Source organism: Podarcis bocagei (assembly GCF_964188305.1).
Source record: "Podarcis bocagei genome assembly, chromosome: 1".
In the NCBI taxonomy this organism is placed as follows: Eukaryota; Metazoa; Chordata; class Lepidosauria; order Squamata; family Lacertidae; genus Podarcis; species Podarcis bocagei.
In genome coordinates, this window is record NC_138125.1 from 48,257,299 (window position 1) to 48,368,935 (window position 111,637).

The 111,637-nt window shown below is 42.4% G+C and overlaps 1 protein-coding gene across 3 annotated transcripts; it reads right to left on the minus strand.

Moving 5' to 3' along the window:
- Positions 1–20,070: 20,070 nt before the first annotated feature.
- Positions 20,071–99,968, minus strand: PCNX1 (pecanex 1). Of its 3 annotated transcripts, none has more exons than XM_081185809.1 (36): positions 99,700–99,968; positions 83,593–83,801; positions 82,826–82,931; positions 81,601–81,646; positions 79,100–79,189; positions 73,879–75,564; positions 65,765–65,894; positions 59,670–59,854; positions 52,176–52,266; positions 50,154–50,211; positions 48,785–49,002; positions 47,404–47,557; positions 46,283–46,315; positions 45,916–46,087; positions 44,107–44,217; positions 42,909–43,000; positions 41,955–42,064; positions 41,242–41,347; positions 40,797–40,889; positions 39,895–40,045; positions 39,457–39,598; positions 39,012–39,189; positions 38,254–38,362; positions 37,725–37,854; positions 36,470–36,528; positions 35,528–35,743; positions 34,852–35,105; positions 33,686–33,916; positions 33,294–33,394; positions 31,914–32,064; positions 30,633–30,863; positions 29,884–30,158; positions 28,580–28,788; positions 26,553–26,992; positions 25,576–25,716; positions 20,071–24,570 (listed from the first exon to the last, which is right to left on the minus strand). In XM_081185809.1, the coding sequence occupies exons 1-36, from the start codon at positions 99,850–99,852 to the stop codon at positions 24,430–24,432; spliced, it is 7,002 nt and encodes a 2,333-aa protein (XP_081041935.1). In that variant the 5' UTR covers positions 99,853–99,968; the 3' UTR covers positions 20,071–24,429. The 3 variants fall into 3 exon arrangements, with proteins under 3 accessions (XP_081041935.1, XP_081041934.1, XP_081041936.1); XM_081185808.1 differs by having other exon boundaries at positions 65,765–65,897; XM_081185810.1 differs by lacking the exons at positions 59,670–59,854; positions 65,765–65,894.
- Positions 99,969–111,637: the final 11,669 nt, after the last annotated feature.

The following is a 111,637-nucleotide window of genomic DNA, read 5'->3' on the forward strand; positions in this document are numbered from 1 at the left end:
CGAAGGGGAGGAGGCAGAAGAAAAGATGAGTGATGACGACGACCCGAGATCTCCCAGTCTTTCCAGTGAATCAGAGGATTCACAGAAAGGAGCACCAGTGGCCAGGGCAAGGGGGGAGTCTAGGGGAGCACCCCAGGAAGATAGAGCCAGAGGGGACTCAGGGGGGAGCAGCTGGAAATCGGGACCAGCGTCACCGCCAGGAAGCAGGGAAGAGAAAGGGAGCCAGGGGGGAAGCGCTGGCAGCTCACCACAGGAGGGAGGGCATGAGTCAGGAGTGGCCACGCCTCCATCGGGGAGCGAAGAAACGGTTAAGAGGAAAGTGGAAGGTTGGGCGCGCGCGCCAAGTTCAAATGCAGAGGAAGGCGGCGCAGTAAGCAGCCCCGAAAGGGAACCAGGTCCTAAAGCCCGGCGCAAGGAGGCAGGAGGGTCCGGGTCAGCGTCAGAAGAATCCCGGAAGGAAGAAGCCCCGGGGGGTAGAGGGACCCAGAGGAGGACAGTCAGGCGGAAAAGGTGGAGCAAGGCTAGGATATTAAGTTGGTGCACACGGGGCGGAGACTCAGACGGAGCTTCGCCGATCTAGCTACTAGACGTAGAGTTTGCGCGCAGCAGCGTGAGAATGGAAACTGTAATTCAATAAAGACTTTTACTTAATGATCGCTGGCTAGCGTGATCCTCTGTGAGCTAGGATCTTCAAGCAGCTCTGACAGTAAGCTCCGTCTCATCATTGTGGGCATCTACAGCCTCGAGGAGGGGAGAGAAACAGGTGCCTACTAGCGAGCTCACGAACGGCAGACGACATGACGGCTGAGCAGCAGATAGAGGACCTCAGAAAAGCAGTGGCACAACTGAACGCCGAGGTTCTCGCATCCAGGAAGAGAGAGGAGGAGGCAGCTGCCGCCTGCAGGGATCTCCAGGTCAGGTTAGACGTGCTGACAAAGCAGACACCCCGGCAGGAGGGAATTGGGTTGGCGAGACGGACAGGCGGGCTAGTCTCTCACTTCGATGGGAACCTGCAACAGTATCCCAACTTTAGAGCCGACGTACTGTGCGCACTGCAACTGCTGCATAAAGACTTTAGAGATGAACAAGAGAGAGTGGGGTTCATCATGTCCCATCTGCATGGGGATGCGAAAGCATGGCTACGCAATTTATGGAGAGATAAGGATCCGGCGCTCCAGAATGCGGATGCCTTTATTAAAGCGATGGATGGGTGCTTTTTATCAAGTATTGACGTGGATCTTGCACGGAAGGAGGTGCATGGGCTGAGACAAGGGAGGGCCAGCGTCAGGCAGTATCATGCCCGCTTTTTCGCCTTGGTCAGTGCCCTGGAATGGGACAGAGATTCGGCTCCGGTAAGAGACCTCTTTTGGGAGGGGCTGCACAACTCGATTAAAGATGAGATCGCGAGGGGGGAGTGACCCCGAACCACCCAGGAGGTCGTGCAGAGGGCACTGGCAGTGGGGGTGAGGCTGGAAGGACGTCCGTGGAGCAGGGAAGAAGGGCGTGGAGGGCGCGAACCAGCCGGGGGCCCCTCCTTCCTTCCCAGAGAAGCAGCGCGGGCGCAATCCACGCCTCCGCCAGGAGGAGGAGCCGAACCTATGGAGGTTGGAGGTGCAAGGGCTCAGTCAGCAACCAGAGCCCTAGCACCGGCAGCAGTGAAAGCGAAGCCTCCTAGAGGGAACAGGAAGTGTTACGTCTGTGAGGAACCAGGGCATATGGCAAAAGAGTGTCCCCAGAGGCCCCACAAGCTCACTGCAGCCTCGGCAATGGTGACTGCAGCAACGCAGCAAGCAGGACCACAGCAGGGAAACGACACAGTCTGGCTGGAGGAAGAGGCACTGGGGCCCAGCCAGACGTGTTAGTGACGCAGTCCCCAGAGATTTTACAGCCCGTGAACCCCCTCCCGCCCAAACCAGTAGTGAGGCTCACAGCATCTCTCCAGCTGCCCAATGGAATCACCATAGACGTGCCAATCACCATCGACTCAGGCAGCAATGCGGACTTTATAGGACAGGACTTTGTCGACAGGCACGCTGTGCAGTTGCTGCCGGCCACACTGCCCCTGCAGGTTGTCACGGTGGATGGCAGGGAGCTGCTCGGGGGGCAAGTGGTGAAGCAGACGCCACCAATGGTGATGCGACTTGGGAATCACAGAGAAATCATCAGCTTCAACGTCACTCAACTATCTGACACGCCCGTTGTATTGGGCATGAGTTGGCTGGACAAGCACAGCCCAACGATGGCTTGGTACCAGAGGCAGCTGACCTTCGGCTCTTCCTTTTGTGCTGAACACTGCATAGTGCCCAGGCAGGAAGGAGAGGAAGAGGAGTCACAGCTGCTGCTAGGCACGCTGCAAGCGATTCCCCACAAGTACGCTGAATTTTTGGAAGTTTTCTGCGAGAAGGAGGCAGACAGGCTACCCCCTCACAGACCATATGACTGCAAAATTGACCTGCTGCCGGGGGCGGCGCTGCCTAAAGGGAAACTGTATTCCATGTCAGAGGACGAACTGCAAGAACTCAAGGAGTTCATTGATCATAATTTGCAGCGCGGCTTCATCCGGGAGTCCAAGGCAGTGGGGGGCAGTCCCGTATTCTTTGTTAAGAAGCGGGACACGACCCAAAAGAGACTCGTAGTGGATTACAGGATTTTGAACAGTGTGACTAGGCCATCGGACTTCCCCATGCCCCGAATTGACGACCTCCTCGCGAAGGTACGGAAGGGCAGAGTGTTCACCAAGTTGGACCTGCGGGGGGCGTACAACCTCATTCGCATGCGGGAGGGTGATGAGTGGAAGACAGCCATGTTCACGCCCCTGGGGACCTACGAATATAGAGTTATGCCTTTTGGATTGCAAAATGGCTCCCACGTTTTTCAAGCATTTATGCATCACGTGTTGGCGGGACTGCTCTACAAGACGTGCGTCTGTTTCTTAGATGACATCCTGATCTTTTCGGAGTCGCAGCAGGAGCATGACAAGCACGTCAAGGAAGTGCTGAGCAGGCTAAAGCAACATAGGCTCTACGCCAAGCTGGAGAAGTGCCAATTTGACGTGACGGAGGTGGATTTTCTGGGCTACAAGCTGTCTGACAAGGGGCTCGCCATGGACAGCGCCAAGGTTCGAGCGGTGTTGGATTGGAAGAGCCCGCGCAACCGGAAGGAGGTCCAACGGTTTGTCGGCTTTGTGAACTTCTATCGCAAGTTTATCAAGGGCTTCGCGATGCAGACGGCGGCCATCACTGACACGCTTAGCTCCAAGAAAAAGAAGTTCATTTGGACAGAGCAGGCGGAGCAGTCCTTTCAGGCACTCAAGCGTCTCTTCGCGTCGGAAGAGCAGCTGCTTCATGTCAACCCCAGCAAGCCGATGAGGGTGGAGACAGACGCTTCGGACAGAGCCGTGGGGGCGGTCCTGCTGCAGAAAGACCCGCAGGGGGTGTGGCGACCGGGAGCGTTTTACTCCAGGAAGCTCAGCAAGTCCGAGCAGAACTACACCATATGGGACAGGGAGTTGCTGGCAATTCATGCAGCGTTCAAGGCGTGGAGGCACTTTCTGATCGGCGCCAAGCACACGGTGCAGGTTTGCACGGACCACAAGAATCTAGAGCACTGGCGCACGGCACAGTTCCTGAACCAGAGGCAGATACGTTGGGCTGAGTTCTTTGCGAACTTCGACTTCCGAATAGAGTATGTCCCGGGGGACACCAACATCATGGCAGACGCTCTCTCCCGTAAGCCACAGTATCTGGAGGACGCAACACCAGCGGCCGCCATGCACATCTTCGCACCGACAGTGTGGGCGTGCGCCGCGGCGACCGTGGACCTAGAGGCGGTACGGCGAGCGTTGCAGGGGGACTCCTTCGCACAAGCAAAGATGGCAGAGGTGCAAAGGGGCAAGGCAGCGGCCGACGGTTTCCAGCTAAGAGATGGATTGCTCATCCGTAAAGGGGCCATCTACGTGCCGGGAGACGAACTTCGAGCCAAGGTGCTGCAGCAGCTGCACGACGCGCCCACGGCCGGGCACTTTGGCAAGGAGAAGACGGTGGAATTAGTAGCCAGGGATTTCTGGTGGCCTGGAATGAGAGGGGAGGTCGCAGACTACGTGGCGAGGTGTGACACCTGCCAGAGGGCCAAACCAGTGCACAAACCGCCGGCCGGACTGTTGGAACCGCTGCAAACTCCGGTAGAACCTTGGGAAAGGGTGGCCCTGGACTTTGTCACGGATCTGCCCAGCTCAAGGGGCAAGACGGCAGTGCTGGTGGTGGTGGACCTGTTTTCCAAGATGGCGCATTTCATTCCGTGTGCTAAGGTGGCCACGGCGGAGCAAACCGCCAAACTGTTCATAGACCACGTGTTCAAGGTTCACGGTCTGCCACGGTCTATTCTGTCCGACCGCGGGCGGCAGTTCATCTCGAACTTCTGGCAGAAGCTGATGGGCTTCCTGAACGTCAAGATCAACCTGGCGTCGGCGAGACACCCGCAGACCAACGGGCAAGCGGAGCGGGTCAATGCCATCATGCAGCAGTACCTGAGATGTTATGCAAATCAACAGCCTGCGACGTGGGTGGATTACCTGCCGCTTGCAGAGTTCGCCTACAACAACACGAAGCACGTATCCACGGGGGTCACGCCGTTCTTCGCCAACAACGGGAGGCACCCCAGAACCTTCCCGGGACTGGAAAGAATGGGGGAGGGGGAGCCGCAGACAGCAGATGCGTTCGCGTCGGAGCTGCAGGAAGTCCACGATCAGCTGAGGCGCCACCTGGAGCTGGCCAAGCACGCATGCAAGGTACAAGCAGACAAGCACAGAAGGGTTGGAGAAGAGCTCCACGTGGGAGACTGGGTTTGGTTAGCGGCCCACGCAGTGCCGGCCAGGTCGTTGGCCAAGAAGAAACTAGGGCATAAACAACTGGGGCCCTACCAAGTCGAAGAGCAGGTCAACCCGGTAGCTTTCAGACTGGCACTTCCGGAGGGTTCCAGAATGCATCCGGTATTCCACAGATCGGTGCTCACTCCCTACAAGGCACCGCACAGGTTCCAGGAACCCGGAACGGCGCCGAGTCCGGCCAGAGACAGAACAGGACACGCGGGAGCGGCACAGAAGGAACGCATCAACGAAGTCACGGAGATTTTGGACTCCAGATGGGGGGAAGAGGGGGTAGAATACTTTCTCGCCAAGGAGGGCACCCCGGCCAGTGCGAACAGCTGGGTGCCGGGATACGCCTTAGACGAACCTCTGCTCAAAGACGAGTTTCATGCCCTCTTCCCACATAGACCTATGCCAGCAGACTTTTTCGACGACTGGCTTTTCACACCCACGCTTTCGGCCAGCACGTTCCGGGGGTTCGACTCGGACGAGGAACCAACGCGAGACGTCCGTTCCCCGGAGGGGTCACCCTCGGGATCTGTCTCAGAACCCTCGTATTGGTGGGACGATAGGCCAGAGGAGCAGTTCCGCAGAAAGTGGCTGGACTGCTCAGGACGAGCAACGCCGCCAGGAGGAAGTGAGGGAGAGACGGACATGGACATTTTCGGGGACGACCCTGGTTTCGAGCACGGCGGCACAGAGATGGAAGCGGAGGTGACCGTCGTCGACGAGAGCAGGGAGGAAGTCCCGGAAGAGTTCAGATGGAGGCCCGCCACGGGAAGCGACCGATATCCGACGTTCGTCCCTTTGCAACAGCAGCCCCCAGCTCCAGCACCGGAAGGAGGGGAGGGGGGACTGGGGGGCTTCGAGGGGGGGATGGATGTCAGGGGTTTAGGAGCAGAGGCACGGGCAAGGGAGGAGACAGAGAGCGAAGGGGAGGAGGCAGAAGAAAAGATGAGTGATGACGACGACCCGAGATCTCCCAGTCTTTCCAGTGAATCAGAGGATTCACAGAAAGGAGCACCAGTGGCCAGGGCAAGGGGGGAGTCTAGGGGAGCACCCCAGGAAGATAGAGCCAGAGGGGACTCAGGGGGGAGCAGCTGGAAATCGGGACCAGCGTCACCGCCAGGAAGCAGGGAAGAGAAAGGGAGCCAGGGGGGAAGCGCTGGCAGCTCACCACAGGAGGGAGGGCATGAGTCAGGAGTGGCCACGCCTCCATCGGGGAGCGAAGAAACGGTTAAGAGGAAAGTGGAAGGTTGGGCGCGCGCGCCAAGTTCAAATGCAGAGGAAGGCGGCGCAGTAAGCAGCCCCGAAAGGGAACCAGGTCCTAAAGCCCGGCGCAAGGAGGCAGGAGGGTCCGGGTCAGCGTCAGAAGAATCCCGGAAGGAAGAAGCCCCGGGGGGTAGAGGGACCCAGAGGAGGACAGTCAGGCGGAAAAGGTGGAGCAAGGCTAGGATATTAAGTTGGTGCACACGGGGCGGAGACTCAGACGGAGCTTCGCCGATCTAGCTACTAGACGTAGAGTTTGCGCGCAGCAGCGTGAGAATGGAAACTGTAATTCAATAAAGACTTTTACTTAATGATCGCTGGCTAGCGTGATCCTCTGTGAGCTAGGATCTTCAAGCAGCTCTGACACATGCCCTGCGCTTGTCACATCCCTGTTTTCTCAGGGTGGCCAGCTGGAAAACTTGATAAGGCTTCTGCCACCTTTAATAGACGCGTAGAAGGAAGAATTTCAGCAGTTGTAGCTTACATGACAAATTGCCCTTGCTGAAATGCCTTCTCCTACACAGCTAGCAGAAGGACTTTTCTAGACTCGGCAGAAGATTCTTGTGTGAAAGAGAATGGAAATAAACGCACAAGGTGTGGCGAATCTCTTGCACAATGTCTCAAGTTGCATGCACGCACTGTGCAGTCTTCCACTAAGTGTTGTGCAATAGAACGGCAGCACTATCAGAATTGTTGCTGCTTGCGTGCTTCTCAGATCCAACTCTCAGTCTTCAGTGTGCAACAAAGCGCAATTTTATGTATTCTGTTGATTTTTTCCGCAACAGACTAATGCAGCCACTCCTCTGGAAATCTCTGCTAGTGACACAGAGCATTTTATTTTATTGGTACAAGCAGGCCTTGGTGAAAATTTGCTATATAATGTCCAGTTTTGGTTCTGGAGTCTCTTGGAGAGAAGGCAAAGGAAGGATGACTATAAAATGCCTCTAAGACCCTGAAAACAATTTGACGTTATTGTTCCAAGACTGTGTCTCATCAAGCTGAGAAAAATTGAATGGAACAGATTTGTCGCCACTCTGCACATTCCTGACCCATTCACCAGCCAAGGCTTTGGGCAAGTTCCAGGCAGGGCAGTTTGGCCAACAATTATTAGTGTTTTCACCTAGACTTACATTAATTCCTCTGCTAGTGTGGTGGATGGTCTCAGTCATTCTCCCAGGAACCAGACTTGAGACTCAAGGCATACATATCCTGTTCTTCAACAGCTAGGGCCAAAGTACATGCTAACTACATTACCTTTGAAGTCCCTTCCAAGTCTATGGTTCTGTAGTGGATAGCGCAGGGGTTGCCAACATGGGGCATTTCAGATGCATGTGATGCACCAGCCAGCATGACCAATGGAAAGGAATGATGTGTGATGTAATCTAACATCCGAAAGGGCACTGTGTTGACAGTCCCTGGGACAGAGGATGGGAGGTGGGCAACTAGGGCTCATAAGTCATAGCAATCCCCATTGAACATGGGCACGTCTCCATAAGAGGGTTGGCCCTACCATTAGGCAGAGTGGAGCAACCACCTCAGGCAGCATAGATAGGTCTCTTGAAAGGGCAGCAAAATGGTTAGATATTTAATTTGCTGTCTGTTTTTATTGCCAGAGAATGAGGGAGATGCGTGTAGGATTTAAGACAACCTTTCTGCTCAGCAGGGTGTTAAACCCCTGAGACTCAAAGTCATTTTCTCCAGCTTTAGTAGACAGTCAAATAGGTTCTCACCTGTTGATCTCTACACACATTCCTTCCATTGGCATTCAGGCCCTGTCTGTGCCCAATTGTAAGATAATTTGATAAGATTAATACTTGAGGCAATTGTGTTTCCGAGAGGGCATGGCCTTGAAAAAGGGAAATAACTTGTCTGTAATCACCTTAACAACAAAATCTTGATTTGGCATTGTACTACTGCTGCCATCATTTTCACTTTTCAGCTTCAGTATTTATCAAAACAGCAAGGTAAATTAATTTAAAAAGAAAAGGATGGATAAGAAATGCATTGTTGCCAGGCAATACAGCTGAGCAGGAATACATTCAATATAGCTTTGCTCTAAAGGCAGTTTATGGTGTGGATTCTCCAACAATGATTTATATCTTCTGGATTAGGATTCACTATAACATAAGTTTCTCCAAAATATTATCCAACTATTCTGAAATTTCCTAGCTCTTGCCCACTTTGCTTGGAGCACCCCAGAAGGCATCGTTTTTCTGACATTATTGACATCCGGCTGTCATGAAACTCCGCGAATCTCAACCATGTGTGACATTTAGGTTCAGAATGGCCTTATCTGAGCAATTATCCAGCACCTTATATTTGCAACGTGTTTAGACAGTGCAGTATAACCTCCCACTTAGGGCAAGTTACATTGGTTTGGCTTGCATGGCTGTCCCACTCATATAGGACAGTTCAGTTCACATCTAAAGGCAAATCTACTTATTTTGCTGTTCCCCAAACAATGCACTAACCAAAACACGTCCATCCTTCAAAATAAATTTTGCAATAGCATTCCAGTGACAGAACATCAGCAATAAATAAGTAAATCCCCCTAGAGCACCAGAGGGTCAAGTTTCAAACATCCCTCTCCTCAAATTTCGTAGGGATGTCATGTCACAGCTTTGCAACAGGAACTGGAAACTTCCAATAAGGTTACATTAGCAAGTGTCAAAGGTAGCGAAATTCTGAGGTGGTTTCTACACACCAGAAGGTGACACGTCTCCAGAAAGGAATAAACAGCTTTTACAAAGGTTAATTATAACCCTGTTTCTCCATGGAAGTCTTTCCTTGGCTGGCTACAGCGGAGAAAGTCTACCTATATTCCTATGCTTAATTCACTTTACATTTTAATCCTTGTAGCTGACCTTTAGCAAAAGGCATATTGAGGAGGGGGAGGAGAGACCAATCTGGCAGTCATTTAAGCAGCAGCAATCCACTGTTGCCAGCGGGATTTGAAATGAGAGTTTTTCTTCACCTGGCAATTCAGTCCTAGCACAACCACAGTATGGCTTGAGTAAGTGTGTGTCACACTGGGGTGAAATACTTTGCACTGGTTGATGATTTCTTCCATCACTAATGCGAAGGACTCAAATACAGTGGTACCTCAGGTTACAAACACCTTGGCTTACAAACACTTCGGGTTACAGACTCCGCTAACCCGGAAGTAGTACCTCGGGTTAAGAACTTTACCTCAGGATGAGAACAGAAACCGCACGCCAGCAGCGTGGCGGCAGCAGGAGGCCCCATTAGCTAAAGTGGTACCTCAGGTTAAGAACAGTTTCAGGTTAAGAATGGACCTCTGGAACGAATCAAGTTCATAACCAGAGGTACCACTGTACTGTTGCCCATGGGGGTTGGAGAGCTGGGTAGGGATGCTTCGCCTTAGGCAGCCCCCCAGATGTATTGAGGACTGCACTGGGATTTTTAGTGGCACTGTGGGAAACCCAGCCAGATGGGCGGGGTACAAATAAATTATTATTATTATTATTATTATTATTATTATTATTATTATTATTATTATTATTATACCACAGAGCCTAGGACTTGCTTATCAGAAGGTCAGCGGTTCGAATCCCCGCAACGGGGTGAGCTCCTGTTTCTCAGTCCCTACTCCTGCCAACCTAGCAGTTCGAAAGCATGAAGTGCAAGTAGATAAATAGGTAAATAGGGAAGGTAAACGGCGTTTCCGTGCACTGCTCTGGTTCGCCAGAAGCGGCTTAGTCATGCTGGCCACATGACCCGGAAGCTGTACGCTGGCTCCCTCGGCCAATAAAGCGAGATGAGCGCCGCAACCCCAGAGCCGGTCACGACTGGACCTAATGGTCAGGGGTCCCTTTACCTTTTACTTTGGTCATTTTAAATGACCTTAGACAAATCGGTAGTTACTCAGTATGCTCTCCCCTTGCAATTTCTAAATACCCTTAAAAAAAAGAAACTATTTCAAATGACACCCCCCCCCAATTTCTAAATGAAGTTTTTTTACATATTCAGCCACTAGTCATACAAATGCAAAAGAGAGAATAAAAATCACTGCTCATGGCACCTTACAGATTACAGAGGGCAGGCCTTTACCCCGAGGAGCTTACAGTCTTAAATTCACAATGCATGGGATATGGGTGGAGGCAGGAGTAAACAGCAAAGGAATATGTGACTATTTCAGCCTTACATGCTCAGGCTAGGATACAGTAGAGTGTGGGAACCTGGGCCAAAGTCTTCATGCAAAAGGTGGGGTTTGAGAGGGATCTGAGGAAAGTAGGAGAGGTGGTACGATACAGATTTTTTTGGGAAGAAATTCCAAGCATACAGGAAACAAGGGTAGCAATTTTGTTAGCATCTCAAGAGACCTTTAGATAACTAAGGGTGGTGGAGCAAAGGTCACATGATGCAAGAATGGAGGGCTTTGAAGGTAAGGTGAATGAAGGATGGGTGTCATGTCCTCAGAGCAATAAGAGAAGTGTGTGATTATGGCTTTAAGGTCCTGTTTAGAAGGGAGAGGACCAAGGCGACACAATGAAAAACCAGAGGTGAGGTGAGGATGGCGATTTCCTTTGCTCCTCCCTTCTAGCCAGTCAGAGCACTATGCTACAGTCCCTGACGGGGCCAGCCCACTCTGAGACAGGGTGAGGCCGTTGCCTCGGGCGGCAAGCTCCAGGGGGCGGCATGTCTGTGGCTGGGTGACCACCATAGTAGCCAGCCAGGCAAGGAGGCGGGGCACAGTGTGGGGCCTCTGGAGTCTGCCTGCCTCCTCCCATTCAGCCGCCCTACAGCTGGGGGGAGGCAGTGGGCAGACCGTTTGGGCAGTGCGGAGCCTGTGCGTGTCCAAGCCACTGTGTCTCTCCCAGGAGAGGTGCGCGGCTCAGGCGGGATACAGGCCCTGTGGTGAATGCCGCCCAGCATTTTGTGTGTCCCCCAGTGGTGACACCCAGGGTGGCCCACACCCACCGAACCCCCCTTCCTCTGCCACTGCCCGCTTGTACCCTCTAAGCCAGCCTTTCTCAACCTGTGGGTCCCCAGATGTTGAACTACAACTCCCATCACCCCTAGCTAGCAAGGCCAGAGCTCAGGGATGATGGGAGTTGTAGTCCAATAGCATCTGGGGACCCACAGGTTGAGAACTGAGGCCTTGGCCTAGTCATCTGTCAGTCTCAACTTCCAGTCTGATTGGCTTCTGCACAGGAACTATGTGGGGAGGGGCAGAGTGTTTATATCGGGCAGCAAAATGTCTTGGACGATCCCTGTTCACTACTTACTTTATTTGCCAGTAAATTGTTCAGGCAATGAGTCAAATTTATAAGGCAGGAGCTGCCTCCCAACGAGGTAGATGTAGCAAAAAGGCTCCCCAAACAAGACTTAGACAAATACAATAGCTTGAGACAAATAGCTTGAGACCGCAGGGGGAAATGTCCACTTAGGTTTGCTCGTGGAAAGCCCCTCTCCCGTTTTCTGGGATTCCCCCTTTGCCCTCCATCCCCTGCACCACAGCCCTGCTCCTTTCAGCAGAGTCCCCTGAGCACCAAGAGGGACTTTTTTGTGAGCCCTTTTCTGTAGACTTTTCACTGCATCCAAATATATATTGTTTACATGGATTTGTGTGTTCATATTAGCTTTTTTGAATTGGGTGCCACTGCAATAATTCAACTAGCATATTTTTACTAGCAGCCTAGTATCAGCCTTTGCTTAGGAATTCTTGGAAACCAATAAACTGCACTTTTGAAAGCTTCAGTCTGCCATCTTGATTCAAAACTATGGCCAAACAAAGCTGAAAACCAGCTCTTTGATGTTGGGAACTATCATACAAAATCTGGTTATTGTATCTTAAGGAGTGTACAAAGTTTGCATGAACAAACTTTCCAAAACATGTAGTAGATTTATCAGAGAATAGCTTGCAAAACCAACCAACCAACCAACCCCAAGGCTGTTGGCTTTAAATACAGAGAACCAGGAATTGGGTGGCTGGGCAGTTCTGCCAACAAGTATAGAAGACGAAGTCTGAAGATGGAAAAGACTTCCATGAATCATCTTCTTCTTCTTCTTTGGCTATCTCTCGTAGCCGAGTAAGATTGTCTTCCATAAACACGGTTTTAACAATGAGTCCGTAAGTGGCTGTGGAGGCCAATTCTGGACCCACACGTCCTTCCACAGTGGGGACATTAACCGCCTTGTTGTGATCATGAACTCTTAGGGCACTGTTTGGTGGAAATAAAATAGGCAATGTCTTTAATTTTGGAATTTGTACAGTGATACCTCGGTTTTTGAACATAATCCATTCCGGAAGACTGTTTGACTTCCAAAACATTCAATAGCTGAGGTGCAAAGGGTGGTCTGCAAATGCAAGGGGTAAAATTGAAAAACATTCAGCGGAAGCTGTTTGACTTCTGAGGCACATTCAAAAATGGAAGCATTTACTTCTAGGTTTTGGCATTCGAAAACCGAAACGTTTGGCTTCTGAGACACTCAAAAACCATGGTACCACTGTATACAGCCTGTAGTTTTCTTGAACATGCTTATAGCTGAAGTAAGCACTGCATGCATCTTGTGCAGAAAGTAATCCTTTCTAGCAGGCTAATACCTGATGAAATGGTAGTCACCATTTGGCAGCCCTTCTAAAGCAGAGATTGTGTTGCATTATGGATTTATACTAATAGCATAACAAGCTTGTGCAAAAGCAAACTGTTCTCTCTGCTTTACCAGAATTGTCACAGCCGTTTGCCTCAGCCCACATAAAATGTGGATACCAGCTTGAAAATTACTGTATAGTACTTAATAAAAAAAGGTTTTTGGGGGTGGTGGTGGTGGGAGGGGAAAGAAAATATGATTCAAGGAGCAGGTGCAGTGGAGATGCATTGTGAACTACTCACTTCAGTCAGAGAAACGTTATTAAAAAAGATTTAATGGCCGTGTCAGTGGTTAGCTTGAGCTGGGATTCTGTTTCCCTCATTCCCCACATGAGGTAAGTTTCTCTGCTGCAACACCAAGTCTCACGCTAGGCTGCTGAGAGTCCTTAGACATGATTCACCCATCTCATGTTAAGAGTCTAATCTTTAAACCTGAGAAATGTCATACAATAACTCCTTTTTTATATATATAAAACACACACACATCTGGATGCTTTCAAAACAGAACGGCAGTAGTTAAAAAGGTCTGGCACAGGGAGAGGGGAGGGGAAAGGATCTTTGCATGCAAGTTATTAACAAAAGAAATGTTAATGCAAAACATTCAAAATCAAAGGGAACTTTTTTGGAACGGGAATCCAAGGCCATTTATAAGCAAGAACGGAGACAAAATTAGACAAAGCAGTGAGGAATGGACACCGCAGAGAGAGGAGGTGGAGGGAAGCATAGGCCCCGTAGGCTCCTCTGAAGGAGCCAGCACTGCCCGCACTTGGGCAGGAGACCAAGACAAGCAAAGGAGAAGCCGGATATTATGCCTCATCTTCAAGACGATCCTGGCAATACTTTACTCTCAAAGAAACCTTCAGTGTAGCTTCCTTCTAAGAGAGGCTGGCTGGCCAGCCCAGGCAGCACTGAGGCCTGCTCAAGTTTGGATGCCCTCGTCCTCCCCAATTCTGCCTCCAGTTGTTGTTGTTGTTTAGTCGTTTAGTCGTGTCCGACTCTTTGTGACCCCGTGGACCAGAGCACACCAGGCACTTCTGTCTTCCACTGCCTCCCGCAGTTTGGTCAGACTCATGTTTGTGGCGTCGAGAACACTGTCCAACCATCTTGTCCTCTGTCGTCCCCTTCTCCTTGTGCCCTCCATCTTTCCCAACATCAGGGTCTTTTCCAGGGAGTCTTCTCTTCTCATGAGGTGGCCAAAGTATTGGAGCCTCAGCTTCACAATCTGTCCTTCCAGTGAGCACTCAGGGCTGATTTCCTTCAGAATGGATAGGTTTGATCTTCTTGCAGTCCATGGGACTCTCAAGAGTCTCCTCCAGCAGCATAATTCAAAAGCATCAATTCTTTGGCGATCAGCCTTCTTTATGGTCCAGCTCTCACTTCCATACATCCAGTCACCTCCAGTCACCTTGCAGCAATTGCCCTGTGGCAAAGAAGAAGAGCCAGGCAGGTAGAGATGAACTTGGACCTGCTCCAGTCAGATTATCCTCCCCCCCCCCCAAAGTACATTGACTGCCCCGCAGGGAAGAACACTGGACTGTTGTCTGCATTTCCATGGGGGGGGGGCTGCTGGTTGTTTTCAGTTTACAAACGTGGGGTTCTAACTCGCAGCTGCTTTGTTTACTAAGTTTCCAGCTGCTTTGAGGACCCCAATAGAAAAGCGGGATATAACTATGCTAAACAAAATTAAACAGTGCCTCACAACTGTTCCCAATCAAAGCCTGCATTGAATTGCATCATTAGTTCACATTTGCAGGATTGTATTGCTGCTGCCACCTGCTGGGCGTTTTAGATTCATTCCAGAAACAACATCCCAAGAAGAAGAAAAATACAGTACCTGAATGTGTGTGGGCAATCAGTTTTATTTTCAAAATGATCCAGTGTGTTTTGAATTTAACAGCTCCTCCCCCCATCAAAAAAATGTATTAGCAATTATAATCATTTTTTTAAAAAATGAACCAGCTTGAAATACATGAGGCTATTTTGAAAAATAAACGTAATTGTCTATATTACTCTTTGGATATTTTTACCTTGGATATTTTACAGGTTTTACATTTAACTCAGTTACATGTCTATATATATGTGTGAATATAGGATTCACAGGCAGGATTAGGCAGACAAATCTGTGCTAAAAATGTCACCAAGAACTGATGAAGGCTCCCATTCCCCCTAATTCAGCAGAACGCTGCTTCCTTGGCATGAAATTATGTATACTGGCAGGTGGGAAGAGCAAAATCATGTTGGTGTGAAGCTGTCTTTTTGACATTGCTCGTGGCAAATGGTTTATAGCCTGGTTCATTTTTATCTCCGCAATTCACATAAATAAAGAGTGCTATTCATGTGATATTGCACACCTGCTCAATAAATAAACCACTTAGACTCTAGAAAGGCAGGATACATTTCAAATAAAATAAATACCAAGCTGGCACACACTCATCTTAACAGCAGAACTTGTGAACATCCGATGAAGCTAAATGTTGGAAGATTCAGGAGAAAAGGAAGTACTTCTCCACAACTACAATGCATAGCCAACTTGCTTCCTTAAGGGGCAGTGATGGCTATCAAAATGGGTGGGTTTAAAAGTGGATTAAACAACTTCACAGAGGAGGAGGAATTTGGATTTGATATCCCACTCTATCACTACCCTAAGGAGTCTCAAAGCGGCTAACATTCTCCTTTCCCTTAGTCCCCCACAACAAACACTCTGTGAGGTGAGTGGGGCTGAGAGACTTCAGAGAAGTGTGACTAGCCCAAGGTCACCCAGCAGCTGCATGTGGAGGAGCTGAGACGCGAACCTGATTCCCCAGATTACGAGACTACCGCTCTTAACCACTACGCCACACTGGCTCTCAGAGAAGGCTATCAACGGCATAAAGAATAGACAGGAAATTAGGCAGGAGGGTGGGCACTGAACACAGAGTAGAAGGGAGATTGGGGCTGGCTGAAGAGGTAGAAGGGAGCTTACTAACCATGCTGGCTATTTGCTGCCTCTGGTTTCTGAATGCCCAAATTGCTGAAACGACAGGAGGGGAGAGCAGTGCTGTGTTCAAGTCCTGCTTGCAGGCTTCTCATGGGCATTTGGTTGGCTTCTGTGAAAACAGGATGCTGCACTGCTGGATCTGGCCTGATCCAGAAGGGCTGCCCTTACGTTCTCTGAAATACATCTACTCAGGACTCCTTTGCAGACTTCTGAATACCTATACACCAATAGTTGTTTCATGGAAGTTAGCCTGGCTTTCCACTCTCACAAGCTTTTCATGCACGTGGAATCTACATTATTTGTATCTGAATTAGATCGGTTGTGGTAAGGGAAGCATTCGATGAAATATTTAATTCACAGATTTCAGGTGCTGGCTCGAAAGTGCCCCATGGGCAAGAGGACCCCGCCTGCTACAACCCACAACAGCTGTATAACTCACCATTCCATTCCTTATGCTTAGCAACAGATGTGTTCCAAGTGGTCAAGGGGTTAAAAGAGAAAGCTGTAGGGTGTGCACAGAACACCAACCCACAGACCTTTGGATCTAAGCCACTATCTTAAAATGAGGATTCCATTCATCTTCTGTGCAGCGACTAGCACACTGTGAATGCTGAATAAAAATAGAAAGGGTTGTTGCAGTGGTAGTCAGCATTTTCCCTTCCCTTTGGATTCAAAAGGAGTCCCGTGCGCTACAGAATGTGTGTCAGCTCAGAGTACAGCACCTTTGAATGCTTCGATATACACCCTGCAATATTACCTATGTATGGTCATCATCTTCTCCCTCAGCACAGTTCACAGTCCACTCTGCAAGTTACACTACTTATCTTGATCTAACCCTTTTATGTGTCCCACCTGGATCCTCTCCCCTCGCAAATTATAACCTACCTTTCTCCTGTGGCTCCTTCTCCTTCAGCATCCAAACTCCATGCTATTTCCCCAATTCTAAATCAAATAACAAAAAAACACCCAACCACTTGATCCTTAAGAACACAAGATAGCACTGCTAGGCCAGTGGCCCATCTAGTTCAGCATCCTGTTCTGGGCAGTCAACTCCAGTCAAAGGCCGCTATGGGGTTGTGGCGCTCATCTTGCTTAAGGCGAGGGAACTGGCATTTGTCCACAGACAGTTTTCCAGATCATGTGACCCGCATGACTAAACCGCTTTTGACACAACGGAACACTGTGGCGGAAACCAGAGTGCACAGAAACGACGTTTACCTTCCCACCACAGTGGTACCTATTCATCTACTTGCACTGGTGTGAGCAGCTTTCCAACTGCTAGGTTGGCAGGAGCTGGGACAGAGCAACGGGAGCTCACCCCATCGCACGGATTCTAATCGCCAGCCTTCTGATTGGCAAGCCCAAGAGGCTCGGTGGTTTAGACCACAGCGCCACCCGCATCTCAGATGTCCATGAGAAACATGCACAACAAGATCTAAGGGCAACAGCATTCTCCTCTCCTGTGGTTTCCAGCAGTGGGTATTCGGCAGCATACAAAGTCATCATGGGCAGTAAGCTCCCGCCTCCCTCTCCAACTAAGCCCCAATTTCCCTTCTACTCTTTATGTCCTGGAACAAGCTGTTTATTCCCACTGCTGTGACTTGCTCTCCTTCAGTTCTGCTTTTGAGCACTTTTGATACTCCACTCCACTGAAACTGTCCTCATGAAAATCACTCATGCCTTCCTCACCCCCAAAGTCCTCCTCCTCTGTACCTTTGATACAGTTTATCACTCCTGCTTCACTCGCCTTTTGCCCAACTTCTGCTATTCTGTCCTCAAAACTGGTTCTCTTCCTACTCATCAATTACTTGTGCAATCCTACCATAGAGGGATGCTCTTCGTCTTATTTAGGGTCCCCAAGGGCTTTGCACTTTGCTATTATTCTCTATAAATATTGTCCCTAGGGAGTCTTCGTTATGTCTCATGGCTTTCAGTAGCATCTCTACAAGCAATGACAACACTGAGCTCAACTTTCTACCTAGTTAGCAGGTAAGAGAGTGAACATGCAATTCTTATTTCAGCCAAAATTCACTCAGGCAGCAACAGATGTTGATTCTTTTACCTTCAACACTCTCTCCTTCCCCTTGCAAAAAGGTATTATTGGCCTACCCATAATAGAAGAGACATTAATCAGATAATGAACATGTAATGCTTTGAAAGACTTTAAATGTAATGATTCATTGTTCAGCCATACCTCATAAGGTTGCTTGCTGAAGATTCCAGATCCAGTATATAATCTCTAGAGGCAAGGTCCACAGGTAGCTGTTGTAGAAAGATTTTCTGGAAGAAATTATAGCTGAAAAATTTGTGCTATGGTTATGATCAATCACACCAATTTGGTTTTTAAAAGGTGACTTGTGAGTGTGACTTTTCAGTACAGAACTGAATTTGTACTGTGATTTTAATCGTGTTTTTAATTTTTTAAAAATAGTTTTAAACTTTTGTATATGTTTTTTTGAGGGGAATGTTATTCATCTATTTCTGTTTTCATTACCGCATTTACTCGAATCTAATGCTCACCTTTTTTGGCCAAATTACATTGCAAAAATTAAGATGTGTATTAGATTTGATGGCACATTTACATTCGCCATTACGTTTTTGGTTTCAAGGTACTGAAATTTGAGGTGTGCATTAGATTCAATGGCACATTAGACTTGAATAAATACGGTGTGTATTTTGTGTTTTCATATTGTAATTATATCTTGTGAACCTCCCTGAGACCTGCAGGTATAGGATGGTATATAAAGTTAATTAATGATGATAATAAATAATAATAATAATAATAGTAGTAGTAGTAATAATAATAATAATAATAATAATTTGGCAGTGATCACATAATGCTGTTATAATGTAACTATTTATATGATGTAGGCCACAGAAGGAGCAGCTTTGGGCCTCCGGTTGCTGTTGGAGCGCAACTCCCAGTGATCCTATTGGGGCCACGCTGTAGGAGCTGATGGAAGCTGGAGTTTGAGCAAGAAGTGGAAATCTAAAGGTTCCCCACCTGATTCCTCACCTCACATTTCAGCGGCACCTTGTGTGATGCCAAAATTCAGTGCCCCTAGGGCACCCTCAAGGGTTTGGCATCCAGTGTAACTGAACCGGTTGCGCTCCCCTAAATCCGACTCTGGTGAGGCTTTCTCTCGCGGCCTCCAAGACAGTGGTGGTCACCGTCTCTTCCTTGCTGCGTTGACCACCCTGTGCTCTTCCCTAAATGCTCCCCCACCTTCTTCTTTTAACCCTTTTGTGTGGCTGGAACATTCATTTGACTACCCAGCCTGCTTGCTTTTTAAAATAAACAAAATCTTTGGGACGTAGAGCACTACAAAGCAAAGTACAAGCTGAGGCTGATTCCCCACCATTTTTACTTCCCCATAATGCCTCTGGGTCCTGAAGGATTTGAGACGAGACAGGAGTTGCTGGTGCAGGTGGGCTGTGCGAACCAAACTCAGGAGCTTCGCAGAGCTCTTTTTGTTAGCAAGATATGCAAAACCAGCCAGATACATTCAGGACGACTGCCCTTTGTCCTCCTCCAATCCCAAGCCCTCTGGGCGTTGCCCTGTTACTTGCGCTACCTGTTCCACCACGTCATTTTCCCATCAGAGAGGAAACTGAGCAACCCTTTTGCAAAGGAGACAAAGGTCAGAGACAGGGCACGGTACACTGCTGAGGAGACAAAAAGTCGAAGAGAGGGAATGGCGGCTAAACACGCTGTGGTGTGTCTTATGCTGCCCCACACCCTGTGAACACCATTCCTACAGGTTCCAGTGTAGGAAAGGAAGATCACAAGTGACTGGAGCTTGGATGGTGTGGTGCTTAACTTCATAGCAGGGTCCTGCACCTTGCCCACCCCTCAACTTATCCGCTGCCAGTTGCTCTCTAGTGACATTTCAGATCCCTCTGGATTGCGGGGCTCTGAACTTCCAACCCTGAAGTCTGCACCAAGCAGAGCCAGTGGGCATACAATACATCACCATCTCCTTTCACGAATCAAGAGGCAACCCTCAATTTTTTAGATACAGTGGTACCTCAGGTTACATACGCTTCAGGTTACAGACCCCGCTAACCCATAAATAGTACCTCGGGTTAAGAACTTTGCTTCAGGATGAGAACAGAAATCGTGCTCCGGCGGGGCGGCAGCAGCAGGAGGTCCCATTAGCTAAAGTGGTGCTTCAGGTTAAGAACAGTTTCAGGTTAAGAATGGACCTCCAGAACGAATTAAGTACTTAACCTGAGGTACCACTGTATTATGCTTCAGAGGTAAAGTGTGAAAAGTGTGGGTGTGAGAAACCGCATGTGTGAGAAACCAAAAGGTAAAAATGAAAGCAAAACCAAGGACAACAAGAGGAAAAAGACTTTTTTTTATTTCAGTGTTTCTTTCCACTGTCAATACTGTTCTTTTCAATGCATGTTGAAAACAAACCCCCCTCAGCTTTCCCCAGTTTTAAACAGCTACAATATTTACAGGCTGTTTCCAACAGCACACACACGCAGACACACGCACGCACACACACACACGCACACACCAAGTACACATGCCCCTATCCCTGGTAAGATCTCCATATGCTGGTAGATGCAAGGTATATATATATTCCACATCCCGTTTCAAACTCAGTTTACTTGCTTGCTTGCTCTATTTTCTCCCTCCTGCAGTTCATTGTCAGGCTAAGTTTCACAAGGATGCTAACAAGTTTGACCTTCAAGCTATGAGATTCCATCTGTCGAAGTCATAAGCGAGCGACTGTACAGGGCTGTGTGTATACACAGTCAAAAGTCAATGGCAGGGTTTTGTTTTTTTAAAAAAGTATTTGCATTACACCCCCTGAAGCCTTCTGGAGCAGCCATCTTAAAAACAGCCTTTTGAACAAATCTGGGTGAAAACTAGTCAAGGTCTGTAGTTCCCACCAAGGTGTTATGTACCCATCATCATTTTACTAAGGCACGTATTCAATACTGCTATAATTTCTTACACTGTCTAGCATCACAAAGCAAAGGGCATCATGTTTTTAAACACCAAGTAAGGCCAGACAAGTAGAAACCTATATAATAGGTAAAAGAAAATCCCTTAATAAAATTAGGTATATAATACCATGGTGGCTTAACCCCATACCTAATATGAAGTATTTCCATATGCTCTGAAAGGGTCTTCCATTTATACCACTTCATTTAGTTAGTTTTTTTTAAAAGGGCTTTTAACAAGAAGACTGACATGACTGGGTTATTTGATCTCGCAATAATTCATTTCAATGCCTGCTTTCCTAACATTTTGTCCCAAAGCAAAGTTTAAGGGCTTCTTGCCATACCATTCAGAGTGTACATCTGGCCAGTGTTTTTGTACATTTCTGTCACCATCAGCTCCCAAATAACAAGACAGGGAGGTAAAGTCATTACAGAATTGAAATCAGAAATGTGTCAGACGCTCCTCTAAGAGATTTTTTAAAAAGAAAAACAGCAACACTTCTGTTGAAAACTTCCTTGCATTTTCTGGTTTACCAAAAAAAGTCTACAATTCACTACTGCAATATCGGATAAGAGTAGGATTGTGTACTTTAGAAAAAAAATCAAAGCATTTCAAAATGAGGTAAGAAAAGATTTTGCTTTATTTTCCCAGCGCATCAACTGAGAAGTTAAGCATGCTTCTATGTTTAATGATTCCCCCCAGGTCGGGTAGTCGTTATACATTTATAAATATCACCTGTAGAAAAACTAATTTTCACAAACGTTCTAGATATCTATCCTCAGAAGCTAGTCTAAGCACAGAGAAAAATTAATCCAGCAGATTACCAGCTACTTACAATATTGCCAAGTATTGAAAGGCAGAGTTTAGAAAAGTGCTAAAGTTTTTTATTATTATTATTTAAAAATTGCACATTTTGCTGGAAAGGTTATAATCCGTGAAAATGTTGGATTATATTATGCCTCCATATAATGAAGGCTGTGTAGAATTTTACTTTTTGGTCAACAAACCCACCTAATGTAGTGCTCAAAGAGAAAAGCAGATGGGTTTTGGATAGAAATTCCCTATGTATTAAGTGGGTGACCATACATTAAGAACCTAGAAAGCCAGAGCTCTTTCCCAATTAATGGAATATGGGCAACCTAAAAAACCTGAGGGTGAAATTGTAGTCACATACTTTTTTGTGATATTTTCACTGCTAACTGCATGAGATTTCTAGCTAATACTGGCGCAGCTGGAACCACGTTGAGCTAATGACTTGCATACTAGGGACTTGGGTTCAATAACTGAACATACCAAATTACAAAAGGATCTATATATGAACACATCAGAAGCCTTAAAATTACCATATCTTTTAAAAAATTGAATCTTGGATCAAGTGCAACCTGAGTGCAATATTCTAAGTCACAGATTTGTAGGGTACTTGTCACCAGCTGCATGTTAAAAATGGGAAAGCAGAATATTTTTTCTCAGAAAAATCTAGCACAGACAACCTGTCATAATGTACTCAAGTCACTGCCTTAGTCAAACTGACATTTTATTTTAAAAAAAAAACAAAACGCTTTTACTGATGGGTGTAATAGTGTGTGAGATCACTGGGGTTTTTTTTAAATGACTGGTTGTCCATCATTTAACAGTCTGGGGAAACTCAAGATAGGAGTGATAAATGAAATTTAAAAGTGTCAATTGAGAAGGAATACAAGAATGACCTGTCAACATACAGGCTGGTTTCTCTCATGCCTATAAAATGATGAAAATGCCAACACAGCCCGGTGCTAATTTGAAGACATTCAGACACTCGTGTGATAATTAATGAACACAGGCTGTAGCCCAGGCCAGAATAGCAAATTCTTTTCAATAGTTTTCTTACATTCATGTTCTACCTCCTGCTCCCAAAGTTAAGCCTGTGATTTCGCATGCATGAGAAACATGCAGTGAAATTCACATTATTGGGAAATGAAAAACTTTGCTCAATGTGCGCCCTTAATGTGTGATCCTAAGTTTACTAGAAACAACATTGTATTGACACTTTGCATAGTGCAAAGCTCATGTTCATGGCATAGGGCAAGTTGTATTTGGACATTAATACACATTAGGTCACAAGTACTTCAACTCTTTCATTAGGTGTATAATGCTTTTAATTTTACTGCAATTCCTCCCTTGCAAGATCACCCATAAAGCTTTTAAACTGAGGCAATACTTGGAAAGTTCCAGAGAATAAAAAGATGGCTGCTTCTAAAAGCTACAGCTGCAGACTGTGTTGAGTTTCCTATCGAGCCCTGCAGAGTTCCAGATCGCACACAGGAAACAATCCCTACATAACACAATTTTTCATGACTGCTGGGGGCAAGACACAGAATAATAGCACATTAAGAAGCTGCAGCTTCCTCTCCTTGTCCCAATGTTATTTGAGTAAATTGTTTCCCTGAAAACACACACACACTATGGAAAAACAAACAAACAAACCTAAACACAGTAAAACCTAAGATATGCAACATAATTCAATTTCACAGTTATACTCGAAGTACAGTTATTATAGAATATATAATCACTGAAAATAAAATTCAAGTCACAGAAAAGAATGACTAAAGGGAGCTAAAAGGCGAAATGGTACAAATGATGAGACAGTCAGGCTGTGCCTCCTGTATTTTTCCTTGAATTAAAAATAAAAACAACAATGACAACAACCCTCCAGCTGCTTCACCAGACTGAATATAGGAAGAAGTCCAAATGCACATAGAAAACCACTATCCCATTTAGAACACTGGGTCTCATCCAATTTCCCTCGAAAAAGTAAAAATTTATTCCAAAGGATGCCAATAGCATCTTTTAGTTGGCTCTGAGCTGGAAAGCAGCAAAAAGGTAGAGACAGAAGATGCACAGTAGTGTGATTGGGCCCTTCATAACAAGGTGAAATTACTGCACATTTGTGCCCTCCATTGGTTTCACCCGGAGTGGCACCTCTGGCATGCTATTCTGCAATTATTTGTACTCCGCCATATATTGTGAATAGGACAATATGAATGTACTGATGCACAATCTAGTATATTAAGCCAGAAAAATGGATGAATGGCACAGGCCCTACCATCAGTATGAACATGGAGCGGGAGGGGGTTAATCCCAAAGGCAATTTAAATAATGGTATTTGTTTCTTTTTATATATTTATACATACATATATAAATAAATGTTCTGAGCAACCTCAGACCCTTTTTTTTAGTGCATTGCCATAAAAAAAAATTAGTGCAGTTTTCTCACTGAAATGTTTCACTCACAAATAAGAATCTTTTAAGTCTGGTCACTCTTGCCAAGAATAAACCCACCATTCTGCTTTACACTGAACTCAAGATTTATACGCTACTTGATTGTTTTTTTAAAAAAAGAAAAGATGAATGGAATCCACATTACTGTGACAAAACATGGCCATTTTTGGCAAAACGATTAGAAAAGCGAGATGTTCCTATTTTAAAACTGGAAAATGTGGGGTTCTTTTAAAGCACTGTAATGCATAAAATGAAGTATAAAACAGAACATTACCCTTCATGCAAAATGTTTTCCTCAGTAGCTAACTTGAAAAATAAGAATAAAAGCAACGCCCCTTATTTATTTTTGGGCCAGAGATTGACACACAACCACTTTGATTTCAAGTCTTTTTCTATTACTTGAGGCATGAGGAGCATCCTTCTGAGAACCCAACCTCATTTCTAAACCTTGCGGAGGGACAAGAAGCAGCTAAACTGTCCAAGCAGCTCACACTTCAGCCCCAAGTTCCAGGACTCCAGTTTCAATCACAGGAACGTATTTGTCTTCAATCAGGACCAAAAGGATGGTTTTGTCTATGTGAGATCTACTTCCTGGATCTCTGCTGCAAGGCACCCAACGGTGAATCACCTGGAGGAAGGTCAAGCACAGAAAACTTAGATACTACAAACAAGTGCAGCTTTCATCGTTCTGAAAGACTATGGAGACAAGGCAATGACCCAGACTGGAGGATCATCTTTTCCCTAATTGGTGGGGAGACCAAGGTTACGCTTCCATGTCTTGCCCATCAGATGTGTCTGCCCCATCCCAAAGACTGCTCAATATCTATCTGCAGGTATGCTAGTTGAACAGAGGGCGCACTGGTGTCTTTCCTTCTCATAATGGTAGACCAGTAGTTTATAGTGCAACAACCACTAGAAGAGGCATAAAGAACTGAAAGAGGAGAGGTGTGGAAAGGAAAGAAATGCAAACAATCCCATCATCCCATCTCTAAACCGATCTTTTGGGACAAGTGAGCACATTTCAAAGAGACATCCACTCCTGAAAACCTTATCGCTTCCCATTATGTCCCAATTGTGGAGATTACACAATACTGATTTCTCTCTCTCTCCCCCCCCCCCACAGACACAGTCTAATGCTGTTACCATCTAACAACAATATGGAGTATTCCTCAGTACCAGGAAAAATATAAAATGTGGTCAGATCACACACTCGCATTTCACAAAAATCACTTAAAAGTTACCTCCACATTTTGCCTCATAACTTTCTTTCAAGGAGGGCTAGAGCTTACTTCTTTTTTTACCTGAAAGCTCAGAGTCTGGGAAACCTGCCAAGGGACACCAATGAAAGCCTCTGCAGACAATGTGGCACTCATGGGTGTCAGGTTAGCAAGACTGCTGTAACTTATTGCATGCATGAGTTCCATTTTCTATATACTTTTTGAAAGGTATATAATATGGTGATTATGAAAATCACCATATATGTAGCATATCTTACAGCCTGCAAAATTGAGCTTTTCCTAGTGCTCAAAATTATTCTGAAACATGAAGTATACATAGTCCTGTGCTGTATGTTCAATGGGACTGTTAGGATAAATGTTCCAATCCCAAAAATCCACTGCAGAGAGCAACTTACATGGCCTTCCATGCCTTCCTGAGGACTCCAGTCTTTCCAGCTGTTTCTTCCAGCTTTTAACCGTATCGTCTCATCTGGCCACTGCAGTTCCTTTCTTTTGGACAAGTTGATCCCTTCCAATACCTGGCTGGGATCCATTATCTGCAACAGGAAGAGTTTAAAATATTTTGGAATAATCTGTTTAAATGCAAATTAAATTCTCACTTCTGCTACTGGAAAAAGGATATTGTACTGGGACTGTACCACTTCAGTACACAGGGGAGGAGCTGCATAATTTAATATTCCCCCATTGTAAACCCATTTCTCACATCTTCCAAATTTTGTTACCAATACTAGTTAATACTAGGCATGCAAATCTCTTCATTTTATAAGCTTTGGTACGTAGAATAAAACAGGAACACAATCCTAATCTCCTACGCTGTGCCTATAGCACAGGAAGGCCAGCTAGTTGATTTAATGCTTTGAAGGATTTGTGAACTACAGATTGATCAGTTAAGGTTACTAGTCGACATAAGGTATGCGGAAAAGAATGGCAATCATCGTAAGGCAACCTTAAAGCTCAAAAGCTGTGTTGGAAACATATCAAGTCGCTTGCCTCTTTCAAACCTTTGTATCTTTCATGGTCTGGAGCCTGCAGGTATTTGTAAGTAGTAGTATATCATCTCTACAGATACTTTACCATAAGAACCTCAGCTCCATTCTCTAGAGTATTGCATTACACAAGAGGTCAAAAACTAACGTACCACTCACTTGCTAGTGATGAGTGCTGATTCTAAAGATTGTAAAGAAGACTGGGAATCAGATTTATGCTATTACGTATTTATATTCTGCTGGAAGCCGCACAGAGTGGCTGGGGGAACCTAACCAGATATGTGGAGTATAAATAATAAAATTAATAACAACAACAACAACAACAACAACAACAATAATAATAATAATAAATATTATTATTATTACTACTACTCAAGTTGATTTACCTGAATTCTATATCTAACATCCTCCCTTTTGGTCTGTGTCTGGTTGACAGGGCTCACATGTGTGCCTGGCTGTGCATCAGTAACGTTACTCATTCCCTCTGTCCCTAGAAATCCAACGAGGGCATGCTGCTTGCAGGCAGGGATACTTTGGCTGGAGCTGCTTGAGGAAGGTAGGCCATGTTGCATGTTGGCAACACCTGTCTGGCTTGGGGGGTCCATTTGGTTCACCATGGACAGACGCGACTGGATGGACGATGGAAGATTGCGAAGGGAGATCTGGCTGGTGGAGGAGCGTCGGCAAGGCACAAAGCCAGTAGTGGACGTGCGCAGGGATGAATGACGACTGCTGTAGCAATAGGACGACTGGCTGGCAACTGAGGCACGAGCAGGAGAGTGTCTGACAAGGCTGGACTGCACAGAATGAGCACTATGACTGGTGCCTAATAAGGAAATAAAGGACCATGAGAGCAAAGGGTAAGTGGAAGTCTTTGATATCTTAACAGCTTTATTTTAAGCCTTTAATATACCCGTTCTTTCTTGATCTAAAATTGATCAGCAAATTAGAAAAGCTCCACAAGGTTTCAATACTTGTCAAATAAGTCAAATCCATAATCTGTCCAGTGCCTTCTGGAAGTACAACTTTTATTCATACACAAGTGTAAAACATACCTGATAAATGATAAATACAATCTACTTTCTACATGATTCAAAATGAACTGTTACATTTCTCTTGTCTTCGTTCAGTTGCCTTGTCTAAGCTGCTTTACCATGTCATCAGCTATTTCTGCACAGTGGCACATTAGCTGAACTGGGCAATGCTTTTCCATACCACCACAGATTTGGGCTCTGTTTGAGACATAACGCTGTCAAAACTGCCTAGCCCATGTGCTGAGCTGCTGCATACACAGAGCTCATAGTGGGTGGTTAAAGCAACCATGTGGAGGAATTTAAAATGCCCTTGTTCTGGCAGGCATAATCATAGAATCATAGAATCATAGAGTTGGAAGAGACCACAAGGGCCATCGAGTCCAACCCCCTGCCAAGCAGGAAACACCATCAGAGCACTCCTGACATATGGTTGTCAAGCCTCTGCTTAAAGACCTCCAAAGGAGGAGACTCCACCACACTCCTTGGCAGCAAATTCCACTGTCGAACAGCTCTTACTGTCAGGAAGTTCTTCCTAACGTTTAGGTGGAATCTTCTTTCTTGTAGTTTGGATCCATTGCTCCGTGTCCGCTTCTCTGGAGCAGCAGAAAACAACCTTTCTCCCTCCTCTATGTGACATCCTTTTATATATTTGAACATGGCTATCATATCACCCCTTAACCTCCTCTTCTCCAGGCTAAACATGCCCAGCTCCCTTAGCCGTTCCTCATAAGGCATCGTTTCCAGGCCTTTGACCATTTTGGTTGCCCTCCTCTGGACACGTTCCAGTTTGTCAGTGTCCTTCTTGAATTGTGGTGCCCAGAACTGGACACAGTACTCCAGGTGAGGTCTGACCAGAGCAGAATACAGTGGCACTATTACTTCCCTTGATCTAGATGCTATACTCCTATTGATGCAGCCCAGAATTGCATTGGCTTTTTTAGCTGCCGCGTCACACTGTTGGCTCATGTCAAGTTTATGGTCAACCAAGACTCCTAGATCCTTTTCACATGTACTGCTCTCAAGCCAGGTGTCACCCATCTTGTATTTGTGCCTCTCATTTTTTTTGCCCAAGTGCAATACTTTACAATACGTTACATGTGTAACAGCCTCAAGTCCTTCACTGGGCAAATGCTGGATAAGATGGAGGGGTTTTTTTGCCTACCCATTCCTTCACCATCAAGCTGCTATTTGAGGTTTGGCGCAGGAAATTAAACCGTTTTCTGATACGCCTGTCAATAATTGGTTATAAAACTTCAGGATTTTCTGTATGCTGATCCTTATGGAGAATGTGTCTGTATCTCTCTCCGCTGCTTCCTTCCACAGCATGACAAAAGCGCTAAGGCGCTTAAATGTAGACTCGTGCCCTGGCTCAGCTTTACCTAGAGTGGCAGGGTGAGGCGTAACAGGAGGATGCAGTCCTGTTCCAGGGGCTTGTCCAACTGTGATGTTTCCTCCTCCTCCTTGAGATACGCTGCTTTGAGAGTCATTGGCAGTTGCACTGTTACTTGTGCAGGACGCTGCTCCTCCAGCATCTGAGTCTTCGATGTTCCCCCCACTGTTGCATCCAGCACCACAGCCTTTTCTTAACCTGAACACAATGGAAACACAGCAGGGAAAAAATGAGACTAGAGAAACTAGACACCAGTTTCTGATGCAACCCTGCTCAGAAAGACCCATTCCTGCTGGAATTTCTCATTAAATTTGTCCTTCATCATGTTTTCCTGCCCCAACCCAGTATTAGCTGCTGCTTTAAGGGCAGAGAGATGATAACATTGGGAAACACATAATAAAGGGGTGGGGGAGAACTCTGACATGAAAATACTATTCTACCTCGAGTAAATGCAGAAAACGTTTTGAAATATATTTGGCAAATAGTGCGTGACAATTTGCAACAGTGAGCATCAATGTGGCGTTAGAAGAGAAGAAGAGTTTGGATTTGATATCCCGCCTTTCACTCCCCTTCAGGAGTCTCAAAGCGGCTAACAATCTCCTTTCCCTTCCTCCCCCACAACAAACACTCTGTGAGGTGAGTGGGGCTGAGAGACTTCAAAGAAGTGTGACTGGCCCAAGGTCACCCAGCAGCTGCATGTGGAGGAGCGGAGACGCGAACCCGGTTCCCCAGATTACGTGACTACCGCTCTTAACCACTACACCACACTGGCTCACACTGGCGTTATATATTTATCTAGTGAAAGCAGAATCTCGCACAGCTGTGCAAGCGCCTTGTTTCTGTTTTATTTGTGATGAACTGTATGGATTTCAAGGAGTTTACTCGTGCAGTTGTAGGTAAGCAGCCTCCAGGGCCTCTACAGCTCCCCAGCCAGGCTTTTGAAAAATGTATTTTACATAGAAAACAGGTGCCATGCTCAGTTAACTCTCGCAGCAGGTTAGTGATACAACGGAGATCAGATTTCTGGGCATAATCTATTCACATTGCGTTTTCTAATGACTTAGCAGTGTAAATCTAAAATTCAAATTATATAAGATGCCTGGAATCAGCTTTATACATTTTGAACTGTACAATTCCCCTGTAATGCGGTAGGAATCATACCCTGCGTTTGCTACATAAAAGGAAGCTATGGAGCTCCAAAACTTTTTGTTATGTAAGCTATGTACTGAGACTGTTTCAACAGAACGTACTGATTCTAGTGAATGCTCTCTGGAGAGCTCTTGAACCACTCACCTATGCCATGTAGAGACTATGAAGTTCCTGATGTTTCCCAAACTGATGGCACCCCCGAGAATCTCTTTGAGCTGCTCATTGCTATCCGAGTAAGATATAGTCAGAGGGGACACATAAATGGGATATCCAATTGGCTGATCACAAGATGAGTTTATCATGTTTCTTAAAGCTTGCTTTGCATTCTGGATGCTCCCTCTTTCTGGGTTCCGATTGCGCAAGAAAACCAGCTCTTGCTGCTGCCCAGCCCAAAGACCACGAACACACTCCTTATTGACCTACAGGAGCACAGAAATAGGGGGAAATGTCACTGGGGAAAGTAAAAAATAGTGGCAAGCACACAGCACACAAAGACAGGGGGGAAATTCATTCAGTCTACGTCTTTAAGTCAACTGGCCTATTTCACTCCTCGCAGACAAATACACATGATTATTCATCAGAATTCACACTTTTCCAAAGTTTGGAACACAGTTCTTGGCTCCGTACATTTACTGTTATTTGTCAAAATGTAACGATCTACCTTGAAATAGTATGACTCTTTTGGATTAGTGGTTTTGTTTTTTAAAATGGTATTACTTATTTGTTGCAACTTGCCCTGGGCACTTAGAGTGAAGGGCAGGCAAGAGTCAGATAAATACACAAATCCAGCTTTTAAAAGTAAGTAAAACACCAGCCTCGCCATATTTGGGAAAGCTCGCACATTTGATGCAACTCATGAATTTTTATTTTTTTTGGTGAGTCAAGCAACTTACTTTAATGACTCTGAAGATTAGAAAGCGCTTGTTCAACATGATTATTTTGTATTCATTGGTGCCATCATCCATTACATGGCGAAGGGCAAGCAGTGAAGGAGAATTGGAAAGGACAGCACTTCTCCAAGCAGGGTCCCCTTCATGAGCTATGACCAGATTTTGTTCATGGGATGTGATGGCTTCATAGAGAACAGCAGGATCATCATATTCATCTGGAGATGTGAAATGATCCTAAACAGAGGAGTGAAAGGATTGTTCAGTAGGTTCTTCACTGTGAAAAGAGCAGCATTTCATTTTAAAGAACCCTAAAATTATGCCAGGACGCAGGTGGCGCTGTGGTCTAAACCACTGAGCCTAGGGCTTGACGATCAGAAGGTTGGTGGTTCAAATCCCCGTGATGGGGTGAGCTCTCGTTCCTCTGTCCCAGCTCCTGCCAACCTAGCAGTTTGAAAGCATGTGAAAGTGCAAGTAGATAAATAGGTACCGCTCCAGCGGGAAGGTAAACGGCGTTTCTGTGTGCTGCTCTGGTTTCACCATAAGCGGTTTAGTCATGCTGGCCACATGACCCAGAAAAACTGTCTGCGGACAAACATCAGCTCCCTCGGCCAGTAAAGCGAGATGAGCGCCGCAACTCCAGGGTCGTTTGCAACTTAACTGTCAGGGGTCCTTTACCTTTACCTTTTACCTAAAATTATGTTCCGCTTAACAACTAGGATCTCACTAACCCTAAAAAGTGTTTATGGTGTCATCCATACACATTAAAAACATAATTCTTAAAAGAGTTAATTTATCAAATATTTTGGAGACTGCTACCAAGATTGTAATATGACTACTTAAGGATTCTACAAAAATATTTATTTTTAAGTTACTTGCAAAAAGCAGCCAGTTCAGTCAAAGCAAGATTTTTCAAAGGTAGGCTTTTTGGGGGAGGGGGAAAAAGGCACCCAAGACTGTAAATGAGTAAGTTCACCTCTATAAACTGGGAGGGGGGGTTGAACTTTCAAAAGAAAATTGTGTAAATGAATTAAGGATGCTCCACCCCAAAGTGTAGCAATAAGCAAATTATTACTGTCCTTCATTGGTAGACCCAATTTTACATTATGTATTTCCTTGCATATTACTAAAAACAGATAATTTCCATTTGCCCCTCAAACTGTACCTTTATAACTGTCAAGTCTCCATACTATAGCCATGCAACAGAGCACTTGAACACAGCTTGAATAAGACAACCCACGCCCCTTTTAACTCTGATGCATCCATGCGCAAGCAGTCCTTATATACCTGATGAAGTTTTAATGACATGCGTATTCCTGGGACGACTACTTTCCTCAGCAACTCCATGTCTGCAAAGATCCATTCATCTCGAATCGATGAGATACGAAAATCCCCTTTGAACAATGCATGGAGCCCATAAAGGAAGGATTCCAAATTACTGTTCAGTTTGGAAAAGAAACCCCAAATGTTAAAGCAGGCATTCAACATTCCATGTGAGCAGAAAAGTGTCGAAAAGAATTTGTTAACACTTCCAATTCCATACTCACAACTGCCAATGCAGATTAGAACCGCCATTACATACAAACATAAACAGGGAAGTAGAAAACTGCCAACAATCACTTATAAATTCTGCCCTAACTATATATGAAGGGGAATGTTGAAGTGCCCAAGGAGCAAAACATTTCCAAGTACCCTTGCAGACAGCAGCTTAAATCATTCTGGCTGATGACGCCAAAAGCCGCAGTTTTACTTGGGAGCTTTTACTATACTTCAGTCCCTAATTTGTTGAAAAACAAACAGCAATTTCACACCAAACTTTACCGTGATTTGACCATCCCATAATATTTCACCTCCCTCAATTGTTGTTTTTCTTAGACTTATCCTGTTCTTAATGTCAGGTGGAATCTGGGACTCCTGGTGCCTCGCCTTCCCATCCCTGGAGGTTTGTTAGGCACTATGATTGTGTTTCTCATTTTCACAACAAATCAGCAACATAAAGCCGGATTATTTAATACTGTACTGTCATTAATTTTAAGCAGGTGGAGCTTTCCACTGGAAAACAGGTCTCTTGAAACCGTCTATATGAGACCTTGCCTCAGCTATGCTGGGCGCACAGAGGAAATACATTTTCTGTATAACGCTAGGCTTGCCATCCCTGTTAAATACACTGCAATAATCATTAGTCATTTCTTACTTTCTCCTGCAGGCAATTGTCAGCTACTCAGATCTTGAGGCCTGTCTCATACAAGCATTGTGAAGTATATGCTCATTCGAAGGTCCCAGGGCAGAGTACAGCAATTTAAAGATACAGGGAAGAATTCAACATTGCGCTCCTCTGATCATTCCATCAGTGCAAAGATTTCAGCTTGCCAAACCTAATGGCCCCCTCTCCTTCCCACTTGTGCTGTTCTGGGGGTTCTCCTGAACTCCCCAAATCAATTTCAAAGCTGGGGGGGGGGTGTGTGAGGGGAGGGGAGTGGGGAAAGGCCCACTGCACAAGCAGAAAACCTTTATGGGACTTGCTAAGTGAATCCTGCCCACAATATGAAAAGCAGTTTTAAAAAAAGGTATTTAGGGCAAAGGATAGAAGCATATGTGCAAATTACATGATTTAAATGACCCGAACTTTCTCTTCTGTAAAATTCTAGAGTAAGAGATTTACATTACCTAGACATATGATGTGAAGCAGTCCCCAGAGCTCTTCGGCCAAGAACACACAGTCCATAGCAAAGAGTCACCAGGGAAGAATCTTTATCTGCATTCAATGGCTTCAAGTAAAGGAAAAAGTGAAAGGCTTAGGGAAAACAGAAGTAACCACCAGAGGAAATATTGCTATTATGTCTTACATCAACCTTGGCCTGAAACAATATCAGCTCATGAACATTTTTCTCCACTTCATGCTCCAACATGGCTCTTTATTCTTTCCTTTCCTTACATTGCTTCAATGAAAAATCACTTCCTTGTGTGCTTTTAACTTTTAATATGAACTTTAGTTGGGATTTAAATACTAACAGACTAATATATCTTCCAGGATCCCTGAATAATTAAAAGATGCTTACCTTTTCTCTCCGAGAACAGCAGTATTCTATCCAGTTGAGATAAATGACACAGAAACTCTCTCTGGAGACCCCTGCTAGGCGGTGGTCATAATCCTCATCAATATTAGGAGTAAATGTAGGATCCACATCAACATAGTTTTGGTCTGCACATTGCTGCAAACCTTCCTGCATTGTTTCATTTGATAACCATTCCTCTAGCTTGGGGGAGGATGTTACATAATAGATGATACCCTGTAAAGACAAAAGGTTAAAGGCATGTAGACTTGACCACAATTCGTTATGGTGATTTGTATACATCCTTTGAAAAAATGATGAAAGGAAATAAAGACATGCTGTAAAGTGGCCAAAGCTACCAAACTGGTGTGTCCATTGCATGACTAGAGCAGGTGAAGAAAGAAGCACTTCTGCCAACCATATAGCAGGAGAAGAATGTGAGCCTGAGGCTTCACTCGTTCCTTCTAGCTCATTCATGTAGCGCTAAACCACGGTTTAGTGTTACATGTGACCCCTCCATGGGGGGTTTTTGGAGGTGCGCCGAGCCCTGACGGTCACCCCCAAAGCTCTATTTGCCGGAACCTTGTAGCCCCTTAAGCGGACGACATGGAGCTCGCAGCCATAGCCTCTGCGGCGAACCGGAAGTCCTCAAGCATCTCTAAAATCCTGATCTCCCCCCTGCCTCCGGTGTCATATAATTCTTATTATTCAAAAGGTGAACTCTTAATTCACATGGAGGAAGTCTAAAAGGCCATTCACTGTTAATAACTCATTCTCAAATTGCCAGCCCTTAAAAATCAAATTGCCCCCCTGTGGGGCATGTGCCCCATGTTGGAAACCACGGGGTTAGAGTGTTAGGAGACCAGGATTCAAATCCCCACTCAGCCATGAAGCTCACTGAGTGACCTTGGGCCAGTCATAATCTCTCAGCTTAGCCTACCTCACAGAGCTCTTGTGAAGATAAAATGGGGAGAACTATGTATGCCACCTTGAGTTCTTTGCAGGAAAGGTGGGATATACATACGGTAATAAAATAAAAATAAATATGGGAAGAAGTAGATGGTTTGACTGCTTTCGCCTACAGATCACCTGCTTTTTGCGTAGTGCTCAATTACTAACGATCACACTTTCTGCTCTCAATAGCAAACGTGAGGTCTAGGATTTGTATTCACCTTGACATAGTACGTGGTGAGTATCTTTCTAAGATCAAAGACTTGAAGCATGGATGCAGCACTGTTGTCTGTGATACTGTAGCCCTCCAGGACATACTTGGTTACCAGAACCTCCCAGGCTAGCCAGCGTTGGCCAAAAGCAGCATTGAAAGAGAGCATGTGAGGGATGTGACCAGGTTCACAGCAGCAAAACCCTTCATCTTCTTCCACACCCTCAGTGATGGCTTCTACTTCCCGTTGCTGGCAGTAAGTGCCTGAAATGACGAAAAAGGAACTACAACAGCTGTGCAGAGTAACGGCAACAAAGCAGTAACTGCAACAGCTGTACAAAGTAGGCCAGAAATTATTATAGGCATATCACACATGGGTCACAGCTCAGATTCGCAACCACGATGCTACAGCCCAGTAGAAAGAAGCGAGAAATTGCTACATTTGCCTGATAATGACAAAGATCTAATCAGCTTCTTTTTCAAGAATTTATGAATGTCAAGTTTTAAATTGTCCAATATATCATTGTTTACACTAAGCTTGGAAGAGGAAGCTTGTTTACAACTGCTGCCTTTACCAAACATTCACATATTTAAAATGGCTATCAAACCAAATGCCCAGTCTTAAGTAACTAGCTTGCAACACAGTTTCAAGGAGATTGGTGGAACTTTCATTTAGTTAGTTTTACCTCTAAATTCAAGCCCCCTCAGCTGGAAGGTGACCAATCCATTGCCTATCTCTATAAGGTGTACTAGTGCATTGAGGTAGTCAGAAGCAAGGATAAAGCAGTCCCCGGTACTATAGTTCCCCCATCGCCCAAGGAGCAAGTCTCCACACAAGCTGTGCTGAAGGGATCGAGTTAAGTGTTCGTAGAAGATTGAATTCAAGTTATTGTCGTCTGAACCTATATGGAAGGAAAAATCCAGATCTCATTAAGTCTAAACTAAACTTTTTGATTCATATCTACAGTTCTTTGGCAAACAACATTTTGAAAGATCTGTCCTTTATTGATAACAGAGAACAAACTATTTTTTGTTAATTTAAACACACTTTCAAAAAGTATTACTACAAACATATGTGTATTTATTAGGGGCATGCATGAGATTTAGACAAATACCAAGCCCAATTTGGCTGCTTTGGAAGGTTACCACAGGGCTTGTTTGAGCCCGGACTAGCAGGAGCAGGTTTCTGGTTTGATTAAGGATTACCTGGATTTCAAACTGATGGAATATGCCAAAATGGCGAAACTAATTAGAGATAAAGACAATAGAGACTTTTTAAAAGACTGGGAATCATTTATGTTGTATCTACAGAAACAATGTAAAGAAATGGACTCACTAGCAGGGTTTGAGTAAACACTTACAATCAACAAAACAAATAGAGAAACTACAAAGATGATGTTAAAACAATAAGAGTATAACAACATTTAACTTAAAGAATTTAATATTAAGATACAATAAAGCAAGCAGGAGAAGCCAATATTTAAAAAACCAGAAGAGGAAGTTGAGGGAAGTTGTGGGGAGGAGTGGGAATTTTGGGAATTGTATTTGTTTTTTGTTATCTGATATGATGTTATTATGATAAAAATGTAAAATTCAATAAAAAATATTTTTTTTAAAAAAAGGACTACCTGGATTTCGATCAAGCTGCGAAGCCAGTCTTGTGTTTGAGTGGTCCACTCGTTTTGTGCTGAAGAAAGTGACAAAATATTAAGTTATTACAAAATGTACCATGGCAAGTCTTCATGGGTTCTCTACCACCATATGCCTTCTTCCCCCAAGAAAAATGAAATAAAAGGTCCATGCCAAAATAAAACACCCTCTTGCATTTTCCCAGCTGGTGATTCTCTCTCAACTCCCTGAGGTTCTGTCTGTTGAAAGATGAATTGTTTACAAAAATAAGCCAGCGTAACCTGGTTTGTCACCCCTGCTAAGAAAATGCAACTAAATGCTAACTGCTGCTATTTCCAGTCCTCCATTCTTTTTTCTGTCTGTCTCTCTTCCAAGACTAAGACCAGAGGCACAGCACTCCACTGCATTTCTCTGGATGTGGAAACAAAGTTTAGGCATAGTATACTGTCTCTTTCAGCAAACAGACAAATATGTGCACTTGCTGTCACTACAGGTCTTCCAGCTGGAAAATTACATGGAGGCTGTGTGGCTGCTGTGAGCCCAAGTAGCTTTTTGTATACTGGGCCAGGTTTTATACGCATCTTAATTGGGGCTGAGGAATCTCTGGCACACAGGCCTTTCTCCCCAAACCACACCTGCCTGCTCACTAGCTGACATCACAGGCAACAAGCAAGAGAACAGGGTTTACTCCTATATTAGCTTTGTAATCCTGTCCCCAGAATCCTGGCCTAGTTATTACGTTTGACCAGAGATCCTGGTTTAAAACAAACACTTGCAAGTTTCACAGCAAGGCAACTTCAGACCACTGGTTATGAAGCTGGCTTGTTAAACTAACCAGATTAACCATGGTTAAGCATTTTGTGTGAATGTAGCTAAAGTATAACACTAAAATAGTTGGGTTTTCAAGTGAAATTATTTTTCACTACGTGATTGCACAAGAAGTTCATCTAAACATCTAAGAGCCAAGATGAGTTATTTCTGACTTCTACAGTTCACCAGGGAGAGATTCCAGAGGTTTACCTCAGAAGTATTTCTGCTGATTTCAGCTAAAGGTAGGATGAAGTAGGGATATTATTCCACAGTAAGAAACTAGTGGTGACTGCGCAGAATCATAATTCTTCTGCAGGGCATACTTTAGGAACTTAGCATCATGCATCCAGAAACATCACATATTATAACTTACTTTTATTTTATTTTTAAAAAATCTCTCGTTACTACAGAAGGAGGTTTTTTTATGCCTTCAAAATCACCTACTTGTAGTCTCGCTCCCAAAACTTGACAGGTCTAACATAAGAAGTGATGAATATTGCACTTCCCAAAAATGGGTTTAGTGGAGTAGAGAAGAAAGCAGACACAGCTGCTTGGACAAACAGCATTGCAGAATCTGCAAGGAAGGAAAGTCAAGGAAACCACAACTTTTCTTTCTTTCTGATTTCTTCATGTCAGGGCAGAATAATAAAAAAAGAACAACCACAATAGCTCAAACATCCGTGTCATTTAGAAAGGTCCAACAGCATCGTAAACTCCACTTGGCAACCACGGTACAGAAAAATGAAGTAATATACTACTGTTCTTAGTGCAGAAGCATGACAACTTACAGCAAAAAAATGTTTCTGCTACACTGCACAAACATTCATGTCACAGTGCTTTGCAATCGAAACTGCTCTGAAGAGATTGGGATGGCTTGTAATCATACATTTTAGTAGACTTTTACAATATATTAAGGCTTCAAAAGTTCTTTTCCCTGTCAGCATAATACGTCTGGAGCTTTCAAAAAGGATACGTGGTACAGCAAAAGGCTGGGCAAAAGCATGGAACGCAGATCCCCATGTGATTTGCCAAGGAGCAATGTAAGTGTATACAAATCTCAACTTGTAGAAAAGCTCCCACAGCTAGAAAGAAAACAGAAGGAAACGCTTAAAAAAAAAACAAATTTGGTCACAGATCTTGTACTCTTGACACATGTATGATTTCAATTTCCCAGGAGTTTAAGATGCACTAGCAAAATTTTTTTGTAAAACTGTGCGCCGTGTAGGCCACAGCAGATCAACTGGTTCTGTTTTAAGAGGCATGAAATGTAAGAGAATGCCATGTTCTGTCAAATTTGTACATTAAATATTTAACCAAACAAGCAGAGATTCTCTATTCAACAATGAATAAACTTCCTTTCTAGCTGCAGTTCATCAGATAACATGATAAAATATCATATATCAATTCTGATAGATAACAAATCAGATTTTCCTTCAGATGACAATGGAAAAGAGGAAGGAGAGAGAACAAGATTCTATATTACGATGGCAGTGTATGTCCTAATATTATTAATAACAAATGTTTTGGTACCGCTTTTAATGTATTCAAGATCATCAGTTAAACTCTTAAGACTGTAAGACTACCATAAAATATAAAATTGGTGGCTTTTTAAGGTTGCCTTTCAAGACTGTGGAAAAGATGGCTATGCCAACTGCAAGATTTCTGCCATCTCGTTTTGCCACAGAGTTATGGAACACAGAGCTTGGGCACTGTATTATTATTTGACATTACCTTGCTGAAGAGTATGGACATGAAGAACAAGTCTAGCAGCATTGTCTCCGAGAAACGTTTGTAGTCAAATGTAAAGAAAAGCACTGTGAAAATGACAGTAACATACTGGTAGGTTGGGTTGCTGAAAGAGGAACGCAACAGCTTCATACCAGCAATAGTAATCATTAAAGCACCAAATCTGCAATGAGAAAATATATTTGTCAAGCTGATCATTTTACTCTTCACTTTATCTGCATTCAGTACGTTCTTGGAGATTAATAAATTGTTTGATATATTTCTCACTTTACTATCTTTCATTAAATATGCCTGACCCCTTTTAAGAAAGAAGAATCTGGAGTTTCAAGAGACTGGTCAAGCAACAGAGATAGCCTTTGCAATAGGACATTAAAAACAAACAAACCATAATTAAAGTAAAGGAAGTGCCTATGTGCTGTTTTCTACTTACTCTATATCCAGTCTCTTTGGGCTAGCAATAGCTTTCGCACTGCTGCTGAGCTCATTGAGGACTATCAGAGGGTAGATAATATTTTTCTCCACAAAAAGAAGCCATATATGAAGTTTCTCAAACCACATCACATGTGCAGCATCTAAGAGGAGTCACAAAATACAATACAGAATGCTATAGGAAAGTGTATCAGGAAACAAACCAAGCTCAGATGTCTATCTGACCCCTCTTTCCCACCATCCCTCCAATATAACAGGTAAGATATCTGAACTACTTTCCATTGCTACAAAGTTTTAACTTTATTGCAAGAAACTAAGTTTTCTATAGAAGGAAACGAGAAGAACAGTTTTATTGTAAAGTCACAATGTAATTAATTACAGTTCACAGTAAATGCCTAGGGAATAGGCAGAGTCTTAAAAGAAGAATTGTACTACTTACTGCGGACTTCAAATTGATAGTATTCCTTGGTTTTCAACAGTGGGTGAGAAAAACAGTGCCAAGGGAGCTGTTTCCGAAGTTGTGGCAGTACATAATGGGTCATAAAGCCAACCGAGCCCACCAACGCGTACAGAACATAGCTCAAGACAGGCTAATGGAAAAATTTAAGAAGGAAAAAAGAGACTCAGTCTCAAAAACAATCAATAGCAATTCCTTTCAGAATTGTGCTTCTCAATTTGGGCAGTATGGCAGCACTGGCTGAAAGGGTGCCTTCATCATCAACTGCTTCCCCACCTATTTGGGATACATCTCAAGGATATATCAGAAACACCTGGTGCAACCCATATCTGTCCCCAAATGGACCATTTTGAGTTTTGTTGGGAGGGGAGTATCATTAAAAGAGGTCATATTCCTTGTGTTTCCGTTTGTGCTGATACACACAATACAAGGAATGCTGCCTCTGCAAACTTGTCTTTGAGATGCAGTGCACTGCACTATTTAACATCCTAACTTTCTTCAATTGCTCATGCAATTAGATCCATCTCTTTGTGTGATCTATGCCAACTAGAGCGGTCTCCAGGAAACACAATAAATAGGAACATGGAGAACTACAAGATCTTTTGCATCTTCTGGCGAGCCTCATGTTCCTTCCTCACAGTTCCCGAAGGATGGGGAGTTTGCCAGGCTGAGCATTGCAGCACTGGGGAAAACTAACAAGGGACATTAAAAAATCAATAGAAATCCTACATCCTAAACCAAAAGCCAATATCCTGTGCTGTTCAGCAAACCCAAACACTGTCATGTTATAAATGCTGAAGTCAACAACACTGTTCAAGAGGCAGATACAAAAGAAACTGGATAATGATAGTTTTGAAAATAAGGGGCAGGGAAAAGTAAGGTACCTGCAATACTGTGAAAACTGTGCTGACGTGAATAGCAAAATAAAGTACACCGATGACTATGCACACCACCAGATCGGACTGCAAACGTTCACTCTAAGAAGAAAGAAAGAACTTTTTTTAAACCAAGAGAGTTCCAAAAAACTGTTTCTCTCTTTTAGTTTTAAGTACTCATGATAATCATTGTCTACACACTATAATTTAACCCCCCCATAAAGAAATTTAATCTCCTTCCCAAGAAATTGACATGACAGCTGACGTAACTAATATTCTTTCTTGTTAGTGATCTAATATAAAGGAAAATAACCACTGGTATCACAACTGTCAGACAGAGGTACTTAAGGCTTCATAAACAGCATCAGCAGATAATTCCCTGGACACCTGAATCATTAGAAGTGTCCTTGTAATATCAGTCTTCTTAGTATGCTACAAAAGTGAGCCAACTTACCACTGAATTTCTCAGTTTTTCAGGTAAGGGGTCTTTAACCTCAGACAGTGGATCCTCTGGATTTTTATCTTCTGAAGTAGGGAAAAGTTTTGATTGCACTAAAGAACTAAAAGAAAAGAAAATGTTTCCTTTGTAATGATTGTGCACTGATTGGAGTCCAGAAAGAAAAACAAATCAAGGTGTGTATATATATATATATATATATATATATATATATATATATATATTTGCTTTCGTAGATTTTCACGGGTACAGGAATGTAGGTTTTGGTGTCTTCGGGTGTCTTCCCGTGTAAGAGTTGGGGTGTCTAGGCGACGTTTCGACGAGGTCTCACTCGTCATCTTCAGGCTGGTGCTTTCGGCTTCTTGTTACTAGAACAGAGCCACAACTAGAATAGTTGTTTTCTTTATATATATATAAAGAAAACAACTATTGGTACTTATTTGCACTTTGTCCCCCTTTATGAAAAGGGCCTTCATATTGCATCCATTATCCCTGGCCACTGACCATGCTGGCTTATGCCAAGTCCAACAACATGTGGAGGGTCACACGTTAGCCAAATCTGAAAACTGTTTGCATCAGGTGGAGGCTGTCTAAAGTTTTTAGGCCCTTTGCTCCCCACGATGTTTTCTGAACAGATTCCCTCTCCCTTGCACAAACAATTATTGCAATAAGACTTCTACATAATATACGGAGAGGTAATTATTACTTACAAAAGCACAGAAGGATCACTACTCTGTCTGCTGAGATGGTAGGATATTGCCACTAACATGCCACAGAATACTGAAAAGAGCACTGGAATATGTTGACCATCCCAAGAATCCTGTGGGCAAAATCAGAGTCCATAGGGGGAAAAAATTATTCTTTTTTAAGGTTACAGAATTGGAAATCCTGTGTATCTATGAAATAAACTGCATCAATATTATTCCTTAAATAAATTAATTACATTTCCCCTCCACCTTGAAGGGAAATATCAAAATCAGTTAAACCAAAGTACAATCAAGAAAACAGGGTGGGTATAAATATGTATGCATATCTCAGGTATCAATTCTCAGATATGGATGGCATCGTGCACCAATTCAGCTTTCACATACAAGCTGACACCATGTTGTTAGTGTTGCTGTGGAGCACAAGGGATATTTATCGTATTATTCCGTGTATAACATGCCCCCATGTAAAAGACGCCCCCTATTTTGGGGGAATCAAAATTAAGAAAATGTACTATGCACTATCCGTGTATAAGACGACCCCTTATTTTAAACTTCAAAAATTTAGGAAGGAATATAGTCTTCTACACAGAAAAATACGGTATTCATTTATGGTGGGTTCCATGGCTTTACCAGAGCATGAAATAAGCATCCTTTCCTAAGGATTTGTGAATGTTTTATAAATTGTTATGTATCTCCATTTTGATTTTGTACTGAGTAAGAAAATTTATCTGTGGTCTGTAGTCCCTTGGCCTCCCTTGTTGGGATGTACCATATGGTGTGGGGGTGTGGCTGTGTATAATAAAAATTCTGGTGTTTCAAGGAAAGAAGAAAAACCAATCTCCATCCATCCACCTTTTACAAATATTAGGAAGTTCAGGTAATAACATTTAACTTTTAGTTTCATGAAGTGGTACAAGTATCAAGCCTAAATTTACTACTCAAAAATATAGCACTCACCTTTAGGGCACCATAACACAATCCATACAATAATGCTACTGCCACAATACTACAGATAAAACTGTAAAGTGCTGCAAGCAAGCTTGTCGTCGCTAGAGAATAAGAAAATATTTGTTAGGAAAAGAAACCCTTAACAGTGGAAGAACACATACTTAGGTTTCAAGAAATAAACATTTATCCCTTTGATTTTTGTTTCTACTACAACACTATAAAGATTTACAGCAGATTATCTCACGCTTAAACTTATGCTACTTTTGAGGATTCTTTTATTGTGTGATATTACTGTTGTGCAGTATTCTTTCACTGGAAAAGTTAATTCAAAGATGTGCTTTCCCCAATGAGCCTGAACCAACTTAAGTAGACCATACGAGCTATAACAGACCCCACAATGCAGCTGTTCATTTGCTATGCAGGATTTATAGGCTTTCCATCAGAAAGCATCTTTGTTTCAGGGATATTACATTTCATCAGCTCTCAAATGGCAATAATACCTTTTTGAGGAAAATGTGATTTTATTGAATAACAAAGTCATTGGCATGTCTGGTATGCATGAAGGCAAACTTTCTGAGCCTCTTCTGGAGAGCACTGCCATACAGTTGAATATATGAAACATTACTCTGAAATGTGTAGAAGCCCCTTCCAATTTTGCTTTCAGCTGACTGGCTTCTGGAGTGCAACTGACAACAACTTCCTTAATGGCTGAGGGCAGAGAGAATGCTAAACCATGGTTTGGCACTACATGAACAAGCCTGCTGCGCTCCCTGTCCTCTCGCACCATGCAGTTCACTCTTCCTTTCCCTTGTTTGCGGCAAACTATGGTTTGCCCTTATATCTGAACGGGCAAACTACAATTTGCACTATAAAGCAGCATACCAATACAGGAAGAGAGGAAATCACAGTGCATGGAGGAAGAAGGCTTGTTCCAAGCATATTCATATGGCATCAAAGTATGATTTGGCATTTATGTCTGAATTGAACCACAGTTTTGTACTAGACCGTTTAGTGCACAGAAAACAAAACCATTTGAATGCCAGGCAGTTGCTTAAACTGAGGACCTAAAGGACCATCTGTAAAGGCTAAAATGAAGTAGGAATGTACTTAAATTGATCCTTTGGATAAAGCCCTCAAACTACCTTTTCTTAAACAGATCTGAAAGTCGTTTGCTGAATTATCTATGAAACAAGGAAGCTCAACTCACCATTGCCACCAAAGACATGAATATCTAATTGTTCACAGAGGTACATGACAAATGTGTTCACCTGAGGCAGAAGACCAATGAAGAACACTATAGGGAAACATAGCGTAAACACTACAAGAGACAAAAAAAAAAATGATAGGAAGAAAATAGTAAATACATACAGAACTATTTGTTATCCTTCCACTTTTAACTATAGAGGATATAGGTGCTCCTTAATTATTAATTATTATTATTATCTATTGAATTTATATACCACCCTTGCACAAGAAATAATTTCACATAGCTGTTGTTCTTTATTTCAAAACAGTTGCCAATTACTACCTGCTGTGAATAACTGAACACTGACGTGAGGCATACAGCTCTTTTCAGACTCCTTTTCCTATGTAGCAAACACCCTACTCACTTTCAGAACAAGCAACTGCAGTATGTTTGCATCTGTATGTTTGTCAGGCCAAGTGAAGGCCTTACTCTTCTTGCCTCTTCACCTTAGCCAGATATGCTCAACAGGAAAGTGAACATCCCTGAGAGGGCTGAGACAGAGGAAGACTGTGAAGGTTGCAAGGAGCTAAACTGAGAAGGGGAAAGCTTGAAAAATGATGTGGAATGGAGACAATGGTGGTGATGGATTATGAAGATGTCATTAAGTAAGAAGATAACTTGCAGTGTCCCCACAGGAGAGGGACAGCATGTTTCAGCATGACAGCCCTCCAAGACATGTAGCCTGCAATCAAAACTAGACTAACGTGAACAAATATATGGCACTTTGGTAGTTGCTGTCATTCCCACCATACAACAGCTGCCAGTTATGAGACGGCTAAGAGAAGTGGATTAAGAGTTTATCTGAAGATCCTCTGTACACTGCATGGCAATTCTCCATGTTTACCAAAGTTCTAATCATGCAATGACTTTCATGATAAAAGGTAAAGGTAAAGGACCCCTGGACGGTTAAGTCCAGTCAAAGGCGACTATGGGGTTGCGGCGCTCATCTCGCTTTCAGGTCGAAGGAGCCAGTGTTTGTCTAAAAACAAGTTTTCCAGGTCATGTGGCCAGCATGACTAAACCGCTTCTGGCGCAATGGGACACCGTGACGGAAGCCAGAGCGCATGGAAATGCCACTTACTTTCCCGCTGCAGTGGTACCTATTTATCTACTTGCACTGGCATGCTTTCGAACTGCTAGGTTGGCAGGAGCTGGGACAGAGCAACGGGAGCTTACCCCGTCATGGGGATTCGAACCACCGACCTTCCAGTCGGCAAGCCCAAGAGGCTCAGTGGTTTAGACCACAGCGCCACCCATGGAACTGACAATGACAACTACTTCCTCTCCAATTATAACAACTTTTAAAAGACAGAATGAGAAAGGAAGGGATTCCATTTATTTGTATCTCCATTAAAGAACAGAAATATATATGGTCTCCACGATGGGCAAACAATCTATGCATACCATCCACATAGCTTTTAATGGAGTTTACACCACCCTGTTAATTTATGATACGGAAGTATAAAAATACTTTTACAGTGGTACCTCGGGTTAAGAACTTAATTTGTTCTGGAGGCCCGTTCTTAACCTGAAACTGTTCTTAACCAGAAGCACCACTTTAGGTAATGGGGCCTCCCGCTGCTGTCGCGCTACCACCGCACGATTTCTGTTCTCATCCTGAAGCAAAGTTCTTAACCCGAGGTACTATTTCTGGGTTAGTGGAGTCTGTAACCTATAGCGTCTGTAACCTGAAGCGTCTGTAACCCGAGGTACCACTGTATAACTAAAGAAGCAAATACAATGCATCAGAGCCATAAAGAAATTGCTCACCTATAATCAAGTCCCTTGCTGATAGCAGCAAAATTGGATTAGTGAAAGCCATTCCATATAGTCGGAACCTTGCCGTGAAAGTGCTCTTGCTGCCATAGTCCAGCAGCCAAATGAGGCTGCAACATATGCAGAAGTAAACAGGGCGGCTATAGGCGATGATTCGGTTATGACCCTGAAAAAAACAAGTTTGGTTACTGCAACTCAAAGTTGCAAATCATAACTATTGTTTTCTTCAAAATTTGGTTTTGAAATTTTATTACGCATGCCACTTTAAATTAGAAAGTTCAGTGTGTTAAACTCAGATACACCAGAGTATTAGCTATACCTTTTCTGAATAAAAAGTTCTGTTCCATATAGGAAAACTTACATGCCGAGGTGATGAAGAATCTGGTTGCACACTCTAAAAAACATACCAGAAAAATGAAAGGGTAATATTAGGTAAGGATTATTTTCAAGGTTACTTTTCAATATAAGACTCTTTTAACAGGTAGGATCCACAGAACCTCCATGGACACATCAAAGCTTCTCATGGTGTAAATAAAAAAATTCCTTCCAGTAGCACCTTAAAGACCAACTAAGTTAGTTCTTGGTATGAGCTTTCGTGTGCATGCACACTTCTTCAGTGAAGAAGTGTGCATGCACTTCTTCACTGAAGAAGTGTGCATGCACACGAAAGCTCATACCAAGAACTAACTTAGTTGGTCTTTAAGGTGCTACTGGAAGGAATTTTTTTATTTTGACTATGGCAGACCAACACGGCTACCTATCTACTACTTTCTCATGGTGTGTTTTTCAGTCACAGCCCCTCATCCCCTCGCTGCTCCCACCCCCCAAGTTAGTTTCTCAAACAGCATTCAACAAAGCATGAGAAGCTGGGGTCTCAAGTGAAAGTTTTAAAATATCGAAAATAACTTAATGGAAAAGGTAAGAGCAGAAGAACCATACCAATTTTCTAAGATCATCCCAGGAATGCTGTGTGGGTTTATAAGGAAAAATCCATACCCAAGCAATGCCTTTATTAGGACCCATCAAAATGTCACATAATAGTGAACAAGCTTTTGAGTTCGCCAGCACTTTTCAACAGGCTGGATTCCATACACACACACTTTCTTTGTTCAACAGCTGATTGGGGAAGATGAAAGCTTGATCACTATTTTACAATATTTTGATTGGCTTAATATGTAGTTTCCCATTTCATCCAAACCTGGAAACTGTGGTTAATAGCTTCAGAACACTCTAGGATATACGTCACTTGTTTGAAGCTGGCTTAACGTCCTGGCATGCTCTGAAGCTCTTAACCTTTGTTTCCTGATTTGGGCAAAACATGAAAGTGTGGTTAGCAGAAGGCTTCCTGGTTTGCTTGCAAAGGGACTGCATGCACACCCAACAAAGATCAGCCATGACTAGGCTTCTTATTAACTCAAGATAGATTGTCCAAATGCTGGCAGAATATGAATATTTAAAATTGACAGTGGCAAAAGAAGTTACCTTGAGCAAGGAATACTGGCAGCTGGCAATCACCAAGCAAAACTGGAAAACCCATATATCCTTGAAGAAGCCTTCAATAAGAAGTACAGAACCCAAGAAAGCCACTTGGATAGCTAGGATGACAGCTAACACGTTTTCCAGGATCTCACGATTTCTATGGAAAAGGAAAAGTACGTGGTACTGGGAAGCTAAATAGGTTTATACAGTTGGAAGAGAGGCTGCAGGAGTTCAAGGAAACTGAAGAACATGACCTATGATACTGTATCTCAAAAGTCTGAGAATGCCTTAGCATGCAAATTTCAGGTGCTGAATCTATTGTGGTTTTATTGGAGTTCAAATGGCTGTTCAAACACATTCTATAGAATCAGCCAGAAAGGATAAAAATGTCACCCAGTCCTAGTCCCAACCACAAGACAGATAAATCCATCCATACTCATCCCCTCCCAGAAAAATCTACACTGCAGTATGTCTTGAGAAAAAATAAGGTTTATGTAATGGTTCTGCAGAAGAAAAACGAGTGAAGGTACTGTTAGGATATTTCCGTTCCACCTTAAAAAGGGGACAGGCTGTTGTGAGTCACAGCCTACGCATTTCCTGCTCACAGGAAGTTTCTGTTTGTCTATTGCTTTTGTTTCTCTCTCTGTGCCTGAGACATCGAAGCAGGCAGTCATGTTTTTTTCTTTGTTCTGACCAACGCTGAATAAAATTGTAAACATGCTCTCCTGAGTGCATCTTTCGTTGTGCGAACTCTGCTGATAGAGCGTGCACGAGCTCTGGAATGTGGCAAGCTATTTCTGAGGCTTCGTGTCGCTAATTGACTGATACTGTATCTGCGGGAGATCGATGGATCGTCCGGCATCGGCGTGGGGGCATGATGGACTTTGTCTCCCTGGCAGTATTCCAACAGGTACTCCAAGAAAAAGAAGTCTGTAAAGCAGTATAGATACTCCAGGGCGGAGAAAGCAAACTGCTGAGCAGAATGATGGTGGCTTGCTGGATACCCCAATGCCCACGATACCATTAAAAGTGCACAACAGAGGGTAGCTTATCTGCACAACCCAGTGCTCTAAATTCAAGTGCTGCAGTACACCTTTCCTCCTGATAGGAGTGGACATGTTCAGGGTACCAGTGCATCATGCTTTCTTCCGGGGTCCTCCATTTAACTTCCCTCTCCCCAGTTTTCCACCGGACACTCGACACCTTGTTGTTACTGCTGTTCTTAGTTGGGCCCATTTTGGCCCCGTTTCTAACAGTACCCACCACCTGAATTGACTAAAGCTTTGAACAGTGCATCAATCACTAGCATACGAACCAAGCAAAAGGAAACCTGATGCAAATTACTTGAACTATGTTAGAACAGCACGTGCTCATGGGATCTCACCTATCAAACAAGGCTAGGAGAGTAAGTCTATCAAAATTGATGCCAATCCAGATCTTAGGTAGGATCCAAAAGCGATAATAGTGTTTGACTTTTTGGGCGGCTTCCTCTTGAGGTTGCAGATGGTCCTGCAGGTCAGGGCTTAGGTCAATGTCTTGATGCTCGAGGAGATCTGTATCTATGGTCAACAGCCTGTTCAGCCTGATCTGGGGTAGGGAGAGCTACAATAAAGTCAATAATAAGTTGCATTCACACTTCTTTAGACTATAAACTATAGATCTTAAGGAACATAAAAGTGTCATGGGCCAAAGATCTTCTATGGGGAACTACCCCCTTGGTCTCATCTTCTTTGCAATTCTGTATGGTTCAGGGAGAAGGGAAGGTGGAGGAGGATGTGGTTTATCTCATTTCAGGAAGGCACACCTGATTAACAGTGGTTGAAGACTACATGCTCAACCCTGGCATGGGTTCATGGTAGAGTTCCAACCTGTATCTGGCTTGGCTGGTTTCTTCCAGGAAGCAAAAGCACTGACCCTTTATAAAACTTTATGGAACTGCAGGGATAGTGCACATGCAAACCACACCCTACCTCCACCTAGAACAGTCTTCCACAAACTTGAGTCCCCAGATGTTGTTGGAACAACAACACCCATCTTCTGCAGAAGGGTTGGGGAACTGGATCCAGCCAGAAGGCAGAATTCAGAAGTGGTCAACTCTTCATGAGCCACTTTAACAATCACCTGAATTCATTTGGTTTTATTCTGTGAACTGCCCTGAGACCTTTAGGTATAGGGTAGTATATAAATTCTAATAATAATAATAATAATAATAATAATAATAATAATAATAGCCAGAAAATCCCCACCCCTAATCTGCAGCCAGCATGGCCAATGATGAGTGACAATGGGAATTGCAGATCCAGTAACATCCAACCCACAAGGCTGAGTAGAAAGGCCCTTTCCTCTTTACAACTTCAATTACTCCAGGGTATTTCAAGCTGATATGGTAAGGATCTAGCAAGCTGAACCTAAAGTCTTCAAAGACCTTACAAATCATTAGCAGTGATAGTCTACAATCCATTCTGTATTGAGCAGGGCTTGGACACCACTTTCTTAGATCTAAGAGGTGGGCGGCACTGCATTTGTCTAATTAAACACACATCAGGTCTCACGTTATTAAAGTATTAACATGGCTGCAATTCTCCAATTATTTGTAGCAGTGAAGGCATGGCATTGTCCAGCTGCTGACAACTTGAACCACTCGAATCCTGTGCTAAATTGACAGACAGAATACTTAATTGTATCTCAACAACTTAAGAGTGACATTTGATCATCTGCTTGCAATAAAATAAGGAGCAAATGCAAAAACTTACTAAATCATGTGGATAAAAACGAACTGAGGTAGAACTTGATACATGAGAATCCGTGTCACTATAATAACAAGAAGATTACTTTAGTTTGATACCACACACTGTTCTCCAATTCAAGTCTCTTCTTTTGTTTAAGAGATTACTCTTTCTGTAGTTTGTAGGACATCAGTTACCCCAGTTTAAATCAACTTGCTACTGGAAAGGCAGTACTGTTTTCACCAAGGGAAAAAGAAACGATACACCTTCTTGATAGGACAATGCACCCTATTACCCAACCATGCTGACGTTAAGAAAAAAGGAGCACTGTATAACGAGCATTTCTATTTCTATTTTGTAACAAGCCATTAATTCTGCATTAATATCTTGATGGCTGGATATGGGGTTGCATTGCTGGGCTGAATACCTAGTCCTATCTGAGTGATTGCTAGCCCTTTTCAGGCAGAGGGTAATAAAGGTCCATGGCCAGCGCTCCAGGGCCAAATGTCAAAGTGGGAGTGGCAGAAGTGGAAAAGTGGTCCTGGACAATAATAATAATAATAATTAATGGCATATTTGGGGTTTAGGGGTTACAAAAACTTTTGGTATCACAGAATTACAGCAGGAGACCCATGAAAATAATCAGTAAATAAGAGGTGTTGCATGATTTTTAAATGGATAAATTGGGGGTGGGGCTTGTTGGGTCACAAAAAAGCTTTCAACATCAGGGTGTCACAGCAGAAGACCCACAGGAGCAGCTAAAACTAAAAATATATGTATTTGGAGAGTCAAAAAGAAAACTCCTGAAGACTGGGTGCCAGCTAGGGGTTGGCTACTACTGCACCATAAAAACAATTCCACATCGAAAATACTTTGGTTTGCATGACTCTGCTATGCACTGCTGTCTATGCAAAGCAATGGCAGAAAATGATGTATTTCACTGCATTCTGTTTCTCTTTGATTTTGTAATAAATGTACAGTGGTACCTCGTGTTAAGAACTTAATTTGTTCCGGAGGTCCGTACTTAACCTGAAACTGTTCTTAACCTGAAGCACCACTTTAGCTAATGGGGCCTCCCACTGCTGCCATGCGATTTCTGTTCTCATCATGAAGCAAAGTTCTTAACCCGAGTTACTATTTCTGGGTTAGCGGAGTCTGTAACCTGAAGCGTCTGTAACCCAAGGTACCACTGTATCTTTATTGGGTGGTTGGGTGGGTGTGGAATCTGTATGTCCCAGGGGACATTATGCCCCCAAAGCAGTCATTTACTCCAAGCACCATGACTCTTATTCAGCTTACTGCCTTTAAAAAAGGATATGAAATCCTGTCCAAGGATCTCGTGTACTCATTTTGCTCTAAGATTGTTAGACTATTCTCGCTTTATTTGAAAGGGTATCATGACCTAATTGGCAAAGCCTATCCAAAACCCTGGCTAGGGAAAACAGGATAGCTTCACCACCCTGTGGTGGTGGCAGTGGCAGCTTAGAAATCATATGTAAATTCAAACATTTTGCACTCAAACAGAATAAAGCCATGCATCCAGACACAAAGTTAAGCAATAAAACATCCTAAAATGTAATTAACATTTTCACTGATTGTTCTGAAATACTGCCTAGTCTTCAAGGGTTGTGTGCAAAGGAAGTATGCAAAGTGCCTTGACCATTTGTATCATCTGCCTTTCCAGATGCTGTGGGACTACAACTCCCTTGCTATCAGGAAACTCTCAGCTATTGGCTGGGGTTGAGAAGAGATATAGTCCAGCAACATCTGAATGGCAAAAGGTTCCCCACCACTGCACTATATAAACATGAGAATGAAGTTGGTTCTGGTTCTCAGTTCTTCATTCAACCTGCAACTTCCTTAGTCTCAATATAATGCGTATTCTTTGACAAATTATAAAATTACCAAAAGGTTCCCACGTACATCAAATCACAATTCTGAAAGTGTTCTGGCTTTTCAAAAATACACAGACGCTTAAGAATCTTTCAGAATTGTTTGCATATTCAGCATTGCTGACTAAACCACAGATACTGGTTTTCAAAAACACACCAGATATTAGATGTTCTTCTTGCAGCAGGCTCAAAATTCACAAGCGACATATCGCAGCCCCCTGTCTCGTAGAGTGTAGAACTGAACTTACCTGTCAAAAAGAGAAAGTCAGGATAGGTTAAATATTGTAGCATATTTGTACACTGTAGTAACAAAAAATATATGCTATAGGTTACTTGTACACAATACAAATCTACATAAGTATTTTATAGCTACATCCACACACTTCATAAACCGCTAACGGAGAACTTTACTTGATCAGGGACCATGAGACCAAATTGGTCACAACCAAGAATGCAGATTAATGTACATAAGCATAGAGTTACTTATGGACTTGTGTAATGCACACATCTTTCATTAGCATGTCCCTGGTCTTTCTTTGAGCTAGGTTTTCATACCTAGCAGACACAGTCCAGAAACAGGAAAATAAATCAGTCACTAAGTCATTGAAAAATTAACTATGATTTTTTCTTTAGACTATTGCATTCTATCATCTCTATCAGGGAAAGCTAAAGATGTTCAGCCTATTTATTTTACGAGGTAAAATGACTACCATATCTTTCTATATAACTTGGCACAAGAATTATGATAATAATAGAGAGAATTTTCTCATGCATAATGCTAGAACTTGGGTTCATTCAAAGAAATTGATTGATAATATCTTCGGGACAGACAAAAGCAAGTACCGTATTTACTCGAACGTAATGCGCACCATTTTTGGCCAAATTACATCGCGAAAATTAGGGTGCACATTAGATTTGATGGTGAATTAGATTTGATTGCAAGCCTCAAAAACACTACTGACATAGCAAATCCTATTTTGGTTTCAAGGTTTTGAAAACTGAGATGCGCACTTGATTTGATGGCACATTAGATTCGTATAAATATAGGACTTCTTTGGGCAGCACATATTAATATATGGCATTCACAGCCACTTCAAGTTTTCAAAGTTCAAGAAAAATAGACCTTTTGTTGGAATTGAACAGACCCTTGATCAGATATTGCTAGGTCAAAACAAATATAAGACGGGACGACAAGTGGAATGATTTGAGGCTCCACACATGCCTCCATCTAAACAATGTTATTTATGTATGGAAATAGCAGAAGCCAGTTCTGCTCTGCTTTTATCCACAATTTCCTTTCAAAATGCTAACTGCATTCTTAAACAGGGAATGGTGGATTCACACCACCAAATTTTGCCAGTTTCTTTTCCACACTTCCACAGGCCATAAAAACCAAAAGCAAGCAAACACCCACAATCCCGTTTTCACTGATGACATCTCACCATCAGAATACATAGTGTGAACATTCTTTTCCCTTTATCATGTGAGGTAGCTCTTGTGGAAGTACAAAAAAAAAAATCTGGATTCAGTGGAACAACACTCCATTTAAGAATGCACATTTTCAGTCATTTGACAATGCATGCCCAACAACAAGCTGAGCCAGACTAATCACTATGGGGAATTCAGGCTATTAAAACTGAAGCAAAAACCAACAGCAACCTTAATACTAGGTCCTACTAATTGTTGAGAATAAGTGTTAGAGATACTGCATACGGCAGTGATATGTGTACGCCACATGGACAATATTTCCAGCTTGAACTCCCCTCCATGCTGCTCCCAACTTCACCACACACAGAACAGCCAATCTATAAACTTCGTAATTGTTGAGAGATTTTTATTTTAACATCTGTCTAACCAGGACTTGTTGAATGCTCCAGGCAGGGCTCCAAGTGCTGAATGCCCTAGATAATTCTTGGTACCTGTTCCCTATTGTCATTGATGACTCACTGACAAAATATAATGAGATAACCCTAAATCTAGAGTTGCAATAAATGTTAATACAAATGTACAAACCTTAATTTTAACTGAGAAAGTTTGGCTCCCTTCATCACTATTTTTAAAGCTGTAGCTTTTTAAAAAAATGTACACATGCATAGCAATGACAGGCCTTGGGGGCGTATCATGCTTTATTCTTCCCAAAGTATTTGAGAAGGGTCAAATGGTTTTAAAAGAATGGGCTGAGTTGGTATAGGAGATGACTAGGGCATGTTTATAGAAAGACACATCACAATTTGGGTTCTTTCCACATACAAAAGCAATGTATGTTTTCATGAGCGAAGACTACTCCTGGATTATTTTGTCACTGACACACATGGTTAGAAATCACAGTATGTGGACACACATTACAACAAACACGAACTCTACATTCCCATATAATAGCACATTTCCTCCTGCATACTTGTATACACCTGTAACATCGTATTAGTGGCAGTCTTATTTTGAAGGTCACAAAGGTCAAATATTTAGAAAGAAGAACTACCACCTGTTAAAGCAGAACACAATCTAGGAATGGAAAGCAAACAATAACATATAAGAATGAGCCACCCTTTAAAGAGTGTGCATTTATTTCTAAGACTTGAATTAGTGTGTTTCCCCCATAATTTTCATTCATATATATAAAAAAGTATGTGCCAGAACTAGCAGACACCAAGCTATTATGAAGATGTGATCCCAGTTCAGTCATATAATCTAGCATTTATATATGCGCGTTCCACCACATTTTACATGTGAAAAGTTGTTTCTTAGATGCAGCTGTAACACTTGGCAACCCTCTTACAAAAACATATTGCAATTTTCCTACATAGTTCAGTAAGCAAACAGTGCCCTGTCCATGCCTGCAGAACCAAAATGGAGAAGGGAACTTGATAATAAACACCATGTGAAAAATATCAAAGCCCCCCCCCCCATTACTTAAGGCAAAAGATGAATGAGATTTCCCCCATCCCTAGCAGCTAAGGCACTTCCACACTATCAGCATTTTGTGGGAGAGATTAAAGGACATATTAGGAAATTTAGGCTTTTGGAATTCAAGCGGATTAAAATGTTCTTTCTACCTACTGCAACAAATCCACTTTAAAAAAGAAACTGAATTTCTGCGGTTATGAAGGTGACCAGGGAAATGCATTGAGAAATCAATCAAATCAGAATGAATGTTCAACGAAGACTGAATATAATCTAACCTCCATGTGTACAAGCAAATCAGAATGAATGTGCAATAGATAGAGGGAGGCTTAATGAAAATGATACTCTCTGATTGTCCAAGGAGTTTGTTCTGTCCTATAATTCAAATTGCCCCAGAAACAGTCCCCCCCCCACTCCAATCTAATTTTAAAATATAAATGGAGGATACCTTGCCTTTTCAGGCTTGACAACCTAGAATAATTTTCTTCTTCCTTTACCCTCAATCAGAATATATCAACATCATAAATTTGAGAGTATTTGGTAGTGTACCAATCCACAAGAAGTTGATCACTATTGTTAAGTGCAATATCACTTCAATTCTAGCCATCATTCACTTTTCCCCAGCAAAGCTGATTTCAGCCACAGAGCATCCTTGAGACTCTGGAATGAAGTCAGTGTTAAGCTGTTACACCCCAGTGGACTTGTGTCCCGCAAAAATACTGAACTCTTAAAACACAGAATGCACTGATTCATGGTAAGTGAAGTTACAGGGAACCAGGCAGAGGGCCTTCTCAGCAGTGGTGCCCTTCCTGTGGGATGCCCTCCCATCAGATGCCAAGGAGATAAAGAACTACACAACTTTTAGAGGACATCTAAAGGCAGTCCTGTATCAGGAGTTTTAAATGTTTGACATTTTATTATTCTTTATATTTTGCTGGAAGCCACCCAGTGTGGCTGGGGAAGCCCAGCCAGAAGGGCAGGATATAAATTAAATTTTTGTTGCTATTATTAGGTATTATAGTAGCTACTTTGAGTTAACAAAATGGGAACAGAGCTATCTGGATCCTCTGACCAAGCAGTTAGCATCCCTCTGTCTGCTTCCTTGTACTTCCAAGCAGCGCTGAGAACTGCTAATATTGAGCTTTACTATGGGGTTTAAGGCAACAGACAACTGCCGTACAGGTGCTATACTGTTAAGCTTTTAAGAAGCATAGTCTCCTAGTCATCTGAATCCACCTTCACATATTACTGAATCTGGAGATGAATCTGTAGTCAAAATCTACAGGAAGAGAAAATCAGTGGAGTAATGCAGGAGAAGAGAGACCGTCAAGTTGGGAGTTGCAGGCTCACCCTTGATCCTAAGGCAGGAACTATTATGAATAGGAAGTCCCTCATACTTGTCCAAGACCAAAATGGCAAATGAACAATAATCCTAACTGTGATCCAGAGAAGGCATAGTTCTTCAGGCAGAAAAACAAGAGACAACTTCCTCATCTCCCTCTCGCTTTCCTTTCCTTTCCTCCCTCCTTCCTTTTCACTGGCCAGCCAAGGAAAGCGACCTGTCTTCACCAACGAATGGCCTTCAACATCATCTTCTCAGCTGCAATTTCTTCTGTTTTTGCTAGGAAGCTGCCTGGGTCCTTCAGTGAAGCCAAGCTGATCACCTTCAGCTTGCTGGTCTTCTGCAGTGTTTGGGTATCCTTTGTGCCCACCTACCTGAGCACAGAGAGTAAGTACACGGTAGACATTCAGGTCTTCACTATCTTGACCAGGGGTCGGGCAAGGTTTACCTCACCTGGGCCAGTTCACTCCAGCGGAGATCCCTCTGTGGGGTGGATCACGCGCATGTTCATGATTTCTGGCGTCTGCGCAGACGCGATTTCCGGTGCTGCAGAAGCAAGTCCCCATGCTGCGCTGGTTTAGCGCAGCGTGCAGGGACTCGCTGAGTAGGCAGCTCAGTTCGGGGGCAGCTCATGGGCTGGTTAAATGACCCCCATGGGCCGCTTGTGGCCCATGGGCCTTAGGTTGCCGACCCCTGATCAGGACCTCCAGTGCTTGGCTCCTGGGCTCTTCATTCCCAAGAGATACATTATTGTGTTGAAGCCAGATCTGTTAACAAAGGAGCACCTGATAACAAAAACATAAGATGGTGGACTCCCCTTCAATGGAGGTTTTTAAGCAGAGGTAGGATGTGTCATGGAGCAACCATCTGTCATGGATGCTTTAGTTTGAGATTCCTGGATTGCAGGGTGTTGGACTAGATGACCCCTGGGATCCCTTCAAATTCTACAATTCTATGACATATGAACAGGAAAGTAGATTCAGTCTTGCCAACGTCCCAAATATCCTTCACACCATACAACAGTTAAAACTACAGTTTATGAGGTATGGCCTGGAACCAGTGGTGCTAGCTGTACAGCATTCTCATTGGGAGCGAGGAACAGCAGTCACATCCGAATGCTTGTGGCCCCAGTCTTAGCACAAGACAGACCCTATACAAAGCATAACTTGATTCTGGAATATTCCAGCAGAACGGTAGATGGCACCTGATTATCTGGGCAAACCTTCTAAATAGTTTTTCTCACATTTCAGAAAGGGGTGGGGGAGAAAGAGGCTGACATTTCCCACTGGCAGACCCTCTTTTGTTTAAGGATTCTCAAAACAGGATTATGACAGGCTATCACTGCAAGCTGATTCTAGCCTGAAAACCACTAGGGTTGCCAAGCAATGTGGGAGAATTTCTAAGTCCAGCCAACAAGGGCCCCCTCCCTTAAACTCAGTTTTAGAAATATTACACAGGAAAAAGCTTAGTTTTATTTTCCCAGAGTCTTAAGGACATCACATTTGAAAGGACCTTGTAAACTCATGGTCTGCTTTCAGCTTCCTCCAAAAGGACGGTGTAGGGGATATGGTATCTCATGGAAGAGACTCCTAGTAGGGGAAGTCTGCACTGAACCACACTTTTCAGACTGTGCTCTCTGAACCCTCCTGTTCTTTTATTGGACTAATTACAATCAGCATGACTTCCTGTATTGTTTGCTATCTGCTGAAAAACTCTGCATCTGGAAGTTCTCTGATGCTAATACAAAATGTAAGTGCTTGTTGCTTTTTGGTGGTGGCATTCACATGGGAGAATGAAGAAACTTAGCACATAGATTCAACATACCTACTCAGACAACACAAGAAATAAATTTTAAAAAGGAGAGCTGAATCCACAGGCAGAATCTCTATCAAAGAAGAAAAAAAAGTAAGGAGTCAAACTGATTGGACTGAAAAACTGATCTGAAGTGCCTCCACAAAACAAATGAATGCAATTTCTATTCAGAAGTAAATTTAATGGGACTTGCTCCTAGAAAAATGTGACTAAGACCTGCAGGGTTAGGAGTATAGCATATTGTAAGCTATTTAATATTATCTTAAGATTGTTGCAGTCTATAAGTTGTCGTTTTAGTGGAAAGGCTCTTCTTCCTACCCACTGTCCCTCAGTGTCCCAAGGCAGTCCCTCTCAAATAAAATATTCCTGTTTCACTACTATTCTCAATTAATCACAAAAAGACAACACCAAATTCCAGTGCTTTATTTTGCCACAGAATAAAGAGTTAACAAACTAGAAAAATGAGACATCTGGAATTCACCTACGTAAATGAATACTAAAACTTCTCAAAAAGAAAATAATTATTTTTAAAGAAAACACTATTAATTTTATGTGCATATTGTGAATGGAATAGGGGGTTAAGGCTCATCCTGATTACTTGATGTGAGTCCTTTGATTTCAGATCAGAGATATCAATATAAGCCCAGAATAAAATATTATTTTCATGATATTTTTAAGATTGAAAGTGTTAACACTTGAATGAAATCCAGGAGTGCTTTTATATTTATGATGGGCTTGTGCAATTCCCTCATCCCTCACATAAATTAAAAAGGGAAAGCTGTCAAGCACTAAATGTTTTTCTACTTCTTAAAATATTAATAAGGTTCTGTATAAAAGATCCGACAATTTAGCAGTGATCAAATGCCACATTGTGTGCTCTGGTGCAAATGTAGAACAGTCCAACATGAAACATTTCTTTGCAACATTTGTCACTCCTATGACAAATTGCAAATGTGCATTCTTAACTCATAATCAGATCATTAAAAATACTGGTCAAATTTTCACCATTTCAATGCTTCAGTTATTTAAACATAAGGGTGACACGAAACTCATGAGTTCACAATCTTTATTGTTTCCCAAATGGAACATTTTCTACTACAAAGCTGAAATTTTGTGGTTATTTCTTGAAAAATAGTTTAACATGCCCATGCTGTTAAGAACAACTACAACTTACAGCTGTAGGTCTGAACGCGACAGATTTTGAAATATATCACCTGCATTCTGGAAATTAACATTGAATACGTAATAATATATTCTTGCATGTGTAGGACACATACAGCTTCATGCCCAATTAAAGCCTTCAAAAGCACTGCATAAAGTTTAGGAACAGAATCCTAAGGTACTGTGATGTGACTAAAGTACATAGTACTCAAGGCAGCATTCAAGTTCTAATTCAGAAGAGCGATTCAGGTCCTGGAGTAAATTTAATCTGCAAAGTGTTCCAAAGAAAAAGAAAAAAAAGGGGGACCAGAACAATTTGCTGTCACACGCCCTGAAAATTCAGAAATCAACAAAGCCAAGTCACAGTGCATTATAAGCCACAAATCTGCTGCATAAACACTTTGATTGCACCAAGGTTATAGAAGGCCTGCATACCAAGTTCATCCTGCAAACTGCTGCCGCCGACAGCAGATGCATTGTCATGTGATGCTTCTAAGTGGACACTCCCATTTCTCACCAGCAAGGAGGCACTAGCACTGAGCACTGCTGCCTGGGAATGGGGGCGGGACTGGACTTTGACTTGGGTTGTGGACTGCAGTCCTTGCTGAACATCTTGAAGGCTACGAAAGAACACGGATGGTGGGAGACATTACAGGGAAGAACACAGAAACAGCAGCTAGAAACCAAGTTAACACTTTTTTATGCTTAAAAAAGGTTAAACAAGTAGTATAACCACAGTGAATGAGTCAGTGTGCACCAAGAGCATGTTACGTGTCCAGGGAGTTAGGCTACTTAGTAAGTAAAATACATAAATAAATTTCAGCCATGTCACCACTCTCAATAACCCCTCATGTCGTCCCGAGAACTTTCAAAGTCCCACAGGGTCTTATCCTAAACAGTACTTGAGTGTGCAGAACTGTGCCAGAGGTATCAAGTCGTGGTATATTTCTTTTTAAAAGTAACATTTGCTCTTCTTATGCTAACAAACTGCAAAGTTCACTCTTTCATGCAAGTTCAAAGTCAAACTCTTGAAAGATAAAATGATGATGATAATAATAATAAATGGGCCTCGGTTTTGTAATGCAGTTGTTTTGCCAAATTATAAACAGGTTTAAAAAGTAGCCGTTTGTACACAACTATGCTGTATGCAATATTTCAATATATTTCATTTCAATGTTCATATGTTGACATATCGGAGGTGACTGAAAAGTTTATGCTTCGAGAATTTGAACAAATTGTGCGACTGAGGATTGCTGTGAAACTGATCATCTCTGTATTTCAGAAATTTGAAGCCCATCAAATAGATTTTACTTCTAATTTAAATCCCATTTTTATCATGGACTACTGGCAATAAAAAATGAAAACAGCAATAACCTACCCCGCTGGGTAATTTTGGGGGACATTAAAATTAAAGATTTCAATTTTTTTTAATGTTATGTTAATACCAGAAATGTATTCCAAGCAAATGCCATGGGAGACTATTGATTAAATACCTCCTTAAAATAGCACTTCAATTTAATTCTCTAAGAGAGAAGGACACAAGTCAGATTAGATTTTTCTGCTGCTAAAGGTGTGGTTTTTGATTACGACTTCACAACAAGAACCCCCAGAAAGCAAAATAATAATAACGTGCTATTCCCCCATAATCTTTGCTAACTCCTACTGTTGCAAAAAACACTATAAAGATTATTCTTTTAACTCACCTACAAGCTGAAGCTAAAGAACTATTACTGTTGTAAGTGAATAGCAGAGAACTTTTCAGTAAGGCCTGAGGAATCACAATAAATATAAAATACTATCAACAAACACTTGCAGGCACATTGCATTCACTTCAATTTTTCAAGGCAGTTGCACAGACAAATGCTGCCATGCCACATTCAGACCAGTAAGAACAATGTTAGTCTGAATGACCCAGAAAACATTACTGGTTGGTAATTTAGCAGCAGTTATATTTCTATTTTCCCATTTGCATCTACTGATTAGTTTAGATAGGGAATTTGCTGGGCTTAGGAAGCCTCTCAAAGGCTCCTATTAAACGACAGCCTTACCTAGATGTAACTCTCTCTGAAATTATTGGGAATAAGACCTCATTTAAGCATATACAGTACCTCTAAGGACAGCTTTCCCTAACCTGATGTTCTTCAGGTGGTTTTGAATTCCCATCAGCCCTGGCAGCTTCTGCCAATGTGGTTGCTCAGTGCCTGTGTCTAGTATCATGGGCAATCAACACTCAGTCTCCAGTAGCCAGGAGGAAGTGATTGCATCCAGGTCACTAGAGGTACATGTAAATGTTGTGAGAAAATAGGTCTAGCCTTGGAAAGTCAGGCAGCCAACCTCAGTAACTGTCCTTCTTAGAAACAGGTCAATTGATGAACTTCAGTAGATTCATGAATACGTTTCAGATTGCGAGTGCTGGTAATATTTTGTTTGTTTAGTTTTACGTTGGAATATGAAGTAATTCTTCACCAAAAAAGAAAGTGCAAAGTGGCCTCCTTCAGGAGGAAGAGCAGTAAGTAAGTAAGTAAGTAAGTAAGTAAGTAAGTAAGTAAGTAAATGCATTTTTTTAGATTTTCTGGGGGGAAAACAAAAACTAAACTACCACAACTACTTCACTATTGAAAAAAATGAGATTAATTCTACAACACACTACAATTGGCTGAAGCAACTCTGACACTTGAAAGAAGCAGAAAGGATTATTACAATATTTTTATTGTCCTAACCTGGTAAAAATTTATTCCACATTTCTAAAGACTACAAAATGTTTAGGAATTAATTCTACACAGAACTGGAAAACTCCCAAACATTTATTAGGGTCTGGTATCTAAATTGTAGGCAGCAGAGTGATCAGGTGCCCTGAGATTCTTTTTGCCACTCCTAAAATATACTATTTCACTTCTCTGACAGGGTGAAAGATAAGCATGGGTTCACTAGCTGGAAGTGGTGGCAACTTTGCTTTCAAATGAGAAAGCATTGAGTTTGTTACTTAGGAACATCCTGATTTGTGAAAAGGGTATTAGAAGGAGGCATAATGAAAGTGCAAGGAGAGGACAGTAACTTGCAAGAATGGTTAGCAAAAGGTCGGGAAAATAGTTATCTCTGTAATCAGAAAACTTGTATCACATATTTCTGCTGTCTGAGGTTATGTTCCCATTAACATTATTTCAATGAGACAAACTCAATGTGTTTTTTTCTTTCTTAAATGCAGTGGGAGCGAAGAGGACTCCACATTCCTACTTCTGTATTACAACCTCATATTATTCAAATATGGATTTGCCTCACTGTTTCCCAAAGTGCACCTTTTAAGACAGGTGACTAACCTGTGGCCTGCTCAGAAGTTGCTGAGCTATAATTCCATCATCCTTGGCCCTTAGCCATGCAAGCTGGGGTTGATGGGAGCTGTGGTCCAACAACACCTGAAGGACTACACATTAACCACCTGTCACGCAGAGAGAGAAGGTATACTCTTCAAGAAAGCAGAAAAAAGAACTACCAAGATTGCTGTTGTTGGATCCTTCTGTCTTGAGAGACAATGGATAATGTAGAACTTCAACAAGATAGAACTTCAACAAATGGGATTCACTCTGTTGAAGTTCCTAGCTTGTTAGTAAAACAACAACAATAGTAGTAGTAGATGCAAATTCATGTTTAATTCTCTATATAACCATGTGTGAACATTACAGAAGGCACATCAAGTAACTCACACTGTTTGCCTAAGGAACTCTTCTTTCCTTATAAAAGCTGACACTGAAAGCATAATCTGGAGCATAATCTACACAAATGGCTTCCCCAACAATTATGAAACCGTGTAAAGTAGCTCTTAATGAATTTTGGCAATTTTAGTCATACTAGAAAAATCCTACAGTGGCAGATTTAAAGTTGCATAAAGCTACTTCTCACAAATGTATTCCCACACAGGTAGATGCAACACAATACATGTTCTTAGCGGTAATTACAACTCTAGTATGAATACACCTCAAGATGTCTCATGTTAAGACTCTGTTGCTAGAAGAGCAAACAACCATCTTGAGAATTCTCTTTTTTCCATTAAGCACAAATGCAATATAGAAGATGGGCAGTATGCCTAATTCTACACACTTTAGGAATCAATAATAAAAAAAATTATGATTTTCAGTAATGATTTTTACAGGGTTTAAGGAGGTGAAGGTGTAAGGAGAGTGTTTTTTTAATATTGCCAATACAGAGTTCATTTTTGTGTGCTTCTCAAATGCTCACTAAATTATGATAGTTGAATACCACCCTACTTTACACCTAAGTATTACTCAGTGTAGACCCACTTAAATTATTCAACATGACTAACTTAGGTCTATTAATTTCAACAGGTCCACTCAGAGTAAAAATTTAACAGAATACCACGCATAGTCAGGCCTGTGCAGTAATAATAATAATAATTTATTATTTATACCCCGCCCATCTGGCTGGGCCTCCCCAGCCACTCTGGGCGGCTTCCATAAAAACCAAAAATACAGTAAAATGTCACACGTTAAAAACTTCCCTGAACAGGGCTGCCTTAAGATGTCTCCTGAATGTCAGATAGTTGTTTATCGCTTTGACATCTGCTGGAAGGGCGTTCCACAGGGTAGGTGCCACTACCGAGAAGGCCCTCTGCCTGGTTCCCTGTAGCTTTGCTTCTCGCAGTGAGGGAACCGCCAGAAGGCCCTCGGCGCTGGACCTCAGCGTCCGGGCAGAATGATGGGGGTGGAGACGCTCCTTCAGGTATACTGGACCGAGGCCGTTTAGGGCTTTAAAGGTCAGCACCAACACTTTGAATTGTGCTCGGAAACGTACTGGGAGCCAGTACACGTCTTGAGGCCCAAGGCGTGAGTCTTGTTAGAATTTATAAACTCAAACAAAAAAGCAGCCAGTCCCTCATGGGGGTCCCCAACCAGCTTAGCCCTCCGAGGCACAGGGCAAGTCTACCCAGCTCCCACCCACCCACTGGCTGCATGGACCGGCCCATAGTGTCAAGCTGATTGGTTTCTATGGTCATTCCAACAGATCATGGATACATTATTGGCCTACACACTAACAAATTTTACAAGTCTCTCTGCTAGTTCCATTTAAAGAACCAGCACTATCCTGATGACACTGTCTATTATTTATCAGGAAATGTTAAGACATTTTAATTGAGTCTTGCCTCATGGAAACAAATAAATGTGAAATAGGTATCGTGTAAATGAAGCAAGTACTTTCTACTCCATAAAGGTTCAAAAATTAAGAATCCAGCAGCAACAAGCATGATGGCTGTGGAATATCAAATGCCTTCCTGGAGTTACCCAGTTTAGTTCCTCTCATTGAGAAAACTTCTAAGTGGGTTCGACTTCCTTGAATTCTAGCTTTACAAAATAATCATACCACAAAACAAGGGCCTTGTGCCAGCATTTGGTTTAGTGAACATATGCTTTGTTTCAGTCCTCTAAATTGTTTAAAGACAACCTGAGACAAAATAGGTTTGTAAATCTATGGGTGTGGTCTAGTCATAAAGCCAGAGGTCTGAAAGCTTTACGGATGGTGATGCAGACTGCTGTAAAAAACAAACAAACCCGACTGTTATGGTATGTATATATGTTTATATGTTCGCTCTGCACTTTACTCTGCAATTTCATTCCATAACATTTGTTATACTTTCATTCTGCTTAAAAATCTGATCCAAAGAATTCAAAGTATCTTTCCAGTCCTGTACCAGCACATTTATTTTTTCCTAAAACATCCTTCCTTTGGCATCCAGCAGCACACGGCATTCTTAAGTTTTCTTTATGAGCATCAAAATTACAGCAGTTCTTTAGAATCAGGTGTTTAATTGTAGACTTTTAAAACAGATATAAATTTTAATTATCGTTTTTAATCTTTTAAGAGGAATTTGAGATATTTATCCTTTGGTATTTGAGTCTTGATTAAGTAAGTTATTCTGCTTGGATTTGAAGCAGAAATCCTTGTGATCAATCAACCTGAATCAAGGATTTAAAACTCTGAATGGCTTGAGAGCACGTATCACATGTAAATGATTGAATAATTAGATTTGGATCATCCTATTCGTAATGTCCTCAGAAGTTATGCTAATAAGTATAGGAAAGACTTAGCCAGTTTTGGGGGGAGGGGGTTGCATAAAATTTGAACTCACCTACCTCACAGCTCTCGAAAGCTTTCAGATTCAGAAGTAGGCAGACAGATGGATCATTTAATGCAACTTAATGAAACATTGAAAGATTTGACAAACTTAAATGAAAGAGCTAGTTTTTAATGTCAGTTTGTTAGCATTTTAGCTGACCTCAAAGTCATTCACTGGCCTACTCATTTTGACGATAATGGGTTGGGGGAGAGAGACATGAACAGTGCAGTGTACACATGCGCAATCCAAAAAGATCACAAATGCATGCCGTAACAGCTCGAAGATATTGGTTGGTTGGGAGAGGAAGGGAAGGCAAAACAAAGCAATTCTGCAACACCATTGGGAGTGGGAAGCAGTGATCAGCTGCATGCATGTTAGATACAGTGGAACACGGATACCATACCTTAGGGGTGAGCCGATGAGCAATGAAGGAGGGGTAGGGTTACTCCCTGCATTGTGACGGCGCCGTACTGCCTGACGCCTAAATGTGCTGCGCTCACGACGAACTGTGACCACCTCCTCACTGGCTTGTGCTGCTGCATCAAGACAGACCAAGTCAAATTGGAGCCCAGTCCAGTTATGTACAGAGCATCTCATGCTTTCCCCCACAAATTAACTTCCTGGCAGCAGAAGGAACAATTGTTCTGATTGTAGAGTTTGCTCACATAGAGTTTAAGTGTGGAATTGCCATTTAAAAACAAAACAAAACCTGTTTATGTCTGCCTTTTAAAATATAGCTTTATTTTAAATGCAAAAACAACCTATACTTATATATTAAATTGAACCCATGAACTTCTAAAACGCACAATATGCTTTTCTGTATTAGAAAGTTAACGACTCTGAAGGAAGGTGGAAAAAAACAACCTTAAATCCACCTTGGATTTAGGAACTAAATTTAATTATTCTTTGGACCTTGGCCTTAAGTCCTTTTGAGCACATACAGAAAGTCAAAAGAAAAATCAATTTTACAGTTGTCCCTTTGCCTCCAAGAAAATAAAATTCTGTAGTGCAAAAAGCATGTGTGCTGCATTAGCAAGATTTTACAGCATGGAGCACAAACACTCACTCCATTTAGTTCCAAAACAATATGCTTGAATTGTTTTAGCAACCAATTACAAACATACTTGCTCTGGAAATGTATAAATTATAAAATGGATAATTTTTGATCAACGATCTGAATTGTGCCTTTTCTTTTGATGATTTAACTCAATCCATCCTGGTTCCAATATGCTCAAGCATGACACATAAGCTCCAAGGATCAGAGATTCCCTTCTGTTAAATCCTCCTGAATTTGTTTTGCAGGGAGTTCATTCCAGCCTCCTTCCAATGGTGGGATGGATGACAGAAAATAAACTGTGCTTGGATCCTGGCAAGACAAAGGCACTGTGGTTGAGTGGTTCCCATGTCCAAGGAATCAGTCAATTGCCTTCTCTGGATGGAGTTGCACTCCACTGAAAGGAATAAGTATATAGTCTAGGGTTGCTTCTCAATCCAGCCACTGGAGGCCCAGGCAGCCTCTGCAGCTAGAAGAGCCTTTTACCATTGGTACAACAGGTATGGCTGTTCCTGAACCTGGTAGAGCTTGACCACAATAGTTCAGCCATTAGTGACTTCAAGTTTGGATTGCTGCAATGTATTCTGTGTGGGATTTCCCTTGTGATTGATCCAGAAATTCAGAATACAGCAGCACGGTTGGTAACATGAGTGTGACCCTGCCAGCATATAACACCTCTGCTCAGAGACTTGCATAGGTTACAGATTTGCTACTGGGCCAAGTTCAAGGTGTTACTTTTAGCATATAAAGCTGTTAGCAGCTCAGGACCAGCTTACTTGCAAGATTGCCTTACCCCATATATGCCCACTCAATCACTTCAGTCTGTAGAACTGACACTGTTACAGGTGCCACTTAATATTCATTCCACACTTGTAAGAAACAGATATTTTAGTGCAGTGGCACTGAAATCTCTGTCTATTGACATCAAGCAGGCAACTTCACTGTACTCTTTTCAAAGCCTGCTAAAAACATGTTTGTTTAGGCAAGCCTATCCAGATCTGTAGATATTGACGTGTTTTGATTTTAGTTTACTGTTGATTTTAATTACATATTTGATATTTTTTTAAATGCCTGTTTTTAACTTCGCATTATTGACAATGTTAAACATTCATAAATAAAACCTCTAAGTGGTTTGCAAAAAATCAAGTAAGCAGGCAGTTTACAAAGTTTGTTATCTACTGTTCTATAAACTGACATTTAACCATAACATTACATTAAAAACGGCAAATGAATATCAAAGCATTATGAAAGCAGGAACACACCCAATCCCATTTAACCATACATCACTCTTTTAAAGGAAGCCCATTTTTCTGGATAAAAGCCTGTGGCAAATCAGAGTCTAGGACAGGGGGTAGGGAAGAGTGCAAAAACAGGCCTAGTTCAACTGGTGCTAAATCACGCTTTAACATTATGTCTGAAGACACCATCAAGTTCTGCTGCAATCCTATTAATGAGTTCAGTCACCACTCAGTGCTGGAGAGCAGAATCCTCTCATGTAGCTCATCAGCTTTGAGATGGGACTTTATCTGATCAGTTCATTAAGCACAGAACTTTTCAAGCACTGCCTATATAAAAGTGAAGCACAGATTTACTGTTAGATCAAGATACAATTCATGTAAAGGCCTGCTGCTATAGTAGCTAGCTGTGCCACTGCTTGGACAAAAAATGGAAAATCTACCAGTCATCCAAAGGAATGCAGTGTCACTGTCAGAATAGTATTGAAGCTTCTCCAAGTTAGGTTGTGCATGTTCACTCTCCCACCTACTTCCACACAACAGCAAGCTTTCCACATAATTTTCAGAGGAGGAAGTGTATGCACTGTTTTACAAAACAATTGCTTGGTCCTTACATGCCCCTTCCCGCAAAATAAAATCTTAGATCACATGTGTCTCCATTGACTGACCTGCAAAAATCATGGATTTGGTGCTTTCAAGATCAACTGTGAAGCAAAAACATTGATTCCCTCCCACCCAAGGGATCTCTTCAAAACCACCATCAAATCATAGGTCATAACAGATGTCTTCTATGATTTGTTGGTGCATTTGTTGTCATCTAATGTAAAATATTCATGAAGATCTGCGCCTTAAATCCTTGTTGCAGTGGTGCTGTCATTTAGAATATTTACTGAGTATCTACCAGTGTAAGCTATTTTAATATCTTTGGGGGGACCCCACGTAAAATCATGCAAATTTAAGCGGATACATTTTAGTTCTAATGGAGCTCTATTTTACCCAGACCCCAGGAAAAGGCAGAATGTGTCTCTGTCTGTCTCCTGGGAGCAGCCAGAAAGGAAGATACCTGAGTGTGCCCATGGCCATCTCTTAAAATTGCATGTGCATCTATAGGCCCAGAAAATTTGTGATCCCCTGCAATATTTGTTTTAGCTAATGCTATAATATAATAACTAAACCCTGGTTTTCTGTAACTATATAAAAAACCCAGTTTTCTCTTCAGTTATAATGAATTCTTAAATTCAAGCAAAATTTCTTGTATCTTTCTCCCACAGGTAGCAGAAACTTCCAATTACTCAGTTTTAAGAGAAAGCAACAGGATTTTTAAAAACCATGACAGAACTGAAACACTAATGTGTTTTTACAAAAGCTCCAACTAAAGGAGGACAAATAGCCAAATTAAGTGTATAAGGAATTTCACTTCAAGATGTAATATTTTTTTAAAAAAAATGACAGAGACAACATAGGAACATGATGTACTACACAAAGCAGGAATGGGGTATTTGTAAGTCTCTCAGATGATGTTGGATGCCAATCTCACCAGCCCCAGCCGGTATGGCAAGTGATAAGAGATGACAAGGATTATAGTTCAACAACATCTGGAAGATCATAGATTTCCCACACCTGGCATAAAATATGCTGTATAGGAAGCTGCAAAATAGGATTTTTAATATACCTTTAGGTCATTCTGTTGGTGTTTTCCCCCTCAAGGATGGAATGAACCAGACTAGTTTTAATTCTGCATGATCTTGTTGTATCTTGCATACAAGATACATTCCTTAGATGGAAAACAACAAAAAATTGTGGAATTCTGTACATGACTCCTTAGTGCCAAAGCATGTTTTTGTGGCGGAGCAATATACAAGCAACATATTCTTGCCCCTCTGTATTATGGAGCCATTATTTCTAAACATCCCCATTGTACCTGCATAGAACCCTATATGCATTACTGATCAAGCTGTTCTTTGATACAAATCATAATGAATCCAAGGTGGCTATGGAATATTAAGAAAGGAATTACAAGTTCAAACAGTCCTTTTAATTATAAGTATTGGCATATTTTCCAGGCAGATACTTAACACATCAATTTGACAAAGCAAATGCATAGCCCAGTTAAAAGCTTTGTAGAGAAGCAGTGACAATCTTGCAGCTTCTGATATATTTATTATCAGTACACTCAGGCCTCATATCTACTAGCACAAATGTTGGTTTTAGTAACTCTCTTCTATAGCCTTTGTCCTAGAAAACTTCTCAAAGTTCTAGATAACAGCGGCTTACAGTTTCCACTTAGATTCTGTACCAAAGCAAAAGTATGAGAGATCATTACATCTGCTAGAGTAAAGGATGTAGCGGTTGTTAACAGAGATCCTCTCTAGCCTTCCCATTTAATCTGCTTGTGCACTGCTTTGTTCAGAATCACACTGCAAAATTGTAAGTCTCTGTAAAGTCCTTCTGTCCCTTGAACATGAAAGCACCCTCTATTCTTCTACATGAACTTTAGGCAGAAAACCATCAAAAGAAGTAGCATGTTCAAGGAAAGGCATACATCAAAGTAGCTGACCTCTACATAACAAAAAAGCCAGGTATGTTGGAACAGGATTCACAATTTATGGAAAAGATGAAGCACATGAATGTGGCATTAGGAAAGCAAGTTGTAAACAGTCTAATTTCAGACAGTGAGGCTAGAAAAAAAATGAACACTGAAATATGAGGATTACCTTTGCTCTGTTTAGATTAAAGTATGGACATCTATGCAGAGTCACTGAAAGAATTAATTACAGCATTGGGCAGAGCTCTCATTAAGTCACAAACTGATTTCTATAAACCAGTGGCACCAATAGATGAGATTCCAGTAAGGATGCATAACCATTAAGGACACAGATTCAGGTAGGTAGCCGTGTTGGTCTGACGAAGTCGAAATATATATAAAAAATTGTCCAGTAGCACCTTAGAGACCAACTAAGTTTGTTCTTGGTATAAGCTTTTGTGTGCATGAACATACCTAGTTAACACGGAGGGGAGACCTGCTGGAGATCAGGCACTGATGATGACTTTGAGGAAGTGCTGGCCCCCCAAAAAGTTATGTGCATGGAAATACAAAACAGCCTGACTTGCGTGTGACTGCAAACGAAACCAGTGCTTAGCACAAGCTCTCAGGGAGTTCATGGCCACTTCACTGCTGCCGGTTTGTTTTGCTGCTGCGTTGTGCTAAGCTGGGCTCATGGTTTAACTCTCTCCAGACTAACTGTGAACTGTAACCGAGGTTTGTTCTTTGTTTATAGCTTGTGGTTTGGGCTGGGAAAACTGAAACACAAGCCTGGGTTCAAATTACACGCTAAGTCAAGCTTAGCATGGCAACAGCAGCAAAATGACCAGGGGTACAGGAATAATCCTTGGTATCCTTTCAAGGCACAAGTGAAGAGAAGCAGAAGCAGAAGCAGAGAGAATTTAAAGCAAGTTTGGCAAAGAGGAAAGCTTAGGAGCCAAAACTTCTTTTCTAGGGCCCTCAAGATTATACTTCCCATACCCAACTTCTTGCAAGGTTTTTGTCTCCAGCCAACCAGGCAACAGAAGTGCACAGAGCAATAATTTCATCTCACATCTTGACAAAGAATTCCCTTGTTAACTGGCAAAAATATTTTCTAGTTTGCTTTTAGCAGCTATGAGTGGTAGGGTGGTGTATCTAATGTTCGTCCAAGTAACCATTATTGATAGATAATCAATATGCCGCTTGATATGTCCATATGAGGATGTATAAATTAATAATTTGTTAATTTGCTTCCACAACTAGAATTAACAACGATATCCAATTGATTTCAAAAGGATGTAGGTACACCACAAAGTATATCTGCAGTCTTGATTCTATCTTGTCCAATTATGAGACTCATCTTTCACAGATTCATAGCGAAGGTCTGACACCATTCCGAAGTTTTAAAACAGGCAATGAAATAGTTCCTCTCTGCTGCATGTAATGCCACTATCTGTAAACTACTCTTCTGTGCCAAGTTAAGTATGTTTAGCTGTCAAGAATAAGTACTATGTAAATCCCAATCATTAGTCAGTTATTACCCCTTGTAGGTCAGGGGAGGACAACTTGTGGCCCTAATTTCAAAAGCATTCTGAAAGCTATCAGGTCAGAACTCTGACAAGACCAATCCATTCCTGCCCCAGCTACTCTCTGGGTAGTCACTTTTAACTCTGGTCCCAGTCACTTTCACCAAGTGGCCTCCAACAAATTACTCCAGAGAATATGTGGCGCTTCACAGAAAAAAAAGGTTGCCTAGTTGTTTACAATGAATATCCCAACTTTGTTTCTAGGTTATTGCATCACATTTGCCTGACACAGACATAAAGCACCCTATGGGCTCCTGCATAACTTGCACACCTCCTTTCTTTTCTGTTTTCACATATGAATTGCCCCTCCCTTTCACTTTTGGAGCTGCAGCTGGTTAGTACCACCTCTGTATCACAGTTAGCTCAGATCAGAGTTTTCAAGCCCATGTCTAATCATGATTAAAAGGGAAGGAGTACACGAGACAGAGATATTCTAACTGTGGTTGGATTAAGCAGTGTGCCGATCAGAGAAGTGAAGGTTGAACACTTGCTAATCCAAATTCAAGTTAATCTCTTGCTGGCATTAGATGGGAAGCAATGAATAACCTGCCACAAAGGCATAATAAAGGCAAGAAGACAATCTTAGATGTAAATTAAGCATGCTTGCATCACTGATTCTCACAATGCAAAGTTGTTTCATAAGATAAAATAAATTATTCTGCCCAATATGTTGCATTCAGGCTTAACTTTAAACACACTCCTACAAAATACCAAACATCTGCTATTTGGTAAATTAAGCAAAAAGTGAGCAGTTCAACAAAAGTATTCTTACAGTTTCATTTATACATACCCATGTCTTGCAGGAACTCAATTGAAACAACCAAACAAAAGCACATGGGATTATTATTAAGCTCTCAGGAGATTCCCATGGGCAAGAAGCAGTTTTATAAATCAGCATCTCCATATGGGGACTGCTGCCATTTGTGTGGCTGTTGCTCAAACAGGAACATACTTGATTATGTAAGCTGGCATCTATAGGTACAATCCTTATGTGAAGGTGCATGTTCATACCCAGGATGACATTATGTGAGTGTCTCCCATAAGCTCCTGATATATTTTGAAGGGTTGCAAGAAAGAGCAAAACAGCCCCTATGCCTACGAACCAGTCCAACTAAGACTGAGACTCCCAAGTATTCAGTTATTTTTTCAACCTCTATAATAACAATAAAAAGTAAAAGAAAACTTGAGTGGCAAAATCTGAGCCATCGCTTAGCCCAGGACTAGCAAAGACTAAACAAAGGAAAGATATAGCTCATGGCATACTTTAAAGATGAAAAAGCATGGAAGATAAAGTTTTTCTGGACTCCTGAACAAAGAGCTAATCTCGGTGCCTTCAATGAATGTAAATCCACTTTAGCAAATTGTGTGCACCTTCTTTAGACCTACTTTAGTTTAAGAACTACTCCAATAGGCAATTCAGAAGGTGAAAACAAGCTCAATTTTACATTTAGTAAATATAAAATGAAAGTGGAAGTTACATCCAACAGTTTGATGGTGATATTAATCCTAGTGCAAATAAGTGCTGTTCTGGATATGAAGACAAAGCTACACCAAGGCCTAATTATATGGTCACACAGATTGGCCACACTAATAAGGTGTGAAGCCAAATTTTACAGGGAAGATGATCAGATATATATATATATATAGATAGATATATATATATAGATATAGGTATATATACACACCACAATTGTAACTATATTGCATACTGATTTGTTACTGGATGAGGACTGCAAGTACTTTCAAAATTAGGCTATTTTGTTAACAGTAACTGAATTATTTCAGGGAAAGCAAAATTATGGCAAGTAATTATGCTAGTTAAACCATCCTAGAAGGTTGCACATACACATTTTCTTCAAAAGGTACCATCCTTTGAAATAATGTTTGGTTGAGACAACCACGCAACTATTTACAAAAGCGAAAGAACTCTAAATAATACTGACAGGAAGCAATCTTGTAGTATTGCACAACATAAAATGATCCAAGAGATACAGAGGCTCCATATGAAGGCATTAGCTTCATAAACAGAAAGCTGGAGTTCATTACAATGGAAATGGTGCTATTAAGAAAACAATTGCAACGACTAGCAGTGTTACATCCAGGACTCTGATTACTTACCAACACTTCCCTGCTCCTGCTCCTCCCCTTCAGCAAAAATAGTCTGGTTTGGTAAGCTATTCCTAGAACGAGTGACTGATTCTAGTTGTGAAGCCCTTCCCAACAGAGATAGCTCATCAAGCACCTCTCCCTCTTTGGCATCCAAATCAGATTTAGAAGTTGTTAGTTGTTTTATGGTATCTGGCATCATTAGATTTGGATCGTTCAAGCAGGCTACAGTACTGCTATCCAAGCTTAATACCCTGGTACGACTCTTGGCACTGTTTGCGCTGGTAGTCCGTCGTGTTGAGTGCTTTTTGCCATTTGCCTCAGAGGCCAAGTGGATTTTGTAAGTGTACTCCAAGTCTGTGCCCCTCTCTTTTGCAATATATTTGGTCTTTAGGGCATTGTACTTTCCCTCAGGAGACTGGCACGAATGGGAGGTGGTGCTGGACGAGCTATCACTGCTGAACTGGTGGGCTGACTGCATGCTTGAGGTCCTGCTCAAGTCACTTTGATCACTTGAGTCCTCATCATGACAAAAAACTGCACTGTGGGGTTTGGTACCAGAGACACCTCGGAAGGAAATATACTCCTTGTGTCGACTTGTGTCAAAACTACTAGCCCGTTTTTTCCCTGTCCTTCTCCTGCTGGACTTGTGAGCTGAAGCTGTTCGGTGAATTAAGCTACATGATTTGGGCCGTACATCCCCGTCCTTTTGCTTTCCTACCATCTCCTTACAAGTTCTCGAGTCAACCGCAGAGGATTTCTCTTTCTGCTCATCTCTTTTCTCAACCGTTTTCCCAGGAGGCTGGTCTGCTTGTGTCGTCAGTTCATTTGCGTGAGGATTCTTATTGGCTTCTTCTGAAGCAGAGGTACTAAGAGCCCTCTGATTGTGTACCTCCTCTGATGCGTTCAGACTGCCTTGCTCTTGAATGTTACTGCCAACGCTCATCTCTACTGCAGTTCTTTCGCTACTAGTCCTTTTGTCAGTAGCAAAACTACAATCATCAGAATCAACAGAGCAGTCCTTTTTCTTGCTGCTTTTCTTCTCCTCTTTAGGTGACTCCTCATGCTCCGACAACACACTTTCTATGTGAGTGGAGCTCGTCTGCTCACTTTTGTAGCTGCTGACAGTACTGATAGTATCACGATCAGTGCCACTACAATAGCTCTCCGTTGAGCCACTACTTCGAGTACTGAGGCTTCTTAGACTATCTATACTTTTGTCCGCTTGTAATGATTTGCTCTTGCAGCTTCTGGCCAGCAGCTGTGGGCTGCTACATTTCAGAATATCATCCAGTTGAAAGACTCCAGAAATGCAGGAGTTCTCAGCTAAGGATTCTTTGGATCCAGATCGAGGCTTGGAAGCTTCTAATTCACTGACAGGATCCAGGCCTCGCCTTTGCTGATAGAGGGGAAAGTCGTTCAGCGAAACATCTGGAAAAGCAACAGCTGAACTAGAAGTCCTGGGCACCCCTCGTGGCCTATGGTCTTTCCTATAGGAGTGCGAATGCAAAGGCACAAGAGAAGCCATTTCAGTGTCACATGCATTGGACATAGATTGCTCTACATGGTGGTTGTTAGGGAGGCACACTTTGTCAGTGCTATCCCGTGGCAACTCCTGTGCAGATGATAATGATGGTTGAATGGACACAAAGGAATCAATGGAGACCAGATGGAATGCCTTCCGATCAGCTGCCAAATCTGTTTTAAAAATAAATAAAAAAGAAAGTTGTATAGGCATGTTTGCAAATTAAGCTAGTTGCTTTATGTTTAATAGCTTAAGTTCAGGCAAAGAAAGCAATCAATTTGGTTATATTTTTGTAAATTCCTACATGAAACAATTGCTGTTTGCTTGTTCACATTTAAATAGTGGTTATAAAATGTTTAAAATATATTCCCTTTTAATCTAACATGTACACATAGCATTTACTCTGGTGTCCACTATTAAATTACGCAGAGACAGGATCACTTTTTGTAAGTTTCCACTACATAAGCAAATCTTATTTGAGAAAAGATTAGAGCCCATCAATGCAGCGCAATGAACAATGGTAACTAAGGTGACTGTTCTATTAAATTAAGAGTAGTGTAGGCGATAAGTCTTTCTCGGGCATTATATTCAGGGTACAACTCTGTCTGGGGTTCTTGCGCACTTTCTCACTTATTGTGGAGGAAATGGACTGCACCCACTTGAATGGGTTATCTTCCAAACTACCTGTGCAAATAAATAAGGTACAACTCAGTTCATTTGTTATATTCCCCTTACAATTCACAATATGCCACATCCAAGATTAACATAAAGTGGAGTGTTCTCCCTGGAATGTAATGCCAGAACAGACATAGTGAATGTTGTTGTGCATGCTACTTTAAATGAAGATATCAAGTCCATATTATTTTTGAGGAATTTTTTTCTAATACAGAAAATGCATTAGACAATGAAATCAAATAATGGTTTGGCTGCAAGTTCATCTTTTAGGGACCTTCTTTCCCACACAATTCTAGTAGTGTTGATTGCAATCAACTCTCTTATTTGGCATGAATGAGAAATTAGTTCAGTCTACATTTTAAATCAAGCCAACCAGATTCATTTCAGTCTGACTTCAGGCCTAGGTATGGTACTGAAACAGCCTTGATCACCCTGACCCATGACCTTTATCAAAAGAAAGGCAGAGAGAGCACTACCCTCTTCATTCTCTTGATATCTCTGTATACTCCATTGAGTATAGGGGGTGCTGAGGTCTAAGCCACTGAGCCACTTGGGCTTGCTGATCAACAGTTCAAATCGTCCCAACAGCGTGAGCTCCCATTGCTTTGTCTCAGCTCCTGCCAACCTACCAGTTGAAAAGCATACCAGTGCAAACAGATAAACAGGTACCGCTGCAGTGGGAAGGTGAATGGCGTTTCCGTGTGCTCTGGCTCTTGTCACGGTGTTCTGTGCGCCAGAAGCGGTTTAGTCATGCTGGCCACATGACCCGGAAAAGCTGTTTTTAGACAAACACTGGCTCCCTCAGCCTGAAAGCGGAGATGAGTGCCACAGTAGAATTTGACTGGACTTAACTGTCCAGGGGTCCTTTACCTATGACCACTGTTGAGTATGGTACCCTCCCTGAACAACTTTGGGGATTGGGGCACTGTTTTACAATAATTTCACTTCTATCTGTAGGGCAGGTGACAGAGATAGCATTGAGGAACTACTACTCAGACCTATGGTATTTCAGGGGTTCATCTTGCCCCATGCTGTTCAACATCTATATGAAACCATTGGGAGCTGTCACTGGAATACCATGCCTTCGGTATGGAGATGACACCCAGCTATCTTTCCATGCCATCTGAATCAGGAGGGGTTGTTCACGTGCTGAATCAGGGTTTGGAAAAAGTGATGTGCTGGATAAGGGTCAATGAACTAAAGGGGGATCCTGTGAATCAGTTTTAGGAACCAGCTTTAGATGGGGTAACCCTCTTCCTGAGAGGTATGCAACCTGGAGACATTCCAGCTGTTGGTGGAAATACAGGTGATCTGTGGCAAAGTGAACTTATGCCCAGCTAAGGGTGTCTCGTCAGCTATAGCTATTGAACCTCTGTGATTCATGCTGGTAACTTCCCAGAAAGGGAAGGTCTGGAAAAATAATCAGTGTTTCCTAAACTTGAGTCTCCAGTTGTGTTTGAACTACAATTCCCGTCATCCCTGACCACTGGTCCTGATAGGAGATGTAGTACAAAAACAGCTGGAGACCCAAGTTTGGGAAACACTGCTATACATGTTATTAATAACAATAGGAAGAAGAATAATTTGTGCACCTACCTAGTGCGTACAGAACATGTTGGAGAAAAATGTGAATCAAAGCACAGCTATCAATCATATTATGCACCTCCAAATTTAGGGATGCTGCTTTGGTTCAAAAAATACATTTAACACAAAAATGCATGCATTATTTTTTTCATGGGGAGCCAGGAAAGCATCCAAAATGCTTTATCTTAGAGGAAGAATGCATATAAAATGTGCAATTCAAATGCAAAATGTCTGTAGAAAACAAAAACAAACCTGGACAGACTTATGACTTAGTGCATGCAAAGCTAACTTAGCATGAAAATAAGTCTGATTTGTCAATTCCAGCAATTCTTCACTGTTAAAAGTAACATACATCACATTGATAGAAAGCTTAAATAATGGAAGCATTAAAGCGGTACAAAGTAGAGATCATGAAATAAATATTATTTCATGGATCTTGGATACAAATTAGAAAAGGGAGAACAAAATATTTGGGGCCAGATCAAGAGGCAAAGCATTGCATTTACACAAATATATAAACAAGCCCACAGATAATACCCTCCCTGCCATCAAATTAGCACATTTTTCCTGACTGTTTTTAATCTCTTCTATGTGCTTATAGGAAGCTTTGTCCAGTGACAGAACTAAACTGTTGATATACGTATTAAGAAGCATTTATCTAGATAATAAGTAGTGGCTTTCATCACATACAATTAATTAAGAACAGTTGTCTATGTCTTTGGTCATGATGTGCATTCTGGTAAGTGAATATGTGGACTAGGCTTTACAATGTCTGTACCGAGATCAACATACACTCAGTTCAGCAATTCCCACTGTTGGGGGAGGGGGGAGAAAACAGAAATGTGTATGTGTGTAAAAATATATTTTAAAAGGAGAAATCAGTAATGAGTTGACTTTCTGGTGAAGTCTTGTGTCACAACAGAAAGAATTGTGCACATCCAATCATTAAAGTTGTATGAATGTCATGTTAAGTATATAAGCTTACTGAGCAAAAAATGCTTCAAACTGGAAGCCTGTGAAAATGCCATATGGTCATGTGGGAAGATCTCTTCATTAATTCTGTTCCAGATAAACTTTAAAGAAACTCATCAGTGTTTCATTTTAACTCACTGCAAACGTATATCTATGAAGACTCATATTCTATGCATATGAATCCACAGAGGAAAGCACAGTAAAGTGCATCCTTCACACTTTGCCAGAAAAATAGAATAGGCGTTAGAAAACTTTTAAAGGGTGCTAATTTATTAGAAGGGGTTCACACCATCAATTTGCTTTTGGAACAGATTTATGATGCATGCTTAAACCTATCAATTGGTCACAGCACAATATGCAGCTAAACTAATAACACCATGCAAAACTATAATTTCTATACAGTGTTCATCTTGACCTAAATAGCATCTCAATGAGCTTAATATACAACAGCTTGCATAACAACATAATATGCCTTACCTTGCTCCTCGCTCCCTTCTTTACAGAGACTAGAACTCTGGCCAAGACTCAGACTGATATCATCGGAAGTCTTTGCAGTGTCTGTATCACCTGCACATCAACAGAAATAGTGTGTTAGTTTACAAAGCTGTATCCTGCCAACCTAATAAGAGAATGCGTCTTTGAGGGGCATTATTTCTAGATGGGATACTTAAGTTCTGCACGTGGTATTATTTAAGTAAGTTACAACACTCCATCCTGCCAAAGTACCAAATGAGCACAAAAAATATAAAAGACCCCTGAACAGTTAAGTCCAGTCAAAGGCGACTATGGAGTTGCAGTGCTCATCTCCACTTTCAGGCTGAGGGATCTGGCATTTGTCCATAGACAGCTTTCCGGGTCATTTGGCCAGCATGACTAAACCGATTCTGCCGCAAGAGAGCACCATGACAGAAGCCAGAGTGCATGGAAACACTGTTTACCTTCCTGCTGCAGCCGTACCTGTTTATCTACTTGCACTGGCATGCTTTTGAACTGTTAGGTTGGCAGGAGCTGGAACAAAGCAATGGGAGCTCACCCCATCATGGGGATTTGAACTGCTGATGTTCTGATCAGCAAGCCCAAGAGTCTCAGTGGTTTAGACCACAGCACCACCTGCGTCCCCCCCCAAATACCAAAATGAGCACAATAGCATTGGTACTCATTCCTCTTGTACTAGTGCAACACTGCATTTTACAGCTCATGAAGCTATGCACATGTTTAAGTGAGAATCACCAAAGAACTTTTGTTATTGGGTGGCATATAAAGGCTGTACAGAAAATAAAATAAATAATGCTGTGCAGTGAGGCTGCTACTATGTTGCCCAGTCACCATCTTGTCCACTATTTCAGTATCAGACCATTTCTGATGCCAACAGCGCTATCTACAAAAAACAGTATACACCCACCATACCCAATCAAGAGCCGTAGGCCCTCTTTCAACAGTAGCTCTCATGAAAATGACACATGATGAAGTGATGGACAACAAATACTAAAACCAAGGGAAATTTCCTGATTTGAACTGAAACTGCAATTTTTGCCTTGCATCTCTTGCCTCTCCACAGAGCCATCCAAGACTCAGAGTTTCTCTAGCCTACCTTCTCACAGTTGAAAAGCAGAGCAAAAAGATTACCAGACACTTGTCAATTAGTATGCACAACACTGTGACACACAGAGAGATAATATATGTCCAAAGCAGAGAAAAATCTTGCTAAAATGGCTAGGACAACAGGAGAGGGACCCTGGACCATGAGTTAGAAGCAGCAGATATCTACTTAGGCTGGCAGAAGCACTAATATGTCACAGAATAGGAAGTCTTTCCCAATCTAGAACCCAATGACAACCAATGGTCTGCTAACAATCTCTGGCTACTTATGGGTTCTACAATGCTGGGCAATATAGCCCAAGAGTATGGGCTGTGATTGATTTCAAGATATAGTGGCCAGGAAAGGGTGTGCCCATTGGAGGAAGCTAGAAACCTTTCCCAACAAAACCATTGGGTTATACAGCTCATATCAAATACAGTGGTGCCCCGCAAGACGAATGCCTCGCAAGACGGAAAACTCACTAGACGAAAGTGTTTTCCATTTTGGAGGTGCTTCGCAAAACGAATCTCCTATGGGCTTGCTTCGCAAGACGAAAATGTCTTGCGAGTTCCTGCGGGTTTTTTTTCCTTTCCCCCCCCTTTTTCTAAGCCGCTAAGCCGCTTATCAGATGATCTGATAAGCTGATAAGCTGCTAAAAGCCGCTAATAGCACTAATCCGCTAATCCGTCAATGGGCTTGCTTCGCAAGACGAAAAAACCGCTAGACGAAGAGAATCACAGAACGGATTCTTTTCGTCTTGCGAGGCACCGCTGTACAGAACAGTAAGATCCAATCAAAATGGATAGAGATTGTTCTGATACTGTAAGCAATATTTACTCAAAACTGGGAGGTGAGAATTACTACAAAGCATAACATGAAAACACTTAAGTATTTAGTGGTTAGTTATTTCACCAAAGGCATGAACACTAAATAGGAAAGGTCATCAACCAGCTCACTTACTGTAAGCTTAAATGTCACAGAACACACTTATGAAACATCCAGGAATTCATATATTCACTGACAAACAAATGCTAATTTTCTATTTTATAAATTCATCTAATCCAAAATATTTTGGCAAATCAGAAAACTTCCATTTGATGTGCCAGATCATATACAAGCAGCAAGTTAGCATAATATTGCAACCACTGACTACAGGAGAAAATGTGAAGTGGATAAAAATATGGCTCCTGTCAATCTGTTTTATGAGTGGGTGCAGCCATTTTATGTGAGCAAGCTGAAATAGCATTCTTTTATAACACTTTTTGCTAAGTCTTGGCGATCTTTACAGATAGTCCTACACTATGCATCACTTTGCCATGAACCAACTGTATGTTGATAAATTGAAAAGGCTACTTGATACCAGTTGTGCTTGAAGATGAATTTAATAACTAGGCCTTACCTTTAATGGTAGCTGCAGTTCCACGCCGAGATAAGCCAGATCCAATCTAAAATGAAGCAACAAAGTTTATTTACCTGCCTAAACAATTACGACTGGCAAAGACAAGTTAAATGCCCAATTTCTCCCATGTATGCAGCAGGAGTATGGCACTTGCAAGAATAATAAAGAATAATAAAACCTGAAGAGCTGCATCCACTGGTGCTCCTTGTGCAGATCGCAGCCTCTTCGATCCAGCAGAGGCTTGTGCAGGTGGAATGAGGAGAGAGATGACTTTCACCAAGTCCCCCTGCAGTTTTCTGTCCCACCTCCCATGCTGTTCTAAAGGGTTCCCCAAACTTCTGCAGCAGATCTGGGGAATTGGCAAAAGTCACCTCCCTCCTTTTCTACTGATGGAAAGCCTCCACTAGATCCAAGTGGCTTGTCACTAGCTGCAACTCAGAGTTGCTTGTTTTCTCTTTCTGAAAAAGCCACTATGTTGCTACTGTGTTGCTCCTTTTCTAGAAACTGATTCTTCAAGACTTCATAGAATACTTTTTTGTTAAGAGAAAAAAGCAAAGTAATTAATTTGGCATGATAGCAAGGAAACCCCGGCAATTAATGCCACAAAATAACTGCAATACATGAGGACACTTTAGTTTGCTGTTTTAGTGATAGGAGTTAAAACTAGATTCCTTTCCACAAACACACCTTCCCTGACACTCACAAAAGCATTTACACCTCAGACAATAGCAATAATTAGGTGTGAAAGAACAAACAGGTTTAATCTCTTTCCATTCTCACAAATTCATCTTCACAAAGTTTTGTCAACATCTGAAGAATAGGAGTGTATTATGTGTTTCAAGGAGCCACAGCAGCTCAGGATTAAAAACAAAACATATAAAGGGCAGCAGCCAAAAAAAAAACCAACAACGTTACTTCACTGCAGGAACAGCTTCAACATGCAACTTAGAAACATTTGAAATTACGCAATTTTTGATCCACACAATTTTGAAATAGGTAAGAATCTTCTAAAACCAGCAAAGCTGAAACCAACAAACTAATAAAGTATGTTTAAAAGACTAGCAAAATGAGATTCTTAGCTGTCCTCAGACAGAGAAGACGGAACTAAAAATAAAGGTAACATCATGTATTGGAGCATATTTCTGCTGAACTTAACTGGAACAGCAACAGTATCCATTATAATGGCATATAAAAAAAAAGCAGTTGTTGCATGATTAATTCTTACCTGGTTATTTAGGTCTAGGCCAGCAAAGGAATTTCGTGAACTACAGCCTACAGGAGGAGTGGCTTCTCGTACAAACTCTGACATCTCAATCCCTCCACCAGGATCACTAAATATGAAATGTTTAAGAAATCTTAAATATTACAGTGTTCTGGTTGTACATGAAAAATAAGTCAGAAGGCACATCTGGGGCAAGTCTCTAGATAGCTGATAATGAGTTCATCTACTAAGCATATAGAACAGGGTTGTGAAACCTTTGATATTCCAGATGCTGTAAAACAACAACTCCAATTATCACTCCTATCACTGAATATGATGGCTGAGGCTAATAGAGTTGGCAGCCCAACAACACCTTGAGGACTACAGATACAGAAACACCACTACTACAATCAAAGTTTGCAGCAAAGTTTCAAATATGGCTGCAGAGATTTTGCTCAATTCCTTCCAACAGAAATAAACTTAGACAACAGTGTTGTCTATATTTAGGATGTAAATCAGAATAACAGATTAGAAGACCTTTCTAACAGAATTGATAGGACTGGATGAACTACGTTCAAGGGGACTAAACTTGCAGAAAATTGCAGTCAAACATTAACTATGCATGAGTGCTAGTTGGTGCATGAAGCGGTTAAAACTACAGAACTGGATTGCTAGACTCAGTTAGGTCACACCCCTCACCAGAACTACAACATGCTTTAAGTTGTTTAAGTTGTTAAGGTCATGACAAAGGGGGGGGGGAGTATCCATCACATGGACTTAAGTTTCCTTACCTAGGTCCATTACTGTCCTTTCTTCTGGCAGAAGAGTTCCCTTGTTCTGTTTTTGCACCTCTATCCATACGCTCACTGGCATTCTTCTCCACAATCTCACCTTCATCAAGTGCCCTGTGCAGACGGTAGTTTACCATCTTCAGAACAATGAATAGAGCGGCTATCACAGGGCAGTAGATTGCTACTATCACCATGGAAGAAGGAAGGGCCTTTCAAAAGAGACAAAAATAAATGAAGTCATTAAGGATACAAGCAGAAAAGTCACCTATCACCAAGATCTTGAAGTTTGTGTATGGCAATCTGCATATACCTTCTATAAATATCATTTTTATACTGCATTCTATGCAATGTTGTCCAAAACAGGTCTTATTGATATACATATTAGGGTCATGGGGAAGAATCCTGAATCATATTCACATATTTAACCACATACAAGTTCATTAACGTTAGCAAGTAACACTGAATTGAGTAAATGTATTCAAATGAAATAACAGCCCTCTTTGGGTGGTAGGCTAAAAGTTAAGTAAACATGTGAGGGGGTTAGTGGGAATGAACATGCTAGTTCCACCTCCTATATCACTGTTCTTGACACTGTTTGTGAAGAGTGATTTTCTGAAGCAGGATGTCCTCCCTGTGTATTTTAAAATAGATACCTCTTATTCAAAGTGGCTGAAGAGCACATCTTTATTTGTAACAACACAGGGACAAAAGCGATGAGATCTCTTGCAATTTTCAATAAGAGGATTAATATTTCTCAGGTTTAGCTCTGAGCTACAATATTTTTCTATATCAAATCTTGCATTTACGGTATTATTATCACCATCATCAGTTTATTAATCATCTTCTGTTCAATCACCCAACGTGATGTACAAGAAAAAATAGCCAAAAAAAGTTTAAAAACCATTTAAATAAACCCAAGTCCCCATATATATTTAAAACAAAACAAAAACTAAACAAGTAGGTATTCATAGCCTATACCCATTTATACAGCCGTGAAAGCCTGTCAAAATAAAAATGTTGTCAGCTGTTTCCAGAAAGAGCTGATAGTCGGCACCTGTTACTTCTCAACAGGAACTCTGTTCCAAAGTACATGGGCAGCCACACTAAAAGTCCTGCTGTGAGTTATTGTTGGTCAGGCTTCTGTGATCTTTGAAACTTGCAGGAGAAACATAGCCACAATAATCTACTGGACATATAAGGGATAAGGTGGTCTTATCCAAAAGATTTTTTTAAAAGCGCCCATTTCTAGGTCATGACTACAATACACACGAAAAATAACGTAAGTAACAGTGCCAGAAATAGTCTCACCTGAAGACTTAAATAGCTTCCTTTGGTCAAGGCAAATAGGGAAACATGAAACAAGACTTTTGCTGTACAGTTCCATAATCAACCCCCTGGTTCATTCCTCCTTCTCCCACCCTCATATTGCTTTCATTGCGCTCAATAAAGAATTTAGATTTCGCTATATAAAGAATCCCTAGCCTCTGTTTAGGTTTACAAATAGTTTTTTCCACTTCTGAGGCAGAAAGGATTAGTCACAGACACACCAATCCATTTTAGCTATAATGCATCCTTTGTTAAATGTTACCCTGAGAGAAAGGGAAGGAAGTTATGGTACTAAGGTTGCATGTAATGGAACCACTGACATACTTTTGCTTCCACCTGTACGACCTGCAGCAGAAATTCTGCAGGCCTCTCATGAATTGCTTTACATGTTTTTTCCCCCTTTTAAAACAACAAACCCCTTGGTAATGATCATTGGCTCAGATGACTAGTAGACGGCAAAGCAAAATAATAAAATAACCCTTGGATCACCTAAGTACAGTGACCTCGGAAAGTAATGATTAATTTTAGACAAATAATAAGAAAAGCAAAAAGAACCAAGCACATTAACACAGGCAACTCAAAGTCAGCTACCCTTACCCGCAAGGCAGCAGAGGTTTATTATATACTGCAAAATGAAATTTTAAAAATTGTACTAAAAAATAATAATCCACTGAAGATTTTGCACAAGATTATACAGGGAGGGTATGATTCTTCATCAAAATTCCCTTAATTATCATTCTATCAAATGTGCGTTTTCATTATCATTATCATCCCAACTGATAATATCCTCTTCCAACTCCTTTTTTTCTAATGAACAAATGATTATGCACAGATCAGAAACTGTAGACCCTGAGCAAGCCATCTCTTTTCAGCAGCTTAATGCATACGAAAGCTGTCAGAAGGCTACACTAATTAAAACTTTTTCCCCTGACAAGATGTAAATGACTTTTATTCATTCAACTATAGTTGTAAGCAGGTACCAAGGCAACCACCTAGCAATTATAAGAACACTATACAGTTTCTAACAATGCATTTCCCCAATTTAAACAGTATTAGACAGTACGTGCACATATATATATGTGTCAGATCACCAGTATTTCTTCAAGATGTTACAAGGAAACACAAGGGAAAAATGCACCAAGGAAAACTAGCAACACTCCTGTCACTTTATTTACCTGGCACTTTCTTATGCCACAATGTATATTCAGTACCTGCCAGATTCACTCCAGCAACGTCCTCTAGCTATTACTGCACAGATCCAGCCTCTTTTATCAAGCTCTTGGTGTACATTCCTCACAGTTCTATGAGTCGAGATACCCAATCAATTTTCCGTTTTCTTCAACTATCCAGCTTGCTCCATACATCAGATCTATTCTACTCTAAAGGTCATCCGTTTCAACCATCCATTCATGATTCAAAAGCCCTCAGACTCCAATATGAATCCAAGTTCATAGCTACATAAAGAAAAAATGCGCTAGTGTCAAGGATTCCATGGCCCCAACTGGGAACCCCAGCACCTGAGACTTCACATACTAAGCCTCTTGTGACTGCATGCTCAGGTGCTAGAAACTCCTTCCAACACAGCAAAGAGCAGGATGCAACGCTGACCACAGATCCATTGACCAAGCTTGATTTTAGATAAGGATGCTGCACGGCCCAGCCCTGGCCCAGCCCCATACTATCTTGGAAGGACAGAGAATGTGGGAAGTATATTTTAGGAAGCCTTATAAAAGGGAAATGACTTGGCATAGAGACCATTTGGCAAGAAAATATGCATTAGAGGAAAGTGGGCTTCTGAATTGCTACTGTTAAAAATAGAATTTGCACTCTCCATTTATACAGTGTTGAATATAATGAAAAGGTTATTTGCAGGAGTGTTTGATGAATGGTTCACAATGGATATTTTATATAATGCATTTAACTGATAGTCTCAACCACAGTTTTACTCAGTACAATTACTTTTTATTCTGTTATCTTTCCCTTCAAAATATTTGACTCCCTTAGATATAAACAACTGGTTGTCTAGATGTAGCCTGAACTTACTGTTTTGCTATAACCAGGCCTTTGGCTGATTAAATATTGTATGACCTCTTAAATGTGTTTGGGGGAGCGGATCATTAGTTTGTTTTTTTGTTTTTTATTATGTATTTTGAGTTCTCATTTTGAATTTTTTTGTTATGAACCACCCTATGATCTTCTGAAGATGGGCAGTACTGTATAAAAATTTAATAACAACATATTGGTGCCCCATTACTGGAGCAGTACTTTTTCCCATATCAACATACTCATACTCTAAATTCATCTACTGGGGCTCTTCTCCATTTACCTCTTCCACCAGAAAAATAACAATCATTTTCAAGGCTTTCTTGGCATGGCATCCCAGTAATGGAATGCCCTATTCAAACAGGTCTACTTGGTTCCGACAGTGCTATCATCAATTAACCATTTTTCCAAAAAAAGAAGAAGCAGCTTTTACTTCAACTCTAGAGATTAGCATATCAGCCAAATATTTTATCTGTTACTTGCTTTTGCATTTATTGTATTGGTTTTATACTGTATACCTCCCTGAAATTTAAAATATACATGTTTTAAATAAAGTTTGCTGTTTAAATGAAGGTAGCTAAGTGTTATTAAACTTCAAAATTCACATTATTCTGAAAAAGTACTTCTCTAGCCCAATTAACAAATGTGTACAAATCAGAAATCTTGAAATCATCAGCAGGTTAAAGGTTTTTTTGTCTTGTTACACACACAACTAAGAATATAGCAATAAATAAAAGTGTAAGAAAACATAACCAATTAAACATTCCAGTGGCAAAGAGAGTTTAATAATAAGTGGGTGGAACAGAAGAGAAGATCAAGCTATCATAATTGAACATGTTTAAGAAATTTTAATATAATGATTGCCTCATTTTATATTTGTATTTTGTAGGTTTCTGAAGATGCAGCAACTGGACAAGCTTCCAGCCACATTAAACATTGGAACAATTCATCTCGCTCAACAAAGCAGCCCAATTAGGCTTTAGTGCAGACCTATTCTAGGCTACACATCTGGACCACTATGATCTACTGCAGTGTTATAGCCATATATAAGGTATCATTACAAAACTTTTCAGATTCTGTACAGTCACAAAGGGACATAGAATTCTACAGACCTAGCAGTCATTTCGGTGTTTAAAATGAGCCATAGTCTTGATTTTTAAAGGATCAGTAAAAACTATTGAATGTCTGTATATAAAAAGTTCAAGCACATACTGGTGCATCAAATAAATCTTTTCATCAATAACAAACCCCTTAAAGAGTTCTGAGCCACTACTAAACATTGCTGTTTCTCCACCAAGGTCATATTTGCACCTTTATAATTACATGTACCTCTGCTACACAGTAAGCAGCTTCCCCCTTTTCCTGCTCTGAGTTAGGGAAGGGTGATGATGGGCTTATTTTTCAACAGCAGCACTTCAAGTTGTACTGCCCAGCAACAGCCAAGATCATAGGCCAAGCTCTCTTTTCTACAGGGGGTAACTTCCTCAACCAATGCTCAGTGACAGTGGTCCAAATCAGAACAGGGAAGGAGGGAGGAACCTGACAGGCATAATTGGTGGCTTGGTTAGCAAAGCCAGTCAAAAATTGCAGATCACTGCCTTGCATATTTATTCAGTATAGGTGTACAGTGGTACCTCCGGTTGCAGACGGGGTCCGTTCCGGAGGTCCGATCGGATCCCGAGGTTTCTGCAACCCGAGGACTGCTGCACATGCGGCAGTAGACCGCTTCTGTGCATGCATGCATGGCAAAACCCGGTAATATGCTTTCAGGTTTGCCACTTTCGCATCCCGAAGTTTACATAACCAGAGGGTTACTTAACCAGAGGTACTACTGTATATGAGAATTAAAAGGTGAAGGGACCCCTGACCATTAGGTCCAGTCGTGGCCGACTCTAGGGTTGCGGCACCCATCTCGCTTTATTGGTCGAGGGAGCCGGCGTACAGCTTCCGGGTCATGCGGCCAGCATGACTAAGCCACTTCTGGTGAACCAGAGCAGCACACAGAAACGCCGTTTACCTTCCCGCCAGAGCAGTACCTATTTATCTACTTGCACTTTGATGTGCTTTCGAACTGCTAGGTTGGCAGGAGCAGGGACCGAGCAACGGGAGCTCACCCCATCGCGGGGATTCGAACCACCAACCTTCTGATCGGCAAGTCCTAGGCTCTGTGGTTTAACCCACAGCGCCACCCGCATCCCATATATATGAGAATAGAAGCACACAAATTACTGTTAGGTACCTTCAAATTTACAGGCTAGAAAGCCTAGAAATGAGTCAGACAATTCAGGAGATTCATGCAAGGTATGAAGAGAATAATAATAATAATAATAATAATAATAATAATAATAATAATAATTTATTTATTTATTTATTTATTTATATCCTGCCCATCTGGCTGGGTTTCCCCAGCCACTCTGGACGGCTCCCAACCAAATATTAAAAACACAATACAGCATTAAACATTAAAAACTTCGCTAAACAGGGCTGCCTTCAGATGTCTTTATAATAAATAATATTTTAATTGAATAATAAAAATGTTAGTGCTCTGCAGAAACTGGAGAGAATAAGTTTCCGTGATTATATTTTAAACAATACTATGTTGCAAATAAAAAGATGTCCATGTTGCAATGGGGGGGGGGGACATTACTGAAATTTGTTCAACATAACTACTGTTCACTGTTTTATCTTTTGTAAACCACTTTGAAGTTTTTAAAAATCAAGTGGTGTAGAAATATGTAACATATCTACAGGTGTAGAGAATGTGGAGTTGCCCAGAGATTGACATTGCTCATAGAATCTAGAATCTTACTAGTTGGGAGGGACCCCGAGGGTCATCTAGTTCAGCCCCCTGCATTGCAGGAAACTCAGCTCAAGCATTCTTGACAGATGGCCATCCAATCGCTACTTAAAAACCTCCAAGGAAGGAGAGTCCACTATCTCCCGAGGGAGACTGTTCCGCAGTTAAATGATCCATCATTAGATGAGCAGTGAGGTAGCCAAGTTTGCTGATGATACCAAATTGTTCAGGGTTGACCGGTGTTAGAAACTGAGATAAGAAAGCTAGGAGATAAATGGTACCTTAAACCTAGGTTACGGGCACCACAATGGAGTGTCTAGGGCCGGCACACTTTTTTTATAACAAGAATACAAAGCTGAAAAATAATGAACTGCGGCTGAAATCTTATGTTCATTTTTCACGTGGTCTAGTTCTCATCTGAAGACTGCAAAAAAGGCCATACTTCTCCTGCCCGCCCTCCAAAAATTCTTACGAGGGTTTCTTCTCCAGTCTTGAGAGAGTGGCTGGAAGTGAGGAGGCAGAAAAAAGGTCCTCCTTTCCTTCTAGCAAAGGCAGTTTTAATCTCAAATCTTGGGCGCAATACTGCGCCCAAAGCTCAGAAACTGCTCGCATTAAAAAAATTCCCTGTTGCAAACCACGCCTATAACAATGGGAGTTTTGAACGCTGGGGTTGCCCCAGTGTGTGACAGCTGCGAAAGAGGAAAATCCCTTATTGGAGATCATTAGACAAAGGACTGAATATAAAACTGCCAATATTATAATAACATTATACGAATCTATGGTGTGGCCACACTGGGAATACTGTTTAGAGCAGGGGTCAGCAAACTTTTTCCGCAGGGGGCCGGTCCACTGTCCCTCAGACCTTGTGGAGGGCTGGGCTATATATTTTTTATTTTTTTTTAAAAAAAAACAACGAATTCCAATGCACACTGCGAGGGGGGCAAGTAGTCCTCCTCCCCACCCGCCTTCTCAGTTTGCCCCCTGCCTCATTTGCCGAAGGGCTGGCTGCGGTGGCACAAAACGGGCTTCCTCCCCGCCTAGAGAAAGAAGGTGCTGCGCTTACCTTCCCAGGGGCTGCGCACCACCACCGCTGCTGCTACTGCTGCTGCTTTTCGTGAAGCGGATAGGCAGAGCGAGCTCGTCCGCTCCACTTTCTGGCCCATAGGAGCACCAGGGCAGCGGTGATGGCGACGGGAGGAAGAGGCTGAGCGGCGGAGGCTCTGCCAATCAAACACCGCACCTGGTTTACCTCAGCGCGGCACGGGGATGACTCCGCTGAAGTAAACCAGGCACAGTGTTTCATTGGCAGAGACACCGCCGCTCGACTTCTTCCTCCCATCGCCATCACCAGGAGTCTCAGCTTCACGGTGAGTTCCAGCTTCATGGTGCGAGCCAGATTTAGGACCCAGGTGGGCGTGATCCGGCCCGGGAACCGTAGTTTGCTGACCCCTGGTTTAGAGTTCCAGTTGCATCACTCCAAAAAGGATACTGTTGACACACCAGTAAGTGAAGCTTAAAGGCACTTCCATATAAGCTATTCATAAGCCTTGAACATGCCATGTGAATCAGTTCTTTGGTAAACAAGATTGCTCTGGCAAATCTATTATTAATAGATTAATGTTCTGTATTGAGATTTCACCAACAGCCATCAATCTCTCATTCACAAAGAGTACCTTGACTTAAACCTTCATTTTAAAATATGTAACTAATAATTCAACCTCTTTACCACACCAGTAATTTAATGCTCTGAGTCTTAGACTCCCCTGCATATTAACCCTTTCCCTGACTTAGGAGGACTGACCCCTTATAACTTATTGAAACATCTTCACCTTGCCAGACTGGATCAAGCTTGAGCGCTCCCCGCCCTAAAGCACCATGGTGATGAAAACAACACTGCAATACCCAATTGCCTCAACACCCCCAGAGATATATCTACTTAAATGCAGCAACTCCTTTAATTATGCAAATCAACACGGTAAAGGTTCCTCAGAGTGCTCATAAACAAAACTGAAGTTGTCAAACCGAAGTTGCCATGGATTTTTTTTAAAGCCCATGTATGTCGTTGCCAGGATGCTTAGGAATCCAAAATATTTATTCAGCCCAGAGTCTAAGAACTGAATGTTTGATCTCTGTTTTTTAAATTATTTTTGGAGCACTGTATATCAGAGACCCCTCGAGTTTACCTTTGAGAAAAAGTGTTTGTCATAGACCTGACAAGAGGGGTTTTGACCCAGTTTAATACTCATCAGACCTGATTAAAGATGGGTTTTATACAGATAAACAGTGGCCCATGACAGTATCAAATTCAACATATATGTGAAAAGAAAATTGTCTGGACATTCGACATAGTAACATAGTTACATAGTTTCTTCTTTGAAGAAAAAGAAATCTTTTAAAGATGAGGGAGTTAGTTGAAAGGGGAGAGAAAGGAAAAGTTGCTGGTTATGGCTACTCAAGTTAGATCTTTGGAACAAGAGTGAACAGTTCACTAAAGACATCAGCTAAAAATGCTGAGGAGGTGAAAAGGCAAACGTCGTACAGTACTAGGAACACAACTGGAAATAAAGCTGCCACTATCGTAACACAGTGACATAAATGCATGGCAGCATCACACTGGGAATAATGTGCACAATTCAGGTTGCCAATCTATGGGACACTACAGATGCTCTGGTCAGACCTCACCTGGAGTACTGTGTCCAGTTCTGGGCACCACAGTTCAAGAAGGACACTGACAAACTGGAACGTGTCCAGAGGAGGGCAACCAAAATGGTCAAAGGCCTGGAAACGATGCCTTATGAGGAACGGCTAAGGGAGCTGGGCATGTTTAGCCTGGAGAAGAGGAGGTTAAGGGGTGATATGATAGCCATGTTCAAATATATAAAAGGATGTCACATAGAGGAGGGAGAAAGGTTGTTTTCTGCTGCTCCAGAGAAGCGGACACGGAGCAATGGATCCAAACTACAAGAAAGAAGATTCCACCTAAACATTAGGAAGAACTTCCTGACAGTAAGAGCTGTTTGACAGTGGAATTTGCTGCCAAGGAGTGTGGTGGAGTCTCCTACTTTGGAGGTCTTTAAGCAGAGGCTTGACAACCATATGTCAGGAGTGCTCTGATGGTGTTTCCTGCTTGGCAGGGGGTTGGACTCGATGGCCCTTGTGGTCTCTTCCAACTCTATGATTCTATGATTCTATGAAATATTTATGGGTATTTAGTTTTAAGAAATATGAGCTAGGGAAAATGTGTTACAGGTTTATAAAATTATGTGCTGGTGTGGAAAGATTTAAAAGACTCTCCCTCTGTCACAATATTTGTTATTAGTTCTTCCTTAGCCAAGTTTAATTCCAAATTATCAATAAAACTCAAGAAAGCACAAGAAAAAACATTATATGAAGAACACAAACAGCAATCCAACAACAGAAGCAACAATAAAATCAGTTTCCAAAGGGATCACTGTATTAGTATTTTGCTGGAAACATGGCACCTTAAAGATTTACCAATTACCAAGTTATTATATATAAAATAAAATCAGTATCGATGCTCAGATAAAAAGCTTTATTCAAATAATTTCAAAGCAAACAAAGCAAGTGCCCTGCAAGCATCTCTGGGAAGTTATTCCAGAGCCAGACCAGGCCTTCTCCTTGGTCACCACCAAACCTCCAAAGAGGGGAAGGGAACCTTTAAAGCAGTCCCTGATGAACTGCAGGTTTCACATGAGAAAAGATGGTTCTTTAAATGCCTGGGTACCAAGCTGCATATAGGGCTTTCCGGGAAACAATGGCAAACTATTATTACTACAATCACCTCTTACACACATTTAATGTGATTTCAACCTTACATGGTTGAAGGCCAGTTGTTTGGAATCACACATATTAAATGCATGGAATGCACTGCTTATTGCACTCTGGAGTGCTTTTGTGAGATGTCTCCTTTGCTTGGGGGCAGGAGCGGGGGGGGGGGGGAAGGCCCAATCACCGCACTGGCTCCAGAAAGGTAACGATGTTCACACAGGGATGATTCAAGTATAAGCGTTTTTGCATATACAAACCATCCCCAGATCATAACCCTATGCAAGATACATTTGTACTGTGCTTTTACTGTTATTTTATTTGTACCACACTTTTCTATCAGAAACACCTAGCAATTTGAATTATACACCAAAAACAAACATAAAGCTCCCCCCCTTTTTTTTTACTAGTTCTGGACTGAATATCCCTTTCAAAACTGGAAGGAACAATTGGCAATTTAGGGTGAATTTTTAATCTTATGATGGTACCCTGAAATCAGCCTTTCCCAACCTGGTGTCCTCCAGACTACAACTCCCATCAGCCCTGATCACTGACCATGCTGGCTGGGGTCCAAAACACCTGGCTGGGGAAGTCTGCCTTAAATACACCAAGAGATCTCTCTTCTCACTTTAATAAAAGCCTTGCTGTTGCTTCAAGCAGTGGTGCAGCTGCTCCAGCCACGTTCCTGGAACAGAATGCCCTTGGGAATGACCCCACGTCATAAGGTAGCATCATTCCCAGGGACATTCTTGAGGAGATAAGATGGCTGTCCCCAAAAGACTCTTATTTTGCCACTTCAGCCATTTAAACCTGCAAATTAAGTTCTGCATTAATAGAGATCCTCTACTTTCCCTACACATTTTTATTCTTTCCCAGTTTTACACCACAATTTCCTCTCATGCCCTGCCAACTCCCTTCCTCTGTCTGCATCCAAATTTAAAGTACTGTAAACTGAATTCTCTCTCTCTCTCTCTCTCTCTCTCTCTGTGTGTGTGTGTGTGTGTGTGTGTGTGTTTACATCATTATGTCTGTGTAGCCTGGGAACAAGTCAACAGCTGATGTGAAATGGACAATGGGGGAGGGAAAACACAACCAGCATTTCTAAACATAACACATTTGTGTGTGCTAAATATCAGAGTTATTTATTAGGCTTTTTATAAGACAGTTTGGAGAAGCTTTAACATGCCCATTAAGGGTCTGCGCATTTCTTTGTGTGGCAGAACTCAAAGCAAACCTTATGTTAGCATAGCAAAGATCTATTCCTACACCGACAATGCACCTCCAGGCTTTCATGATGCAATTTCCTTTTACCACTCTGTTGACAAGAGTTCTGCTTGTCTGCCACTTCCAAATATAGTCCTTTCAAAAACTTTTTTAGACTTACAGAAATGTACAGAACTAATGCAGCATTTTGTGCACTTATGTAAAGGCACATAAAAAGCCCTAAGCAAACACCAAACCAACAAAACAAAACTGGCTCAGTATACACACACACACACACACACACACACACACATATTTTGCTTCATATGGAAGGCCAACAGTAGCAAATGAGCAGGTGGGGGGGTGGGGGAAACAAGGGAGGACACAGGCTGAGAATTGCTCAGCCCGCACATGGCAACGAAGACAGCCAAGTTAGAGATTAATTAAGAATTTCTGTACCAATACATCTCCATGTGTGACATTATGACTCTACAGGAACGTTTGTCATTCTTTGAAGCAAAGTAACCTGTACAATGCAGCTATACAACTGCTGACAGCAGTACACTGGTTCCCACATATTTGCATAATAGGAACTGCTACTAGGACACAGGTAAGATTCTATTCATCACTGACACACAATCAATTCATAATGCAGACAAAGCTCTTCAATCAAGTATAAAAATCTTTAGTCACCTTTGTACACTTTTTCAGGCTTTTCATATTATTAACAGAATCTACACCCAATTATGGAAGTCTGTTTTTCCTCATGCTATTGTGATTACTGTGAGCCACTTTGAGCGCAAAAAACTGTTGTTGGAAAAGTGGAATGCAAATATTGAATCAAATCAAAGTGAGCTAAACTTCAGGTGAGCGTACTGAATTCTCTAAATTGTTCCTACTACTGTTCCTTCTAAAGGGTTGCCCCTACAACTCCCTTTTTGAAAGAAAAAATACGTAAGCTTAGGACTCAAATTGAAACACCAACAATGGTGAAACACTTCCTGGCACACATCTGGATATTTCTTATGCAACAGCCAACATAGCCACACCCATGTACAGCAGTTAGCCCCATTCATTCTGCCCCTCAATAAGCAATGCAGTAGGGCTTTACGGCAAAAGACAGGCATGGCTAAAACTGTCGATCATAGTGGGAAGGGTCTATTACAAATAAGGCAGAGCTTGGGCTGTAATAAACCCACACCAACCCTTGCTATTGGTCTATGCCACTGTGCCAACTGGGGCAGGGGGATTTACCCTGAAATGTGCTTGAAAAATGAGAAACTGTAATTTTGAAGCTAACCAATCCTGTACACAGTCACAAACCACATCCTAAACAACTCCAGTTACCTCAAAAATGTGCTGTAAATATTTCTGTATTGTGCAACTGCTTCAAGGGCACAGCTCCAGAATGCCTACAGTAAACAGCACTTCAAAAAGTAAGGAATGAGATGACCACAGTGGTTCTATCTATTTAAAATATGTCTAGACTACACACATGGCAAAATATGAAAAAGTTAAAACAGACAATAATGATTCAAACCATTTAACTTACAACTAATTTGATCTATAGCTATATATTTCCTGTTACCATCCAAGGCTATTCAACAATTATCCCCCCCCAAAGAATCTAATAGATTATCATTTTCCTGCTTTTTCCTTATGTGTAAGCACAAGAGACTAACAATAATTATTCTTATGCATCTGAAGAAAGAGGATTCTAAAACAGTCATTGCTCCAGCAACAGCTCTGAAATGTCAACTCGATTCCATCACCTTGTATATTTTTCTCCTGGCAAAGCAGGCCTTTACAAACTATATCCTACCCATGCAGACTCCAGTTCGGGGCAGTGTACTGAAGCTCAGGGGTAGAACACATGCTTTGCTGGGAGAGACCCCTATATAAAACCCTGGAGAGCCACTGAGCTAGACAGACCAATGATCTAATGGTGTAAGGCAGCTTCCTACAGTCACAGTAGCTTGGGTTGGGTTAGCATTCTCCAATGATGTACAATAGGTTTTAAGAGAAGGGCAGACAACATCTTTTGCATTTCCTACTGAGGCACCAAGAACAATTTGCATTTACAAAGTGGGCAATGAGCCAGCAACAGCTGATACATGTCTTCTTGCTATATAAAAGGCTAAAAAAGAAATCGAAACACTGTCACTGCAAAATGCTCGTGCTCATGATATCATCCCTTAAACCATGACCACACTGAAACTGTTGATTTAGAAACACAGCACATTTGGAGTTCTTCCTTTTCCCCTTAATTAGGCCTTTCAAAATGCCACTCTAGAGGTTCATGCTTCTCTCCACTAGAACTAGAAAGAACACATTTTAAAGAAGCATTAAGTCTGGGAGGTGCTAAGAAAAGTGTGGAGGCCGCACAAAAGTTCCTTAAGGATCACCCAACACCAGTAAACCCTCACAACCACAAAGTGAGCCTGTGTCTTGAGTGGTTAAGTACAAAGGTTGACAAAACAGATGTGCAATTGCTTCAGCATGTTTGTATCACTCATCTAGCCTTCCCACATCGACTATGCTACTACAAAGTTTTTAGATGTAGACACACGACAGGCACAAGTTAACTGCAAGTGGGCACATACTGAGGCAAATACATGTATCAAATTATGTACAAATCAACCCAAAACATATTCCAAATATGCCAGTTTGATTTCTAATGGTCTGTAGTATTACCAGAGAAACAAAAGAGTACTGGATCCCAGTTACACTTGGCTATCCTTCAGAAAGACAACTTGCCTGATAAGGCAACTTTCAGAAATGGCTTTTGCTAGAAAATGTTTAGTCATAAGCAAACTATGATTGCTCATCTATTACACATTACAGCTTCGGATAGAAAGCCATGAGCTGTCACTGTCTCCCATTTCCTTGCCAATAATATATTGCTTTCAATCATGTGATAAAGCCTCCCCCACACGCGTGATAACAAGAAATAAGCCAAGAAGACTGAAGTTCAGAAATGTAACCATAGCCATGGAGTCTTTCCCAATACTTTTTTAATTGCAAGGAGTTTACTCTCCTGTCAAACTGCAGTAATTGCTAATGAAACAAGTAGACACTTGCACTGAGCTCTTCACTCCTATAGTTGCAAGCTCATGCAGGGTTCTCCCTGGAGTCTCATTTGATGAACCACACATATATCTTTTACAAGTCAGCTTTTGCCTTGTATGTTTACTTGAATTTACCAGGAATGAAATGTGATCAGTGTCTGGTTGCCACAGCAACACCACACTGACAAAAAAATTATTCTCATGCATAGTAGGCAAAATAAAGTCATCGATGGAAGTGGGGGTGAAATAATATCACTATATGAATGCCCTAGCTAGAGGTGCCCATTTCCCCACTCTACTCCACAACACTCTCAGTTAATTATTTTGGATCCTGAAAGCTATATTACCAAAAGTGGCACCAGAATGTTAGTGTCATTATGTCAGCAGGCAAGCATTTAGAAAAAAAGATTCTCAGAAACATCCTGCATACTAGCAACATACATCATGGAGGCAGGTGCCTTAAGGTAGAATAAAGGGACAAAGGAGCTGGGCCAGGACTGGGCAGCAGAGTCTCAAACTCTGCACTTGTCGAATTTATTGCACATTCATGGATTTGACAGACATTGTACAGATAGCCTACAAGCTAATATGACTGGACCCATGTTAATAGTAATTTAATATGTATATAATATCAAATGGCAAGAGAATTTGATTCACTGCTATCCCACATAATTCATCCCACGTATTAACTCACAGTATACATGGGAAAGGGAAACTGTGGCCCTCCAGATATTGCTCAAGTATGATTCCCATCATCCCCGACCAGTGGCTAAGAGTTGCAATCCAAAAACATCTGAAAAGTTATGGCTCCAAATTTAAACCATACTAGCAGAAAGTGCCGTAGCTTTTCAGAATTGTGTGCAATCTTTGTCCTATCCCAATAGTTAAGTGCTGACCCTCCACATTAGAAGAAAGACAAGTGTTCCTATACTTGTTATTACCAGGACAACATTCCACCAAAGGCATACATAAATGCATTCTATACTTCAGCCTTTAACTCACATTTATACAAGTTAAACTTAGCAACAGACATCAGCACAACCAAAGATAAAAAGAGTAGCCAGGGCCTGAACCTTCGGGTATTTATCAGAACTCCAGCTGTGGTATTCTCTGTGCAAGAGAGAACATCTTCTACCCGACCTCACAGATATATTTTGCAACATTAGCAGTAACATTTCCCTTCCAGCTGTTTCTGTACTTTTAGGGACCACAACGATAGCAATCACAGCAAAGATGTGCAATGGTGTGATTTATGCACAGGCCTTTCTCTGCTGCTGCGTGCAGGGCAGTGTACACATGTTGAGAAGCTGCAGCCAGTAGAGGATTCAAAGGGCACAAGACACACAGCAAGAGGATCCCACGTGTAAAACTGCCACCCACTACTATTTACACAAGAGACAGAGCATCACCTCCACACTTACACAAAGCACTTTTTGTGCATAAATTCTGTTGCGCATAAAGCGCAACAAACCAGCGGATCAACCCTTACAGTGTATTAAAACCAAAACCAAAAAAAGGGGAGAAACCACCAAAGAGCCATTACACCCGACGGGCCAGATGTCACATTTCCATTACTCATTTTCTGTTTACGTTTTTAAGTGGCAGGAGAAGCAGCCTCTCCGTTCGGCCGATTTCACATTTCCAGGCGCGCCAGATGCAAGCGCTCCATCTGAACGGACTGGCAGCGGTACCTGTGGAACAGAACCACCCTCCGCCTCGCAGAAAAAGCCTCGGAAATAAAGTGGAAACGCGGGGTGAAGGGGAGAGAGCGGCTGAGGGGGTCGGGCGGCAGCTAGCCAGCGCAGTCAGGCTGGGAAGGGAGACCCCCCCCCCTGAAGGGAAGAGGCAGGGACCGAGGAGAGTTAGGCCGGGCCCCTCACTCACCATGTACAGCGTGAAGGGGAAGCCGAGCAGGAAGAGCCACAGGTAGAGGTGCAGCGCGTTGACCCCGGCGCCCTGGTGTGGGTCCTGGTACCAGCCGCCGCTCAGAGCCGCCCACACCCCCTGGCGCAGAATCTGCAGCACCTGGGAGCCCATGGCGCCCTGGCCCGGGTCCCGCCAGGCTCGAGCCCCCGCTCGCTCTATCCGCCCTGCGAGCCCGGCCACAGCTGCCCGCCGCTTCCACAGCCCGAGCCTCGCGACAGCCACAGGAGCCGCCACCCCCTCCTCCGCCTTCTCCTCCTCCCCCCACCCCCCGCCAACGCCGCCGCCATCTTACGTCCGGGCCCCGGGGTCGCGCGCGCGCGCACCCGCCGCTCGGCTGCCCATGGACCGGCGGCCTTTGCGGCGCTCGCGGCCAGGCCGCAGACAACCCCCACCACCCTGCGTGCGTTTAGCTGGCTCTGCCTCTCCCGAGGAGCCGCCGAGTCGAAGAGCGGCGCCCTGGCGGCTCAGCGCGTTCTCTAGCTCGCCCCCAAGCGAAGCAGGCGAGCGGCTGGACGGACCCCCCCCCCCCCGCCACAAGCCAGGGCTCTGCTCGGCAACGGCGTGTTTCCCGGGCTGCGTTGGGAATGCAGCAAAGCACCCAGAAGCGCAGGCATTACAGACGTCGCTCCTTTCGGCCCTGAGTTGGCAGCTCGGAGCCCGCGTCGTATTTTCCCCGCGTTTCAGTTGTTGTTGGCCCCGATGCACAGCAGTGGTGGCGGGCTAAAGCTGGGAAAGGTTTCATCCGTGAGACGACAGAAGTTCCTACCGGAAAAAGGCCACCAAGGGAATACCTCCCAGAGGAATGTCTTTTTTTAAATTTCTTAAATCAATGTTTTGAGTTTCGGCCATTTTTTGGTTTTTAATTATTTTGCCGCTTCGCCCCAAAGTTGGGGTCGAAATACGGAAGACACACACACGGCTGCGATCCTAACATCATCTATGAGACTTAGGAGTAAGAGGTGTTAGGATTGCAACTTAGTTTCCCGGAGACACAGCCACCCACCTCGCATGGGCCGCTGAAACGGGTCTTTTGATCAGTGCAACCGCAGAGTTTTAGCTGCCAACGCTGAACAAACATTGAGGGTTATAGTGTGATTGGCAAAACCGCACTTTCATAGTCACTCCTTAGTTGAGGCAGATCCAGAAGCTGGGAGATGTGGGGGTGCAATCCCAACAGAGACGGTTGGGATTGCACCCCCGTTTTCCCCGGAGGCTGCAAAACGGGGCTTCTGAGGCTACATCCCCTGTTGATTTTACACCTGTGCCGAAAGTGACCCTTGCAGAGGCACCCCACTTCCCCAGGCCCCCGAAGGGGGATGTTTCCGAAGCCTGCAGAATTTTTTTTTTTGAAGACTAACGTGGGTTTCCACTCGGAACTGGATTCATCAGACTAGAAGGAATGAACGAACTCGGTTATATTTTCGGAGAGAGGCTGCAGACGCCCGAAGCCTCCCTCCCTCATCTCGCGAGGTTGCGTGCTCCTGCGAGAACACAGGGAAGCGTCTCTGTTGCCATGGCGACAGGGCAGCCCTGCGTATACTTGCTCCTGGTAGTCCCGCTGAAAAGTCCGGCCGCTGAGCTGCTGCTCTTCCCGGCAGTGACTGATGAGCGCCCGCCCCGCCTTTCGAAACTTTCTTCGGGGCGGTGAGCCACCCCGAACGATGGTCTGTCTTCCAGCCTCGGGCATCTGCTTGCCACATTCCTATGTATCTCAATTACTTTTTCCCCTTTTTTCTTTTTGCAAGGATGAGGCACCTGTGGCCCTGTAGCTGTGCGTCGACTCCAAATCCCATCTGCCCCAGCCAGTCTGGATGATGAGAGTTGTAGTCCATTTTGTGACAAGAGGTGCTTACTCTTGTACCTTAGGTTACAGATGCTTCAGGCTACCCCGGCTAACCCCGAAATAGCACCTCGGGTTAAGAACTTTGCTTCAGGATGAGAACAGAAATTGTGTGCCAGCGGCACATCGGCAGTGGGAGGCCCCAGTGGCTAAAGTGGTGCTTCAGGTTAAGAACAGTTTCAGGTTAAGAACAGACCTCCAGAACAAATTAAGTTCTTAACCTGAGGTGCCACTGTATACTTCTTTAATCAAGGATCACCGTGCTGGGAAGATGTAGGGACATTATCCTACAAACGGCAGCTTAATGCAAACAGGATTTATTATTAACTTTCTATACTGCCCTTCGTCCAAGGATCACAGGGCATTATAAAAAGACATAGTAACAAACAAAATGATAACACTCCCTGCCCCAACACATTTTAAAAGGCTATAGATTGCCTAATTAGCCAAAGGTCGGGAGGAGAGGAGTGTTTTTGCCTGGTGCAAATGATAACTGGACAGAGTTTCCTGTTATAGAATTAATTGTGAGTGTTGGGACAGTGTACCCATGGGCAAAAGCTCAGGTAAGGGAATACCCTCCGTAGACCAGCTCAAGTGTGTTATTCCTATAAGGAAGCATGTTTACAACAAAGATCAGTGGTTTCTGTGAGTTGCTCTGGCACCTTTGCTAACAGCCTGACTCCATCTTTAGTCCCTTCTGCTCCTTACTTCTTGGAGCTTTCAACCTAGACTGTATCACCAAGTTCAGGAGCCCTAAATCATTCCTTTGCATTTCTTTTAAGCATATGTCACTTTGGCAAGCTTTGTGGGTGGGCGAGCAATGAGGTGGATAATTGCCGCAGGCGTCTCACCTGTAAGGAGCCCCAGCCACCTTAACAGCTGATGCACTTCAGCTGGGGGAATAATGTAATTGATGCAAGTGCTGTTGTTAGTATACCGTTGGTGATAATACTGTTAATAAGACTTAGCATATATACAGTGTGTGTGTGTGTGTGTGTGTGTGTGTGTGTGTGTGTGTTCCGAGTACTCCACATAAATTATATTGTACTTACTACAATAGCCCAGTAAGGTAGGTCAGTATTATTATCTCCATATTGCAGATGACAAGCTGAGGAGCAGAGAAAGTGGTTTGCCTAAGGGCAGCTGTTGAGTTTTCATGCAAGAGGGGATACTCAGATTACTAAATTCCTTGTTCATTGCTCAGCCTCTTAGTCACTACACTTACTGTTTGTTACATGAGTTATAATTTCCCTAGGAAATATATAGGAGAGGCAGGGATACACACCCCTCAAATGCAGGAAGTACTTATGGGCACTGGTATGGTAAGACAACCAGGGCTCAGCCCATGGTATCTAATATTATGGGAAACAACCTTATTGGAAAAACTAGCCAATAAACTGAAACTGACATGGGGACAAATAGGAGAAGATGCCTTCACCCCAGTATGGCTCCCCTTTATCACATACACAGCCCAACAAGACAACGACAAGAATCCGCCAACAGCATACGAATCATCATCATAGACTTTTATTGCACTAGCCATAGACCATAGCATCATTCAGAAAAATAACAAAAGGAAAAAACAGCAATAACCATAAAAATCATCAGGCACCACACATACAATATAAACCATGGTCACAACTACTAAGATGGTTTGTTGCATAAAATAGAATAGCAGAAGATTCTCTAGTAAAATGTGCCAAATTATATATCCGAATCCTCTTTGCAATTGACCGCTATTTTATCTAGTTCTTTCCTCCTGATCTTCTTAGCTGCTAATGTATAGAGTGCTACTTTATAAGTTACAAAGTCATCAGTATCGCTCAGCAGCTATTTCACCCTTTCCACCCTATTCAAGTGAGTTCCATTCAGAAACTCTTGGGTCTATATATAACGGGCACACCCATAAATAGTGGCACAGGTCCTCCACACAGGGTTACAGGGTTACACAGACAAAGTCTATCTTCATAATGTACTTTGCCGTAGCGTCCATCCAACACTGCCGAGGGCATCGATTGGAATCGTAATTCTGTGAAAGCAGATCAATATGGCTAACCTGATCCAAAAACACCCACTCACACATGAAAACAAAGTTCATCACAGCCAATCACAAACAAACAGCCACACCCTAGGCCAACCCCAACTTCTCTCACAACCAAAGAAACACAAGCAAATAGTAAAGAGAATCCGCACAAGTGACGCTGACACAAAACCGCACACACACACACACACTAAGTAAAATAGAAGCAACCCTAACCCCACCCACCATGCTCCCCTCCACCTCTTTCCCCCTTTTCTTCCTAATGTAACACTAATGTCTCAACAAATGAAACTGTTCTGTAGAAAATGTAACTTGAAAAAAGAGACATTGCACATACTTTTGTAAACCAATAAATCTTTAATAAAAAATATGTTTTTAAAAAAACAGGGCTCAGCCCTACAAAGTAAAATTCTTTTTGTCCCCCTCCCCGCAAAAGATCTCAAAGCTGTACTCTTATCCCACACATCCTTCTGTAATCCATTTTAACTGAGAGGGGCTATTTTTGTCAGTTTCCCATGCTCTGGCCTATCAGCTCTCTGCACCACTCAGCCAATCTCAATCCAAGAGTATTGCTGTAGCCAGGATGTCCCACCCATCAGTCTCCAGGCAGGAAAAACTATGTGACCGTCATTTTTTTTTAATCAGAGCTACTGGCTCTTAGCCGTGGTTGAGCAGTTTCCCCCTCCCTCCTGATTTTGTGCTGACAATCCAGCCACGGATTCTAACCTTACCAAGTCTGTTAGTAGGTAGACCCAGGAGCCAATTTGACTTGTGTTCTGAGGATGCTCAGAGCTGCTTCCTTGGAAGACCACACCTATGCAGCCAGCCTCAAGAGTGTTTGTTCCCTGCCTGCTTCTTTTTCTCTCACTGCCTTTCTGAATGAGTGACCCCCCACTGGACACACTGCAAGTGTCTTGTTTGTAAAATCAAATGGTTTTTTTTACAAAGACAATTTGCTTTTATGAATGGGGATATTTGGAGGACTTACATTGTGTGTTTTGAAAATGTGTTTGCTAATCCTGAAGCAGCAAAACTTTATGCTGGGATGCATTTATTTTATTTTTTTGACCAGCAGTGGCAGTTGTGGAATCCTACTAAAAACAAACAGAGACCATATTGGTGAAAAAGGTGCACCCTGTGCATACTAACGTCATTTATTTCTGAAGCTCATCATTCCTAATAATGTCAGTACATTTTCCTTCTCTTTAAGGCAATTGGCAAAAGTCTTGCATTTACATCCTTCTTTTTTTTTTTAAGGCAGCTGCACCAAAAGATCTGGAGACCTAATTTAAAATTCCTCCTCACTGTTGCAGGCTTATTAGGCAGTATTATTAAAATAATTTTTTATTGCTTTTTTTCCAAGGTCAGAAAACATCGTCAACAACACAACAAAAGCGATTTTACAGAAAAAAGAAGAAATTATAAAAGAAAATTCACTTTTCCATATCTATTTTCATATTCAACTGGACTTCCCCAGATCTTCCACCCCCTGCTTTCTTTACAATAGAAATAAACAGCAAATTGATACCTTATTTTATGTGTTTTTGTGCTTTCATTTAGTTATATAATCTGTAATTTATACTTTTCAAAGTCATACCTTAATATCCATCATTTATAAATCTCAATGCTGAAGCATGTTTTTCCCAAGAACTTAGCAAATTCTCAACATTCATATAACTTATAATGTTTTTGTAGATAGTCCTTAAATTTTTTCCAATCCTCTTCCACTGCCTCTTCTCCCAGATCTCGGATTCTGCCGGTCATTTCGGCTAATTCCATGTAGTCCATCAGCTGCGAATGCCACTCTTCCAGCGTGGGTAACTCCTGTGCCTTCCAATGTTTGGCTATAAGGATTCTTGCTGCTGTAGTTGCATATAAAAAGAAAGTTCTATCTTTCTTTGACACTTTCTGGCCCACAATGCCCAGGAGGAAGGCCTCTGGTTTCTTATGAAAGGTGTACTTAAACACCTTTTTCAACTCATTATAAATCATTTCCCAAAAAGCCTTCACCCTCGGGCATGTCCACCAGAGGTGAAAGAATGTTCCTTCAGCCTCCTTACATTTCCAGCATTTATTGTCAGACAAATGGTATATCTTTGCAAGTTTGACTGGGGTCATGTACCACCTGTATACCATTTTCATAATGTTTTCTTTTAAGGCACTACATGCCGTGAATTTCATACCGGTGGTCCATAACCTTATTAGGCAGTATTGGGCATATTACTCTGGTATGCTTTCACTCAAAGAGGTAGCCAGTTAATTGTGTTTACAGCAGGGGTGGGGAGAACAGTGCTTTAAAGGCTGGCAAATGTATTGTTGCATGCCATGCGAATCTTTGAGCCATCTAAGATTCCAGGGGTTCCAAGTGCTTACTCAGGGTCCGTTTCCTTGGAATGCGGGGCAGTGGAGACTGTGAAATATGGTTTATTTACATGTATATACACCTGAGCCAACGGTGGAGGGGCTCACAGCATTAACACCTCATAAAGTCTTTGTTGGGAATCTGAATATGTGCAGCTATTCACACAGAGTCAATTAAGGTTTGGCAGACAACCAAATGGTCATGTGAAGGAGTAAGTCTGCCTGGTGATACAGAGGCATGGAGACAGCTCCATGATTGGTCAATCTCTCTCAAGGGCGTGATAATTAATGGCCTACTAACTGTTAGTTCAGTGGTTCAGTGTGTCAGTGTAGGAGTTGGAGGTTGAGAGTTGTGAGTCATGTATGAGAGAGTTAGCTAAAGTTCTGTGTTCTGTTCTGTTCCTGTAAATAGTCCACTGCATATAATAAACACCTAACTACAAGTTCCTGGTTCCTGCTTCGTCCATTCTGTCTGCAGCCAAGTTGCCAATTGCTTTCGTGAACTCTGCGTTTACTCTGCTAGGTCTTGCTAAGGTCCTGCAACTAGTCAGAAAGTTGAGAAACACCAATAGGATTTGCCAATAGTCTTGCTACAGCCTTAGATTTAAGCAGTAATCAAGCATGGCTCTCACTCTCAGACTTCCCCTTTGAAGGATGGGCTCTTTCTGAGATGCGAATGCTGTGAAATCTCTCTCCATTGAAAGCTTCTGGTGTAAATAAATCATATTTAAAAGACACTGCAGACTCCACCATGCCTCATCTTCCCCAAAGAGTTCCAAGACCCCTTGGAATCTCATGCACCGCTCAGCAAAGCTTGGGATGGCCAGTAACAATACAAGATGAAGGGGAAATGTGGAACCCAAAGTGGAATTACATGTTGATCCAGTACACTGAAAAACAGCCTAGATGAGCACTGGCGGAACTCACTGCAGGGCTGAACAGATCAGAATGTCATGTTGCTATGCTTCCAGGAGGGCAAAGGATTAGCCCTTTATGCAGCTACCTGTCAACTGTTTTCTTTCCTTTACATGTCTTCACACACAGAGTTTCAGTCTTCTGCTGGGTTAATTGAGGTCCTTTAAGACTAGAATAGCCAATTAATGAAAACCCCTGCTGGTTAGAAGATTTCCACTTCCACTGAGAACAATAGCCAAAAATGAATTCTGAAAGGTTACTGGAAATGTCATGTTGTGCACTTATCTTCTTGAAAGCAAAGTTTAAGAAAAGACAGATTGGGCAAGCAACAAGCCTGTGACTACTCAGTATGCAACATCTACACAGGAATAGCTTACAAGTCCATGATTTATGAGTAAGGGGCTTAATCCAGCAAATAACATTTTTACATTTCCACCCTTCTCTGTGAGGGGAAGTCAATTGCTGTGTGAGCAGTCGTCATCAAGCTTGAGGAATATTACTAATGATCCACTGGATCCCTGGCTTATTTTCTTTTCAGATAAGAAAAGACTGAAATAATGCTGGTAACATTAGGGCATTGTTTGTAGAACATAAAAAATAAACATAAAAGAACTCATAACGTAACTATAAATTTATTTCATTATTCCATCTAAACTGAAATATATGACTAGACCTATGCAGAAAATACTGTTATGTGATTATTTTGCTATCAAAAGCTGCTATAGACTATGTCTTAACTAGAATGGGGTGAAATAAATTCCCTAATACAGTCTCTCAGTAGCTAGAACCATGTAGAAGGTAAAAGGGATAACAGACTATGTTGGATTTTAGTTGCTAGGCAAACATAAAACTCACGTTTATGGTGGGGGGAGCTTAGAAGAGTCATATAATTGCATAGCAACCTTTAATTAACAGTGCATACAATTTCAGCTGGTATTTCCATATTAAAAAAGACAGCAGGCGAATGCTAACTGCTCATTTACAATAACTGAAAAATAACTGTTATGACTATTAGACTACCACTTTATTGTTGTAGTCCAATGTTTATTATCCTGAGCAGTAAGTTAATCCACTTACATTCTATTTTTAAAATGGAATATAATTTTCAAATATCCTCTTCTCTCAGGTAGTAGTTTCTCATTTTTAAAATATATAATTGTATAAAGTTGGTGTCTTATAGTTTGGCTCCAGACCTATACCATGCTTAAGAATGATTAGATCTACTGCAAAACATAAGCATTTATTTGAAGTTCATAAGCCTTGGATAGCATGCCTAAGCCCAAGGATCCATATTAGGCTCCTTGAGAGTCTCCAGAGCAGATGACTACCATACAGCATACAAATCACTGAACTGTCTCCAGGATTAGGGTGTCTCTTAAAAGGACAAAGGAACTTATCTACCAGTGTTGGGTGCTGGGTCCCACAGCAACAGCCCCTTCTCGCATTCAATTTACATTTCAATGCATGCACCAAGGAATGAGTAATTTGTGATTGAAGAGACATGTTAATCATGGTTATTAATTTCAATGTGTCCACTCTGAATAAAGGTAAGTTGAACACAACCCATGCAGAATTGTCAGGGGAAGAATGGTGGAGTCCGCCCCCCCTCCTCCTGCACTTCCTAGAGAAGAGGGAGACTATAGATCAGGCATAGGCAAACTCGGCCCTCCAGATGTTTTGGGACTACCATGATCCCTAGCTAGCAGGACCAGTGGTCAGGGATGATGGGAACTGTAGTCTCAAAACATCTGGAGGGCCATGTTTACCTATGCCTGGTATAGATCTACAACAGTGGTTTGCAGAAGGTCACAGTTCAGAGGCTGCAGAGGGGAGAAGCTGGGAAATATTGGGAGAGGAGAGGAGAAAGAGAAAGCATCAAGGGAGAGACAGCTGACAGACTCAGTGTCATTAGAAACAAACCCCTGTGTTGCAAAGAGAACGTCAGCAATGTCTAGGCAACACGTGGTGGGAGGATATAGAATTGCTTCATAAACCCATCTTATTTCGAATGAATGTATGTAAATGAAAATATCAAATGCTGTGGAACAGGGCTCATGTAATAATGAGCAGTGACTACATTATTACATGAGCACTGTTCCATTACATAAGCAATGTTCATTCGAAACAAGACGAAGAATTCTACGAAACAGTAGTCAATATCCGGAATCACTGTTCAATGTTGGACATTATATTTGCTGAATACACAAAGCTTCACAGCTTGTCTTTCATCGTACAAAGTCTGGTACCTCGCTTCATTTAAAGATTTTCAGAGACTTTGAGACTAAAGATTTCATTTTGGACCTGTTATAGTTTGAAGGAATTCTATAAAAGATTGTCTATTGCGTATGTACATGTTCATCGTGTTGCCTAGACATTGCTGACGATTCTGTCATTGGAAAGCAAGCCAGAACTCCCCGTCTCCCAGGCAGCGGTGGAGCAAGCTGATTGGGCACCTGGGGTGGGGCCATCCGCCTGTGGGGGTGGGGCAAGCCGGAGCAGGATGCTCCGTGAGGCCTCCGAGGAGTCTGCCTGCCTCCTCCCACTCAGCCGCCCTACAACTAAGGGGGAGGTGGCAGGCAAACCGTTTGGGGTAGCACGGAGCCTGCGGGTGCCCAAGCCACCATGTCACTCCCAGGAGAGACGCGTGGCTCGGGGGTGCTGCAGGCCCCGCGGTGAGTGCTGCCCGCCATTTTGTCACCCTCTCAGTGGTGACCCCCAGGGAGGGCCGTCCCCACCGCCCCCTTCCTTCATCCCTGCTCCCAGGTCCTGGCGTGCATTGAGAGTAGGAGAATAGGAAGCTCAGAGGCAGAAAGCACCGATCAGCCAATGTAGGGATGACGGATAGGAGAGATGGAGGGGGTGGGACTTTACTCGAAGCAATGCCATTATCTGAGAGATGTCATTTCTACATCTCTCTCTGTGAGTATTGAATAAAATATCTTGGTAAGAGTATCTTGTCCCTCAGTCTGCCCTGAGGGAGGGGAATCAGATTGCCCGAAGCCTGACAAGAATATTGCTTCCGTATTTGAGGTGCTATGCCTCTGAAGACCATTTGTCAAGAATCACAAGTGGGAAGAGGGCCATTGTGCTCATTTTCAGCCCCGTCTCCTCCCTGCAAAGAATGCCTTGCAGATGACCGCAGCACCTGGAGAGAGACTGGTTGTGTGTCCACAGCAGTGGCCAGAGGAGAAACGGCTGCTGGCAGGAGTGCAGAGAGAAGAAACACCATGCTACCCCTGAATCAGCACAAACGGACCCCTTCATCTGCCCCAACTTCATCTGCAACAAAAGCTGTCTCTCCCGTCTCGGTCTCTACAGCCTTGGCAGGCGCTGTAACTCTCCAACGGCTTGACTTCACCCCCGGAGGCGCATTCTTCCATGGTCTCCCAAGACAGACGGATGCCAACCAACCCCACCCTGCCCTCAGAACGCCCCATTTCAAGGCCTTCCCTCAGGGTCCCCTGACAGGGATACTGCTGGCAAGCCTCCTGACCACCTGTTTGGTGAGTGCATGGGGGAGGTCTGTACAGACAGGAGGCTGGCTGAGCCAGCAGAAGTGAGCAGAGTCGCCTCTGCTCAATGGAAACCCCACACAGCTTGGCATAAGGGAGATCTGGAATGCAGAGTGAATAAAATTTAGTAACATAAAGATGATAAAAAGTCAAAATGATGAAACAGGGGCGGGAGACGACTTTTGGTCAAGCTCTCTTGTTCCACGTGGGCCTGAGCCAGTAAAGAAATGTATAAATACTTCTAACAGTGTTTTTCTTGCATTGGTGCTACTAAATACAGTTGTCATTACATGTTCTGCAGCCCACATAAAACTCTACCATGACCTACAGTAATGGTTCTTAAATTATTTATGCTTTCTTACCCAAATGAGTGCAAATTAATTTTATCAGAAAAGACTGTGAAATGTGCTTGAGGCGTCTGGCTTCTGTTTGCTTCAGGATTCCTGCTTTGATGAGACCGCTCTTGCTTTATTTTCCAGGTCAGGAATTCTGCTAGTGTACATTATAATCAACTAAGTAACTTCCAACTTCTTTTTTTGCTGAAGTCAGGGCTGGTTTAACATGGTTTTTATTTTTTTATTATTATTTTTAACCACTATAGGCTGTGGGTCTTCCTGCAAACTGAGTGGGTGCCCCAGATCTCTCTTATGTCTAGGATATTTCAGAAAACGGGGGTAAATTCTGAGTTTACATTGGAAGTAGTACAAAAACCCAGGTTTATGCATGTATCAGGGCTCTCCATGTGAATGAAGAGTGTACTGCAGAATCTTCAGTTATATTTACTTATGTGATTTATAATCTTCAAAATCAATCCCAGAGCTGGAGCTACAACATAAAAACATGTGATGCATAAGGAAATGCAACAAGCAAATAGTCAGAGAACCTGTAGAGATCAGTAAGTGATGCTGATACAAAAACCCACACATATACTAAGTAGAAGAATAGAAGCATAACCACCCCACCCCACCCACCACCCCCTCCCCCTCCTTCCCCCTTTCCTTCCTAACCTAATACTGCGTGCAACACTAATGTCTCACAACAAACGAAACTGATCTGTATAAAACACAACTTGAAAAAAGAGGAGCTTACTGCAATTCATTGGAAGCCGTGGAAGCTGTGTCGGACATTCGGCTTCTAAAAAACATTCGCAAACTGGAACACTCACTTCCGGGTTTGCGGCGTTTGGGAGCCAAAACATTCGAGTCACAAGGCGTTCAAGAACCAAGA

What these genes read in the sequence shown, in the direction of transcription:
- PCNX1 (XM_081185808.1), bottom strand. Translation starts at nt 99,852, where the DNA reads ATGGGCTCCCAGGTGCTGCAGATTCTGCGCCAGGGGGTGTGGGCGGCT. An exon ending in AGAAGAACATCTAATATCTG is followed by an intron (nt 50,212 to 52,175) that starts GTGTGTTTTTGA and finishes TTGTTATTATAG; the next exon opens with TGACACGGATTCTCATGTAT. An exon ending in CTATCAATTTGAAGTCCGCA is followed by an intron (nt 39,599 to 39,894) that starts GTAAGTAGTACA and finishes GACTCCTCTTAG; the next exon opens with ATGCTGCACATGTGATGTGG.